This window comes from Grampus griseus, assembly GCF_964374135.1.
Source record: "Grampus griseus genome assembly, chromosome: 11".
Taxonomy (NCBI): Eukaryota; Metazoa; Chordata; class Mammalia; order Artiodactyla; family Delphinidae; genus Grampus; species Grampus griseus.
In genome coordinates this window covers 41225326-41359621 of record NC_139005.1, presented here as the reverse complement: position 1 = coordinate 41359621, position 134296 = coordinate 41225326, and the positions used below count along the sequence as shown (strand labels likewise).

Here is a 134296-nt window from a genome sequence, read left to right as displayed (position 1 = left end):
CAGGGGACACGGGTTCATGCCCCGGTCCGGGAAGATCCCATATGCTGCGGAGCGGCTGGGCCATGAGCCATGGCCGCTGAGCCTGTGCTCCGCAACGGGAGAGGCCACAACAGTGAGAGGCCCGCATACCACAAAAAAAAAAAAAAAAAAAAAAAAAAACATCATTTAGTGAAGCCAGCCCTCACCCTTGTAGCTTTAAAGGGGCCATGTTAACCCCACCGGCCTCATCTCATTTAACAAGGGTTTATGGAATACCTGCTACATACGAACCTTGTGCTAGATTTTGCAAGTGATTAAAAAGGTGAAAATAACCTGTCCTCTCTGGTCCAGGAGTTCACAAAGGTGTGAGAGAGGACAGACTGTGGCAAGGCCAAAGTAGAAGTATAAACCCAGGCCCCAGCAGTGAAAGTGCCGAGTCCTAACCACTGGACCGCCAGGGAATATCCTTAGAAAAGTTTTACACTTTAATCGCATAAGAGGTATGAATTCTACAAACTAACAAAAAAATCATTTGAAAATGTAATAATTTAAATTTCTTTTACCTATGTGAATTTTGAATAACAAATTTTTCATTTTAGTTTTGTATCAGGAAATGTTTATCATCTTCAATGGACAGAGACAAACATTAAAATAAAAATTTATTATTCAAAATTCATAAAAATAAGGTGAAAGAAATTTAAATAAAACTTTCAAATGATGTTCTTTGTAAGTCTGTAGCATTTATACTTCTGAAGTTATTGAAGCTTAAAACCATACTACCTGGTTTCTGGTACTGAAAGTTTGGGTGCTACCTGAACTTTCAGTACACTCTATATATGTATTTATAATAACTGAAATGAAATTTGAACGAAACAATACTTACCCATGTTACATGTGATGTAATGGCAGTTGGTATTTTCTTTTTTGTTCTAGTCTAGTCTAATCTTTTTCTTTTTTTAATACATTTATTTATTTTTTTAATTTTTTTACTTTTGGCTGCGTAGGGTCTTCATTGCAACGCCCAGGCTTTGCAGCAAGCGGGGGCTACTCTTCGTTGCAGTGCACAGGCTTCTCATTGTGGTGGCTTCTGTTGCGGAGCGTGGGCTCTAGGCGTGTGGGCTTCAGTAGTTCTGGCCCGCAGGCTCAGTAGTTGTGGCTCACGGGCTCTAGAGCACACGCTCAGTAGTTGTGACGCACAGGCCTAGCTGCTCCATGGCATGTGGGATCTTCCCAGACCAGGGCTTAAACCCATGACCCCTGCATTGGCAGGCGGATTCTTAACCACTGCGCCACTGGGGAAGCCCTAGTCTGATCTTTTAAAGAATTTTTTTTTTCATGCTGACTTGCAACACTTTAAATTTATTTAGCAATCCTATAATGAGTTGCAATCAACAGTTTGATAGACAATGCACTGGGTGAAGCCTTAGTTCCCTTATACCAGGGACAGAAGGTAAATTTGTGTTCTGACTGGTGAGGCCAGGAAAACAGGTCCAATTTGTTCAGCCTAGGAAGTCTTCCTAGAATAAGAGGATTTCTGGCGTCATCTCACTACTAAAACCGAGATGGTCTGATGTGTTGCAATCCCAAGGGTGGCTGGAGGAAAAAGAGTTAGGAATGAACACCCAGCAGCAGCAGGTGGGGCATGAGTGGGTGAGGGCCAATGGGCATACTTGCCAGTGGACCTGGTGGCCAGCCTGAAGGTGAGGGAGCTACACTGCGGGGAGGACCATGTGAAGCCCTGCTCTTGACAAAGGACTGTGTTCAATAGGGGCAGTTTCTTCCCCAAGGCTGGTGACCTCCCCGACCTTGCCGGCCACACTTCTGGGAATCGTTTCTTACTCAGAGAGCAGGAATCCTTAAACCCAAAGTCTTCTGAACTTCCATCGGAATCAGATTATGTGTCCATTCTAAGGGACTCTCCCATCTCTCGCATGCTGAGCAAACAAACCGGAGACCGAGTCCCTTACTGCCAAGGCTAATCACAGGTGTCTTGTTTCATTTTAGGATTTGGTTAGTACCTTGAGGAACTGCAGGCACCAGAGAGAAAGCCTTAGACAGCCAGGTTGGATCGAGAGAGCAGATGCCTGGGAAGCGCTCAACTTAACCCCAAGTCTCTCTCCAGGAGGGAAAAAAAAGGAACAAAGGGAAACCACACTGCAAGGGACTACAAGGCAATGCCAGGATGAGGGAGTTGGAGTGACCTGGGTGATTCTGTGTGAGTCAGTCAGGGAGGCCTTCCTGGAAGAGGTGAGTCTTAAGCACTTGGCAACAGCTGGTAACTAAGCTTTACAGGCATACCTCGTTTTATTGTGCTTTGCTTTATTTTGCTTCACAGATACTGCAGGGTTTTTTTGTAAATTGAAGGTTTGTGGCAACCCTGTGTTGAGCAAGTCTGTCACTGCCATTTTCCCAACAGCGTTATTTTTAAATTAAGGTTTTTTCCTTTTTCTTTGACGTAATGCTATTGCACACTTAATAGACTACAGTATAGTATAAACGTAACTATTATATGTACTGGGAAATCAAAAAATTGTGTGACTCACTTTCTTGCAGTGGTCTGAAACTGAACCCACAATATCTCCGAGATATGCCTGTACCACGCCTTTGTTTCTAACTGTGCTCCCTCTTTCTTGCTGGAGTGGAAGGTAGACAAAGTATCAGGGAAGATGCAGCCTGCAGGATGGTTCAACAGTGTCATGGCGAACACTTCCCCATTCTGCGGCCCTCAGTCTTTGCTTAGCTGGGGCAGTTGCAGAACTGATGAGGTGTCCGTGTCGGGCAGAACCCCTTGTGCCGGCCCAGCAACCCCTGGGACAGGACACCACCTCTACACTGAATCTCCATTTCCCCCTTGAAGCCTTCTTCAAGCCCACAGGGAACTCTACCGTTGTCAACTTGTCTGTGCTATTCTTCAGTTCTAATTTTATTGATTTTTGAATAGGTAATGTAGTCAGGGTTCAAAGTGCAAAAGGGTATTCAGTGAAAGATCTTTTTCCTACTCCTGTTCCCTCCCTGGACGGGTGCCACCTGAACCCGGTGCTACCGGTTCTTGTTCTCTAACTAGATTTTAAAATCCCATGGGGAGAGGGATGGTCTCACACCTCTCTCTGTCCGTCTGTGTCCCAGCTGGGATGAATTGTCCCACCCCATCACCCACGGGAGTTTTCCTAACACCATATCTTCCCTCCTCATCTGTATTGCTGCTCTCATGGGTCAGACCCCCAAGCGCCTCTTAACTGGCCCTCCAGCGGCCAGTTAGGTCCATCTCGTGGACACGCTCCACCAGCTGTCCTACTACACTTCCTGTAATGCTGGGTTCCCACTAATCCTTTACCGCTCCCCATACCTCAGGTCAAGGGCAAACTCCTTGCCACGATGGCTTGGTTTCAGCCACCGCTCCAGACCCATCATTTGCTACTCCCATCAGGCTTCACACTCCCACCAAACCAAACTACTTGGAATTCTCTGATGGGCCACACTGTCTCCTGCCTCTAGGGCTTTCTGTGTTCTGTTCCCTCTGCCTGAAATGTGCTCACCTCACTGGCCAACTCCTACTTGTGTGTTAGTGCTCAGCCCAAGCTTCTCCCCTGAGGGGCTTCACAAACATCCCCCTCCCCCACGGGCTGACATGACCTCATCCTCTCTCCTTCAGCCCCCGAGGGTGCCTCTGTCATGCTGTCTTCTCACTGGGTGATCTCTGTTTAAAATTTGACTCCCCCAGTTGACCGTACGCTCCTTGAAGGCTGGGCTTGCGCGTCTCTGTATCTCCTCCATCTGACAGAGCACCTGGCAGATGCTCAGTCCACCTCACCTGAGCAGGAGCTTAGTCAATACTGGCACAATGAACAAATCTCTTCTGTCTCCCAGACAACGCCTAATATAAAATAGAAACTCAAAGAGATTTGATTTGATTGGATCTTTGCTGCTGCTTCTGCTGCTGCATCTGACGTTTTAAAAGAAAATGACCTGTCTCCCCCCCACCCAAAGTGACCCCGTTCCCCCTTGATATCGTGACAGCCACGTGCGCCCCAAGTGGATCCAAGTGACTCCGTACACCAGGCTTCTCCACAGGCAGCAGCTTGTATGTTTAAATAACAGCGCAGCTCAGCTGGAGTTACTTTTAAGTACTACAGAGTAAGGAGTGTGGCTTTGGCCAAGGACCAGGTGTTTAAGGATAATTCCTGGGAAACTGAGCAGGGATTTATTAATGATAATAATAGAACTAATTGAAGGCTGAGTCTGTGCCAGACGCTCTGCCGAGTGCTTTACGTACATTATTCTTGATTTAATCCTTCCCACCACCCTGTGGGTTAGGTATTAGTTACCCCCACTTTACAGATGAGGAAGTTGAGGCTTAGATTAACTCATTTGCCCAAGGGTCACACAGCTGCTACTGATAGAAACTAACACTTTTAGAGCACTTACTGGGTGCAGAGACTGCTAAGCTTTTTCCATGAATTATTTCGTTGAACTTAGCGCTTACAACAAACAACCCTAGGAAGTAGGTTGTTATTATTAGAAGCGGCAGATCCAGAATTTGTGCCCAGGTTTGTTGCCACCGATGTCTAGTCCTTAACCCCTGAGCCTTATACTTGCAGAGCTGTGTACAGAAATTTTTACAATCACTCTTCCTCTGAGGTCTGGGACCACGTACGTAGGGGTACATGCTGGAAGCCATGTTCCTGCCAGAAGGTGCTATCATTAGAATCTTAGATTTTTAAAAAGATTTTTTTTATTAAATATGAGCAGATACAGAATATTTATAAAATATGTGTAGGGTACAAAGAAGAGCAGTGCCACCAGCAACCACCATACACTGTTTTTTTTTAACATTTATTTAAGCTGCTCAGGGTCTTAGTTGAGGCAGTCGGGATCTTTTTTAGTCGCAGCATGCAGGAACTTGTTTAGTTGCGGCATGAGGGATCTTTAGTTATGGATGCAGACTTCTTAGTTGCAGCATGTATGCGGGATCTAGTTCCCTGACCAGCGATCAAACCTGGGCCCCCTACATTGGGAGCGAGGAGTCTTACCCACTGGATCACCAGGGAAGTCCCGCCACCATCCGCTTTAAAAAAAAATCACTTCACTTTGAAGTCGCCTGTATGCCTTTATTCCCATATCTTTCCTCCCTCTTCAGAAACTTTGGTTTCACTGTTTCTTTAGTTTTCTTTATATGTAGCTCTACCACATATTCTTTTTTTTTTTTTTTTTGGCCAGTCCTCTCGGCTCGCGGGAATCGTTAGTTCCCCGACTAGGAATTGAACCTGGGCCCATGGCAGTGAAATCGCAGAGTCCTAACCACTGGACCGCCAGGGAAGTCCCACACATATTCATTTTTGTATTCATAAAACATACGTTGCTTAGTTTTATGTGTTTTTAAATTTTCTATAAATGGAATCATACTGGATGTATCTTTTTTTTTAACATCTTTATTGGAGTATAATTGCTTTACAGTGGTGTGTTAGTTTCCGCTGCGTAACAAAGTGAATCAGCTGTACATATACATATATCCCCATATCCCCTCCCTCTTGCATCTCCCTCCCATCCTCCCTATTCCACCCTTCTAGGTGGTCACAAAGCACTGAGCTGATCTCCCTGTGCTATGCAGCTGCTTCCCACTAGCTATTTTACATTTGGTAATAGATATATGTCAGTGCCACTCTCTCACTTCATCCCAGCTTACCCTTCCCCCTCCCTGTGTCCTCAAGTCCATTTTCTACATCTGCATCTTTATTTCTGGCCTGCCCCTAGGTTCTTCAGAACCTTTTTTATTTGTTTGTTTAGATTCCATATACATGTGTTAGCGTACAGTATTTGTTTTTCTCTTTCTGACTTGCTTCACTCTGTATGACAGACTCTAGGTCCATCCACCTCACTACAAATAACTCAGTTTCATTTCTTTTTATGACTGAGTAATATTCCATTGTATAAATGTGCCACATCTCCTTTATCCATTCATCTGTCGATGGACACTTAGGTTGCTTCCATGTCCTGGCTGTTGTAAATAGTGCTGCAAAAAATATGGAACGTTTCACAGATTTGCGTGTCATCCTTGCACAGGGGCCACACTAATCTTCTCTGTATTGTTACAATTTTGGTCTATGTGCTGCAGAACCGAGCACTGGATGTATCTTTCTGCAACGTGATTTTTTTCACTCAACGTTGCATCCAAGTTGTGGCATGTAGAAGTGGCTCATTCTTTGTCACTGCTGTGCAGTCCTCTGTGCCGTGGATGTTTCACGCTATTTATTCATTATAATGCTGACAGACATTTGGATTGTTTCTGATTTTTGCCTTTTTCGTCAGTGCTGCTAGAAACGTTCTTGTGCATGCCTCCTGGCATACGTGTGCCAGAGTTTATCTGGGATATAAAACCAGGAGAGGAATTGTGGGGTCATAGGGTATGTACGTTTTAAATTTTTCTAGAGAATGCCAAATTGTTTCTCAAAGTGGTTAAGTTGATTAAATCTCTTCATGTAGAGTTTCAGTGTTCCAATTACTCTAGATCCATGAATGTCAGAATCTTAGGGCAGAAAAGAAACAGAGTCCATTTTCCTTTTTCTGGATGGAGGAAATTTAGGTGCAGGAAAGTGACGTGGCTGGGCTAAGGTGATGTAACCATTCAGCAGCAGAGCCTGGACGCAAACCCCGAATCCCCCGACTCCCTCCCCACCACTGCCTTGGGTCATTTCTCTCTCTCATCCCCCCTTCTCAGGCCGAGGCCCCAGGGTGTGGCCACCACAACCCATCAGGCTATTTACAGGGCCGGGCCAGCGCTTGGAGCTGACCCAGCCGGGGTTTCCACTGGTTCCAGAGGATGAGGCTGCTCCGCAGACGCCACATGGCCGTGCGCCTGGCCATGGTGGGCAGCGCCTTCGTGCTCTTCCTCTTCATCCTGCAGAGGGATGTAAGCGGCAGGGAGCAGGCCACAGAGAAACCATGGCTGAAATCCTTGGTGAGCCAGAAGGATCACGTCCTGGACCTCATGCTGGGGGCCGTGCACAACCTTAGGGATTCGATGCCCAGGTTCCAGATCAGGGCTCCGGAGCCCCAGCAGACACTGGCCTCCACAAACCGGACCTGCCTCCCCGAGTTCTATGCCCCAGCTGAGCTGAAGCCCCTCTGGGAACGGCCACCACAGGACCCCAATGGCCCTGGGGCAGATGGGAAAGCATTTCAGAAGAAACAGTGGACGCCCCAGGAGACCCAGGAAAAGAAAGAGGGCTATAAGAAGCACTGCTTCAATGCCTTTGCCAGCGACCGCATCTCCCTGCAGAGGGCCCTGGGCCCGGACACCCGACCCCCTGAGTAAGTAGCGCCGTGTCCTGGGGTGAGGCCAGGGCTCTGCCAAAGGTGTGGCTGGTGTGGCCACGGCCACGGGCTGAGGACCAGGTAAAGGGCTGACGGATTTTTGAGTATGGGCAAGGATTTCATCTAAGCCTTCACTTTTCCTAATCAATTACCCTTATCCCAGGGCACAAAAGATTTTGTATCTTTTGATACAAAAAGATTTTGTATCCTCACGTCAGAGATTTTGTGTGGGGTTCGTATTATGGTCAGGCCAGAGGCTCAGGGAGACCTGTGAGAGTGAAACACAATTGTGAAGGTGACAGGGTACAGAAAAAGGACCTCTGTCCAGGCTGGGACCAGACGTGGCCTAGGGGTAACTGGGAAGGCCTGACTGCAGGCCACGTATTCGGTGGCCTTGCCCCATGCTGAGGCCTGCCCCAGAGACTGCAGGACTCCGCTGCTGAGCTCTTGGCCAAGGGCATTTCCCAACAGCAGCCCTGGTGGTCAGGATTATCCCCACACCTCCTGGTTTCTTTCAGTGAAGACTCACAGGGCCAAGAATTCATTCCAATCTTTATTTGAAGCTGTTTGTACTTTCAATCCCAGGCAGTGAACCAGTTCTTAGATCTTTGAGCCGTAGCCACTTCAGTCTGTGTTCATACTGTCCTCACATCAAAGATTTTGTGTCTTTCTCACGTACACTTTGTCATTCCCAACTCAAGAGTAATACCCTTTTTGGCCTTTTCTCACATGGCAGTTCCCGTCCTCGAGTTCATGATTCTTTAGGACTTCGAACCTGGGGTTCCTCAGACTAGGACCTAGTATTGGAGGCCTAGAACATGGAACCACCCCAAGTTATTAGGGCTCCTAGCAAGGAAGGGCAGTGGGTGTGAGGGCAGCCAGTGGAGGAAGTCTGGGGGTCTCCTCTGGAAGGCTGCTGAGAAATCTCTCTGATCAGCAGAGGGGGTTAAGAAAGGGCATCAAGGGACTTCCCTGGTGGCGCAGTGGTTAAGACTCCATGCTCCCAATGCAGGGGGCCTGGGTTTGATCCCTGGTCAGGGAACTAGATCCCACATGCACGCCACACTAAGAACTAGATCCCAAATGTATGCCACACAATGTACAGTTTCTCTCTAAGAACTAAGAGTTCGCATGCCACCACTAAGGAGCGCACCTACTGCAACCAAGGAGCCCATGTGCCACAACTAAGGAGCCCACAAGCCGCAACTAAGACCTGTCGCAACAAAATAAATGAATAAAATAAATATATATTTTTAAAAACTATAATGATTTAAAAAAAAAACGTCATTAGGCCACATGACTCCTTGAGATCCAGCATTCACACATTCCTGCCCCCAGCCGAGATGGCGTGTCAGAGATGGTGGCAGTGTGGCCAAGTGCCACAGAGTGGCTGGAGTGGATGAGGATAGAGAAAAGGTCACAGGAAATTGTTTGTGATAATAGTATCAGATTCCAGGGAATTCATGAGGAAATGGATTAGAGAGAAATTGTACATTATAAAGAGAAAAGCCTTTTCCTCTTATTGAGTATGGAAATTGTAGTCACTTTTCTCAGATGTCAGAGTTGCCTTTTATTACTTCCTCTCTGGGACCTCTGGATTGGATTACACTTTATGCATCACACATATCACTGAGGAAGAGAGAGTCAGCCCTGGGAACTCCTAGAGCAGATGAGAGAAGTGAGGGGGATGCCCTCGGCATCACCGCTGGGGCACCGAGCCAGCTCTGGGGAAGACAGGTTTTGGAGTGGCTTGGTTAGGACCTGTGCAGAGGCTCAGAGTAGGTGGCAAATGGTGGGAAAGCTGGAAACAGGGAGCAGCTATTACCAGCTCCAATGGGGAATGGAGGCTGGGGGATCCAAGGAGCAAAGGATGGTTATAGGAATCTGTGGACCGAGCCCTCCCTGCCCCCGGAACTCCCAGGGACCTGGAGAGCTGTATCTACACGTTCATCCTTGCAGATGTGTCAACCAGAAGTTCCGGCGCTGCCCCCCACTGCCTGCCACCAGCGTCATCATTGTGTTCCACAACGAGGCCTGGTCCACGCTGCTGCGGACGGTGTACAGTGTCCTGCACACCACCCCAGCCGTCCTGCTGAAGGAGATCATTCTGGTGGATGACGCCAGCACAGAAGGTGAGGCTAGGGGGCCCCCAAGGAGGGGCCTGGGGTCTCCCCTGGTATTCTGTGAAAGCGGGCAGGTGCTCCTGAGGGAGCAGGCACTGCCTCATGGCCTGTTGTCCGGCATCACAGCTCATCATAGAGGCTGGGAGCAGGAAGAAGGCAGATGGGGGCCAGGGGGCAGGCAGACCGCATTTCTAGAGCCCAAGCTTCGTTCGCATTTTACCCCAAGAGCTCCAAAAGCTTAGCAGTTCTGGCTTCAAGGACTCCCTTAGAGCTACCAAGCCCAACCCCAAGTTAGAAATGCCAGGAGAGGTCAGGGCAGGGCAGAGGGTGGGGACGGCCTTCCCTCTGTTTCCTACCTGACCGACCATTCCCTTGCTCTTGAAGATTCCACCTCAGAAGCCCTTTGCTATAGTTGGTAATAGACAAGTGAGGTTGCTTGCCAAACTTCCACCATTCAAAGCAATTCCAGAAACATCTACGGAGTACTTTGTGCCTGGCACTGACTTAGGCATAGGGGATAGTATGAAAAATGACAAGTGAGGGACTTCCCTGGCGGTCCAGTGGGTAAGACTCCACGCTTCCAATGCAGGGGGCCCAGGTTCGATCCCTGGTCGGGGAACTAAGATCCCACGTGCCATGTGGCCAAAAGAAAAGACAAATGACAAATGAGACCTCTTGCCCTGAGTAGGCTAACAGCTCCCGTAGTCAGATGACTGCTAACAGCACCAACCACAATGGTGTGGCCTGTAACACACCCCAACAGACGTGAAAGGGCATGGACTTGAGAGTCTGACACCCAGGAACTCAAGTCCCAGCTCTGACTCTTCCTAGCTCTGTGACCTTGGGCGAGACACTTAGCCTCTCTGAACCTCAGTCCCCTCCTCTAAAAATGAAGACAGTGGTGGCCGAGGGCCCAGAGATAGGTGGTAAATTAGATCATTCATGCGCTACAGAGTACTTAAGTCTTGCGTAAGAGCTCCGTGTGCATTAGTTTCATTTTATTCTTTGTATGGGAGCAAGGCGCTATGGGAGGTGTTATTTCTGTGTGGCATGGCTGGGGCCGTCCACCATGGAGGCCAGGTTAGAGCGGCGCCTGAAAGCCCGAGTGTTTAGGGAGAGAAGAGGTATTGAAAGGCAGTCCCGGAAGAGAGAACTTCCGGAAAAAAACATCAGTGTGTTTGTGCTGTGTGTTTGTGAATGAAATCCATGCCGTGCTAAAAGTATTTATCTGGGGGGGAAAATAAAACGAGGTATCATTGAAGGTGCTTAAGCTGGAGGGTGACCTTATCTCAGAAGGATGGCAGCTTTGGGGAGGGTAATTGTCAGGAAGAGAGGAAGAGGACCCCGAGTCCAGAGAGGAAGTTCATAAATCACTTGAGCATGGGATGCCGAGGCCAGAACTAGGAAAGGGACTGCGGGATCCATGCATCGGTAGACTGGGGTCCTCCAGGAGCTGAGCCCTCCTCCCAGGTGGCGCGTGGGGGCTGGGGCTCTCCCGGGTTGGCTTCCTGTGCCCATGCTCCCGTATCGAGGGCAGGAACTGTGCGGCCCCTCCAGTGGAGCTGCTGACGCCCCCTCCTGTCCCCCAGCCCCCTCCTGCCCTCTGGGTAAGAGGACTAGGGCCGCGGAGGGCAGTGCGAGGAGAAGCTGAGTATGGGCACTGTTGGTCCATTTGTTCAGGGAGCTCACATTTCCCTGGGAAGGACAGACACCTGGCAGCACTTAGAAAACAAAAGCAGGCAAGTACGAGGGATGCAGTGAAAGGGTCTGGTAGATAAGGAGCAGAGAGATTAGCTTCTGGAAAGGGAGGGCAGGGAGTTTGGCGCAGAGGGTTGGGGCTTGAGAATGGCCTTTGAGGAATCTCAGTAGCAGCAGGTTGTTTGTGAAGAGTGGAAACCAATGTATCAGCTGCCCTTCCTCTCAAACTGGGCTCTCTCATAACCCTTCTCCCCACAACCCTGAGCGGCCCATCCCTCAGAAGCTTCTTCCCTTGAGTCCCATGTGGTGGAAGCTCTAAACAGTTTCAGCTTGTCACTCAGAATTGCGTACATCCCTAAGGCACAGCTGGGCAGTTCCTCTGACGAGGCCAGCCAGTGACGTAGTGCCAGGCCGCCACGGACAGCTTTGAAAGGGCAGAGTGGCCTGTGCCTAGTAAGATGGGCTTGGCAAAGAGCCTGCCCCTTTCGGGCCACCCGACCTGTTCCGGTTCCTTCTGGTGGCCTCTCCCTTGTTGCCCTGGACTCTCTCATACAGTCAACTCCAGCATCTCGGAATCACCTGCCTGAAAAACCGAAACCAGCCATTCTTAGTTTCCTGGGTCCTGGCCTCCTTTGACAACCTGTTAAAATCTATGCCCCTCTCTCTAGAACCGTGCACAGCTGCCACAAGTGTGCACAGACCCACATTTGTGCCTGTAATTCCAGGGAATTTGTGGACCCCGGGATGAACCACCCTACCTTGAGGGCTTTGGGACTCTAGAGGTACTTTCAGCAATGTTCAGTTCAGCAAAGAAAGAAAAAACCCTCAGATCCATGGTCAGAAGTCTCTGCAGTCCACGGTGGGATAAAATTTCCCACACGTTTGACCATTTGATCAGATCACCTGGCTCTCATTATGCACACACACAAACAATGGCCGTGTCTCTGCTGAAATTCAATGTCTTTGCTCTCTGTCCTCCTATCCAGGTGCCCGGCAGCACGGTTTGACCACAAGTGTACGGGCATGTGATACTGGGGGGCGGGTATCAGAAAGAGGCCCTGTGCCAGGCTGGGGAACTTTTTCTTTCCCACTTCACAGTCCGTCCCCAGGCACAGACTTCCCTCCTGCATGGCCAGGTCAGCAACCGAGGGCCAGTCTTGGTCTGGCACGTTCCACAAGCTCCTAAAACCTGCCCCCCCCCAAGACTGTCCGTCTACCACGCCCCAGACACGGCAACCCCTTGTCCAAAGCCCTTCCCTGCCCTTGGCAGGGAGGCTGAGTAGGAGAACATATGCCTCCCTCCTGTGGGAATTCGCTAGATGGTTGGGAGGAAATCAGACACTTACCAAGGACCCAGAGAGCCGAGATATGAATAGGATCCTCTGTGAGCAAGTTCCCCAAGGAGAGAGGAGGAGTGGGGAGACGGGGTTGGCCTGGGAGAGGGGCTGTAGGAAGGGAAGAGGAATCAGCAGGGAGAGGAAAGGAGAGGAGGTGTGTGTTTCCTGAAGTCAGGAAACACACTGTGAGAAACGCAGGGGAGGAGACATTGGGAGCACTTTGGATTAGCCCACGATTTCCCCCACTGCCATCTCCCCTGGCCAGTCAGGACTGAAGTGAGTGGCAGTTCCTCTCGTGGCCCCCTGAACTCCTAAGAGACACCAGTAATGCAAGTTAGGAATTATTCAAAGCCTCCAATTCTAGTTGAATTACAACTTCCAGTGTCTATTCTAACAAGTAAAGTTGCTTTATTACTGCTATCTCTTACCTCTTTCTTTGTTTTATAATATAGGAAGATGTCTCTGTAGTAACTCTATGTCCTGGATTTTCTAGGAAAGTTTCCATTCAATATTTTCTTCGCCATAAAGAAATTCTATTCCCGCATGTCAGTTTCACCTGCCAGTTTAATCCTCACTCTTGGAGATGGAAAGAGGCCGATAATGAGTCCTGATTTGGGTTCGAAAATATAGCCCAGTGTCTCAATGTTCCATCTGGGCAGGAGGATTGTAGAATACGCCCAAAGGGTGTTACACTCGTTCCTTTCTCCTGTTCTCCTTGCAAAAGGATTAGTCAAGAAAAATTTCCGCATTGCAGTTCGATTTGAGGCTGGCTAGAGTATAGATGGGCATGAAATGAAAACAGCATAAAACGAGAGAGGAAAAGTTAAGAGAGGAAGTCCTCCCTACAAGAAGGGCTTTCTGTTTTGTTTCTCTTTTCTAGATTTTTCAGCAGCCAAAGTAGAGAGGGAGAGTCCACAAGAGAAGCATAAATAAAGGCGGTTCACTGATGTGCTTAATAAGTATTTATCAGTACCTACTAAGCACCAGACCCTGGGCAGGCTCCAGGGGTATAACAGTGAACAGTTGAACAAGGTGTCTGTCTTTTTAGAGCTTACTTTTTTAATGGGAAAGACAGAAAATAAATAATTGCAGATAATAATAAGTGCTATGAAGAAATTAAATTAGAAGAAAAATAAGAATGCAGGTGATGGGCTACTCAGGAATTAGGCAGCTTTTTTAGTCAGAGTAGCCAAGAAAGGCTACTCCGAACGCTCCCCACAAAGGGAACAGCCAGCGCAAAGGCCCTGAGGCTTAGTGTGTTAATGGGGCAGAAATAAGGTCAGCATGGCTGCAGGGAAGCGAGCAAGGAAGCAGAAACAGCACTGATACAAAGTGAGTTTACAAAGGTGAGCAGAACTGAATCACGAGACCTTTTTAAGCAGTAGTGTAGTGTTTAGATTTTTGAATGTGTGTGGTGAAATACACATAAAATTTACCATCTTAACCGGTTTTAAGTGTACTATTCAGTGGCATTAAATACATTCTCATTGTGGTGAAACCATCACCAGAACTCTTTCCTCTTCCCAAATCGAAACTCTATGCCCATTAAACAATAACTCCCCATTCCCTAGCCCCCCAACCCCTGGCAGCCCCCATTCCACTTTCTGTCTATGAATGTGACTACTGGAGGTACCTTGTATAGGTGGTATCGTACGGTATGTGACCTTTTGTGTCTGGCTTATTTCACTTCGCATAATGTCTTCAAGGTTCATCCATGTTGTCACATGTCAGAATTTGCTTCCTTTTTGAGGCTGAGTGCCCCATTGTTTGTGTAGACCACATTTGTTTATTCATTCATCCACCCATGGACATTTGGATCGTTTCCACATTTTTGACTATTGTGAATAATGCTGCTATCAACATGGCTGTACAAATATTTTTTTGAGTCCCTGCTTTCAATTATTTTGGCTGTATACCCAGAAGTGGAATTACTGGATCATATGGTAGTTCTTTGTTTAATTTTTTGAGGAACCATCATACTGTTTGGATTCGTTTTTTAAGTGCAATTTTAAACCACCGTGGTGCCATGATGTGATTTATACTTTTAAGAGAGAACTCACTGTGGCTGCAATGTCACGAATAGATTGGGAAGAGGAGTGTCGAGTAGAGGCCGGGAGACCACTCAAGACATGATTGCTGCAGTGACGGTGGGGATGGAGAGAGAGAACTGGCCATATTTGCTGAAGGACTGTTTGTGGAGGGGGTGAGGGGGAGAATCCAGCACGATTCCTAGTTTAGAGCAGCTGGAGGGATGCTGGTCCCATGTATTTACATGGGGGGAGGCTGGGAGGGCAGGTAGGGAAGAAATCTGCGACGCCATTTCAGGCGTGTTAGGTTTGTGGTTTTGTTAGACATCCAAGTGAAGATGGCAAGGCCAGGACAAGAGGCCCAGGAGCATCTGCATATAGATGGTATTTCAGACATGGCACTGAGTATGGCATGTGTGTGGGGGGTGGTCACAGGAGTCTCATAGACTCCAGCCGTGAGGAATGAAGCCGGGCTGGGGTGGGGTGGTGTTGAACCTAAACGAGGAGGGTCTCGTCTGGGGGACATAAGGGAAAACGGTTGGGACCGTCTGTCTTTCCACACTCGGCTCTGCTACACTCCGCTCTTGGGTTTATGTCCAGTGGGTGCAGGGAGGGGCCTGACTTAGGAGAGCTATCGCACCCCCATCAAAGGGCCTGAGGCTCACGCGCAGAATTCCCAGGTCCCACCCAGCCCCCCGAGATTGGAGGGAAGGCGTGGGGGAAGGGCTCTATAGAGCTCAGGCTGCCCTGACATTCACAGCTCAATGCTTGACGTGCTCTTACCACAAAACCCACTTCCTATGATGTTTTGTCCCTGGGTTATCTCCACCACCATGAACTTCCTGTAAGCACAGTTATGTTCTCAGGGGAAATGTCCGCCGGTAGCCGCGCCGAGAAGGTGAGACTCGCGCACGGGGATCCTCCCACCTCCCTGTTAGAGCCAGCACTCGGGGCTGTACTTGGAGAATGAGCCTAGGAGCTCCGTGAAGGCAGGACCCAGACCCCGGCCTCCCTGCCCAGGATGGTGGCTGGCACCTGGCAGCGTGCTCACAGGTGTTTGCTAAGGGAGTGCTGGGCTGAAGCGGCCAAATGAGGCCAATTTTGATTCATCAACACGGGGGACAGTACTGCCTATTTCATAGCGCGTTAATCTTCACAGAGAAGATTAAACAAGAAAGTTAAGGGCTTCCCTGGTGGCGCAGCGGTTGAGAGTCCGCCTGCCGATGCAGGGGACGCGGGTTCGTGCCCCGGTCCAGGAAGATCCCACGTGCCGCGGAGCGGCTGGGCCCGTGAGCCATGGCCGCTGAGCCTGCGCATCCAGAGCCTGTGCCCCGCAACGGGAGAGGCCATGACAGTGAGAGGCCCGCGTACAGCAAAAAAAAGTCAACATGGAAGCACCTAGTTCCATGAGTGGCACATAGTAGTGCTCAGGTATTTGGGCTGTGTGAGTGAGTGTGTGTGAGTGTGTCAAAGTAGAGAGAGAGTGACTTCCCTGGCGGTCCAGTGCTTAAGAGTCCGAGTTTCCACTGCAGGGGGCCCGGGTTCCATCCCTGGTGGGGGAACTAAGATCCCGCATTCTACGCGGTGTGGCCAAAAAGAAAAACAAAACAAGTAGAGCGAGAGATCAGTCACGCCTCCACAAAACTGACTTCGGACCCCAGTTTGTGTGACACTGCATTGAGAGCGAGGCCTAAGCTCTGGGCCGATTCCACAGCCCTCAAGAGAAAGGACACAGTCAGCTGCCACACCCGCCCCGCCCCGCCACTTCTGAAACCACAGGCAACTCCATTCTGCACAGCGGGGAACAGAACAGTGGCACAGATAAACCAAAACAGCAGGTACTGAAACATCACTAAGATCTGGACTACGTTCCAAGGTGCATTGCTTCAGAATAGGGCTATATTTAATGCTCTGAGGATTTCCGACTAATAACAAGAGTCATGAAGTGAGCCCTCTCTCAGAAGGGGCTGGAGATCTCAGCAGATACCCTTCCCTTCAAAGCGCTTTCCCCACCCCCTCCAATTCAGGATGGTTGCCCCTCCTGGAGACTCCCCCAGCCCTGCACCACCTCTAGCAGGTCACTCATCACCTACCCTGCCGTGGCCCGTTCCCTGGGTGGCCAGGCACACCACTGTGCCTAGCTCATGGAGGTGCTGGGTACATGGTTTTTAAATGTAATTAAAAAGCCGCTCAGCATCTTTTCATCTTCCTAAAGAATTCCATGTGCAGAGGAGGTAATAAAGAGGATTAGAGGAGGGACTTCCCTGGTGGCACAGTGGTTAAAAATCCGCCTGCCAATGCAGGGGACACAGGTTCGAGCCCTGGTCCGGGAAGATCCCACATGCCGCGGAGCAACTAAGCCCGTGCACCGCAACTACTGAAGCCTGAGCTCTAGAGCCTGCGAGCCACAACTGCTGAGCCCACGAACCACAACTACTGAAGCCCGCACACCTAGAGCCTGTGCTCCGCAACGAGAGAAGCCACCACAATGAGAAGCCCACGCGCCGCAATGAACAGCAGCCCCCACTCGCCACAACTAGAGAAACGCCACGCGCAGCAACGAAGATCCAATGCAGCCAAAAATAAATAAATAAATTTATGTTTTAAAAAAGAGGATTAGAGTAAGACTTCTTGCTGCTGCCCCAGAAGCCGGAAATCAATACTTGTGTCCGCTCTACCTGTCAGACTTACTCTGAAGAGCCTGGGAGACAGGGACTCAGACAGGGAGAAATGACTGCCACAACCTGCAGGTGTGGAAAGGAGGGGAGGCCCAAGGCCTAGCTCTGAAAAGATGGGGGCTGAGAGGGTGCAGAGACCAAGAGGGGCATCTGAGAGCCTTTGTCAGAAGTTGATACTTGATTTGAGACCAAAGAAACAACTCTGAGGTCCTGTCTCAGACATTAGAGAAGGTGCCCCAGTACGCAGACACAGGATGGGCCCAACAGAGCCGGTGGAATGTCCTGGCAAGGCGACCACGTGCAGTGGGACCACACAGGGGACCTCGTCCTTCCACCACCACCCCCGACCTTGGGCTTCTGTGGAGTTGCTCAATGCAGTGTGGGCGGGAGGGTTAAAATGCAGGCCTGCTGGAGGCCTGAGAACGCCCAGACTTGGTGCACATGGGGGATTAGGTTTGCAACAAACTGGTGAGCTGGCGACAATGACCCTGTCCCTTCCAGAGTACTTGAAGGAGCAGCTGGAACAGTACGTGAAGCAGCTGCAGGTGGTGAAGGTGGTGCGGCAGGAGGAACGGAAGGGGCTGATCACCGCCCGGCTGCTGGGAGCCAGCGTGGCCCAGGCGGAGGTGCTCACCTTCCTGGATGCCCACTGTGAGTAGAAGAGGGCCGGCCTGGCTCTGTCCCCCTTCCCTCCCTGGCAGAAGGAAGAGCTGGGACCATGGCCTCAGCAGAGCACCTTCAGCTCTGCTGCCCCAGGATCGAAGCAGGCCTGGGACTCCCCTAGCTTCTTCTACCCCTTTCTCACCCCAGGGCCAAGGATGGTTATCAGGAGGCACCCACAGCCCCAAAACAACTGGCAACCCCACAGTTGCTGGGAGTGTGTTCTGGAGCCCCAGACGTTCCCCTCTCCCGCCACCATCTGAACCTCACTCTGAGCTCAGCCCCCAGAGACGCCTCCTGTCGCCACTGGGCACTGGTTGGCGTGTCACTTTCCTGCAGGGCCACATGGGGCCAGGAAGGCCTGCTTCTTGCCCCAAAGCAAAACACTTCCCCACCATTGTCAGGGAAAGAAATGTTCCCTAAAAGCAGTGATACAAATTCTGAGAAGCTATAGCCTTGGAGTCAGAAGCCCTAGATTTGCGTCCTGGCCCTGCCACTAACCAGGCCTCAGTCTTCTCTTCTGTTAAGTGGGGTGAGGATGCCAACCTTACTCACCAACAAAATGAAGGCTAAATCAAGTCATACATGCAGTTCCTCGAAAATCCCCAAGGGATGATTATTCTCCAACTGGAGCTGAAGCGTGAGGTGCAGAGATCCCTGGGAGAGGGGACACCCCCCTGTGAAACCCACACTTGGGTGGGGAGGGCCGACTGAGTGGATAGGCTACAGACCCTGAAGACACCCCTCCAGGGCCTTCCCTGTGCCTTTGGGTCCACCATGTTACTCCCCTGAGACCTCCATTCTCCCCTCCAAAGCCACCTCTGCCTCTTTTGGGGGGAGAGGGCAGGTGTAGGAGGGTCCTGGGAGATCTCTGTCCACTCTCTGTGGCCGTGGAGCTTGCACGTGCTTCCCTGTCCACAGCTAGGAAGTGAGCGCTTGTCATCCTGGGGCTCCCCGCTGGTGGGGGGCACGGGCTCAGCTGTGGGCAGGACCCTGACTGACGTCTCCTGGTGCCGACCTGCAGGTGAGTGCTTCCATGGCTGGCTGGAGCCCCTCCTGGCTCGCATCGCCGAGGACGAGACGGTGGTGGTGAGCCCCAACATTGTCACTATCGACCTGAACACTTTTGAGTTCTCCAAGCCTGTCCAGAGGGGCCGAGTCCAGAGTCGTGGCAACTTTGACTGGAGCTTGACTTTCGGCTGGGAGACCATACCTTCACATGAGAAGCAGAGGCGCAAGGATGAGACCTACCCCATCAAGTAAGTACTGAAGCCTGGTGGGCCCACATCCTGGTCTCCATGGTCCCGGGGACCTGGGCCATCTCAGGTCAGCATTTATGAGGTGCTCTGTGAAGCACTTGACATATTGAATCATCATCCCCTATGCGGTAGGTACTGTGATTAGCCTTTAATCGTCATCCCCTATGCGGTAGGTACTGTGATTAGCCTTTAATCGTCATCCCCTATGCGGTAGGTACTGTGATTAGCCTTTAATCGTCATCCCCTATGCGGTAGGTACTGTGATTAGCCTTTAATCGTCATCCCCTATGCGGTAGGTACTGTGATTAGCCTTTAATCGTCATCCCCTATGCGGTAGGTACTGTGATTAGCCTTTAATCGTCATCCCCTATGCGGTAGGTACTGTGATCAGCCTGCTTTGCAGGTGAGAACTGAGGCTCCTGGTGATGGACAGCTGGCCTCAGACTATACACTAGAAAGCGGTGGACCCAGGATGCCCATCCCGCCAATCTGGCCCCAAGCCCGTGTCCCCATCATGGCTCTGTCCTACCTCTCACCATAGCAGCTGGCTCTCACTCACCACCTTCTGTGTGCCAGGCCCTGGGCTAAGGGCTTTCCACACCTTATCCCATTTATTCCTCCCTACATGTAGAAGGGTGTGACTGCTGCTTTCAGAGAGATGGAGGGTAGAGGCCACTGTAAAATAGCCATTATAATAAGAGGGGGTGGTGTGTGCACCCAGGTCACCGTCTTTGAAGAGACTGAGAACGTATTAAAGGAAAATAGACAAATGTCCTGCCGTTTACAGTGTGTTGCAGTTGCCCTGAACTTTTTCGGGCAGAGGGCTAGATAGCAGATATTTTAGGTTTTGCCAGCTACAAAAAATAACCCTTTCAAAATGTAAAAACCATTCTTTGCCAGAACCTTAGAAAGCCAGGCCAGCTTTGGCCCACAGGCCACAGTCTGCCAGCCCCTGAGCTAGAGGGCAGATGCTTGAAAGTGTATCCATTGTTTGCTGCCCAGCTGGGTTTGCCTTCCCCTCACGCACCCACCCTGCCCCTCCCTCTCCAGATTGCCTGTTGGTGTTGTTAGAGACCACAGACGTCTCAGCTAAACCGTCTCAGCTACCCTCTGCTTCCGGATCATCTGTGCCATTGCTTTCCTATACTGGTCAGGAAACTGAAGGGTCAACAAAATATATATACCAGGGATGGAGGGAAGCAGAGTTTGGGGATACGGTGAGCAGAGATAAAAGGGAAGGCTTTCTACCCATGCACATGCCCAAATCCTAAGAAATGCTGCCCAGAGCCTCAGTAGGGAGGGCTCGGATGGGCCACGGGAAGGAATCCCATGGTCCTGAACAGCCAGCCGCTCTGTGTCCTTTAGAAGGGGCAGAGGGGAAAGGAGAAGGCAGGAGAGAGAAAAGAAATTAGAACTCCCTATAGACCCTCTGCTTGATTCATAGATGTCTTTTGTTTGAGATGTACATCAACAAAACCCCCTTCCCCCAAGCTGGGGGCCAGGCACACAGTGGCACAGTCAGGGACAGGGCACCTGGCCCCCACCCATCACTGACGTCCCCCGCTCTGATGTCCGAGGACCATACAGCTGGAAGACAAAGCTCCAGTGTTTGAGGAATTAATTTGCTCCCTGGTCCAAATGCCCTGGTGGTGTGCAGGGCTTGCCTGAGGCACTTGCATAGGACCCACCAGGAGGCCTGCAGGCAGCACCCTCCCTTCCTCCATTCCCAAAGTCAACGGGAGGCCAGGAGGAGAGGTGAGGGCCCAGGGGACCCTGAGAAGCAGGCCAGGAAATGCAGAGTGTTTCCAGAGGTTGCCTGTTGGTTGTGGGTCTGCAGCAAAGTTCCCCGTGTAGAGTTTATCCTCAGAGATAATTTGTCAGTGGCTTCTTGGTCAGAGGGACCTCTCAAAGCCAAGAGACAGGCCCAGGTTGGGGGAACCCTGAAGAAGTAGCAGGTTAGGGACTTCCCCGGTGGCACAGTGGTTAAGAATCCACCTGCCAATGCAGGGGACACGGGTTCGATCCCTGGTCCAGGAAGATCCCACATGCCGCGGAGCAACTAAGCCTGTGTGCCACAACTACTGAGCCTGTGCTCTAGAGCCCACGAGCCACAACCACTGAGCCCATGTGCCACAACTGCTGAAGCCTGTGCACCTAGAGCCCGTGCTCTGAAACAAAAGAAGCCACCGCAATGAGAAGCCCCACGCACCGCCACAAAGAGTAGCCCCCGCTCGTCACAACTGGAGAAAGCCCGCACACAGCAACGAAGACCCAATGCAGCCAAAAACAAATAAATAAATAAAATTATTTTTTAAAAAAGGAAGCAGCAGGTTAGTTCCAGAATGCTCATCTAGAATCCCAGGACTCTCTGAGGCTTTCCTGGCCTTACTTGGGCTGGCTTAGAACCCCTGGGAGAGGCCACAACCAGTGACAGAAAGCTTGCCTGAGCTTGAGGGTTTCCCAACCGAAATTCCTTCCAGAAAGTGGCTGCAGGAGCCAACTTCAGGGTGACGACAACAGCCATAGGGTAACGCCAAGGTCCTGGGTAATAGCCTTGACCAGTCAGTCCAGTGAACACTGATTGAGCCCCTGCTGTGTGTGAAGCACCTTGACCGGTTCTGGGCTGACAGAGAAGGTTTCTGCATGGTTGTGCCACATGGAGCCACCCACTGAGGGCAGCAAAGCCCCATCCAAGCCAGCCTGGCGTGGCACAGAGGCCAACAGCTAATGATCTCTGTGCACTCCTGCCCTGTCTGCCACCCCCGCCTCCAGCCCTTAGCCCAGCCCCTCTCATGAGCAACGTGGTATCTAAGTTCTAGATGTTTTTGTCAATTAATCTAAACATGGGTCTGTGCCTCCCTCCCTTTGTCTGAAAGCCAGAATCTTGTTGTAGCCCCCAAATGCTCCCTGTAGTTCAAGTTGAGCTTAATTTCACCTCGCTTCCTACTCTGTTTCTGGGAGCACCGATGTCCAAAAACAATTTCACATAGCTTCTGATAACCGAGTATCTACTGTGCTTTAGGAACTTTGCTGCCAAAAAGCAAACGATTGTGGCTTTTCCCTCAGCTACTACACTGAGCTCTCAGAGGACAAGATCTGTCTCTCTTTACTCTGTACGACTAACACGTAGCACAGGCCCTGGAAGCCCGTGTGTAACACATCCTTGGTTGAATGAATGAGTGAATGAATGCCTTTTAGAAGAGAGTAATGATAATTACGTCTCTCCTCAACCTGATCTTAGAAGGTGAAGAGAACATAATAAAAGCTCAATAAACATTTGCTAAGTGCATAAGCTAGTGGAAGAGGGGCTGCATATCCCAGGTGAGAGGAAAGGAGGAGGGAGGGAGTTCAGGAGGCGTCATCGGTGAGTTCACAGCTTTCCACGCCAGGTTCTGGCCCCTCTTCCCCCCAGAAGATGCACATGCTTCTCCCTCTGTCTCTCCAGATCCCCGACGTTTGCTGGTGGCCTCTTCTCCATCTCCAAGTCCTACTTTGAGCACATCGGTACCTATGATAATCAGATGGAGATCTGGGGAGGGGAGAACGTGGAAATGTCCTTCCGGGTGAGAGTGAAGAGGGCTTCGCGGGGGAACCACAACGGCCCAGGGGACGGCCTGAGAACCTGTCTCTTAGGCAGTGCCAGGGATATCAGTTCTTCAGCTGAACTTGGAAGGGTGGCTGTTTCCCGTCATGGCCCCACCTTCCCTCTGCCCCCTCCCTGTCCATGGCAGTAGGGGCTTGGGAGTCGGATTGGACAACTTGAAAACAAATTACTGGGCAGAACTCCTCAGAGGGAAGGGGTAATAGAGGTACTAGGAACCAGACATCTGGGGACTGGTGACATCTTTCATGATGTCTGTTGGAAAAGGGTTAGGGTGAAGGTGGAACAGGTCAGTAAGCAGTCACTATCCTTTTTCTGGAAAAATCAGGCTCTGCTTTCCAGGTCAGAGACCTCACGCCTTGGTAGCCTTAGGAGTTTCCCTCCCCCTCTGTTCAGCAAGCCCTTCATAACCGTAGGAGAAGATGATGGCCAAATTCTGGTGGGCCCCAGAACCGAGGGATTTCAGGAATAAGGAAAATCAGAATTAGGTTGGAAGAAGGGCTTGCCTCTCCTTGAAATCTACACAGATCCCCATCCAGGGGAGAGTAATTAACAAGCGAATGAGCTTGTTTATGAAGTCATCTCTCACAGTGCTTGGCACATACAAGCACATCATTGATACCTGCTGTTACTATGGCTATGATTATGTATTTCTGTTGCTTTTATACTAAAATGAATGACAACATACCTCCCAATCTAAAACCTGAAAAAAGGAGAAGACGCAGGTGGAAGGGATGTTGTAAACCAGCCCTCTGACAGAGGAGGGTCACCAGCTCAGTCACCATAACTCCCATGGTTCTGATCCTAGGCTCGTCCATGAGCCTCTGACCTGTGTTCAGTCTCTCTGCAAGGAAGCTAGTGTGCCAAAGGTCCAGGTGACCACAAGCCACCTGATGGTAGCTATTAATTAATGAATTGATGCTTTGATTAGGTCACAAGTTGATCTCGATTTGGAGGAGGTTGAGTTTCCAGTAACACCTGCGTGAGCTGATAAAATCACATTTCCAGGTCAAAAAGCCAGGTGGGGCTTCCCTGGTGGCGCAGTGGTTGCGAGTCCGCCTGCCGATGCAGGGGACGTGGGTTCGTGCCCCGGTCCGGGAAGATCCCACATGCCGCGGAGCGGCTGGGCCCGTGAGCCATGGCCGCTGAGCCTGCGCATCCGGAGCCTGTGCTCCGCAACGGGAGAGGCCACGACAGTGAGAGGCCCGTGTACCGCAAAAAAAAAAAAAAAAAAAAAAAAAAGCCAGGTGTCCAGAGCTCACAGTAGGGAGATGCACATAAAATTCGCCAAGTGGCTTTTCTCCAAAGTGGGCCCTGGTAACCTCAGGACCCTGCAAATTTCTGTTTGCTTTAATCAGAGTGAACCAACATCAGAGAGCCAGAGATTGTGTAGTTATGGCCTGGGAAGAAGCCTGGTCAGTGTCTTTTTTTCCGGCGAGAGAGCGCAGCGCAGCATTTCCCTGAGTCCGTGGACCTGGGGTCTGGCACCCTGGGAATGGAACAGAGCTGCTTGCGGGGGAGGTTTTCCCACCCACCCCCTGAAATTCCCATCCCATATCCTCTTACGGCAGGTGTGGCAGTGCGGGGGCCAACTGGAGATCATCCCCTGCTCTGTGGTCGGCCACGTGTTCCGTACCAAGAGCCCTCACACCTTCCCCAAGGGCATCAGTGTCATTGCTCGCAACCAAGTGCGCCTGGCTGAGGTCTGGATGGATAGCTACAAGGAGATTTTCTACAGGAGGAATCTGCAGGCAGCAAAGATGGCCCAAGAGGTGAGCGGGGAGGGTGCTCAGGAGGTGTTTAGATGAATAGAAGGGCAGAATCCCAGCCCCTGGTCAGGAGCTTAATGATGACAGAGACCCACGCATCTCCACCACCTGGTGCCTTTACCCCTCAGACCTTGGAAGCTAGAGCCCAGGCTGTATTTTGGAGGCTAGAGCATGAAGAGAGGAGACTTTGTTGTCCCTGCCTGGAGAGCCCCAGTATCTTTTATGAGGGGAGGGAGAAAAGATTTGGAGGAAGAACCTCTTACGGGAAGAATGGCTTTACTCTGAGAAACTAGGAATTGAGGACTGGGAGAAAAGTGGGAGTTCACAGGAGATGCAGGTGGTGCTGTGGGTGCGGGTCCCAAAGCCGAGGCAGGGGGGTTGGGATTAGATGTGGGGCCCAACTGGTCCTGAGCGGGAATGAACAGGAGACCCGCTCTGGGAGGAAGTAGTCCCAGAAACTCTGGGCTGCTTCCACCCAGAAAAGAAGGTCAAGGCTTGTGGAACTGATCCTGAGGGGGCTGGCTCGGTTGACAGAAATCCTTCGGGGACATTTCGGAGCGACTGCAGCTGAGGGAACGACTGAACTGTCGCAACTTTTCCTGGTTCCTGCACAACATCTACCCAGAGATGTTTGTTCCTGACCTGAAGCCCATCTTCTACGGAGCTGTGAGTCCTGAGAACCAATGTGCCCGCCCATCATCACAGAACCCCCGGGAGAAAAGTTCAGGACCACTGACCCCGCAGCTGGATGACAAACAACTGATTTTTACTCTCCACGCTCCCTTATCCGGGAGGAGGACCGAGAGGCCACCCTGGGCTTCTAGAGCTAGCTAAAAACCTTGTAAGGAGGAAACAACCCCTAAGCAGCGGTTCTCAAATACTCACAGGCCTCAGAATCACCAGGAAGGTCTGTTAAGACGCAGGCTGTTGACTCAGGAGGACTGGGTCGGGGCCTGAAAATTTGCATTTCTAACAAGCCTTCAGGTGATGCTGACGGTCTGGGGATCACACTTTGAGAACCACTGCTCTTAAGGACATTCCCATATGCCGAGGGCTTCTCCCAGGGACCTGGCAGGTTGCCCACCCTGACCTTGCCCAACCCCTGGGCTCTGCACCTCACTTTACTATTCACTTCAGGCGTCTGCCTGAATGAGCAGAGGAGGAAAGTCACAGAGGAGAAATCCAGCCGTGCACATTTATTCCAGGTGGATCCCACACCACAAACCGAAAAATTCCTAACTGTGCTCCCCTGCTTCCCCTCTCTGCTCAACATTCTGCAGCTCAAGAACCTCGGCATGGATCACTGCCTGGATGTGGGAGAGAATAACAATGGAGGAAAACCCCTCATCATGTACACCTGCCATGGCCTTGGCGGCAACCAGGTACGGAGCCCAGCCCGAGGCGAGCCTGTCTCTGGGGCCTCTTCTCTCTTCACAGGCCCCCTTCCTCCGCTCATAATCGTCCTTTCCTGAGGACTAGGGTAGGGGAGATCCAGAGAGAGGGGGAGATACCAGCCCTGCCCCCAGTCTGAGGGGGAATGCATGATACCGACAGAGAAGGTCTTAAGTGTGGACCGGGGCATCCAGAGAGGAGTGGGCAGCAGTGCCGGCTGCTAGAGAGGGGCTGGGGGGGAGGATTGTTTTTTGGTTGGGGTTTTGTTTTCCCACACTCCCCACCCTGGCAGGGGAGGATTGTTCATCAGAGGAGGCTTCCTGGAGGATGCCAGCTGCTGAATGGTGTTTTAGGGTGACTGTGGAAAATTTTTGAGCCCCTCGGCTACACTCAACTTCTATCTTCAATGCCTTCCCTACCCAGAAGGTACCACTATGATCCTAGCACCCATCAGTGACCCCAAAACAACCACCTACCTACTGACATCTCACAGCTACCTGGCATCCTGGGAATTTCCCCCATGCCCTACAATGCCCAGCTCTTCCCTGAGGAATAACTAATAACCTCCCTGGACGCAGCCCCTCAATATACCCTGAATGCCCAGCATTTGGTAAGTAAGAAGCACTTGAAACAGAGTTGAGGGCTTCCCTGGTGGCGCAGTGGTTGAGAGTCCGCCTGCTGATTCAGGGGACACGGGTTCGTGCCCTGGTCTGGGAAGATCCCAGATGCCGCGGAGCGGCTGGACCCGTGAGCCATGGTCGCTGAGCCTGCGCGTCCGGAGCCTGTGCTCCGCAACGGGAGAGGCCACGGCAGTGAGAGGCCCGCGTACCACAAAAAAAAAAAAAAAAAAAACAGCTGAAACAAGGAAAGGAGTGGCATGGGCCACTGAACAGGATGCCAACAGGATGTTCAAATGAAGACTAAGTCACTGGAGCAATTTTCTGTACCGCTGGCCCGTGTGGTGATTTTAGGTGGTACACTGATGAACATTTTTTCAATAGTAATCTATTAGCAAAAAAGAACTAGCACATAATTTCACCAATAATGCTTTAAATGAGGCTAATTTTTTTTTTTTGGAGTCCTGACCACTGGACCGCCAGGAAAGTCCCTAAGTTAAGTTTTTAACTAAAGAAAAAACCTTTAGTAACTATTATCTGTCATTCCAGTATCACCCAGATGCGGTGGCACATGAATTACTAAAGCCTTGACACCTACTCACTTTCCTCCCCAGGAGGCCATCTGTGGTTGGCATCTCAAGGCAGTTGGCTTTGGAAGATGGTGGGCAAACTCTCTGCCTGCCCCTCAGGACCTCCTCTTATCTTGTGTTCTAGTACTTTGAATACACGACCCAGAGGGACCTTCGCCACAACATTGCGAAGCAGCTGTGTCTCTATGCCGGTGCTGACACTCTGGGCCTTAGGGGCTGCCACTTCACGGGCAAGAATAGCCAGGTGCCCGAGGATGAGGAATGGAAATTCACCCAGGTGAGTCAGCGGCCCAGAAAGCTCAGAATCAAGAGCCTGAGACCACAACTGCCCCCTCCCTTCCTTCTGCATCTTCTGCCTGAGATACTACGGGGTGGATCCGGACAATGTACAATAGGAAGTATGGAGCATGTGGGCTTGGTCACAGGCAGGGTTCTCAGGGCCTAAGTAAGGTTTGGTGATGGCTGGTTCTGCCTGATATAAAGATGGGGTCGGGGGCTTCCCTGGTGGCGCAGTGGTTGAGAGTCCGCCTGCCGATGCAGGGGACACGGGTTCGTGCCCCGGTCCGGGAAGATCCCACATGCCGCGGAGCGGCTGGGCCCGTGAGCCATGGCCACTGAGCCTGCGCGTCCGGAGCCTGTGCTCCGCAACGGGAGAGGCCACAGCAGTGAGAGGCCCACATACTAAAAAAAAAAAAAAAAAAAAAAAAGATGGGGTCGGGGTTATGGTCCAGGACCAGCTGTGTCATAGCTCACGTATTTATAGGCTGAACACAAGTAGATGAAGTTGAAGAGTCACTTGTGGTTCCTGCCTGGCCTCTGTGTGCCGGGCACAAGGCTGTGCACTCACATACATTGGTTTGGTTACTCTTCCAAGTAGGGGGTGTCCCCACCACTAGAGATGGGCCAGCCGAAGCTCAGCAAGTTTGTGACTGGCCCAAGACCCTTCACTAGTAAATGGTGGGCCTGGGGTTCTGATCCAGATAAATCTGACTCGAAAGCATGGGTTCTTTCCATTACACCACACTGCCTCGGGATAAACGATGTAACTTCTACAGGATTGGGCCCAAACCAGCAGCCCCCAGTGAGCCTCCACACCCCACTCCACCCCAATCCCCAGTCCTTGGCTTGGGGAAAGAGGAGCCTAACCTTGGAGCTACAGGGAAGGGAGGAGTCTGAACACGATCAAAGGCAGAAGGTGCGGGTGGGCAGCAGTGGCCCAGGTCTTTGAGACTGGCCATCTGGAGTGGGGGGTGGTCCTGAAAGCCTTTTTCAGTTAGCCCATGGTCCTGCCTTCCTCTGTTCCAGCCATTCATGCTAAAGCTGGGGGTGGAGAATTGGTACCATGCACAGGTGGAAACTCAGGAAGGCATCCCATCAGAGTATCTGGCATCCAAGGAAAGGAATTTGGAAGTGCCCTCTCTGTGCCTCATTGGGTTTCCTTTGCCTTTTGTCTACTGACCCCTATTTCATTGCCCCCTAGTAGCACTGTCAGAGGTCTGAGGCCCAGGCTGACCGTTTGCCGTGTCATCTTTTTAGGATCAACTCATCAGGAACTCAGGATCTGGTACCTGTCTGACATCCAAGGACGAAAAGCCAGCCATGGCCACCTGCAATCCCAGTGATCCCTACCAGCACTGGCTCTTCATCTAGGCCCTGGATCACCCCCCTGTGGGAAATCCCACAAACCTCTTAGGAAACAGGATTTGGGGGAACCTGATGTTCGAGAACCTGATCATCAGTTCCCTGTCGGCCTTAAAGATGGATTTCAAACTCAATGCAAATCAAGGCAGGACCTTCCTCCTCCTTGCAACAACAATGGGCCCATTTTCTTTCCTCCATGTTGGTGGAAGAGACCGTTAGAACACATAATACGTTACCTAGAGCTCTCCTTCTGCCCTAGAAACAGACTTGCAAAGCAGAGGAGGCAGCTGGGCTAGAGCCCAGGGCAGCAATGCTGATTTCAAGAAAAGTACCTCTGCAGCCACGTCCTGAATCCCTCATCATCTAGAACACCCACAGAATCCAGTGAAACGGTATATTCTACCAGAGGAATTAGAGGTCTAAGAGTCTCCCTTGCTAACATTACCTGAAGCTTCTTGACAGGAATCCTTTATCTTATTTCATCTGCACGATAATCCCGTGAAAAAGACAGGAACCACCGTGCCCATTTTATAGACAAGAACGCTGAGGCAGAGAGAAGTAAAGGAGCTGGTCTGTATCCTGAACCTGGGCTCCTCCCACCACACCACAAGAACACTAGGCAACTAGCCATCAGCTCCCCACTCTCTCTTCCGTCCAGTCTGATCATTTCTGGCTGGCTGGTCTCCATAAAGCCTAGAGCAGTGCAGCCAGGTAGCTGTGAGGGAGACCATATTTAGGAATCCTGAGATGTTCGTTTTGAAAGAAAACTTGTGGAGCCAGTGATTCTCAGGTTTAAGTCCCGGAACCTTTTTACAGCGCTCCATGTATAATGTAGTTCAGAAGCAAAATAGCCACGGATGAAAATGAGGGTGGGTGAGGGCATTGCCCACCAGCCCCTGAACTTTTCTAAAAGTCTGCAAGCACAATTTGAAAATCATCATTTTAGTCCAGCCCTATCATTTTCATATTATGAAACCAAGGCCAGATAAGTGAAGTTATTTGCCCCAGGCCACACAACCACGTATCGGCAGCCCTGAGGCTAGGACCCAGATAAGGCTAACGAGAGCCCTGGGAAGTCTGAAGAAGCCGGGACAGCAGGTAGTGTGGAGCACGACTGCGCGACGCCTCGTCTGCGGTTCTCGCGTGAACTCCCCGCACAGAGCAGACCTGCCGTACGTGTCAGCTCTTCCCCAAGCAAGTTGGACCCCACCACGCATGGCTGCTTTGCCTGAAGTAGAGAGCCCAGCTGCCCAGAGGACTCATTCCTTCTTGGAAAGCTTCCTACTTGAGTAGCAGGCTGTCTTCTTGGACAGCACCACATGAGGGTGCCATGGGACCACAGCTGCCTCTGCTTCCCACGCAACTCCCCGCCGCAGGAAGTCTCCTAGGTCCCATGGGGTAGCCCAGCCAAAGGGAGAGGAGAGAGTGGCCAGGACGTGTCCTGGAGTGGGGAAAGGGAAAAGTTCTTTCCCAGAAAGAGAAGAGAATTGCACATGAGATCCCACTGGAAATAAAGGTTTTACGGCATTGGTAAAGGAAGTTTGTACTGGGTTCCTCCTCCCCTGCTATGCCCCTTAGCTGATCCGTTTGGAGGATCAGTTGATTCAAGCTGTGAAGAATCACACACATCTGAAAAGTTCTGTCACAGCCACTGTCTCGTCTCCAAATATCCTCTGGCCCCCCAATTTAGCCTCCACGCTGTGTCAAGCACATGTAGACATGAGGAGGTAATAAGGCTCTTCCCCCGTGGAACTCATACTTCAGCTGGGAAAACAGAGGTAAGCAAGTCATGCCAAGCCTGGAGATGTTCAGAGATGTGCTACATGACTTAGAACAATTCCTTCCATTTAGGGAAGCCTCACAAAGTTGGTGACATTTGACCTTAGACCTCAAAGGATGGATCCTCAGGTAGGAAGAGCTCAGTAAGCAAAGGTCTCAAGTGTGAGAAAAGTCGCAGAGGGACAACAGTACATGTGGATGCAGGGAACCAGGAGGACTGAAGGGTGGGGGCGCAGTGAATGTAGAAGCTAGAAGGTCAGGACCACATTATGGCTTTCATGAGCCCTAGGCACTTGTGCCTTCATTAAAAAAGTGGTAAAGAGTATGTTTTACAACTGCATTGATATAACAACGAATATAATCCAGGATGATTGTATTCTGATTTTAAAAGAAACGGAAACATTTTTGTGGGCCTAAAAAGTATTGTGGGAGCTTCCCTGGTGGCGCAGTGGTTGAGAGTCCACCTGCCGATGCAAGGGACACGGGTTCGTGCCCCGGTCCGGGAAGATCCCACATGCCGCGGAGCGGCTGGTCCCGTGAGCCTTGGCCACTGAGCCTGTGCGTCCAGAGCCTGTGCTCCGCAACGGGAGAGGCCACGACAGTGATAGGTCCACGTACGGCAAAAAAAAAAGTATTGTGGGCCTCAGGCACTGTACCTGCTGTGCTTACTGGGTTAGTCGGCCCTGTAGAACAGTGGCTTGGGGCCCAACTGAAAAGGCTTTGAATGCCATGCTAGTAAGTCCAGTAAATCCTAGGGAGCCTTAGTCCTTAACTCCAATCTTAGCCCTACTCTTGGTTGCATTCAACATCCAAACATTTACCAGGCACTGTTTGTTTGCTATTTATCCTAATATCGCTCATACTCTCTGTAGCATCACTCAAGAGCTCTCCAGCCCGATCTCATGACGCATGCCTAACTGAGGAGCCCTGCTGTGGTGCTCAGTTTCCTCACCCCGACCACACAGCAGCAGAGCATCTCGCAAGGGCGGTCAGCTAAGGGTAACCCATGGGGACTGAGAGATGCAGCAGGTTTGGGGGTGAAGGGAGGACTAGGGAAGAGAGGTGCTCAAGAAGAGGGAGAGGGCACGAACAGGGAGGTGGGAGGACTCAAGAAACCAGCTTCTTGGCCTCCCCTTAGCCGAGGATGGCCTTGCCCGAACCCCACATCTGCACTATTAAAATCCACCCCTCTGACCATTCTCAGGCTAACCTAAAACCTTAAGTCCTGCTTAAAATCTTTTTTATTTATTTATTTATTTTTGGTCGCGTCGGGTCTTCGTTGCTGCGCGCGGACTTTCTCTAGTTGCGGCGAGCAGGGGCTACTCTTCGTTGCGGTGCGCAGGCTTCTCGTTGCAGTGGCTTCTCGTTGCAGAGCATGGGCTCTAGGCGTGCAGGCTTCAGGAGTTGTGGTTCACGGGCTCAGTAGTTGTGACTCACAGGCTTAGTTGCTCGGCAGCATGTGGGATCTTCCCAGACCAGGGCTCGAACCTGTGTCCCCTGCATTGGCAGGTGGATTTTTAACCACTGCGCCACCAGGGACGCCCAAGTCTTGTTTAAAAGCTTGATGCTCACTAGCCCTGTGTTACTATCTCCTGGCTCCAGGAACCTCTCTCCCCTTAGAACTGCATGGCTCATCTCCTCTGGGGATCTGTTTCCCACTTGAAGAGTATTGGCGCCATTGCCCAAGATGGATAAATGTCCCCGAATATATTCTTATTTTTAATTACAAAAATAAGGGACTTCCCTGGCAGTCCAGCGGTTAAGACTCCTCACCTCCAATGCAGGGGACACGGGTTCAATCCCTGGTCGGGGAGCTGAGATCCTGCAAGCCATGCGATATGGCCGAAAAATTACGAAAAAAGAAAAAGTGAAATTGATCCTCACGACACTGCCATACCTATTGATTCATTCTCTAGAAGTAGTAACTTCTAGAAAAGTAATAATTTCCAGGTATAAACCTTCTATACCCTTTTTCTATGAATATACATAATATATAAAGACACACACACAGAGTACCATATTGTTTGAAACTTGATGTCTTCATTTAATATACCAAGGACATCGTTTCATGTCAGGTCATTTAAGTCTAACTCATTCTTTTTAAAAGCTGGATAGTATTGGGATTCCTTGGTGGTGAAGCCCTGGTGGTTCGATCCCTGGTTCGGGAAGATCCCACATGCCGTGCAGCAACAAAGCCTGTGCGCCACAACTACTGAGCCTGCGCTCTAGAGCCCACGAGCCACAACTACTGAAGGCCGTGCTCCTAGAGCACATGCTCCACAACGAGAGAAGCCACTGCAATGAGAAGCCCGCGTACTGCAACGAAGAGTAGACCCCGCTCACCGCAACTAGAGAAAGCCCACACGCAGCAACGAAGACCCAATGCAGCCAAAATTAAAACCAAATAAATAAATAAATTTATTTTTTTTTAAAGCTGGGTAGTATTCCTTAATATGATTAAACCCAATTTCTCTAACCTTCCCCTATTGATGAATACTTGAGTTTTTCCCAATTTTGCGACAAACTTTATGACAAACTACACAAAGTTTGGTGACAGACTACACTAGAACCCACATCGTTGTACATTTATTTTTGTGCCCGTGTTTATTTCAAAAGGATACATTCCTCTTGGAAAATACGCAGTGCCTCAGAATGAAAGCCAAAGCCCTCCTCTACACCTCACCCTAAGAGGAGGAAAAGAGTCTGACCAGCGTGGGAGATGAGGCTGGGTGTGCAGATTACTCAATGGCTTGGGAGCATTGAGTGCAATCCTAAACAGTTTGGTTTTTAAGCAAATACAGATAAGGCTTCGCCAAGGGTGCAGCGATGGATGTGATATTGACCCTGCGCTCAAGGGCTCACTTTGGAGTCTGTGATGTGGAGGGGTAACCTTTAAGAGGCCCTTGAGCCCCCCCTTGGACTCCTGATCCTGGGGGCTAGAGCTGTCTCCCTATTCTCCAGAGGAGGCCACGGGGGGTGGCGGTGGGGGAGCGGGTGGAGAATGACAAAGGAGGCCCGGATTCCCCAGCCAGCTCAACTCTTCCCCCACCCCCCCTCCCCCGGGGTCTCCTTTGGGTTAGAATGTTGGGGGTGGGGCTGGAGAGGGAGTCCTTAGTGCAATTCCCACCCATCACCCCCCACACCCCCTCCCCAGCTCAAGGACCTGAAAAGGTGACCGTCTGTACAGAACTCCTTCCTCAGCCTTTTCCAGGCCTCTCCCACACCTGCAGGTTTGAAACTTGAATTCTGGAGTGTCTAGGCAACAAAAGCCCCAGGTGAACTGGCATACTTTCCTGCCTGCCTCCCCCTGGGCTTCTGGCTTCTCTCAGCCTAAGTCCACCCACAGTCCTTGCTCTGGGACCTCCCAACCCAAAGTTCTCTGCCCACCGCAAGGTCCGCGGCACCTCCCTCCGTCCCCCTCTCCCGACTCCGATGGCCAGAGCCTCTCATCTCCTGCAGGACACTCCTGCCCTGCTCTCCACCCTCATAGCACGCAGACTAGCTCCCTATCCTGAGGGCTTCCTCTTCTCACCGACACTCTCCTTCTCTGGGAGCTCTCTTTTATCTGCTCTCCAGATGAGTCTCCCCAAACCTGTTTCCTAGTGAAGCAAGAGGGAAGGGGGCAGAGCACAACCTTTGAAAGAATGACATAGCCCAGAGGACACGACATAAACTTATTAGAACCAAATGGGTCCAAGACGGCAGACAAGCCTCAGGATACGTTCATTGTAACACATCAAGCTAAATGACACACCCACAGGTGCCGTGACAGTTCCAAGACCAACCATAAGGATCAAAAAGTGGGCAGTGGCCCAATTCCTGGAAATCCCCGCCCCTTCCTAAAATCGTTGGAATACTCCTCCTACTCATTAGCCTATGAAATTACCCACTCCTATAAAAACTGACAACCCCATACTCTGGGGCCTTTCTCGCCTTCTGAGAAGGCCCACGCTCTGTCTGTGGAGTGTGTTTCTCTCTAAATAAATCCACTTCTTACCTATCACTTTATCTCTCACTGAATCCTTTCTGCAATAAGACATCGAGAACCTGAGCTTCATTAAGTCCTGAAACCAGGTGTGTGATCTCAGTTGGCAGACTGTGGGTTTTGGCCGGGTTTGAGGCCCAGCCGCGTGGGTTCAAGTCCCAACCCGTGGTGCACGGTTTCTTCCATCAGAATTCTCTCCACTGCAGCTACTCTGCTTTTGTCTCCTTGCATCTACACCACTGTCTGCGTCCTGGGGGCACGTGCCGTTTCCCTCTTTGCTGTCTCTTCTTTCTTCTTGCTCTCCTTGCACACTTCTCTCCTCCAGCCCCCCATGCCTCCAGCCCCTGGTGCACAGGGTAGGTCTCTGCACTGACAGTGCCCCCGAGGGCAGTGAGACGGTGGCAGGCTACCAGCAAGCGGAGCATCCCAAGGGAAATGCCAGTCCTGGCTCTCCATCTAATTTCTTTTTTTATATATATATTTTTACATCTTTATTGGAGTATAATTGCTTTACAATGGTGTGTTAGTTTCTGCTGTATAACAAAGTGAATCAGTTATACATATACATATGTTCCCGTATCTCCTCCCTCTTGCGTCTCCCTCCCTCCCTCCCTCCCACCCTCCCTATCCCACCCCTCCAGGCGGTCACAAAGCACCGAGCTGATCTCGCTGTGCTGTTCCATCTTATTGCTGAAAAAGACTTAGTTGGATGCTTTTCAGCTGAAAGAGATGATTAATTCAGCCCTGACCTTGTTCTGTCTTTGTTCATAGACAAATTCTTTGACTTAAAAAGAAACTTTTTCATTTGTGTTTCCATTATCACCTGTGATTTTCCCTGCCTTCCAACTGGCCCTGCCAGTTGACAGGAAGGTCAGCAAAGCTGCTGATAAGCGGAGATTAAAGAGGGCTTGGCTCGTGGCAAGGGGGCAGTGGTCTACTTGCTGGCAGCATGCTGCGCTTGCTGGTGTTCACCACTCTGGTCCTTCGTGGTAAGTGGGTCATCTGCCTGGAGTTCTGTAGGGAGGGAGATTGAGCAGGAGGGTTGGAAAGCTTTCCTTAAGCCCAGGTCTGCTCTCTATCCCAGGATGGGAAGGAGACCCTGCCTGTGAGTCTAGCGAAAACTTTATTCTCCTGGAGCCCATGATAGAAAAGGTCGGGGGCCTCTGCTTGAAAGGTCCCTGAGCCATGAAGCAGAGAGAAGCCTCTTCCAGAGCCCTGGGCTCCCCCACCAACCCTACTGACAGGAAGACATCCTCAGCGGGCATCTGGTGGCATGTGCACTGCTGTCCCTGCCCCCTGGAGAATCCCGCCAAAGCACTGTGTGTGGGAGGGGGAGGGGGGGTCAGGGGTGGGGGGTAGGGAGCGGGGAGTCACCTCAGGCCAATGGGTGACCCTAAGCAAGGCTGAGACCATGAGGAACCTCTGGGGCCTGGCATGGCAGTGTGAGATGGGTCCTTGTAACATGCCAAGGTTCTGGGGACACGTAGGGGAAGCAGAAAAGCAGAAGGCACTCAGACTTATCTGCTTTCAAAAGGGGCTCAGAGAACTCACAGCCGGGCCCCTCATTTGCTAGAGAGGAACTGTGAGTTTGCAGACAAAGCACAACTGCCACCCGCCCTCCCACCCTGAGCTGACCCCATGCTTAGTCATCACTCACTTTTCTTCTGCCCCACAAAGGACATAGTGCCCAGGACTTTCCAGAAACCAACGCCCGGGTAGTTGGAGGGACTGAGGCCCGGAGGCATTCTTGGCCCTCTCAGGTGGGTGTTCCTTCACAGCCCCAGACTGTCAATGAAATAAGAGTTGCCCGTGTCCTGATATGCAATATTATGTATGTTTGTGTATATCCTTATCAACAGGAAGCTCTCCAGCCGCCTGGATTCTAGCTTTAAAAGATGAATGGGACGAGGCTTAGGAATTTTTTTCTAAGTGCAAAAGGCTTGGAGGAAAGGATTTAAACACCAACCACACTCACTCTCCCAGGCACACACCCAAACACAAACCACATTTACACTCCCAGCAATACCTCTTGTGCCACACTAGCAAGACTGTGTGCCAGACCCACACCTCAGACTCTACACACCTTCACACACACACACACACACACACACACACACACACACACATCCCACTCCACGCAATTCGTGTCACACATGCAAACACACCTCTGCCCCCAAATGGAGCACGTTGCTCGTTTGGCTATTTAAAGAGTTTCCACTTTCAAAATAGGGCAGCTAGGCTGTGATTTAAGCAATTCTAAAAGTGTAAAACTGGCAAATTCACTGGTGAATAGCCATACTTTGAGAGAAATCACTGCGATTAGAATTAAATTCAATTTACAGAAGTTTGTGCCCCAATTTTCAGGGGTAGAGCTATTGTGTGATATGAGGCAATGAAGGAGGAGGAATGAACTGATAAAAATGAATACTCCGGTGGTGTTTCTAAGTATCTGCTGGGGTGAGGGGACAGGGTGTATCTTCAAAACTTCGGAGGGGAGTTCTGGGGACCTAAGTTTGTGGCTTAGGTGATGGAGCAATTCCATGGCTACATTTCCTTCCCAAGAGGGAGTGGAGGTAGAAGGACCTGGGTTCCTGGCCCTTTGCAATAATATAGGGTAACGATGCTGAATGCACTGTGTGTGTATGTCTTTACTCCCCCTTCCATGTACACAGCAAACATCACCAAATGACGGAACACTCTTTTCTGCTGGTCCCAGGGGCATCTACACGCCCCTTCTCACCACTACTCCAGGTAGCCTCAATAGCAAAAGGTCAAATGAAAACAATTCGCCATCTCTAGCCCAGAAAGTTGGAGAATGTTCTGAGGTATGGCAGGAGTTTAAGGAGGTAACACATGGCTGGGGTCAATGCCTTTCAAGAATCACCAACCTATCCCTCTTTTCTTCTCTCCCCATCTAGATTTCCCTCCAGTACCAGTCTGGAGGTTCCTGGTTTCACATCTGTGGAGGGACCCTCATCAGACGGAACTGGGTGATGACAGCTGCTCACTGTGTGGACAAGTGAGAAAAACAAAGACCAGCTTTTCTGAGCCCCTGGGAGGGGAAGAGTCTGGTCCTTTTGGAGGAATATGTATGTTTGACCGCTCAGGGCAAGACTTTAAGGAGGTGTTGGGGGGCCTGCGGGGAGGTAGTAGGATATAATGGAAAGTACAAACTATAATGTCAGGCAAACTCAGGTTCACCTCCTGTCCCAGCTTCTTCTAGCTATGTGAACTTGGATGGCTTACTTAGCTCTCCAAGCTCTCCCTCCCTTATCTCTACCTACTTTGTAGAATTATTGTGAGAATTAGGTAGGTAAATATTTAAGTGCCTAGTCAACGCCTGACTGGTAACCATTTTTTCATGTTTATCGTGAACAGTGGTTCTTAAATTTGAGCGTGGATCAGAATCACCTGCAGGGCACAGATTGCTGGGCCCAGCCCAGTAGAGTTTCTGATAGGAAGGTCCAGGTTGAGGCCGGATAATCTGCATTTCTAACAAGTTTCCAGGTTATATTGATGCTGCTGGTACAGGGACCGTGCTTTAAGAACTACTGGTCTAGGACTTCCAGTGGTTAAGGCTCCATGCTTCCAATGCAGGGGGCACGGGTTCAATCCCTGGTCGGGGGGTACTAAGATCCCGCATGCCATGTGGTGTGGACAAAAAAATTTTAAAAACAAAAGAACTACTGGTCTAGAAGTTTATATGTCCCTCGAAATCCCTCTATGGGCTGAGAGCCATTATTTCATTTATGCTAAGCACACCTCTCCCAAGTTATGAGATATTCAGCCTTTGATGTTTAGCTTAGTAAATTGGGAACATGAAGTTGATGGTAGTTTTTGTCACTTCCACAGGTTAGCAAATTGGGGATGGGAGGGTTGGTTACTTCCTCACCTTCCAGGGTCTTCCATCCTTCCACTGCCTGGGCCAGATAAGCTGGATTCCTGTCCTAAAGATGAGATGTAAGATGGCTTCCCAACTTTTCTCTAAGAGGGGAAAAAGAAGGATCACTCAGGGCTCCCCTCTCTCCCTCCAGACAAATGAGCTTCCGTGTGGTGGTTGGAGACCACAACCTGAGCCAGAACGATGGCACCGAGCAGTTCGTGAGAGTGCAGAGGATCGAGGTACATCCCCACTGGAACAGCAATAATGTGGCTGCAGGGTAGGGGCAAGGCGGGGCTAGCCTGGGGCTGGGAGGTGGAGGGCTGACTGGCCAGCCATGGGGTCTTGGCTTCCTTCACATTCATCCAGGAGGACTCTGAGAATTAAGATGTTGGAGGACTTGAGAATGTTTGAAGATCTTTGGGGATTTGTTTGATCTACGCTGGTTTGCATGATTGGATCCCCTGAATCTCCTCTGCAGAGTTTAATGTTCCTGTTTTTATTGTTAGTTATTATTCATTTTATGGAATAGACTCCATCAGCAAAAGTAGATTTCTTAAAATGAATCTCACGATGAGAAAAGTCCTGCAAGACTGAGCTGTAAACTTTTGGAAAGGAACTAGTTAAGATGGTAGCCAATTCTATAGCGTGGGTTCAAGTAATTCGGATATTTCTGCAGAGCATTTGACATCTTTCTCCTCTGAGAACTCTTCTCTGCTACGAAGATCAAAGCACTCTGCTCCTTTCCGAGTCCCCATTCACAACGAAAGAAGCGAGCTCCACTCCCCCCTGGGTTGCAGACCAGAGCTAGGCGACAATGCTGAGACGTCACCAGCAGGGGCCGCTGTTAAACGTAGAATATCCTACAATCCAAATGCGTAGTTCCTCGAATTTGAGTCTTGGCGAGTCAGTCCCCTCCTTCTTCGAAGTCATTGGTTTCCAATTCCGTGGGCACACAAGGCTTAGGGAGGGCTTGTCCCTGTGCTGACTTAAAGGAAGGCCTGGTCCTGCAAGCGAGCCGTCTCCTTTCCTCCCGCAGCTATGACATCGCCCTGCTGCGCCTGGCCCAGAACGTTACCCTCAACAGCTATGTCCAGCTGGGTGTTCTGCCAAAGGAGGGAACCATCCTGGCTAACAACAGCCCCTGCTACATCACAGGTTGGGGCAGGACCATGAGTAAGTCGCCTACATTGGCACCATCCACCACATGGATCTTGATTAGGTAGCTGAGCTTCTGGGGCACTTTTTCTGTGGTCCTAGGTGTTCAGAGCCAAAGACCAGGAACCAGAGATAAAATAACTGGTTCATGAAATCAAGCTAAGAACAGGCCATGGAATAGTCAAGTCAGAAATTCTCAGATTCTTATAACCAAAAAAAAAAAGATAGACACCTTACCTCAGAGAGTATTTTGTTACCAGCCTCTCATTTTACACATAAGGAAACTGAGGCCCAAAGAAATTAAAGACCTTAAAAAAAAAAAAAAAAAAAAAGAAAGAAATTAAAGACCTTGTTCAAGATCACATGACCAGGGAATTCCCTGGTGGTTCAGCAGTTAAGACTCTGCGCTCCCATTGCAGGGGGCCAGGTTCGATCCCTGGTCAGGGAACATAGATCGGGCACGGCACAACTAAGAGCCTGTATGCTGCAACTAAAAGATGCCTCATGCCGCAAAGATCTCTCACACGACAACAAAGATCCCATGTGCTGCAAGTGAGACCCAGCACAGCCAAATAAATAATTTTTTTTTTTTTCTGGTACGCGGGCCTCTCACTGTTGTGGCCTCTCCCGTTGCGGAGCACAGGCTCCGGACGCGCAGGCTCAGCGGCCATGGCTCACGGGCCCAGCCGCTCTGCGGCATGTGGGATCTTCCCGGACCGGGGCACGAACCCGTGTCCCCTGCATCGGCAGGCAGACTCTCAGCCACTGCGCCACCAGGGAAGCACAATAAATAAATATTAAAAAAAAAAAATCACATGACTAGTTAGTAACTAGTTAGCTGGGGCCAGAAGGCAGGTATCCTGGCTTCCGCCTTGGTGGTCACGACACCATCGCGCTGCCTTCATAGACAGTCTATAGGCTGTGGGCTGGAGTGAATGAGCCAGGGGTGGCTGCAGGTCCAGAGGAGTCGAGGCAGAGGAGGCCTCAGCTTCTTCCGGTCAATCATGGGAAGATTTCTGGAAGGAAAAGTCATTAGATGACATGGAAAGGTGGGAGAGGCTATGAGCAGAGATAGTTAACAAGGGTAGAGACAGCAGGCCTGGCACAGAAGGCTGTCAGCCATCAGACAGGATCTGAGCTCTGGAGGGGAGGCAAGGCCTTGCTGGGAGCAGCCAGTCTTACTGGAGAAACCTGGGGCTGAGAGAGACACATGCTTGTAATCCAGCTCTGCTCCCAATTCACTCAATGTCATTGTAGTTCAGTTTCCTGATCTATGTATAACATGAAAGGATTGTTGTAAGTATCCAAAGAATAATTCATGTGCAAAGCCTTTGAAAAGTCAAAAAATGCAGATAGGGCTTTCCTGGTGGCGCAGTGGGTGAGAGTCCGCCTGCCGATGCAGGGTACACGGGTTCGTGCCCTGGTCTGGGAAGATCCCACATGCCACAGAGCGGCTGGGCCCGTGAGCCATGGCCAATGAGCCTGCGCGTCCGGAGCCTGTGCTCCGTAATGGGAGAGGCCACAACAGTGAGAGGCCCGCGTACGCAAAAAAAAAAAAAAAAATTGCAGATGAAAGCTCTTAAGAAATGGAAACAAGGGTGCATAGTCCCAGTTCTGCTTCACAGGGTTTACAGTGTAAGGAGGAAGCAGGACAGATAAGTTATTAACAAATAAGACCATTCTAGTTACATAATTAAGGTATTCATGAGATTAAAAAAAAAAAGCAGGCATAGGATTAGTGGTCTGGAACCTGGGAACAGTAGTCAAGGATGACTCCTTAAAGGAAGATGCCTGTAGCTTTTATATAAAGAGAGACAAAAGGAGGATCTATGACATGCAATGGGCAGAGACAAGGAACTTGCCCTGACCTCAGCTTTCATCAGAACTTGGCAAGGTTTAGCCGGGTGTGGAAGGTTTTTTTTCCCTGGATAGCAGCTGGGGCTGACCTCCAATGCTGTGTGTCCTGTTCAGCCAATGGGCAGCTGGCCCAGACCCTGCAGCAGGCTTACCTGCCCACCGTGGACTACGCCACCTGCTCCAGCTCCTCTTACTGGGGCTCCACCGTGAAGAATACCATGGTGTGCGCTGGAGGAGACGGAGTTCACTCTGGATGCCAGGTGAACACAGGCGGGAAGTGTCAGAAGTCTCACCCCAGGTCCCTCCCCTCTCTGTTTCCCATCCCCCACCTTTTACTCACCTATTTCACACCTACTCCCACCCCTATGTACAGACTAACCTTTGTATTCTAGCATCTGAAGGAGAATGATTCTGTGCTACTAGGTCTATATTCACAGAATCTCCAAGTTTAAAGAAACCTTAAAATTCATCTTGCCTGTTGCCCTCCCCCACCTCAAAAGTTTGTATGTGGCCCAACATTTGTGTGTTGGTATATGTGAGTGTTCTTTAGAAGTTATTTGTGCCCTAGATTTTTTTTTTTTAATAAATTTTTTTTTTTTTTTTGGCTGCGTTGGGTCTTGTTGCTATGTGTGGCCTTTCTCTAGTTGCAGTGAGTGGAGGCTACTCTTCTTGTAGTGCAGTGGCTTCTCTTGTTGCGGAACACAGGCTCTAGGCGCGCGAGCTTCAGTAGTTGTGGCTCACGGGCTCTAGAGCGCAGGCTCAGTAGTTGTGGCTCACGGGCTTAGTTGCTCTGCGGCATGTGGGATCTTCCCGGACCAGGGCTCGAACCTGTGTCCCCTGCATTGGCAGGCAGATTGTTAACCACTGCGCCACCAGGGAAGCCCCTGTGCCCTAGATTTTTAATGGCTGCCATGGGGCTAGGCCTGGAGTGGTGGTTGTAACTGTGTATAAGTTAGCTCCCCTCCCATCAACCCCAATTTTTCTTATAGCTCCTCCACCACCACCCTTTTGACCCAATATTATTGTTAGCAGAATGTATACAGGTGAATATGGTAGGGGAAAGTGCACAAAATAGTTTTATAATAGTATATATATAAATCATCTTCTGTTTAGACAAGATCAATCACCAATGCACCATCTTACAGATTTCTTTTTTTTTTTTAATTTTTATTGGTGTATAGTTGATTTACAATGTGTTAGTTTCAGGTGTACAGCAAAGTGAATCAGTTATACATATACATTTATCCACTCTTTTTTTTTTTTTTTAGCTTCTTTTCCCATATAAGCCATTACAGGGTACTGAGTAGAGTTCCCTGTGCTATACAGCAAGTTCTTATTAGTTATCTATCTATCTATCTATCTATATATATATATATATATTTTTTTTTTTTTTTTTTTTTTTTTTTTTTTTTTTGCTGTACGCGGACCTCTCACTGCGGAGCACAGGCTCCGGACGCGCTGGCTCAGCGGCCATGGCTCACGGGCCCAGCCGCTCCGCAGCATGTGGGATCTTCCCAGACCGGGGCACGAACCCGCATCCCCTGCATCGGCAGGCGGACTCTCAACCACTGCGCCACCAGGGAAGCCCTAGTTATCTATTTTATATATAGTAGTGTGTATATGTCAATCCCAATCTCCCAATTTATCCCTCCCCCACCCTTATCCTCTGGTGACCATAAGTTTGCAGATTTCTTAATGCAGTTCAACAAATATTCTTGATCATCTGCTAAATACTAGGCACTGTGTTTGATTCATCTTTGTATGAAAGATACGAAAGATACAAAGATAAATATAAACACAGTGTCTAGTGGAAGAATGGGAAGAGCAGACATAGAACAGAACATTGTAATACAATGTGGTTAAGTGTTATAACAAAAATATGCATAGGGTGATATGGGAGTTCAAAAGATAGGTACTTATCTCTGCCTGTTGGTGTCGGAAAAGACTTGCCTTCCTGAGAAACTAGAGGCTGTACTGAGTCATAAAGCTTAAATAGGAGAAAGCCAGGCAAAAAAAGAGGAAAAGATATTCAGAGAGAGGGAACATGAAGAAAGGCATGGCCCAAGAACCTGGAACACATAGAGAATTATAGGGCATTCCTTACCGTTAGAGCAGAGGTCAGGGCCCACAGCCTTCAAGCCCAGCTTGCTGCCTGTGTTTACGTGGTCCATGAGCTAAGAATGTTTTTCACATTTTTTAATGGTTGGGAACAAATTAAGAAAGGAATAATATGTCATGGCACATGAAAACTATAAAATTTCAGTGTTCGTTAAAAAAAACTTTTATTGGAATACGGCCTTACTTCTTCATTACGTATTGTTTACGGCTGCTTTCACGGAGTTGAACAGTTGCAAGAGAGACTGGCCTGCAAAGCCTGAGATATTTACTCTTTGGCTCTTTACAGAAAAAGTTTGCTGACCTCTGGGCTAGAACATAAACTATTACCATACTAGGGAATGTCAAGAGATGACACTGGAGACAGGTAGGAGCCACACGACTTAGGCCTTCAAATGTCATACCTGGGGACATGAACCTTTATCTTAGGCACTGGGAAACCACTGAAGAGTTCTAAACCGGAGAACAGCATGATCAGATTTGCCTTTTAGAAGCACTCTCTGATGACAAGGTAAGCATGTTTTTTTTTTTTTTTTTGCGGTACGCGGGCCTCTCACTGTTGTGGCCTCTCCCATTGCGGAGCACAGGCTCCGGATGCGCAGGTTTGGCGGCCATGGCTCACGGGCCCAGCCGCTCCGCGGCATGTGGGATCTTCCCGGACCAGGGCACGAACCCGTGTCCCCTGCATCGGCAGGCGGACCCCCAACCACTGCGCCACCAGGGAAGCCCTAAGCATGTTTTTGAAGAGAGCAAGATTAGCAGGGAGACTGCTTAGGAGACTTTTGCAATTATCTAGGCAAGAAATCTGAGGGCCCGAATTAGGGCAGTGGAGAGGAGGAAGGAGGATCAAGAATGACTTCCAGGCATCTGATTTAAGTGATCTGGGGGAGGTGTTTGTTGCCTCTATGAGACAATATTTATAGGATTTTGGAGGGCAGGTTGAGTCTGACAAGGTGAGTCTGAGATCCCAGTGGGACATTCAGTTATAGTTAACTGGTAAGAAACTATATATAAAGAGAGTGGAGCCTGAAGGAGAAAGCTAGGCTAGAGATAAGCTTAACGGGAAATGAGATCCCTCAAAGTCCCCCACCCCCCATCCCCACCTCCCCCAGGGAAAAGTGGTGGAATGAGGAAAAAAAAAAAACAGTGAGCTGGGGGGAAGAACTGTGATAACATAAATATTTGAGTGCTTCAGAGATAGTTGGAGGGCAAAGGACCCGTAAGGATCTAAAAAAGAGATAAGAGAAAAGCATAGTAAATAAAGGTTTCACAAAATCTCAGGAAATACTGATAGATCATCCCATAGTATGCGTTGCAGCCAGGAGCTGCGGCGGATAACTGAAAGTGGCTACTTCCACAGTTGATGGGTCACTGGTAACTACAGCTAGAACAGTTTCGGTGGAGTGGTGAGGGCAGAAGCTTGATTGAAGGGTAAGGAATGAAGAGGCAACACTGGGTCATTTGTAGAGATGTGGATGGACCTAGAGTCTGTCATACAGGGTGAAGTAAGTCAGAAAGAGAAAAACAAATATCGTATATTAACACATATATGTGGAATCTAGAAAAATGGTACAGTTGAACCTATTTGCAGAGGAGGAATAGAGACACAGACGTGTGGACATGGGGCAGGGGGCAGGGAAGGAGCGGGGGAGATGAATTGGTAGATTAGGTTTGACATAAATGCACTATCATGTGTAAAATAGATAGCTAGTGGGAACGTGCTATATGGCACAGGGAGCTCAACCCAGTGCTCTGTGATGACCTAGATGGGTGGGATGGGGGGGGAGGTCCAAGAGGGAGGGATATATGTATACATATAGCTGATTCACTTCGTTGTACAGCAGAAACTAACTCATCATTGTAAAGCAATTATACTCCAATTTAAAAGAAAGAAAGAAAGAAACATAGCAAAGAACGTAGAATACTCTTTCAAGAATCTTGGATGAAAGTGAGGAATTTTACAAGTCTGGTAGCTTTAAGGAGAATGACAGTCATGGAGGGGGTGGATCTTTTAAGAGGGAAGAAAATTAAGTGTGTTTCTGGGCAGAGAGGAAAGGATCCTGTAGAGCTGGAGAGAGGGAAAAAATGGATGACACAAGATCCCGGAGGAGAAGGAAGAGATGAACCAAGAGCACAGGTGGAGCTGGCCTTGAACAGAAGAGGGATACAAAAATGTGCATGGACATGAAAGAGAGTGCAGGCTGGGTAGCTGGAAGTTGACAGGTGTTCTGCAATCTTGCTTCTATTTACTCATGAACTAGGAGTCAGATTAAATGCTGAAAATGAAGGGACAAGGGTTGTTTGTGTCTGGACTGATTAAGATGAATGGGTTTAGAAAGACTGGCCCATGATGTTACTGTATAGGCTGAGGTTGGAGACCATGCAATAATCATAATGGATATATGATTCACTCCATTCAAAGATCTAGTTGTAGGGAATGGATTAATCCAGGGCTGGGTTTTCATGCATTATTGGGACATAAAGACAAGATCGCAGATCAAATGCAAGCTCCAAGCTAGGTGGAGAAGGAGGCTGGTAGGCTGGCTGAAATAGTAGAATCAAAGATTAAAGGATTTTTTATGTGTTTGTTTTAAAGATTTTTTTTTTTTTTTTGATGTGGACCATTTTTAAAGTCGTCACTGAGTTTGCTACAATATTGCTTTTGTTTTATGTTTTGGCCCTTTGGCCGCAGGGCATGTGAGGTCCTGGCTCCCCAACCAGGGATCGAACCCACACCCCTGCCCCCGCACTGGAAGGCTAAGTCCCAACCACTGGAAGGCTAAGTCCCAACCACTGGACCGCCAGGGAAGTCCCTAAAGGGTTTTTTTTTTGTAAGCATTTAGAACTACGGAAGTAAGGTGAGCAACTCATCCCAATTTTCCCAGGACTTCCCCAGTGTCAAATGAAAACAAAACAAAACCACACAGCCTAAAAGTTGAGAGTTATGTTTTATTCAGTGATCTTACTAAGGACTATAGCCCGGGAGACAGCCTCTCAGACAGCTCTGAGCAACTGTTCCAAAGAGGTAAGGGAAGGAGCCAGGGTATATTAGAGTTTTTGCTGAAAAAAAAACATGGAGACAACCATCAAAGATTACTGCTAATAACAAGAAACAGACATTTCAAGTGAATGATTTTAGTGTTTTTCTGTGTATGGGAAGATGCAAGACTCTGGGCTTACAGAAATCATTCCTTTGATACGCATCGCAACTATCTAGGGCCAGTATCATTTTTCTCCATCCTGAAATCCCCTCAGGATATGGAAGGTGGCTGCAGTGGCTGGTGGCTTGATGACAGGCAACATTCCTTGTTTCCCAGAATGGAAGGCAAAATTCTTTGTTTACTGACATGGCAGGCAACATTTTTTGTCCACACCAGTGTCAAAACTTAGAAGTCCTATATCCTGGGAACCCTACCTGCAACTTGGGGCAAAAAAAAAAAAAAAAAAAGATGAACACATAAGTCAAGCTCTTACAGGTCCTCACCAGCCACCTTCACCTACAACCTCTTAAGGTTTAACCTTTCTGAGTTTAATTCACTTTGCTCTCTCTCAAGGCCTTGAACTCTGAAAAACAAGAGTACTTTTCTTCTTGCTGCCACTCCAGATAGGCAATTCTCTGAAGCGATTGTGTCACCAGGTCTCTTCCCACTGGAATTTCCCAAATATTGTGTCTTTGTTTTCTGGGCTTTCAGATTTCTGGGTCCCAGCCCTTTTCCTCAGAGTGGACTCACTAAGCCCCTCTCACCTCAATCCACCGTCTCCCACCGAGCTCTTTCCCAGCCCTTCCTTCTGCCCCGATATCCTCAGCCACACCCCCATCGCTACAGTCTTTGTTTCTTTTCAGGTCAATTAGCATAAGAAAATCGTATGATATACAATTCAATTACCTTCCATTCCTCTAGCTTAGAAATACTATCAAACCCCTATTAGAATTTGAGTGGAAGATATTTAAACTGTTTTGTTTTGTGTTGAGTACAATAGTCTAAAGGAAGCATCTTCTTTTCCTAAACATAGTTGGGATGGGGTACAGCTATTTCCTTTTTAAAAGAGTTATCCGCAATTTGAACTTTTGGTCTCTTTCCCTAGTTCTTCTTTTTTTAAGTTTTAATTTTTATTGAAGCTATGTGTATTAAACTGCTTAAGGTGGCCAGTAAAACTATGAGGCCTAATAGTGGGAAAGAACAGTCATAGTGTTCTTTCTACCACCTCAAGCTCTCCCTCCCTAGAGGGGACCACTGTCAACTCTTCAAGCTGATTTCTTTCAGTGTCTCCTTCCACCTCTCTAAAAGCATATACTTATATTGCCACTTAATTTTTCAGCTCAGGCATTATGCAAGGTGTGCAACCTCTCTTCCTTTTACACATATATACTTGCCCCCAGCATGAACTTTTCTATCTGCACCCACAACCTCCCCAAATAATTTTGGTTAAATTAACATTTAGTATTTATTATGATTATGTAAAATGCTATTCCCTGCATAATTTTGTTTTCCCTGGGGTTAATAATTGTCTTTTTAAATTTGCATAATGTATACTCAATTTATCACCAGTTCAGCCCCAAACTCTCCACTAATTTATAAGTGCCCTATTTTATCTTCTCTTGTTCTGTATCTTGGTATGGGTCTATCTGCATTCATTTTGAGGGACACTTAGTGGGTTTCTTCATTCTGGAAACTCCAGATCTTTGCTTCTGAAAATGTTTATTTATTGATCGTTTCCTCCCCTCCATTTTTATTTTCTCTTTCTAGAATTTCCATTATTCACACATCTACCTCCTAAATTGGTCCTCTTATTTTCATATTTTCTCTCTATATATTTTGTCCGCTTTATCTCCTAACCCAGTCTTTCATTTCTACTATCATAATTTCCAAAGGCTCTTTTTGTTTTCTGAATGCTCTAATAGCTTGCTGTTCTTGTATCATGGATGCAATATTAATCATAGTTTTGTTGTTTATATTCTTCTCCCTGCATAATCTTGGTTGCCTTCATTTTTTATTTCTTTGTTTTGATCTTTATTTATTTATTTTAATAAGGAGGTTTTAATTTTTTAAATTTATTTATTTTTAAATTTATTTTATTTTTGCCTGCATTGGGTCTTTGTTGCTGCACACGGGCTTTCTCTAGTTGCGGTGAGCGGGGGCTACTCTTTGTTGCGGTGCGCGGGCTTCTCATTGCAGTGGCTTTTCTTACTGTGGAGCACGGGCTCTAGGCGTGCGGGCTTCAGTAGTTGTGGCTCACGGGGCTCTAGAGCGCATGCTGAGTAGTTGTGGCACACGGGCTTAGTTGCTCTGCAGCATGTGGGATCTTTCTGGACCAGGGTTCGAACATGTGTCCCCTGCATTGGCAGGCGATCCTTAACCACTGCGCCACCAGGGAAGCCCCTTGATCTTTATAATTGAGGCTTTCTTCAGATGTTTGGTCATCCTTGACCATATGCTCTTATTTCAGAGTCGGACAGTGAAGAGCTGATAGGTAGCTCTGAGCCTTAGGTGGTGTTCATCTATAGTGAACTGCTTTGTCAGGGGATCTGGCTAGGCCATTTCATTGGGGGACTTACAATGTTAGTATCTTTAGATCTTCCCTCTTGTGCTGATCAGATTCTCCAAAGAAATATCTTCCAATTTTATGTCTGGAATCACAGAACTGACATTCTGGGAACTGAGTAAGGAAACGAGTGTCAAGGTCACAGTCTGTAAACTCCGGTTTGTCTGATTCTAAGCCCGAGCACGTAACCACTACCCAATACGTCACTTTCTCTTCTCTTTACGCCGGTTTAGTTTAACATGGTTTGACTACCTACCCTGTGTCTAAAGGCTAAGTCTAATTAGACCCGTTGGTCTGAATGCTGGGGATAAATAAATCATTAGAACAACTTATTCCCCTCACCCCAGGTTCAATTTAAGTCAGTAACAGCTATTGAGCCTAAGATGTTCAAAGTTCTATGCTAGCATCGTGGAGAGGAAAATATCAGTAAGATGCAGTTCCTGTCTCAAGAAGCTCACAGATAAGCGTGGGAGATAGAAACAAATTATGAAACCAAAACACAAGGCAGAACATGACATGAGTGCTACAAAAGAAAGGAAGAAGTGCTATGGTCGTTTAGAAAGGAAGAGGAGGTTCATCTTGATTGAGGGGATATGAAGGAAGTGGGGATCTTAATTGGAGCTTTTAAACAGTACAGGATTGTACAAAGAGATGGGGGTGGGTGGGTGTAAGCAGAAACAAAGGCCCAAAGATCAAAAGATGTGGCGTTTTAGGGCACTGCTTCTCCTCTCCACAGGGTGATTCTGGGGGTCCCCTTCATTGCTTGGTGAATGGCCAGTACACTGTCCACGGTGTGACCAGCTTCGTGTCCAGCCTGGGCTGTAATGTCTCCAGGAAGCCCACAGTCTTCACTCGGGTCTCTGCTTACATCTCTTGGATAAATAACGTGAGTCCTCTCAAATGATGGTTTGAAATAGGGTTACCTGGAGACCCAAGCACTGGCTGGGTTGGGGAGCAAAAGTTAAGCAGGGGAAGCCATCCTCTTCCTCACCGCATTCAAATGTTTACTCCTTTCCCTTCCTCCGTAGTGTACTTTCGCTCGATAACGTTGCCGTCCTGAGTTCCACTCACATACCCACTAAGAATGCTTCACTGTACTGTTTACTGCTTAGGGTAAGGTGGGTGGTGGCAACAGCAGATCTGAACCAGGTACATATCAGTGCTGTCCAAAGTCAAAGCCAAGGGGAAAATGGCTTCCCTCTCCTGGGCGAGGGAAGAGGCACTAACCTTCTCCTCCACCAGTTCTTTCTAAGGGCATCATGGGAATTTGCTCTACCCTTTGCCAAGAGGTTTTACCACCTTAAACAATGCTTGAGGGTTAGGTGAGACTATACCTACACTGACCTGGTGGTAGAGCCTCACACCTATACCCTCCAGTCTTCAAACACATTCTGGAGTCTTGTGGTATGAACCTTGACTCACAACCAATTCAAGGTCTGCCCTTGACACTAAGTCTTGAGTACGTGCCTATAACACTGAATTGCCCTGACACAGCTGAGAACTACTTCCTGACACCCCCCCCCCCATAAACCCAGTACAGGGCCATGCTCAACTGGGAGCCCTGAAGGGAAAAGAAAGGAGGTGGGCAGAAGTTACTGACTGGATATAACCGGTTTTTCGTTCAGGTCACTGCCAACAACTGAACATTTTCTTGGGTCCAACGGCCTTCCCAAGATGATTCTTAGATCCACAGCAGGACTTGAGGCCATCCAGGAAAAACCATTCTAACAGACTACTGAGCCAGATGCAGAAATGCAAATAAAATTGAATATATATATTACCCTGTGTCTTTTTTTTTTTTTGCAGTACGCGGGCCTCTCACTGTTGTGGCCTCTCCCGTTGCGGAGCACAGGCTCCGGATGCACAGGCTCAGCAGCCATGGCTCACGGGCCCAGCCGCCCCACAGCATGTGGGATCCTCCCGGACCGGGGCACGAACCCATGTCCCCTGCATCAGCAGGCGGACTCCCAACCACTGCGCCATCAGGGAAGCCCCCTGTGTCTTTTTATTTGTAATTAAGCCCTCTAGTGGAAATGCAGTTACAGGGCCTGAGTTGGATTTCACCACATTTCTGGGCTCGTTCTTCCATTTGCTGCCATCTCTATCAGTTCACAAACTAAGCCAAGTGAGAGTGGTCTTACATTGTCCTTTTTGGATTATGTTAGGACCTACTCATCCATTAATCTGCCCATCTGTCCCTCCTCCCAAACATATTTGCTATAGTCAAAGGCACAGAGGGCTTTAAAATGTTCCTGAGTGACGAAATGTGCCCTGACTCTCCCAAGTAGACTGTAGGCTTGTCCTTCTTTTGTTTCTCCCTTCAGTGCCTAGAACAGTGTTCACCCCAAGGTTCTGAGTCATGGCAACTACAAGGATACACTAAAGATAGGAATACAGGATTAGGTGGTAGGTCAGATGCCAGCAGACAACGTAAGTGACAAATTAGAAAGGAGACAGAGAGGAAAGAATAGAAAAAAGGAGAAAAGAAGATAAGGAACAAAGAAAGGAAAGGGTTGAGGGGAAAATAATATGTGGTCTCAAACTAAGTATGAGTCAGCACTTCAAGGCTGGACAAAAATAAGCAACAGATCCGGGGTTCTATAAACCACAGAGAACTGGGAAGCTGATAATTCTGTCCTATCCTGGCCAGGGCTCAGTCTGTTAGAGTGGCCTGTGATAGAGTGAAGAAGGAACTGAAAGGAGAAGGCTAAGAGGGTGACAAGTAGCTTTTCATAGTGATCGCTGAGGACCAGACAAGAGGTACCGGGAGAGTTAACATTACAGCAGGAGAAACTGGCTAAGACCAGTCTTGCAATTTATAGGCTGCTGTGTCAGCAGAGGCCTCTAGAACGGTGTATACACCAAAAGAAGCTGGGCTAGACAGGACACCTTTATTCCCAACTCACAATTCACTGCCACTGAGGAACTGGGTAACCTTGGGCAAGTCACCAGCCCTTTCTGTTACTCAGTTTCCCTACCTAGTTAACTTCTAAAGATGTTTCCTGCTCTAATAATACTATATGATTTGGTGACGGCCAATTTCAGTTCCCAAGGGATTGGCACTGAAGACGGTTTCTTAGGAAGCAGTGGCTGGGCTGCACTGCTGAGGATTCCTGACAGTGACCCAGGTATCAGCCTCCTTCTGCTAGTGACACACCTGTTGTCATCGCCATCTCTCCTCAGTGTTCCCACAGCACCACAGTCCTGCCACTTGCCCCCACTTCTCCCCACCCACCGTGAAGTCCTTCCATTTTCTTCACTTTGCCTCTTCTAGACCATCCCCACAGCTAGCGTTATAACAGAATAAACCCTAATGACCTATTACCTGAAATTTTTGTATCCATTTCTAGAAATGAATTAAGCACATAACATTATAAACATCTGATTAACAACCTACCTCAACTTCCAGACATTAAGCATCTTGAAGTCAGGGATCACATTTTATTTATTTATTTATTTATTTGCGGTACGTGGGCTTCTCACTGTTGTGGCCTCCCTCGTTGCAGAGCACAGGCTCCGGACGCGCAGGCTCAGCGGCCATGGCTCACGGGCCCAGCCGCTCCGCGGCATGTGGGCTCTTCCCAGACCAGGGCACGAACCCGTGACCCCTGCATTGGCAGGCAGACTCCCAACCACTGCGCCACCAGGAAAGCCCAGGGATCACATTTTTAAAATTTATTCTTGGCTTCCCCAACACTCAGCAATGCCTGTCACATGGTTGACCCTGAGTGCAATATGCCTTTTTGGGGGAATGACCTGAAAAACAATAGCAGAGAAGGCCCTCCAATTTTGTCTCAGACCTCCAGCTTCCCTCGCCAGTCCTTAGGAAGTGTATTTTGTCCCTCTTCCTTTCTTTCGGGGCATTTTACTTGTACTATAAAATCCTTGAGTGAGCAGCTCCTCCAAACCCAGAGTCCTAATTCCCAGCTATCCCCTCAAACATGTCAGGGAGTTACTTTCTTTTCTTTTCTTTCTTTCTTTTTTTTTAAATGTGGTCCTCTCTGCATTAGAAATTGAGTTTTATTTTAATTAATTAATTAATTTATTTTTGGCTGCTTTGGGTCTTCGTTGCTGCATGCAGGCTTTCTCTAGTTGCAGCGAGCAGGGGCTACTCTTCGTTGCGGCGCGCAGGCTTCTCATTGCGGTGGCTTCTCTTGTTGTGGTGTGTGGGCTTCAGTAGTTGTGGCATGGGCTCAGTGGTTGTGGCGTATGGGCTTAGTTGCTCCGCGACACGTGGGATCTTCCCGGATCAGGGCTCGAACCCGTCCCCTGCATTGGCAGTGGGATTCTTAACCACTGTGCCACCAGGGAAGTCCCAGGGAGTAACTCATTTGGAGACCTACTACCTAGAGAAGAAACTGTTATAATCTGAGCAGTCCCATCCCAAGTTACACAATTGATATCCTCTCTCCATCTAGTACACTGTACTAGTTCCTCCAGCTAGAAAAATCTGCTCCCCACTCCCAGCACAGGCTTCCATACCTTCATCCTCAGCCTTTTTTCAATAAAGGTCCTCTCCTTTCCTAAGCATCCTTGTTTCTACTTCTAGCTCAGTTGTTCCTCCCTTTCAGGTCCAGATGTGGAGTTCTGTCCCCTTTGCTCAGCCTACCCCTACCAGATCTAGGTTTAGAGCTGCGAGTGAAAGAATGTTGCCTGCCGTATCAGTAAACAAAGGATGTTGCAGCCATCAAGCCATCACACTACAGCACCCCCTCCCCCAGTGGTGAGCCCTGAGGGAACTCAGGATAGAAACAGGATGCTGACCATCAAGCCATCAGCCACTGAAGCCACCCCAGCCCCAACAGTTTACCCTGAGGAGACTCAGGATGAGAAAACACAGCGTACTGGCCCCAGATAGCTGAGGTGCATATCAAAGGAGTGATTTCAGTGAGCCCAGACTCTTGCATCTTCCCACAAATAGAAAAGTGCCAAATTCCTTAACTTGAGATATCTGGTTTTCTTTAATTAACCATAATCTTTTGATGTTCTGACAACCTGGTCTTTGTTGCAAGAACTCCTATATACCCTGGCTCCTCCCTTACCTCTTCCCGGCAGTCTCTCAGAGCTACTTGAGAGACCGTGTCCCACGCTTAAGTCCTCGGTTTTGTCTGCCAAATAAAACGTAATTCTCAACTTTTAGATTGTGTTTTTTTTTTTTTTTTTTTTTTCAGTTGACAGCGCCAACCTCCTCTCTGGTAGAGGGTTTCCATCTTTAAAAACTGCACCCCGGAGTAAGAAACTTTACTTGGTGACCCAGTACACACACCCATGTAAGTCAAACCCGTTTTCCCATACAACATTCTTTTTATTTATTTATTTATTTTTGGCTGTGTTGGGTCTTCATTGCTGCGCTCAGGCTTTCTCTAGAGCATTGAGCGGGGTCTACTCTTCCTTGCGGTGCATGGGCTTCTCATTGCGGTGCCTTCTCTTGCTGTGGCGCACGGGCTTCAGTAGTTGTGGCACATGGGGCTCAGTAGTTGTGGCTCACCAGCTCTAGAGAGCAGGCTCAGTAGTTGTGGCGCACGGGTTTAGTTGCTCCGCAGCATGTGGGATCTTCCCGGTCCAGGGCTCAAACACGGGCTCGAACCCGTGTCCCCTGCTTTGGCAGGCGGACTCTCAACCACTGCGCCACCAGAGAAGTCCCTTATACAACCCTCTTGCTGAGTGGAAATCGCAGTATTTTCTACCCCCTTGTTTCAGTTATCCCCCCCACACACACACTGCCGCTAATCGGTTACAGCTAATTTGGCTCTCGGGGAACACTGAGTCTTGGCGCACGTTTGCAAACTCTTCAACGGGGCTGGTGTTCCTCTACCTCAGGGCCGGAGGGTTTGGAGCGCCGCCTGAGGGCAGGCCCGCCTTTCCCGCCTCCTGGGAACAGGCGCAGGCCCAGCCCCCGCCTGAGCCCCACAGGTGCCCCATTGGCCCCTCCCCGGGCCTCACCCGGGAGCCGGACGGGCTTCGGGGTAGGGCCCCGGGGCGCCACCGGCTGGGCCTCGAGTGGGCCTTGCAAGGGCCTCCGTGAGGGCCGGGCGCCCTGGGCCTCAGGCAGCCTCGGGCAGCCCAGGGTGAGCCCGAGGCGGCGGCGGCGGGGCGGGGTGTGCGTCGCGAGGCCCGCCCGCCCGACCGGATGCGAGGCATGCCGGGAACCTCGCTTCCTCCTCAGGGGCCCAGAGAAAACCACAGGGCTCCGGGCCAGGGCCTGCTGCCCCTGGGGAGCTGGCAGGATGGCCGAGGGCAGGGCGAGCGGCGCCGCCGGCCTCTTCGCCAAGCAGGTGCAGAAGAAGTTCAGCAGAGCCCAGGAGAAGGTAGGCAGCCGGGAGCCGAGGCCGAGGCTCCACGGGGCGACCAGGGCGTGCAGGGCGCTCGGGGCCGGGAGGCTGGGCCGCCCTCAGGGGTATCCGATTGACCTCGGGAAACACGAGCGGGGACTGGGTTTCCATTGAAACAGGCAGATTTGAGAGAAAGCAGAGCCTTGCCTGGTCTTGGGCAGGGATGGGGGAAGCTGGGAGACGCTTCCCACGGCCTCTCTCAGGAACCTTAAACAACGCCCAAGCTGACCCAGAAAAGGGGAAAGAAAGGAACTAACGTTGGTGACTGCTGTGTAGCAAATTTTGGCCTCGCAACCCAGCGAAGGTGGTATTTTTTACAGATGATGAAATTGAAGGTTCAAAGAGGGTCATTTCCCAGAGTCATAAGACAGTACTGACCAGCTGGCCTGCCAGCGAGCATCACCCGTTAGCTGGGACCGGGAGGCCAGGAGGACTAGAGGAATTCTGCCCAATTCGCTCTGTACCTGACCCGGCCTGGCCGCGGGGTGTTGCTTAAGCTGATGCAAGCAGAAGCCCGTATCTGCTTCCTGGGCCTCGCTTTGGCGTTGGAGAGTACCCTGTTCAGGGTGGGGAAAGAGCACTTCTTTTTGCATTGTATCCTCGGGTAGCGGTGGGTGGCCCTGCTCCATCTAGGTAGGCTGTCTGTACGTCCGTCTATAACTTGCCCACCTACAGAGACGGTGTGGACGCTGCTCCACACACTTCAGTGGCATTACTGTTTCTACCCGTTCAGAGTATTTTCTTTGCTTCTAGCCTGAACCCCTGCTCTCCACCCACCAACACTCTGGTAGGTGAGATGGTAGGGGTAAATGAATAGGCTAGAAGAAAAACCAGAGGGAGAGAGCGATAAGGACCTGGGAGAGAATTTTGGTTTTCTAAGACTTTGTGGTCTTAGAAGCATTTGAATGAACACCATATGCTTAAGAATTTAAATATTTGTATCATCTTCCAAAAGAGGAGCACTAGCTTGAGTGCTGGGAAGGATTAAAGGCAGCCAGCTCTCCCAAGTGGGATTATCAACAGAATTGATGGAATATAGATGTAGTGCCTATGTTTAAGAGACTCACAGTGGAAGGGTAGGGGGAATGTGTGTGTTTTGTCCCCCGGTCTTTGTCTGAGGAAGCTGGGGTCATGTGAAAGAGCAGAGGAAAAGGAAAAGATTTTTGTGTGGCTAGACTTTGTTACTTTACCCTAACTTCACCTTGATCATGGTTTCAGTCTCTCCAAAGGCTGTCTAGTTACAAATCTGATAGTGATCAGAGCCTGTGGGAAGGTGTAGTTAGAAGTGGTTTGTGGAGGAAAAGGAGGTACTAGAGAAGAGAAGGCCAGCTACTCTATGGGTTGGAAAAACAAAAAGAAATCGCCGAAGACCAAAAACTCGTGGATAATAGTTATGTTTAAAAGACACAGCAATTGATTTTACCTCACGCTTTCACCTGTCCTCATCTAGCCTATCAACACTACGCCCTTGCTTTAAGATTTCTTTCCTTTTTTAGCATGGGCTCCGAAGCCTCAGGTAAATAACATCCCTGCTCTGAGCTTCAGATTCTGCCTCTGTAAAATGAGAATTGATGTTCAGTGATTTGGAAACTCAGTTTGGTGAGGACACCAAAGTGAGAAGGGGAGAGGGCGCCTCAAACCTCAGAGTCAAGTATTTCCCAAAAAGAGAACCAGCTGCCCAGGTACACCCTGTTCTTTCTTCCTAGTCTGAACCCTGAGAAGGCAGAGAGAGGAGCAAACTCAAATCTGCCCTGAGGAACTCCCAGGTTGTTGCAGAAAACAAAGAGATACTCTGAACCCAGACTTAGACACAAAGGCAGACATTGAACTTCGAGCTGTACCGCTGGCACCCTAGGGGTAGTGGATGTTGCCTGGATAGATTGGGAATGGCCTAGGTTTGGGAGAAAGAGCTCAGCTCAGCCTGCCAGAGTTTTTGAGTCTTGGGAAGTTATTGAAGGCAAGATAAAGAGGGAGAATGTTATCGTCAAAAGAAAGGACTCACTGGGACACTGCAGTTTTACTATAGGCAGTTGACTGTAATCATCTGAGTAATATGTAACAACTAATGTGTCAAATATCAAGTGCCTGCTATGGACAAAGCACAGGAATATAAGAAGGACGTGATATCTCCCTTTATGGAGCCCACATTCTTGTGATATGATCTCACTTCATCTTTTCAACTCTTTAAGCATGCTATTAGTATCCCCACTTTAGAAATGAGGAAATGAGTCTCAAAAGAGATTGGCAAGTGGCAGAATTATCACTGAAACTCAGGTGTCCTGCCTTAGGATCCCAATCGCAGGCTGCTCTCTTTACAAGTTTCCTGAAAAACCACTCTAACATCTGTGTCTCCCCACTTCCTCCTGTGCCTGCCCACTTCCTGCTGATCTCGAAGGAGCAAACCTAGGAGTGAAGGTCTGGGGACTGTTAAACACAATGGAGATGAAGCATTCTTGTTTTATTTTCCAGTTCCTACTCAGACTCAACAGGAGTCTGGCTTTATTGTGTTTTTACAGTATGATACATCTTCACGTTTCAAACTAATACTTTCACCATCTGTTTGTGATTTCTCTGTGGCAGACTTCTCAGATCTCCCCCAAGAAAGGGCATTCATTGTTTACCACTCCTTTGTTGGTCTTTTCATCTGTTGACTTTTACTCAGCTTGTATCCCAGAGGGTTCAATCAGCAATATTTAAAGAAAAACTCCTCTGTCCGAGATACTGGGCTGGACCCCGGGAGGGAATTTAGAGATAAGCAAGAGGCATTCTTGCCTGCTAGAAGCTTACAGTCTAGTTGGGGTTTTCTTTGTTGTTGTTTGTTTGTTTGTTTAAAGTAAAATAAGTGACCTGAGAGATCTGCTTGTCTGTGGGAAATTGAGAGGGCAGAAGAATTGAGAATAGAGGAAGGTTTTGTAGTGAAGGCTGAATTTGAGATAGGAATTATGGCTGATTAGTAGTTCCTCAGGCAAGTGGTGAGAGAGCAGTCCAGCTGGGGAATGCCAGCATGAGCAAGGTGTGGAATCTGGAAATCCTTTTAGGCGGAATAGGGAAAAATGCAGCTGAGCTGGAGCTCAGGGAGTGGTGGGAGAAAAGGCTGGAAAATATATTAGGGCCATATTAAGGAGAGCCTACTTTAGAATATATCTTGAAAATAAGGGTTTTTTACATAACTACAGTATTATCACATCTAAGAAAAAATTTTCTAACAAAATTCCATAATGTCTAATATCCAACCCCTCTTCAAATTACTCCAATTGACAGAATTAACTAAAATATAAAACATGTCTGCAGTGATTTCTTTTTTAAGCTCTATACTTCCACCCCAACCTACACAAAAATTAAAATAGGTCAATGAACACTGGAATATTCTTCACCTGTTTCACCAAGTGTTAACATTTTGCCACATTTACTTTCTCTCTTGTCCCTGCTCTTTCTCTTTAAATAATCTGTATTCTAACTTCTCATCTGCTAGGCCAGGCAAACTGGGGTGAAATTCTCAGTGCAGGACTTTAAGGATTGACATTATATGAGCTTTCATTAGTAAATAATCCAAAGGTAGAATTATTAAGTCTTTCAACAGACATCTGTAGAGCATCCCTACATCCTCCTTCCTCAAGGAACTCTAGTTGAGGAGGAACATCTACAACATAGTGTAGGTGCCCTGACACATGGCCCTCTTGCTTAAGGCAACAAATACTTTGGGCCCAGGGCATTGGGTTATGTTTTCAGGGTGATCATACTCATCTTTTCAGTTTCAGAGTTGAAGGTGGGAGTGTTCCCTCAACACACACACTCCCACACCCTCCAAGCCTTTTTGCCTTGACCCTTTTGGGGTTTGGGGATATTGGTCTGCTCCAGGGTGTGCCACATTGACTCTAGACTGAATTGACACCTCTCTCCTTTCAGCACCCCTCCCCGCACCCCCAGCAGAAGAACCAAGCCCCAGTCAAAGGAAGGGAGGGGTGGCAGGAAGGAAGTGAGAGCTGCCATTACCACTAAACAAGGTGGTGTTGCAACTTTCTGGTAGAGGACAGTGTTTGGTTGGGGGCAGAGGGTGGAGCCTGGGAAGATGAGCGACTCTGCACACCCAGGGCCGGCTGTCAAGTGAGGTGGAGTAGAGAGACACAGACAAACACATATGGCTAAACTGAAAAGGAAATAAAGACAGGTATTTATAGGGAAGGGAGTGGAACTAGACACAATGATAATATTTGTATTAAGTGCTCACCATAGGGCAGCACTGTGAAAGCAATTTATGTGTATAATATCATTTAATTCTCCCAACAACTCCAGGAGATATTATTATCTTAGTGGGGGAAAGGGAGTTCTGTAAACTGAGGCTCTAGAGTTGAAGTGATTTGCCCAAAGGCTTATAGCCAGTAAGTGGAAAAGCCATATATCTGTCTCACTCCAGTAACCTTGAGCTTAACCACCATAGAGAGAGCTCCAGAAGTGAGAGATGTTAGCTCCAGGATTAAGAATGGAGACACCTTAGTCAGAGTCTACATAGAGCCGGTCTCACGCCCAAGACCTGGGCGCTCTTCCATAAGATTCAGAGCCCTTCGCAATGAGACTCCAATCTCCCTTTCTAGTTTCCTTACCCATCACTCCCCATAACACACCCTAAACCAGTCATGCTGAACCATCTCATGAAACTGCCATGAATTTGCATACTCCTGTGACTTTGCTGATGTTATCTTTGCCTGAAATCCTCTTTCTTTTTTTTTTTTTTTTTTTTTGGTTTTTTTTTTTTTTTTTGCGGTACGCGGGCCTCTAGCTGTAGTGGCCTCTCTCCCGTTGCGGAGCACAAGCTCCGGACGCGCAGGCTCAGCGGCCATGGGTCGCGGGCCCAGCCGCTCCGCGGCACGCGGGATCCTCCCGGACCGGGGCACGAACCCGTGTCCCCTCCATCGGCAGGCGGACTCTCATCCACTGTGCCACCAGGGAAGCCCTGAAATCCTCTTTCTATCCTCACCCTTTTTACTTTATTTCAGTCTAGCAAAATCTTTTTTTTTTAATATTTATTTATTTATTTGGTTGCACCAGCTCTTAGTTGCAGCAGACGGGCTCCTTGGTTGCGGCTTGCCTGCTCCTTAGTTGCAGCATTGCAGGCCCCTTAGTTGTGGCACACAGGTTCCTTAGTTGTGGCATGCAAACTCTTAGTTGCGGCATGCATGTGGGATCTAGTTCCCTGAACAGGGATCGAACCCTGGCCCCCTGCATTGGGAGCGCAGTCTTATCCACTGCACCACCGGGTAAGTCCCTAGCAAAATCTTAATTCAAGGCCCAGTCCATTGGTTCCCTCCTGTATCAGTCTCACTCTCCTTCCTGTTGTAAGTATTAAGTATCTATTTGCTGGATACTGAGAAATACAGATAAGGCAAGTGCCCAATCCTCAAGGAGCTCACAGTTTAGAAGGAGACATAGATAAATGCAAATAATAAAATAGTAATAGGGGAATTCTCTGGTGGTCCAGTGGTTAGGACTCAGCGCTTTCACTTTTGGGGCCCGAGTTCAGTCCCTGGTTGGGGAACTAAAATACACAGCAAGCAGTGCAACATGGCCAAAAGAAACAAAAAAACAAAAACAAAAACCAGTAACAAAAGTGTATACAGGTACAGAAGTTGTAACTGCTTAGGAGGGAGCCATTTAGCTTGATTAATGGGATAAAGTAGATGTGATTAAGTGTCACAAAGGATATAGAGTATGAATTAGGTCTTTTTAGATAGTTGGCTGACGATACGGTGAGGAAGAGCATTCTGGAAAGAGGGCATTGGGTTATGGGTTTATTTAATATAATACTCTCCCCCATGCTGAAAACCACTGTAAATAACAGCATCTACAGCAAGCAACAGTATGGCTTATTAGAAAACTAAAGAAGTGTGAGAGAGAGAGACTGGTAGGAAGAAGGAATGCTGAGAGCTGAGGCTCAATGAAGGGTCAGATCATTGAGACCCATATGTATGCTAGAGTTAGAACTATAACTTGTAGATACTTTTTTTTGGCTGCGTTGAGTCTTCGTTGCTACGCATGGGCTTTCCCTAGTTGCGGCGAGCGGGGGCTACTCTTCATCGCAGCGTGCAGGATTCTCATTGCGGTGGCTTCTCTTGTTGCGGAGCATGGGCTCTAGGGCGCGCAGGCTTTAGTTGCTCTGCGACATGTGGGATCTTCCCGGACCAGGGATCAAACCCGTGTCCCCTGCGTTGGCAGGTGGATTCTTAACCCCTGTGCCACCAGGGAAGTCCCATATTGGGCATTTAATAAAAATCTGTTGAGCAGATGACTGGAGAATCATCAGAAGGCTTTAAGCAGCAGCATGATAGACCAGGCCAGGTGGAAAACAGTGAAGGCCTGGACTAAAGCTGTGGCAGTGAGACGGGAAATCATGGGATGGTTTCCAGATGGTGAGGGATTCCATGAAGGAAGTGAGAGAAGTAGTTGAGGGCAGCTCCTGATTCTGACTTGGGTCTGGGGGATGGTGGTGCCTCCTTCCAAAATGGGGTTACAGATACAAGAGTCAGGGTCTTCCTTGTTAGAAGTGAGTGTCCCCTATGAGAACAGGAGCTGTGCCTTTCTCATTTCCATGTCCTTTGCATGAGCACTCAGATCAGTATGATGGTTGGCTCTCCCGGTCCCAGGGGAGAGGAGATCAATATGGACAGCCCTCACTTCTAGCTGAGTTTCAAATGCATTATATCAGGGCTTCTCAAAGTTTTCCACAAGGGCCTTCAGAAGAAGAGAGTCTCCTGCTCGCCTCTCTGACCTCATCTATCTAAAGGAATCTGCTGCTATGGCTGGAAGAGGGTCTCTCAAGTAAAAAAATGTCTTCAAGCCTCATGTTTTATCTTTAAAAGCCATGCACATTTTACATTCTTCTAATTAATTCTTGTTTTAATATAATACTCTCCCCCATGCCGAAAACCACTGTAAATAACAATTTCATTCCAGGAACATATACCTTATTTATTCTGGTCTTTATATATACCCCCTAGTACACTGCTGCATATCCCCAGGAGTACCCCAATTTGAGAAGAACCATAAAACATGATTGATTTTTCAGCAACATGCTATATTTCTAATTCTGTTGGGCTGATATGAGTACCTCCCTTAAGTTGCACCTGAGACTCTGAGAGAAGCCAGGGTCAAATGAGGCCAACAGTTAAGAGAGACTTGAGTATAACAGTGTGGACCTCTCTGATTTATATCCCCAGGTACTGCAGAAGTTGGGGAAAACTGTGGAAACCAAAGATGAACGGTTTGAACAAAATGCCAATAACTTCTACCAACAACAGGTAATCTGGAGGGTGGGAAAGGGAAGCTTGGAGGAAGAAAGAAGATATGAGGGCCGATTGGCAGAAGAACAGCAGGTTCTGCAAATCAGCAAGCATCCCTAGTAACCCATCCTCCCCCCAGGAGTAAGGGCCACAGGGTGACCTGCTGCTTATCCTTCTCCTGGGAACCACAGAAAATTACCTTTCCTGTTCCTGCTCACTCTGGGTTTAGGGGGACAGACGAGTGTTCTTCTTTTCTCTTGGTGGTTCCCCCAGGGTACAGTGACATCACCAGGTCCTTAGACAAAATCAAAACAAGTCCCTGTCACCTTAGTTTCTGGCTTACTGTCTTCCCTAGGCTGCCTCTCTCCCACCCTAAGGGTCTTCTCATCTCAGTGGCCCCATGTTTTGTTGCCTCTTTGTCCACTGCATCTACCTCACCAAAGCCATTTATTCTAAAACAATATCTCCATCTTTTACCTGTCATTCTCACCCAAACCTCCTGTTCTCACTGTTCCTTCTGTCTTCACTGGACGTTATGGGTAATTTTATGTAGAAAACTTACTTTAAGAAGTGGATAACAGGTCACTGCAGCCAACTCTGAAAATTCTATAGTACACATGCAATTGGAACAAGAAAAAATATATAACTCATATATAGTAACATTAAAAAAAAAAGAAGTGGACAACAGTTGGTGGCCTGCAAAAGGGGAGAGGCAGCTGGCCAGTCAGCGGGCCTTGGAGAGCCGTGTTTCCAGAGCTGCTGGACGTGACACCCTCTCCAGACCCAGCATATGAATGCCAGGTGGCTGCCATGAACTACGGAGCCATGAGGATCTACAGCAAAGGACATTTCCAGGGTGGAGTTCATGTCAAAAATGAAAAAAATAGCCATCTTTAAACTCTGAAAACTGATAACAAACCAGAAAAATCCAAAAGTAAGCCACTTTGGGGAAAAGTATTTTACATTGACTTACCTTCTGTCACTGTATCTGAAAAACTGCCAAAGGACATTAAGGATCTGGGACGGCGAGTTCAAGAATTTCTCAGTAAAGATATCAGTTATCTTATTTCAAATAAAAAGGACAAATTTCTCGTGTACCAAGCCCTGAATTTGCGTATAGTGCAGAAACCACTTCACCTTATTCTAGCCATGATGGAAGTTCATTTGAGTCTCCAGATTCAGTGTGTTTGATCAGAGGAAAATTAGTGGTCGAAAAAGCTAGAAATGACCATGATTTTTTTCCTTCAAATAGTATATTATCAAATGCCTTGTCATGGGGAGTAAAAATTCTTCATATTGATGACATTAGATGCTACATTGAATGAAAGAAAGTATTTACTCAAGAAATCAAGCACTTCTGTAAACGATGTGGGGAAAAGAATAGGTATTGGTCCACAAAAAGCAAGAACAAGTAGACTCAAAAAGCCTTTTGTAAAGGTAGAAGATATGAGCCACATATTCTAAGTGAGCAGCACAGAAACTTTGCACAGAGTAATCACTATCAAGTTGTTGATGGTATTGTATCTAAGTTAGTTTTTGATTTTGTGGAATATGAAAGGGACATGCCTGAAAGAATAAAATACAGTATTAGATCCATTTCTCCTATTACTGCAACTGTCCTGAAAAAGCCTGAATATAAAGAAAAGCTAGAATCGCAACATATATCTCAGACTTCAGGGAAAATAACGTACAAGTGATTGAGCAGAGTTTCCTGTATAAAGAAACCCAGGAACCCGAACAAAATGTGTTTATTTCAGAACATATTCCCTACTTTTCCAGTGAATTGAGAGGGCTTGATGAGACAACATCTAATAAATGTTCCATTTTAAATCCAGCCGATAATGACATAAAAGAAAATTTTACACATCTACCTCCACATAAAAATGAGCAGGAATGCATTCCTGACATTTCTGAACAGAAATTAATTATACATGAAAATGACTTAGAAGTAAGGGTAGATCACTATCCATGTCGGCCACAGACATGTATATACATTTCTAATTTCAATATGGATAAGAGCATCTCAACCAAAACGAAAGTCAGATGCTGTGCATTTCCCAGCACAGGATCTGAAGGAAAAGGACCTTCATTCAGTATTTGGTCATGATTCTAGTCTGTTAGCAATAAACAGTTTACAGGAACATCTAACAATTCAGGCAAAGACTCCATTCCAGAGTCCTCTTAGGAACCTAGTGAATGTGACATCAAGAATACAGGTAGTTTACCTTCTGGTAAAATCCACTGGAGAGTGAAAATATTATAAGGAAGAAAAATAAAATCTGGAACCAAATGTGGAGTTTGATAAGAAGAGAACTGAACTTCTTACTACGCAAGAAGAAAACAATCTGTAGTTCACCACTACAATCTCTACTGAACTTATTTCAGACTAGTGAAGTCAGAATTTTTAGATTTCACAGGCTATGCTGAAAACAGTGGTATATGTGATATTTTAGATACCTGGGAAGAGGGAAATTCAAATAATCTGTTGTCAATGTTTTTCTCTTCCCTTTCAACCTGTATATTTACTGGCTTTTGACTTAAAATAAATAGCTTTCAGAAGTGATGAAGATCATATTCTTGAAATTTTTAAAATTTGTATAAAAATTCTTATTTTTTTTTTGCCAAGTTTGTTTACAGAACCAAATGTAAATATTAACAATAAAGGTGATGTTTGCATTTTTCTGCAGAATTCATTACCTGTTACAGAAAAATTATAGAATAAACTTGTGGCTCATTTTTTAAAAAGGGGGGCAAAGAAGTGGATTACAGAGGTTTAGGATATTGACTTTCCACCTCTGTGTGCCAGGCATCCCATTTATCTCATTTAATTCTGACATGAGTCCTGGAAATTGGATCCCCTCTTTATAATAGAAGGGAGTTAGTTATTAACTTAAATGAATATCCAGTTGCGACGCAACTCTGACACTAAATACCCAGAGTTAGTTCAAATTTCACAGGTTGAGGGCATAGTCCGCCACTAGACTACCTCACTTCAGACACCATCTGTAAACCTCCAAAGTTCCCAGGCCACCTGCGCTTTTGACAAACTGGCTACAAATGTGGGGGTTCCTACAGACCACTCATCTTCCGTAATTCACTAGAATGACTCTCAGAACTCAGCAAAGTGCTCTACTTAATCACAGTTTTATTATAAAGGGTACAAATCAGGACCAGCCAAATGAAGAGACACGCAAGGGGAGGTCTGGGAGGATCCCAACCATGAAGCTTCTGTGTTCTCAAGACACGTCACCTTCCCAGCACGTTGATGTAGGATTACCAATCAGGGAAGCTCACCTGAACTTCAGGTGTCTAGAGTTTTTATTGTGATTTCATTACATAGTGAATCATTCATAGGCCGTGTGATTGAACTTAATCTCTAACTTCCCTCCTTTCTGGAGGTCATACTGATATCACCTGTATGAAAGCCCCAACCCTCTAATCACTTGGTTCACCTTTCCCACCTGACCAGCCACCATTCCTGAGTCATTTGTTTAGCATAGACACAGGTATGATCTGAGAGGCCCACCATGAATAACAAAATGCCAAGGATTTATAAGTTACTTCTCAGAAGCCAGGGCCAAAGACCAGTCAGATTCTTTACGGTATGATGTAAGAATTATATGGAAAATAATTCTTTAAAATTATATTAGGGACTTCCCTGGTGGTGCAGTGGTTAAGAATCCACCTGCTGATGTGGGGGACATGGGTTCGAGCCCTGGTCCGGGAAGATCCCACATGCTGCGGAGCAGCTAAGCCCATGTGCCACAACCACCGAGGCTGCTTTCTAGAGCCCGCGAGCCACAACTACTGAGCCCGTGTGCCACAGCAACTGAGCCCGCATGCTGCAACTGCTGAAGCCTGTGCGCCTAGGGTCCATGTTTTGCAATAAGAGAAGACACTGCATTGAGAAGCCCGTGCATGCAACAAAGAGTAGCCCCTGCTCGCCACAACTAGAGAAAGCCCGTGTGCAGCAACGAAGACCCAATGCAGCCAAAAAATAAATAAATTTATTTTTAAAAAATTATATTAAAAGGATATTAGCTATAATCTAATTCAGTAGTTGACTGTATCAGGATCATTTGAGAAATAATGCAACATCTCTGGTAGTAGGGCTTGGGAATCTATATCTTAAACTTGTTTTAATGGAAGATTTCAAATGTGTATACTAAGATAGAAAAACCTGTATAATGAATCCACAGGTACCCATTACCCAACTTCAATAATTTATCAACTCTTGGGAATCTTGTTTCATCTATGTCTCTACCCACTTTCCCCATCCTTGATCATTACGAAGCAGATTCTAGGTATCATTTTATCTATAAAAATTTCATTATCAGTCTCTAAAGATAAGGACTTAAACTATAACCACAAAATCATTATCACACCTAAAAATATTTTTCTATGAAACATTTAATCATTACAACAAATCAGAAGGTATATCAAGAGGGAATTCCCTGGTGATCTAGTGGTTAGGATGCTGTGCTCTCACAGCCCAGGGCCTGGGTTCAGTCCCTGGTTGGGGAACTAAAATCCCACAAGCCGCATGGCCAAAAACAAAAAAAAGTATATCAAGAAAAAAGTGAATTAAAAATAATGATTTCACACCTCCCATGCTACAACTACTGTTGTTTTTTTATGCTTACAATTACTTTGCTATGTATGTGTATGATCTCTAAATATATCCACAACAAATAAATAGGTTTACAAGTGAGACTGTTCCATTCTTATGGTTTTGTAACTTGACTTTTTTTTTTTTTTTTTTTTTGGTGGTACGTGGGCCTCTCACTGTTGTGGCCTCTCCCGTTGTGGAGCACAGGCTCCGCGGCCATGGCTCACGGGCCCAGCCGCTCCGTGGCGTGTGGGATCTTCCCAGACCGGGGCACGAACCTGTGTCCCCTGCATCGGCAGGCAGACTCTCAACTTCTGCGCCACCAGGGAAGGCCTGTAACTTGACGTTTTTACTTAATTTAATACAAATATCTTTTCAGATATTTCAGATTAAATATCCAGCTAAAACATAAATTTTAGTAATATCTTAAAAATCAGCAATAATTTTTTAATATCATAAAATATTCAGTGTTCACACTCCTCTAATTGTGTCATTTTTTTAACAATTTGTTTAAATCAGCAATTTGTTGCCATGTTTAATAAATCTCTTCATCTGTAGGTTTCTAATCCCTCCTTTTTGCAGTTTATTTATTGATGTTACTGGGCTGTTTTCCTGCAGTTTCCTGCAGTCTCTAAATTTTGCTGGTTGCATCTCCATGGTATTGTTTAACATGTTACTCTGTCTCGTATTTTCTGTAAATTAACAGATTTAGAGGCTTGATGAGATTCAGATTTTTGTTTTTGCTTGTTTTGGAGGCAAGAATACTTGTTATTATAGGTATTATAGTCTTCCATCTGGAGGCACATAATATCTGGTCATCTCCTTTTTTGTGTGGTATTAACCATAGGTGATCATTAACCAGAGAATCTGTGTTTTACATTAAGCTTTCTATGTTTATTATGTAGCAGCTAGTCTGAGAACAGCATTTGGCAACAACCGCTGATCTAGTCTAACTCCATCAAAGGGAAATAGGATCTGATTGAGAGGGAAGTAATATAATCAAGGTAATATACCATAAGAGTTGCAGAGCTAGGATTCTAACTTAAACCCTGTGCTTTTTCCCCTCTACCTCACAAGGAGGCCACCCTGGGCCTCTTCACAACTCCAGTTACTGTTCTACTTCCAACTCCAGGATAGGAATCAGTAAGTTGACACCTGCTTTGAAAGGTTTCTGACGCTTGGCCCATTCTGTCCCTCAGTCCTTTCTCTACCTTATAGGATAGACCTACAACGGCAGATGTGTGGGTAGAAAGGGTAGGAGATGAAGGAAGGGCCATCAAGAAGAGGGGGCTTCCCTGGTGACGCAGTGGTTGAGAGTCCGCCTGCCGATGCAGGGGACGCGGGTTTGTGCCCCGGTCCAGGAAGATCCCACATGCCGCGGAGCGGCTGGGCCCGTGAGCCGTGGCCGCTGGGCCTGCGCGTCCGGAGCCTGTGCTCCGCGGTGGGAGAGGCCACAGCAGTGGGAGGCCCGTGTACCGCAAAAAAAAAAAAAAAAAAAAAGAATCCGCCTGCCAATGCAGGGGACATGGGTTCGAGCCCTGGTCCGGGAAGATCCCTCATGCCGTGGAGCCACTAAGCCTGTGCTCCACAACTACTGAGCCTGCGCTCTAGAGCCCACAGGCCACAACTACTGAGCCCGTGTGCCGCAACTACTGGAGCCCACGTCCCTCAACAAGAGAAGCCACCTCAATGAGAAGCCCGCACTCACCGCAACTGGAGAAAAGCCCGCGCACAGCAGCAAAGACCCAACGCAGCCAAAAATAAAAATTTAAAAAAAAACAAGAAGGAGAATAAGAGGATTAGATGGGACAACCCCCTCAGAATTCCCTATGTGAGCCTACCAACTAAACACCACTTGGGCAGGGAAATAATTTGAGAAATGAAATGGAGTTAGGCTAGGAATAAGGAAAAACTTTTCTCCTGAGAAAATGATACACATAGTAACTGGTGTTTGAACATGCTTGGGAAGTTTATTTAACAGACATTTTATAAGTACCTGCTGTACGCCAGGCACTGTGCTAGATGCCGGGACTTCAACTTGAATAAGACAACATGCCTGTTCTCAAGGCTCTCACAGTTTAAGGAGAAAGACAGCGAAAAAAGTCAGGTCTGAAGCTGGACCTAGGTGTCTGAGATGAACAGGAGGAAAAAGGACAAGGTCAAGGAAATTGAAAGTGAAGAATTCCAGAAGTTGGACCAGTTGGTCATGTGCCCTACCTTTCACCTGCAACCAGTTTGTAGGTAAACTTTTTTTTTTCAATTTATTTATTTTTGGCTGCATTGGGTCTTCCTTTCTGCACACGGGTTTTCTCTAGTTGTGGCGAGTGGGGGCTATTCTTTGTTGCGGTGTGCGGGCTTCTCACTGCGGTGGCTTCTCTTGTGGAGCTCTAGGTGCGTGGGCTCTAGGTGCGTGGGCTTCAGTAGTTGTGGCACACGGGTTCAGTAGTTGTGGCTTGCGGGCTCTCGAGCACAGGCTCAGTAGTTGTGGCGCACGGGCTTAGTTGCTCCGCGGCATGTGGGGTCTTCCTGGATCAGGGATCGAACGCATGTCCCCTGCATTGGCAGGCGGATTCTTAACCACTGTGCCACCAGGTAGCACCTGTAGGTAAACTTTTTATTAATAAATAAATAACACTTCCAAACATCCCAGTCAGATTTCAAGGCCTTGACACTTGCCTAGGTTCTTAATCAAATTTCCATAAGTAATTTTTCTTTGAGGGCTCTGCTTGCTTCCCCCTTTCCCTTTCCTCAAAACACATATTGGGTTGATTTTTCCATAACATCTTACGGAAAAACCCGAGCAACCTTTTTGGCCAATGGGAAAGAATTATTTTCGTAAAGCAACACTTTAATCTCTTATTTCTGGTAGTGACAGCTGCTTCCAGTTCATTGCCTTTAAAATCACATCTAACAATCGAGCTTCATCTTTCCCTTCTGGACCTCGATTAGATCAAGAACTGTCAGCACTTGCTCAGGGTTGGTCATGCCCTTATTTTGCTGAGTGTTTGGGATTCTGAGTCCATTTTTCTCTAGCAAGTTGGGAACCCCAGGACAGGCACTTCTTCTCCATCCTCAGAACCCCAGTCTCTTAGGAGGTAGCTCTGCTACCTGAGTGCTTAGGACACACTTCCAGAGTGAGTGATTCATTAACTGAGGGCTGGGACTTTGTATCAATATAAGGGATGGGGAGGACTAACACAGACTCCTTATGGTACTGCCAAGAATTTTGCAAGGACTTAGAGAGCAGAAGTGATAAAATCGTAACATTTAGAGCTAGAATTAACATTTAGAGCTAGTCTTACTTGGTATTTACAGATGAGGGAATTAAAGCCAGAAAAGTGGAATCACTTGCTAGTTGGTAGTAGAAACAAGTTTTTGACTCCCAGACCAGTGGAAAGCTAAGACTGTGAGAGTCACATCTGTCAGGAGAGAAGAAAGATGCTGGGATTATTCAGCCTGGAGACATTTCAGGTCAAAGGAATAAAATGACACAGGTGCTATCCCACCACCCCACCCTCTACTACCACTACCACCACCACCATCTCTCTCTCTCTCTCTCCCTCTCTCCTCTCTCTTCTCTCTCTCTCCCTCCTCTCAAAGGAAACAGTAGGAGCAGAAAAGAAGAACTTTGACCAAAAGACTTGATTCTAAAACACGGACTGTGGTATAAATAGTACCCTTAGTTTTGAACAGTGTACATACAACCTGTACCACCATACGTGGTAGCCTTGATCACTGATCTGATTTTTCAGGCCATATAATATCTAGTGGGATAAAAAAATTAAGAATTTCATTTGTAGAAATTATGCAAGATCGGGCTTCCCTGGTGGCGCAGTGGTTGAGAGTCCGCCTGCTGATGTAGGGGACTCGGGTTCGTGCCCCGGCCCGGGAAGATCCCACATGCTGCGGAGCAGCTGGGCCCGTGCGCTGAGCCTGCGTGTCCGGAGCCTGTGCTCCGCAACGGGAGAGGAGAGGCCACGACAGTGAGAGGCCTGCGTACTGCAAAAAAAAAAAAAAAAGAAATTATGCAAGATCGTTTAACAGCTTTTGTTATTCAAACATGTATTTTGGAGACCAAATCTTCATGGTGAAGTAAAAAGTTGGATCCATGTTGTTTTCTTTCAAGAAAGAAGTTAAAATCCTTGTTAACTTTTATAATCCCCAAAACTCTTTCAAACCATGGTTATCACATTTTCAAAACTCTCAGTTATACCTACCTACCATATCCATGTTTAAAAGCTGTTATGTCCATTTAACATGTTAGACTGTTTAAACTTTTTTTTCTGTGAATGAAAAGCAAAGAGGAAGTGAGACATCTTTCCTGGTGAATGCTAAGTGTTTCTGAATTTTGTTAACTGACTGAATCTGTCTCTATCATGCTGTTGAAAGCACTTTCTCAAGGTCACCAGTGACCTCCAATTACCAAGTTCAGTGATTTACTGATTCTTCATGCATTCTAACCTCTCTGAAGTATCTGGTCCTTCTTCAGTCATCAGAGGATGCTGTCTTGATCCTCATTTGCTATAACACACCTTATGATCCCAGTTCTTCTCCTACCCCTTTGACAGCGCCTTAGATTCCCGTGAGACTGTGTCTTCGTGTCCCTTAAGCCCTGGCATTCAGCCTCTTGAAAAGGACTTTTAACCTGACATATGGTCAAGAGTTTGGACTGGCTCAGAGGTGAGCTGTGGAGGCAAGAAGATGGATAAAATAATTAATCCAGTTTCCTTTGTTTACTTGACCAAGTAGACCTGGGTTTTCTGCTGCTAAAATTAAATAATAATGATTTTTCCCTCAAAGAATTGCACAGATTAAAAAATTAAGTTATTAGAATTTTCAGCTTTTCTCTCATAAATTTTTTATACTTTTGGTATGCTCAATAGCCTACCTATAATGAGCATAAGCAAATAAAACAAGTTCACAAGTATTTTTATCATGTACTGCAAAATGGATCTTAGCTCAAATCATCTGAACTGAGGATCACTGGCCCTGTACGATACCCTTGATGTGGGCTGCACCTTTCAGTCCAGTCTCACGCTCCTGTAGTCAAGCTCCAATGTCAACAGCCTGGCCTCAAAATTCCTTCTCACCCAACTGGAAACTAGAGTTCACATAGAGGAGAGAGACCAGAATGGGAATGTGCTTTAGACAACACCGTGAGGAACAATTGAGGAAGCCTCTGAAAAAGAGGACTCGGTGCAAGCCATGTGAAAGACATCTTCAAACCTGTGTGCAAGAGAAATTAGCCTGCTCCAAATACAGAAGGCCAACCTAAGACCAGTGGGCAGAAGTTCTAATAGAGCTATTAAAAAATGAAGTGCAAACTAATAGAACATTGTAGATCAAGTATACTCTGATAAAAGTTAAAAAAAAAAAAAAAACCTATACATTGGTCAAAATCTTCCTAGAGATGACACAATTTAGTTTCATGATGGTGAACCTAAATTTTCCTAAGACCTGCCTATAATTAGGCCTGGTAAAGAGTGTTATTGATTAAAACATGTAATACAGGAAAAATAAAAAAATGAAGTGCATGGGAGAAGAGGAATGGCCTGTGTGAGGCTGCAGAGAAGAAGAGGGCCTGGTGTCTATAGAAAATGGTAGCAGTTTTTCTACCCAGAGAGGAAGGTGTAAGTCAAAGGATCACGTATATAGTGTCACATAGGACTCAAGTTCCAACAGAGGAACTATAGGTTCTAGTTCACTGGAAGGGAGAACAAACAGAGGAAAGAAGACATACCAGTGCAATGGGAGCAATTTCCCAACTTAAAATTTGCCCCAAAAGAGATAACCAACGACTTCTTGGTAAAGAGAGTAGAGGCTAATATATAACAATTGCAAATGTTTGAAGAAATTCCAGGATTGATTTCGCTTTTAACTTACTTTTCAGCTTTGACTTCTGGAGCATCTTTCCAAATATATCTCTTTAGTCATCAAAGGCATTTCTCCCTTTCAGGCGGAAGGCCACAAGCTATACAAGGACCTGAAGAACTTCCTCAGTGCAGTCAAAGGTGGGTATCAGGGAGCACAGGGGGATCCAGAGGGCGTTTATGCAGCTACTAAGAGGTCTGGGGGATGGCGAAAAAAAACAACCGTACTCAGGCTTTTCATCACTTGCCTGTGCCTGACTGCTGGATATTTGTGGGCCGAGGAAGAGTAACTTTTCCTATGCCAGCCCCATCCAGCTTCTCTGACTGATAACCCAAACCTTTTGAGTTTGTCCTTTTGGATTGGAACCACTGACTTGTCTGTCACCCATATGATTATACCAAACTACTTGATGGTAGGACTGAGTTCTCTCCTTTCAGTGATGCATGAAAGTTCAAAGAGAGTGTCAGAAACCCTGCAGGAGATCTACAGCAGCAAGTGGGATGGTCATGAGGAGCTGAAGGCCATCGTAGCGGTAAGAGTATTCTGGGCTTTACAGCTCTTCAACACTCACTCTACCCTCATCTCAACCTCACCCCAGCTTGTCTGTCCAAGCAAATAGGAAAACAAAGAGCCAGTTCACACTGTTCATTTGTATAGCTGTGATCACAGGTGGTAGGAAAAAGCTGTAACAGGAAAATATTATATGAAGTTAAAAACAAGTTTTCCGTAATCTGTGGATTCCTCTGTTTTTTACCCTCTTCCTCTCTTTAAAAACTTAGGAAGTTTTACCCACACAAAACCAATGGGTTGTTTTTGAAAACCAATTTCATGCAGTTATTTGCTCCCAAACTTCCCTATCCTTCAAGCTCTAGAGTCCAAGACTCTCGACCATCGGTTCCTGTTCTTAATCCCTTGAATGCATGTCCAGTCTCTTATACAGCAGTTCCTTGGGGAAGGGCTGTTTCTTCATCTGACTCTTCCCCAGAATCCGAAATGATATTCTAAAAATATCAGTGCTCCAAAAAGGAAGTTTGTTGCAGGAAGAATTTGGGTATTTCCCTGGAATGCAGTTGCTGTTGAGAAGTGGAGCCCTCACCTCTCCCCTCTGCCTCTATCCCACAGAATAATGATCTCCTTTGGGAAGACTATGAAGAGAAACTAGCTGACCAGGCTTTGAGGACCATGGAAAACTATGTAGCCCAATTCAGCGAGATTAAGGTAATGGATTTACAGAATCAAGGATGGGTTATGGGTGGCCCATATAAGTTAGAAAACATGTTGGGTTAAAAGTATAAGCAGAGTTAGACCCCATGGCTAGGAATGAAGTTGGATAGGTTAGGGAAAAGATTGAAAGTTGAGGGTTAGACAAGAGGTTAGGGAGGAGGGTCAGAGGTAGTGTGAAGGTTACATTTAGACTTAGATTTCAGTGAACTAGATTTGGGCTGGCTTTGAATTAGATCCAGGTCAGGGCATCCCATTTCGTTGTGAGAAACAGTTGGTGGGACTATAGATGTTTATTGTAGAGAAGAGGGAACTTTGAGGAGTTATAATAATTATCTTCAAATACTTTAAAGTCTATTAGATAAAAGAGGAATCCAACCTGTTCTAAACTGTTCCAGAAAAGTAGAATTAGAATTCATTAATTCATTCAACTCATATTTATTAAACGTCTACTCTGTTGGGCACTGTGCTGGTTTTGGATTAATATAGGAAGAAATTAAAGGAAGCCTCACTTAAATTTCTCATAGCTAAAGCTTTCCAAAAAAGAAATGAAATATACTGTGAGATAGTGAGTTCTCTATTCTCTGTTCAAGAAGAAGTCGAACTGCTTCTTATCTTGGATATTGTAGAGAAGCTTTGTGTATTGAATAGGAAGTTGGATTAGATAATCACCAAGATCCTTTCAAATTCTGTGGTTGAGAGAACAAGACAAAGCCATTAACATTGTTTGCCTCTCCCTGGTATAATTTGTAGTTGATTGAGTAAATGTTCTCTCAGTGCTCATAATAATTTACTATTTGTATTATGCTTTAGGCTTTTCAAAGCCCTTTATATTCAGCATTTGATCTTTAAAATAACACTATAGGGCAGATGAGGCTACTGAGGCTCCAGAAGAGGTGTGCCTTGCCCTAGGTGACAAGGCTAATAAATGGCAGCATTGGGAGTAAAACCCAAAACTCCTGACTTTCAGTTTAGTAGGATTCTCAAGGCCGTTTCTTCCAGATGCTGAACCAGTTTCTAGTGGGTTCCCAGGATGTATTAAAATTCAGTGCAGGCTTCCAGGTGCTCTGGAGAATTGCCCTCTACTCTCTCTCCCCCTGAGAATTCCCATTCTTTCCAGATAATGAGGGAGATCCCTTTGGCACAAAACCCTGTCAGAGAGTAAAATTTGATACTAGGACAGGAATCTGGCTTCTCTGTTTGATACTCTGTTACCCACATCCTGGCCACCGAAAAGTGAGTATCAAGGCCCTCTCTCTTGACTCTGGGTTAGGAAAGAATTGCCAAACGGGGCCGGAAACTCGTGGACTATGACAGTGCCCGACATCACCTGGAGGCAGTACAGAATGCCAAGAAGAAAGATGAGGCCAAGACTGCCAAGGTAAAGAAGAGCCTGGTAAAAACTCCCTGCCCTCCCTCTCCCCATAATGGTGGCAAGTGGCTGGGCCAAGCTGGGTTTAGGAAACGACAAATTCAGCCTCCGGTGTCCTGAAGGAAATCCTGTCTGCTCTGACACTGATGCTCTAAGGATGGGCAGAGACTTGAGGCTGGGGAGGACATAGGTCTGGGGAAGGGGAGGCATGGTTCCAAGTAAGCCCCGTCCCTGAAAACATGCAGAGAATAAAGGAAGCAGCCTCTAGCTTTGGGTTCAGGAATGAGGGGAATTGTCCTGTCTCTTTTACCACCTAGGCAGAGGAAGAGTTCAACAAAGCCCAGGTTGTATTTGAAGATCTGAACCAGGAACTACTAGAGGAGCTGCCTGTTCTTTATAATAGGTAATGATTGAGATTCAGGAAAGGGCTGGACCCTCGGGCCAGTGGAGTCCCAGGCCACCTGGCAGCCCAAACATGTCCTCATGAAAAGAGCCCTGGTCCAAGAGTGGGATGTAGCCTCAGCCCTGCTCGTAACTTGCTGTGTGATATTAGGCAAGCCACCTTTCTCTCTCGACCCTGGTTTCTTTGTCTGCAATACAGAGATAACCATCCCTGCCCTACCAGCTTTTCCAGGTTTAAAGATAAGATGCTTCTTGGATAGGAGAGATCTTGGCAAGTAAAGTGCTGTCATCATGCATACTAGGAGTATCTGGTTTTCTGCTCGAGCGTGTATTGTTTTAAACAAGTTTGGTTAGTGAACATCCGGATTCATGTAGAAGATACACCATGGCATGAGTATTTCCATTAATGAAGATGTCTCTGCTTCACAGTAGGTAAAAATGTTTTAGATGTAAATTTTCCACATTGGAAGAGGAATCTGAACAGAAGCTCTATTTGTATCCTATTTCCTTTTCATTGTACAAGATATGCTTTAAGGGACTTCCTGGTGGCGCAGTGGTTAAGAATCCGCCTGCCGATGCAGGGTACGCGGGTTCAAGCCCTGGTCCGGGAAGATCCCACATGCCGTGGAGCAACTAAGCCCGTGTGCCACAACTACTGAGCCTGCGAGCCACAGCTACTGAGCCCGTGTGCCACAACTACTGAAGCCCACGTGCCCTACAGCCTGTGCTCCACGACAAGAGAAACCACCAGAATGAGAAGCCCGCGCACCGCAAAGAAGAGTAGCTCCTGCTCACTGCAACTAGAGAAAGCCCGCGCACAGCAACGAGGGCCCAATGCAGCCAAAAAAAAAAAGAAAAAAGATATGCTTTAAAGCAGTTGTAGTCAGAGTATTTTGTATTGTCACTTTATATTAGTCTATGAATGAGGGAGCCTTTTTAATGACTACATGTATTCTAAAACATTAATTATGTGATTCCTAATTTAAACAGGATTGAAATTTAAGAGTTTCTTTAAATGTAAACTTCCCTCATTCATTTACGGTAGAATTCCATTAATGTACATACAGCTTCATAGAAGTCCAAGTATTGTATACTGAGAAAGAATACTTACTATAATAATTATAATTGTATGGCCTTATATTTATACGGCACTTTAAAAATTCTTCAAAGCACTCTCATATCTACTTCAGAACCTAAAGAGCCTGAATCAGATAACTTCTTTCATAGAAATCTGTTGTACTTTGGTGTCAGCCTAGGCTGGTCGTGTCTCCTCTGGCCTTCCCGCTCCTGAGAGTCAGTTGTACCCCTGGCCTGGCTCTGACGGATGCAGATCCCAGAACGTCCTGAGCCTAGGCCGTGGGGTGCTTTTCTGTGCGGAGCCGGCAGTGGCTTTGGCTTACGCTCCTACCTTGTACTTCAAAGACTTCCTTTACCAACACTTACCTTCACGTGTTTGTTGTTTTGCCTCTTGATAGTCGTATTGGCTGTTATGTGACCATCTTCCAAAACATTTCCAACTTGAGAGACGTCTTCTACAGGGAAATGAGCAAGGTGAGAAACATCCGGCCAATTTAGACATCTAGGAGGGTTTTTCTAATAAATATGAAGGTCGCTCTAATTTACATAACCTCATTAGATATCCATATGGGCATCACAAATTTTTACTTCTTTCTCATGATGAAATAATAGCACTTGATGGACTGTGTTGAACGTATTAAAGCACAACTTTAACTTAAAAAGGATGAATTGTATATTTTAAATGTGAATTATATCTCAATAAAGATGTTAAAAAATACATAGTATAGAAAGCTGAAAGGTCCTATAAGGAGAAATTGATAAATCTTCATAGGAGATTTTAGCAAAGGGAAACCAAATTACTGACAAACTAGCAGAGTGAGGTAAGAGCTAGAAACCTAAATGATCAATAATTATATGGGAAAACCCCCACAAATATAAATAACAAAAAACGCAGAATGAAGTGGTGATAGTGGACGTTCTTGTCTTGTTTCCAGTTTCAGGGGAAAATTTTCAGTGTTTCATTTCTAGGTATGCTGTTTGCTTTAGAATGTTTGTAAATACCCTTCATAAGTTAACAGAAATTCTTCCCTATTTCTAGTGTACTGAGTTTTTGTTTGTTTTGAATACACTGAAGAAAATGAAAAAAAACCCCACATGTTTATGTAATGTCAGAGGGCCCTCTCCATCTCCATTAACAACTGAATAATGGCATCCAAATGGGCTTTAGATGCATAAAAGAGATTAGACTTATGGAAGGAACAGCTGAAGTGGGGAACCAAGTTAAATCTCCATCTTCTGTTGCTGGGGAGCAGAGCGGGCAGTGTTTAGGCACAGGTCAGTTTCTCAGGTAGTTCGTCTTGAATAGGGCCAATCCTATTCAATGACGGGCAGCCACAGAACATGACCTCACAGGGTCACTTCTAGTCCTGCGATTCCAAGACTCTTTGCTGTTAAAATATTAATTATATTCACATCCACATTCACACACGTTCCTCTCCACAGTTTCTTTGGCTAAATAATGATTTGCCTAGTTAATATTACAATGAGTTTTCATTCCCTGGATCACCTGAGAGACGCTAGAACCTCAAATCAACATCAAATACCAGGGACCCAGCCTCGAGAGAGCTGCCAGTCTGATGGAAGAGGCAGAACTTTAGACATAGTAAAGGAAGAAGGGGTAGTGGGACAGGACCCTGGACACTAGTGCAAAGGGATAAGGAATTTTATCAAGGGTAGGAAGGTTTTATTTTGGGGAGAGAAGGGATATGCCAGTCTCAGGTTCCCACGTGGCTAGCATCTCCTTCTCTCTTGCTTACTCCAGCTGAACCACAATCTATACGAGGTGATGAGCAAACTGGAGAAGCAACATTCCGACAAAGTCTTTGTGGTGAAGGGACTCTCAAGGTGAGCCACTTCTGACACTCATTTCTGCTTGGTTTGTCCTGTGTGTGAACACATTCAACACTCTCACCTCCAATCCCAAATCCTGACCTTTCCTTTCTGTTCATGTACATAATATTGTTTTTTGTTGGTGCTACACCCCTATATAAAGTATTTTTACAAAATATTTTAGTGGTAACTAAATGTATAAAGAATAATGCAACAAAGAGTCATATACCCACCACCAAATTTAAGAAATCAACTATTGGGACTTCCCTGGCGGTCCAGTGGTTAAGACTCTGCACTCCCAATGCAGGGGGCACGGGTTCGATCCCTGGTCGGGGAACTAAGATCCTGTATGCCATGTGGTACAGCCAAAAAAAAGAAAAGAAATCAACTATTATATATATATAATTAAATCTCCCAGTGTCCCTTCCCCACTCACTTTCTCTTCCTGTCCCCCACCAAGTGTAACCACTATTTTAAATTTAGTATTTATCATTACCATGCATGTCTTTTTACTTTTATTATATACATATATATGCACACATAGAAAATATTATTTTGCATGGTTTAAAAATTTATTTAAATAGAATTATACTGTATGTGTTCTTTTGCAACTACTTTTGTTTTCTTAGTATTGTTTGTGAGATAACTTATCCTTGTTGCTACATGTTGCCAGCTCTGATCTTTCCTTTTCTTAATTGTTATGGATGCTGTTGTATGGCTAGTTCACAGTTTATTTCTCTGAACTGCTAGTGGACATTTGGGTTGTCTTATAGTTTTATGCTGTTACAAATAATGCAGTGAATGCGTTTCACATTTCTCCTTGTGAATATTATCAAGAGTTTCTTCAGGATGCATACTGGGAGTCGAATTGCTGAGTCATAGGGTCTGTGCATTCGGGTTTCTTCAGCCTTACTAGATATTACCATTGCCAGATTGCTCTCCACAGTGATTGTTCCAATTTACAACTCACCGGAAGTGAATAAAAGCCCTCATTGCTCCATATTCTTGCTACATGCGACATTGTCAGACTTCTTAATTTTTCTAAGGTGATGGGTATGAAATGGAATTTTTGCAGTTTTAATTACGTCTCCACAATGGCTGGTTAGCTTGAACATCTTTTCGTGTTAGTGGCCTTTTAAGGTTCCTTTTGTGTGACTTTCATGTTTATCCTTCACATTTTTCATTTGGATTGTTTACCCTTTTTAAAAAACTGATTTACGTGAGATGGGGTTTTTTGTATATTCTGAATATTAATCCTTTAATGGTATATCCTGCAAATATCTTTTCTTTCTTCTTTTTTTTTTTTTTAAATATTTATTTATTTCAGCTGCTCCGGGTCTTAGTTGCGGCATGTGGGATCTTCATTGCAGCATGAGGGCTTTTAGTTGCGGCATGCGAGCTCTTAGTTGCTGCATGTGGACTTCTTAGTTGTGGCATGCATGTGGGATCTAATTCCCCAACCAGGGATCGAACCCGGGTCCCCTGCACTGGGAGCGTGGAGTCCTACCCACTGGACCACCAGGGAAATCCCGCAAATATCTTTTCTTAACCTGTTATGGCTTGCTTTTCTGTGTGTGTGTATGTGGTGTGTCTGTTGCCTTCATGCATTCTTTATACTGGTAAATGTAAGCAATTCACTGGTCCCTCAGAATGTGATCATTTTCTTATTCTGATGCCTTTGTTTAAGAAGTTTTATTAAGTTCCTTCTATACACAAGGTTTTATGCTGAGAGTTAGGCATCTAAGGACATAGGTGACTTGTCTTTCTCCTGAAGTGATTTACAAAAGTTGGAAGGGGGACTTCCCTGGTGGTGCAGTGGTTAAGAATCCGCCTGCCAATGCAGGGGACACGGGTTCGATCCCAGGTCCAGGAACTTCCCACGTGCCATGGAGCAACTAAGCCTGCGAGCCACAACTACTGAAGCCCACGTGCTGCAACTACTGAAGCCCGTGCGCCTAGAGCCCGTGCTCTGCAGCAAGAGAAGCCACCGCATTGAGAAGCCCGTGCACTGCAATGAAGAGTGGCCCCCACTTGCCGCAGCTTAAGAAAGCCTGTGCTCAGCAACAAAGACCCAACGCAGCCAAAAATAAATAAATAAAATTAAAAAAAAAAGTTGGAAGGACATAAAATGTGCCTAAGGAAACAAAGAACAATATAAGATTGCACATACTAAGGGCCTGAGGAAACCAGTAGGAATTCAAAGAGTTAAGTAATTGCAGTGTGCAGATAGATGGTCAGGGAAGGCTTTGAGGAGGTGGTGAAACTGAGCTTGAGATTTGCAGGAAGAATGGGAGTCTCAGTTTGTTGTTTCTATTCCTCATTTAGCAGTTAGTTACAGACTGTTAAAAAGAATCACTAACAGGCCAATATAGACTTCCCTTTTACTCCCAAAACTCTTTTTCTCCTCTTCCCTGCATTGAAAACCAGAGTTCTCTCTAAGTGTCCATTCATCTGAAACTTACCATCATTTACACCAAGATGTCCCAGAACCTTTTAGGGAAATCTGGTCTTTTCTTGCTACATCCTGGGCCTTCTAAACCTGCTGACCCATAGAATGCTAGTGCTAGAAAGAACCTTATAGCACTTAGCTTAGCTTATGTCAGAAACTCCCACAGGGCTGGAACTAAGTTTTTCTCTTTCTCTTCCTGTCACCGTCTCCCATTCTTGAACCCAGGACACAGCACATAGTTGGTATATGTCAAGTAAATATTTGTGAGTTGCTTAATCAGTTAGTGGATGGTACATGGGAGGCCCTTAAGGAGATGAGTAGGAGTCAAGCTCATGTTGCTGTAGGAGCACTCAGCACAGTATCCAGCATACTCGATAAATGTTATAGTCAGTTTTCATTGTTCGTGGTAGTTTTTTTTTTTTTTTTTTTTTTGCGGTACGCGGGCCTCTCACTGTTGTGGCCTCTCCCGTTGCGGAGCACAGGCTCGGGACGCGCAGGCTCAGCGGCCATGGCTCACGGGCCCAGCCGCTCCGCGGCATGTGGGATCTTCCCAGACCGGGGCACGAACCCGTGTCCCCTGCATCAGCAGGCAGACTCTCAACCACTGCACCACCAGGGAAGCCACGTTCATGGTAGTTTTGTTCTAAGTCACCATGAGCACTGAATTAGTGAATACTGAACCATTGCTCCTAGGGGAAACACAGGGTTAGTTTCCTGTGAGCCCCTGGTCCTAACATTGTCATCAGTCGATCAATACATAACCTTTCTTGTGTGTGTTTTTGTTTAAATACACCTCATTTAGTACATATTGTTGATTCATTCCTATTGAACTCACAGCCACCAGCACTATGCCTGAATGACGCTTATCTAACATGTATTTTCTCTGTAAGGCACATCACAGACTTTCTCCTCTCAAACAGCACTTTAGCACTATACTTGGAGGCCATTTTAAGCAGCAAAATCACCAACAAAAAGCACAACAAAAAACCTGGCAAACAGGACATATTTACAGTAAGAGAGCTAAAACAGGAAGGCAGAGGCTCGCCTTGTTAGACCTCAGCTGGGAAAGTACTGGTCAGGCACTCATTCTTCACAGCTGGCACATGTCTGTGAATGACCGCAAAAGAACCATGAGTGTTGATTTTGAGGTTATAAATAAATTTCAGGGGGTAAGTGCATTTGCAAATACAGAATCCATGAGGATCAACGGTATATCACTTGTGAATCTTTTCCCCAAAATACTTTGTTAATATATTGCTGAGTTTTTTTCCAGTTTCTTTTTCTTTATATATTTTTAGATAATCAAGATCATGATATGGATAAAATTTTATAGCCTTTTTCCAATTCACTTTGTAATATAAGCGTTACTACAAATTATACAGACTTTCCAATACCATTTTAAATTGCTTTATTCTGTTTTATTATTATGTGAATGTATCATTATTTATTTGGGGATTTAGGTTACTTCCAGTTTTTAGCTCTTCTGAATCTAAATGCCCTTCCTTTTTTAGCAGCAGCAGACGCTCTCTAGTCATCTCTCCCCCAGTTCGAACATCTACAGTCTCCAGCCCTCTTACCTCACCTACCAGTCCCTCTGCGCTTTCCTTGAAGAGTGAGAAGGACTCCACCTCAGCAAGTGAGGAAGAGCTGGCATCTGATCCAGCCCAGGGAGAAGACAACTCCGAGATTAAAAAAGAGCCCTTAACAGACAAGGAAATAGAGGAGGAGGCTGAAGCAAGCTCCTCTGAGGAGGAAGAGCCTCTGCTAGCTTTCAACGGCCCCTCCCAGCCCCAGCCCTCACCCACCGCTGAGGGTGGAGAGTCCCAGGAGGAAATTCTCCCTTGCTCCCCAGCTCCATCACCAGGCAGAGCTCTGATCCCTTCAGAGCAGGCCGCACCTTTCCCAGAAGTAGTCCTCCGAACCCGCACCTCAAGCGAAGGATCTGAACAGCCAAAGAGAGCCTCTGTGCAGAGGGCCTCAGCACCGCCCGGTAGGCCTCCTCCACCCAGAGCCACTCCCAGCCCCAGGTCCTCCTTAGGGAACATGCCCTCCAGCCCTCCAGCCTCTGAACCGAGTTCACCCACCAGCCCTAGGGCCTCCTTGGGGGCTGAGACTCCAAGTCCTAGGGCCTCCTTAGAGGCCTCTCCTGATCCACAGCCACCAGAGAAGCCGGCAAGAACTCCTGAGGTCGGAGAGAAGGAAAACACCGATAATCTGAACCCAGAAGAGCTTCGTACTGCCCCAGCCTTGATGATCTGTCAGGTGAGAATGGATCTGGCTGAGTCTTTATTCCCTTTTATAACCTCCATGTGGATGATTTTTACTATGGTCAGGTTGCCCCACAGTAGATAAGACTTTATGTCATTATATTACAGTTTCAAGGATACTCTTGGACACCTTTTTTGGTTCTGGGGATTGCACATCTTCATAGCAACTAATTTAGCGACCTGTACTCCCAGGGTAATTGACTGCTGCAAAGGGCTTATCTCTAATATAAGAAGATTTTTACTAATTTTATTTCTTTTGCTCCAATTTCTGGGAGTTCCCAACTGGATCCTGATCTTTCCTTTTTTAATGTGGGAGAGGGAGGAAGGTCTCACTTCACTTTGTCATACTTGTGATTATGGTGAATAGACCCCAAGCAAAATGGCATCAGCAAATTTCCAAGGTATATCTTGTTTGATGAGAGAAGCCTAGAAGAAGGAACTCACAAAGGGAAGGTAAAGCAAAAGGGATGGTCTTTTGAAAGGTGAAAATATGGATGAGAAAAGGATTCTGTTAAAATAGAGACACAGACCCTCTGGAGAGCAACCAATTCCGTGAAGGATCTGGAAATCAAGTCATATTCTATTCAGATTACATGGAAGTCTGTCATATAGAGGAGAGATCTGACTTGTTCTGTAAGACTCCTGAGGACAGAAAAAGGCCCTGCGTGTAAAGTGTTTTTGTTTTTTTAAGTACATTTTGGATCAATATAAGAGGAACTTTCAGCAGTTAGCTCTAAGAAGTGGTATGGGAAAACATTTTTTTTAATACAGAGGAAAGGGGGCACAAGGGGCATCCAAAAACCAAAATGGGCTGGGCCACCTTGAAAACTAGTTCCCCTTCCTTGATGTTAAAAGCTAAGGCTATATGGTTCCCTGTCAGGTGCATTATAGAGAGGATTATGGGGCAGCATCTGACTAGGTGGCACCCAGATTCATTCATTCATTCCACAATCACTCATTAAACCCCTACTATGTGCCAGGCACTTTTCTAGGAAGTGGGGTATTACAGTGAACAAACCACAAAATTCTCTGCCTTCCAGCTGCTTACATTCTAGTGGAGGGGGAGATAGACAAGAAACAGAATAAGTAAGTAAAATTACAGTTTAGTGGTGATATGAGTTAGGGAGAAAAATTAAGCAGGGCGAGGCATAGGGAGTGGGGGCTGAATTGCAGCTTTAAACAGAGCGGTCAGAGAAGGTGACATCTGGGCAATGAAGGAGGCCAGGGCATGAACCATGTGGATATCTGGGAGTGTGAGATGTCTGGTTACCCCTCAGATCATACCACCCTACTACTGAATATGCCTACCTGAAGGTTGACCAGGCTGTCTCGGGAGCCTCCTGCTGTCTGAGAGGAATTAACATGGACAGAGGGAACAAGGGTGTGATGTCTTGCAAGGCAAGGAAGGTAGAAGACAAGAGGACAATAGACTTATCTCAGTTGACTCCCCTGAGATACTAAAATCTGAGTCATCAACAGTATTATGCCCCCAGTCTTGATTCACGTGAGGTACTGAAGGTCCTAACAGAGCATAATATAAAACCTTCCCTTGTCTGGTTTCCGGTCTGAGGTAGCTACACCGAGTGAGAGATATGCAGGGCATGTGGGTAGTGAATAAGCCCAAGATAAATGTGGGACTTTGCGTAGATGAAGAGTATAGCCACTTCTCCACTGAAAAGAGCAGCTCAACTCCATGGAAAATCCAAAATTAATTTAAATTTGACTAATATGTTATATGATTTTAGTATAGAGACAACAATCGAATGACACGTTAGGCTCAGGTGAATAATAAAACAAGTTTGCATTCTTGGAGTAATTTTACTGAAGGGATTATGGGAACCAAGATGCTGTCTATTTGGAGGAACAGGCTAGTAACACTGTCCTCCTTGGAAATGAGGTACAGGACACAACTTCCTTCCCCTGAGGTTACCTCCTTATTTTTTTTGCGTTACGTGGTCGTCTCACTGTTGTGGCCTCTCCCGTTGCGGAGCCCAGGCTCCGGACGCGCAGGCTCAGCGGCCATGGCTCACGGGCCCAGCCGCTCCGCGGCATGTGGGATCTTCCCGGACAGGGGCACGAACCCGGGTCCCCTGCATCGGCAGGCGGACTCTCAACCACTGCGCCACCAGGGAAGCCCTACCTCCTTATATTTGAGATTTACTCGCAGCCTCTCCTGTGGGATTGCGTTGGTCACTGGCTAAGGAGACATCTTTTTCCTATGGAATTAAGCAATAGAGCATCTTAGATCCTAGTGTATCAGTATTATCAATCCTCTGAAGCCTGTTTCCTATAAGATTTGTTCATCTCCCTCACAGATGCATCATAAATCATATTTTCTGTCAAGCAGAATTATGGACATACCACATATAAAAACGGGTAAATAAAAAGATAACTGTGACAAAAAATAAAAAAAAATGTTGGGGCTTCCCTGGTGGCGCAGTGGTTGAGAGTCTGCCTGCCGATGCAGGGGACACGGGTTCGTGCCCCGGTCTGGGAAGATCCCACATGCCGCGGAGCGGCTGGGCCCGTGAGCCATGGACGCTGAGCCTGCGCGTCCGGAGCCTGTGCTCCGCAATGGGAGAGGCCACAACAGTGAGAGGCCCGCGTACCGCAAAAAAAAAAGATAACTGTGAGAAAATCTGTTCTTGCTCAGCATTTGACTCACCTGAGAGAAAATGAAGATTTTGATAACCTTCTTGGAGGTATTAGTAGTATTACCTTTGAGGTAGTTCATGGCCTAGAATCAGCAGAGGGAGTACGAAGAAGGAAATTTTCCTGAAAGGAGAAATCACAGAATTTCAAGTGGCTGTCATACTGTTAGAAATCGGTTCTACTTTAAAAGGGTGAATTTTATAGTGTGTTAAATAAATGTCTTTTTGAAAAAGTTCATTCTAAACCTTAGAGTGCCAAGGTCTTCCCCTGGCTTAGTAGTTACTAAACACGGCTTTTTCCACACCTTGGGCTCCCATCTCAGAACCTAGACCTTTTCCCAAGGAAACCATCCTCCCACTTGCCTCTCCTAACTGCTCTGGGTTAGGATCATCTGAGTGTGAGAACTGCCATGTATTCTTGAGGAGGATTAGCCTAAAAGTGATAGGTCGTGGTTTTAAGACCTATATTTATACACTTACAGAGTCTCACCTAGCTATATGTATAGATGCCATGTCACACAAATCATGGAAACAACTCTGGAATCTGAAGACCTGGCTTCCTGTCCCAGCAAGTCATTTCACCCTTCAAATCTTGGTTTACTGATATGAGGGAGGATGGCAGTAAAGCCTTCCCTGTTGCTTTCAGGCTGTAGTGAAACAACATTGTATGATTGCCTTTAGTATTATCTATGACCCTTATGAAGTGTAAGGCACAAAAGACCCTTCTAAGCTGAGAGGCTGGGAGGTTGAGACACGTCTCACTGGCAGAACTCTTCTTTTTGTAGAACCAAGGTCTTCAGCTTCATGTCTCTGCGGTTCCAGAAGAGAGCAGCGTCATAGCACCCGAGCCTCAAGAAGAGGTAAGGAGCCCAGATATGCAGACAACAGGAGGGGTGGTGAGACTGGGATTGCGGATGGACAGATGCTTGGCTACAGGCTGGCATCCTCGCTGTGGGCTGTGAGGGGAACCCAGCAGTGAACAGTATCCTTAGGGAAAAGTCAAGCAGGTGGGAGCCAGAAGAACCAAGAGTGACCGCACTTTGTGGTTCCTTTGTGCCCATTTCCCAACTGGCTTTGAACCTCCTGACCTCTTCCCATAGCCCTATCTCCTAAGAATTTATTTAGTTATACCTGAATTTACTTCAAAAAGGAGTTAAGAGCTACAAAAGGCATACAAAAAGTAAATACATACAGGCACCCACATGAAATGTAGTGAAGTAACTCAGAAGTGTATTAGTGAGAGTGACTAATAAATGACTAAATAAAATGGAGCCATGACCTGGGCAAGTACAAATGTGCATTCTATAAAATAGACTTCCTAAGGATGGACCACAAAATTGGCTCCAGACTAACATCCAAGAAGAAGAGGAAAAACCTGATCAGTTCACACAATTTATGACGCCCATTCCTTAGGAGAACAACTCCTGCTACTAAGATGAAAAGGAAATCTGTTCTGCGAATCCTCATAAAGAGATGGTGAATGACAGAATGAACAGTATCTGCAACAAGTCTTTACAATAATCCTAACAGCCAGTTTCACATTGCCCCCACCTCCATACAGGCCAGTGCATGACATGAAATATAATTCAGGACAAGAAAATGGAGTTTTCACACACACACCCCCCCTTATTAATTGGTTAGTGGGAGGGTAGGTCAGCATCTAATGCAATCATGTTTCCTTTCTAGGTGTCTACCATTCAAAATGCACAACTCTGAAGAGGAACTGCCAAGACGTCCCCACACACACCTCCCCAGAAAGGCCCCTCAGCTAGAGGATATAAGTCAGAGGGACTTAAGATCCGGCATTCATTTCTGGTTTCTCAAACTATGAATGCTGGCGGTCTCTAAAGACCTAGCATTAATGGAAGCTGAGGAGCAGACTTAGGGGAGGCAGGGAGGCAGTCTTGGGAGAAGAGACTGTTAGACTTGGAATATTTAACTCAGGTTTTAGCATTGTTAGAATAATAAGACTTTATATACTAATGAAGTGGGGCTAAAATGACTATAAAAAGCAAAAGCATCTGTAGACATAGACATTTGTCCACCCACAGGCATATAACCACACATACTCAGAGAATAGTGAACAGATCTTTTTTTTTTTTTTTTGCGGTACGCGGGCCTCTCACTGTTGTAGCCTCTCCCGTTGCGGAGCACAGGCTCCGCACGCGCAGGCTCAGCGGCCATGGCTCACTGGCCCAGCCGCTCCGCGGCATGTGGGATCTTCCCAGACTGGGGCACGAACCCGTGTCCCCTGCATCGGCAGGCGGACTCTCAACCACTGCGCCATCAGGGAAGCCCGTGAACAGATCTTTGATTTACCACTCATTTTGCAAGACTTAAAACCAAAAGAACCTATTTTCAGATTGTTAAATAAAGTATTATTCTGATGATGTATGGATTTTTTGTTTGACACAGGAAGTTGTTCCAGCCCAGCAAACTATTCTTCACTTAGGCAAGGTTATTGACTCTACCCCAGGTTCAGAAAGCTTTATTCACATCCCTGACCCCCAGCTCACCCTGCCTCCTGGCTAGAACTCTTTGATGATGCCAGGGGCCACAGGCTCCTCTCCTCAATCTAGATGCTTTATTGCCTGACCCCGCCCCCGCCCTTTGGTTAATAAGCAAATATTCTTGGAAAGGGTTTATATTTTAGAGCTGTATCTAGTGCCTACAGTTTGGTACTCAGTGTAAATAAGGATCTGAGCAGGATGGAAGAAGAAAGAGAACTCCAAGTGAAGGGAAAGGATATATGGTATAGATACAAAGTATAATGGAAATGGTATGGAAGTTCGAGTCAGAAGTCTTGGATTCAAGTCCTATCGTGTGCTTCTGTGAAAAGATTAAAAACTAACTTTGAAGTCCTGCCACCCTGATAAACATGCACACATATGCAAGCACTCACTCATCCATCTTTGCTTTTGTTTCTGGGGGTGATGGATGATGTCACTGTTGATTCAGTCATTCAGCAAGAATGTATTGAGTGCTCTGCCAAGCACTGTACTAGGTACTAGAGAAATAATGATGAGGAGAAAAAGAACGTTATAGAGACAGAATACTGAGCAGGGAGCAGACAGGCTGGATTTAGCAATGAGTGAGAGGAGACGTGATGAAGACTGAAGTTTTAAGGAATTATTCTAGGTTAGGCGAGAGAGACTAGAATTTGGTGCCATTTCCTGAAGTGGTGACTGTAGGAGGAAGTGCATTATATGTGAGTTTTCTCGTTGCAACCACCAAACTGACACAGTTAAGCAGTAAAGGATACGTTCGAAGGATACTACGCAGCTCATAGAACTGAAAACAACCAGGCTGCAAGAAAGAACCCTCGGATGTCTGTAGCAGGAACATGTGGACTGCCCCTCCAGGCAGCTGTCATTGGAAGACTCAGCTTCAGCTGCCTCCTGCCACTGTGTCCTTTCCAGATGCAGATTCCCTGGAGAAAGAATCTGACTGGCCCAGTTTGGGGGGAGGCATGTTAGGGTCTACAGTGACAGGAAGACCAGTGGTGGTGGTGGTGATATGGGGTGGGAGTAGGGAGGGGGGATTACGAAGAAGCACAAGGAAGCTTTTGGGGTGATAGAAATGTTCCTAATTTTGATTATGGTGATAGTTTAATGTGTATACCTGTGTCAAAACTGATCAAATTGTACCCTTTATGGGCAGTTTATTGGGTGTCCCATACAAACATTGACACGAAGAGCTTGAGAACTTGCATGACTTTTCAGTAGACATGTCCCTTAGGGAGCTGGTAATGCATATTTGTATTTAGGAGTCATTTTTCTAAGATCTAATCCTATTACTCTTCCATTTAAAAACTTTCAAAGGATCTCTACTGCTGTAATGGAGAGGAGGTTGCATATCCCCCTATAAAAGCCCTACTGCCTGTATTTTAATTCCTCTCCTAGAAGGCATCCCACTCCCGTGGCACTCAGTTACTGCTGGCAGTGATACTCAGAGCTAATGGAAGGGTCGGGGATATGCTAGGGATGCAGGCTCCTGGCTGTCCAAGGTCCTCCAGGACCTGCTTAGAGTACCCCTCCCAAGGCAAAACCCAGTTCAGGCCTTTTCTTTACCAGGCTTTCCCTGGCCCTCATCTCCTAGGAAACTGATCCTCTTTGGAGAGTGTGCCAGAGAGTACTTCTGGGGACTTATGGTCTGGTGGTGCGGAGATAAGCACTCAAGGTAACTGCTACAAAAGAGGCACAAATGAAGTGGAAAATTTGACTAAACTGTGAGACTGACACTTCATTTGCATATGGCCCTACTGGAGGCTCCAGGAAGATAGGGAAAAGGGCCAGTAAGCTGGGCATGAGTAATAATTTTGCTTATCTAGGGTAGATAGTCCCAGCTAGGGACCAGATTGTTTAATTTACAAAATAGTAAAGTTGTGGTTGGTCCAATGGTAGTGCATTAACAGAACTTATTAGACTAGGACTTAGAAGACTGCCATCCTGGCAGCAGTGCAAGACTGGGCTGAAAGATGATAAAATTGGGCAGAGATGAATATCTCTTATCCCCTGCCCTGAGGCCCCTGGAGGTCTGTTAACACAAGGATGGCTGTTCCAGTTTCTGAAGTTTAGCATTTAATCTTTGGAGAACACTGGTAGCTCACCACCACTTGAGGCTTCATCCATCATCTCCCTGTATGCATCTCAATCTAGAATTAATTGCAGGAACATCACCCAGTCCCTGCCTTCCAGCAATGTGAAGGACAGTACTGACCGACTAGGTAAGATATCCAGAGAGTACTAGGGACAGCGCACATCCAGGATATATGGGACGCTCCAAAGAGCGAGTACATGCTGCTTACAGTATTGCTTATTTTATGCTAAGTTGGGTGCTGAGCATGTACGTATTGGATCCTGTTTTTCTGCATGTTCACACTTTCAAAATCAGTAGCATGTGCCTACAGGGTTAAAATCATGTACCAGCAAAACTTTTAAGGTTACATTTTAAACAAAAAAGATGCTTGTGAGAGACTATTAGCCGTCAAATTAAATTGTAAAAGTAACACAGCAAATCAGTATTCAGTTGGGCTGGATGGCCTACGAGAGTCTGTGGTTCTTAACAATCTTCAGACATAAAGGAATATGCCACGCGGGAGACTGACCCAGATAACAAGAAAAATCTCAACTTTTCTTGGAATTCATGGGCAGCTTGTCAATAAATGCAAGCAGTGGTCCACCTTTGCAACTTAACCGTTAGGATTTGAATTCCCTTTTCTCTTGGGTATTCTTTTATCTGAGGACTGGCCAGCCTTACCTTTTTATTAACTTACATCCACCTTGCCTACGTGTTACTTTCTTTGCCTTTCTTGGTTGGATTGGTAGTTTTCCCACACGTGGGCTTTCTTCTTCCTCACTGATAACTGCTATGCCTTTCAAAATATATTCAAGTAAATGAATTTAGTTAATTTACTCTGTTTTTTCTGTTATTTTTTTTCCAACCACATAACATCTTTAGGAATGAAAGCAACTATGCTTTCTTTCTTTTCTTTCTTTCCTTCCTTCCTTCCTCCCTTCCTCCCTCCCTCCCTTCTTTTCTATCTTTCTTTCTTTGCTTTTTTTCTCACCCTGTGCCCCCATTCTCTGAGACTCTTTGTCTTTGTCTCCCAAATGAACATGCACAATTCCTGTCTCTATCGATCTATATAAATATTGATTCCCAAACCTAGAGACTGCCTCCCAGGAATAAGAAGCAGGGAAGTCTGTATCACTGGGAGGGAAGACAGAATAACCACAAGAGTTCTAACCCTAAACAGGAAGCCAAGATAACATTTACTGAGCACTTACTGTGTGCCAGGTAAGTTTCTAATGCTTTAAATGTATCAATATTAACTCATTCCATCCCCACAGTAGATACTGCCCCAGATAAATGAAACAAAACTAAGATCACACAGCAGAGCAGGTTCCAGAACCTGTGTTTATACTTTACATCCTTACTCATTGAGTTCCTCATTAATTTGGGAACGTTTCCTGCCAGAAAGAAGCGAGTCAGGAGGTGACTAAAGTATGGCATTAATTAGTAGTTAAACTGATGTGCTTCCCAGGTGCTAGAACCACGCTATGAAATGGCATGATTTTTCAGTCCCCCATTTCAGGGATGAGGGAACGGCTTTTAGAGATGTTAAGTAATTTGCCCAAAGTCACACAGCTAAGAAGCGGCGGGGCTGGGACTGTTTGAGTCCGAAGTCCACAACGCTCTTAACCTCTACACTACACTGCCTCAGATGAATTCGGGCAAGGAAGATCCGAATGGGGCAACGTTCCTCTCCCCACCTCACACCCCGCTCCCTGGCCCGGGGTGTGCCCACTAAGTTAGCTTATGTTCCAAGCTTCTGGATACAGACCTATTTACGTAAGTGATATGCAAACGCAAGTAAATGTAATTTTCCACATTTGCTGAAAATTCAAATAACGTCGATGGCGGGGAAAGCGGACAGATCCCATTAGCTCCGGGCTCACTCTGATCCCGTGCCCTCCGGTGCCTCGAGGCAGGCGGGGGAGGAAGCGGCTCCGGATGGAGAGTAAAGTGACAATCGGAGAAGGAAAAGCAGCCTTTCCTCCCGGGGGAGCTGAGGCGGCCCGGCGGGCAGAGGGAACCTGCAGAGGGCGGTTTCTCTCCTCTTTTCCTGTCCCACCCAGTCGGCCGCCCCCCCCCACCCCGCCCCCGGCCGGCCTCGGCAGCTAACTCTGAGCGTCTTTGCGCTGCTTCCTCAGGTCTGGGTCCCCGGCGGGTCCTCGCGGTGTCTGCGGTTCCCGCCCCCGTCGAGTTGAGCCGGACGCGCGGCGCCTGCCCTTCCCCTGAAGCCCGTCCGACTGGTAAGGTGAGCACGCGGAGGTGGGGACCCGGGCAGGGCCGAAGGGCCAGGCGAGCCCGGTCACCCACACTCACGCTGCAGCCGCCGCGGCCGCGTCAACAACTGAAACCGAGAGCGGCCGAGCTCGGGCCTCGGCTGGAGCCTCCCGTCGCGGCGCCTCGGAACCGGTGACTGGGACGGGCCGCCCTCGGAGCGCAGCTAGCCCTGCCTGGCGCGGGTAACGCAGGAGGGCTCTGGACCGGGGTCGGGGCGCGGGGGGCGGTGCCGCGGGATCGAGCCCCGACGTCCGCGGACGCGGCGAGGGCCCCAGGGTGCCAGAGTCTCGGCCGGGCCGGTGGTGGGCGGCCGCGGGGGCCCGGCCAGTGGGGCTCGGTGGACCGCGCGGACGTTGCAGCGGACGCCCGAGGGGGCACTGCGGGCGGAGGGCTGAGCCCTGACAACCGGCCGTCTCGGACGGGCCTGAGGGCGCCTGACGACCCTCCCTCCGGTGCCCGGCGCCTGGTTCCCCGGCCCGGCCCCGCCGCTGCCCCCGCGCCGGCCCCGAGCCTGGGCCGGGGGCCTGACCTCCCTGCGCTCTCCTGACACCTAGTGGACGGCTCCCCACAGACTGCGGGCTGGGAGAGAACTGGGGACCTGTTACCGCGCCTGGGTGAAACTGGGTCCGCTGCTAATTTGCGTACATTTACCTAACTTTCTCAGGCCTTGAGAAACCTCCTAGGTAAATGTGGTGGCCCAGTGAAAGGATCCCCAGATAGACGTTCAATAGGGCGGGGGTGGGGGTGGGGGGAGAGTTGGGGAAGGGACTCAGGAAAACCTGGCACCAAAGGCTTTCCTGGGATTTCCAGTCGTCTTCTGCCCCAGGCATGGGCCCATCCACCTCATCCCGCTCTTTGTCCCTCTTCCTACAGATCTGCACCTCCCTGCAGGTGCCCGTCCACCTGCCGAGATGACTAGCCTCCCAACCACGCCTTCTCCAGGAGGTAGGTGAAGGCCTTTCCCACTTAAACTGCCCCTCCCCCAGCCCAGTCCTGGAATTCCCTGAGCCCTCTGCCCAGGTGGGAAGACTCCCACTACTCTCCACCTGCCTCATACCAGGAAAGGTCCTGGGAGGAAGCAGAAGGGAACCAGCATGCACACTTTAGTGCAGTTTGAATCTGAAGTTTCATGGACCTGGACCAATTCCTGGTACTACTACTTAGAGCTTTGTGACCTTGTGACCTACCCTCTAAGCTCCAGTCTCATTTGTAAAACGGGGGAAATAGTACCTTATCTGTGAGGATTAAATAAGATAATCCCTGTAAAACACCTAGCACAGTATCTCATATCTAGCAAGCACTCAGTAACATTGGTTATTATTACTGGGTGCTTGTTAGAAAAGCCCACCTATTCCTAGAAAGGAATTCTGCGGCACGTGGGATCTTAGTTCCCCCACCAGGGATCGAACCCACGGTGCCCCCTGCTTTGGAAGTGCAGAGTCTTCACCCCTGGACTGCCAGGGAAGTCCCTCTGCCTGCTTTCTAATTCCACTCCTCTGATGATTCACTCCAGCATCAAAAATCCCTTGTTCCCCGGAACTATTGTTACCCTTGTTCCCCAGTCAGGGATCCCCCTCTTTCCCCTTCACGTTAAGAATGGATTCCCCCCAAAAAAAAAGAGAATGAGTATGGATTCCTCCCTTTCATTTCATAACCAAGCTGAGCTGGACAAACCATCAGATATTCATTGGTTGTTTTCATTACATGTTAATTAGGGTAAGGGAGGAACAAAACCTTGGTTGGTCTATACACCTTTGTTTCCATGTGCGGTCTCATTTGTCATTAGGACAGACATTCTCTGCTTTACTGATGTGGAAACAGGTGAGTGAGAACCCCAGGGGAAGTCAAAGGCAGTGTCCTCTGTGACTGGTGATGTAGCAATTCAGATCCTTAGTTGTCTGCTGGAGATAAGAAAAGGGAGAAATGGGCAGCCGTCTAGATTAGTTAGTACAGGCTTCATGAGTGGGGAAGGGATGGAGCCCTTACTCTTGAAGGATGGGTAAGGTTTATACAGGCAAAGAGGGGTGCAGCAGGGATTCCACATAAAGGTAGCGCCGCCACTTCTGAAACTACAGAGACTGTGCTTACCTTGGAGGGTATTCTGGGGGACAGGGCAGAGGACCTACAGAATAAACCTGCCTGTAGGGAAGAGAAGTGATGCTTGCTTGGGCAGCTGAGAAATTAGGACTTGGACAAAAGCAGAACTATATACGTTCTTTTTTAAATTTTGTGGTAAGATAAACATAATATAAATGTTACCATTTTGATTATTTTTTGGTGTACAGTTCAGTGGTATTAAATTTTGAGTGATATTCACATTGCTGTGCAACTGTTACCATCATCCATCTCCAGAACTTTTTCATCTTCCCAAACTGAAACTCTGTATCCATTAAATAATAACTCCTCATTCCCCCTTCCCCACAGCCCCTGGCTACCACCATTATACTTTCTATCTGTATAAATTTGACTAGGTACCTAGTATAAGTGTAATCATACAAAATTTGTCCTTTTGTGTCTGGCTTATTTCACTATAGCATTTCCGAGGCTCATCCATTTTGTAGCATGTGTCAGAATTTCCTTCCTTTTTAAGGCTGAATAATATTATATATATATAATGTATATCATTTTGTTTATCCACTCATACATCAATAGATACTTGGGTTGCTTCCACCTTTTGGCTGTTGTGAATACTGCTGCTTGAACGTTGGTGTACAAATATCTCTTCGAGTCCCTGCTTTCAATTCTTTTGGGTATATACCCAGAAGTGTGGTAATTCTGTTTAAGTTTTTGAGGCACTGCCATACTGTTTCCCAGGGTAACTATACCATTTTACATTCTTACCAGCAATGCATAGGGTTCCAATTTCTCCACATCCTTGACAACACTTGTTATTTTCTGATTTTTTTTTTTTTTTTGCGGTACGCGGGCGTCTCACTGCTGTGGCCTCTCCCGTTGCATAGCACAGGCTCCAGACGCGCAGGCAGAGCGGCCATGGCGCACGGGCCCAGCCGCTCCGCGGCATGTGGGATCTTCCCGGACCGGGGCACGAACCCGTGTCCCCTGCATCGGCAGGCGGACTCCCAACCACTGCGCCACCAGGGAAGCCCTATTTTCTGATTTTTAATAGTGGCCATCCTAATGGGTGTGAATGGTGTCTCATTGTGGTTTAGATTTACATTTCCCTAATGATGAGTGACGTTGAACATCTTTTCGTGTGTTTATTGGCAACTGTATATCTTTTGGAGAAATGTCTATTCAAGTCCTTGCCCATTTTTCAATTGTCTGGTTTTGTTGTTGTTGAGTCATGTATTTACATTTTCAACCCAACAAACGACATGAGTGGAGTGGTATTTTAGGACATATCGTATAGTCCCCTACCCACTGGGTCCAAGCAAATGTAAGTTCAGGGACAGAAATGGAGAAATTACAGACAGGGTGAGGACTTGTACTTTGAAGAATGGGATCATTGAAGGTCTTGCATGTCTCTTCCCCACCTCCCTCTCACATCCCTTTGCCCCAATCTATAAAGATCTCCTAAAGGAGATATCCTTCAAGAGGGCTGAAAGTGAGGGCCACATTAGAACTTTCAGGGGCCCTTGGCACTTTTGCCTTTGTGGGCCCATTCCTCCATTTAAAAAGGTAATGTGTTAAAAATTGTATTTTACAACTATGTTGGTATAAGGAAGAATACAATATTAATATACAATAAAATCATTAATGGTTATATTTATAATTGATTGATATAACAATATTATAATTTCCTTGACATAAACATTCAATTTTTTTCTTCTGATTTTAAAAGAAATTAAGATCACTAAAAAACATTTTCATGGGCCCCTGGAAGTATGGTGGACCCTAGGCGCGTTGCCTGCTGTGCCTAGTGCATAAGTTGCCCTCTTGGAAGGAGAGTGGGGTGGAATAGGCATTGTCTGCTCTGCCCACCCCACTGGGTAAAGCCCATCCCTTGCCATGTAGTCACACTAGCTACATCCTAGGTTGTCCTCACTCTAGGATAGACGCTCAGTGTTGTTCATCTCGCTTATTCCTCATCACAACCCTGTGAGCACGTTTCATTCTCATTTTACAGAAGCAAAAACTGAAGTTCAGGGAAGTTAAGAAATTTTCAGAGGTTAGGAAATTCTCCCAAGGTCACGCAGCTACTAATGGCAGAGGCAGGGTATTGTGCCAAGTCCTGTATTCTTTCCGTCATGGTATACTGCTCTCAGCCACTCTACCCCATGGCAGGGGCACATGAAAGAGAAGGAAGGAGAAAAGGAGGAGAATTCCAGGGCGGGTTCCCATGGAAAGGAGAATTGGGGGAGCCGCCCTTTTCTGGGCAGGGCTAGAGCAAATAAATAGGTTGTCAGACTCAGGTGGCAAAGGATCTGATGCCTCAGTGATAAGAGATTTAGCCCAGGAACAAGGGCCACAAACAAACCAACAGGTATCTAGGTTAACAAAAAAAAAAAGGTGAGTGAGCCAGATAGATCTTGAAGTTCATTTGCTGTAGGTTAGGATTCGGGTGGAGCCTCAAATCTCAAATCTTGTGGTCCTCAGCCCCAGGCCTCCCTCCTTAAAGAAAATGCGTGCTACAGTCTTTCTAAGCCTGAGAAGGGAAGGAGCAAAGTAACATTCTTTTTTTTTTTTAATATTTCTTCTTTCCTTAGTATATTGCCTTTCTTATTTATCTATTTATTTATTTAGGCTGCGCTGGGTCTTGGTTGTGGCACATGGGATCTTCATTGAGGCATGCAGGATCTTTTAGTTGCGGTGGGCAGACTTATTAGTTGCGGCATGCAGACTCATAGTTGAGGCATGCATGCGGGATCTAGTTCCCTGACCAGGGATCGAACCCAGGCCCCCTGCATTGGGAGCACAGAGTCTTACTCTCTGGACTTCCAGGGAAGTCCCCAAAGTAACATTCTTACTCCTTTGTTTGGAAGAGGAGACAGGAGAGAAATGGGGTAGGAACAGGAGATAATGGGGGGAAAGCTGTAAACCATTTTCCCTCTTGTATGCCACGTTTCCTGCACTTAGTTTTCTTCGCTGTTGTTGTTCTTTCATTACAAAGCCATTACATGCCCCTCAGGGAATAACCTTCTAGACTTTTTCGATGTGTGTGTGTGTATATATATATATGTTTATAGTTCTATTTTATTTTACTTTTTAAAAATATTTATTTATTTATTTTTGGCTGCGTTGGGTCTTCATTGCCGCGCGTGGGCTTTCTCTAGGCACGCAGGCTTCAGTAGTTGTGGTTCGCGGGCTCTAGAGCGCAGGCTCAATAGTTGTGACACACGGGCTTAGTTGCTCCACGGCATGTGGGATCTTCCTGGACCAGGGCTCGAACCCGTGTCCCTGGCATTGGCAGGTGGATTCTTAACCACTGCGCCACCAGGGAAGCCCTACTTCACTTTTTTTTACAAACATGTAATCATATAACACATACTGCCCTAGCAATTTGCTTTTTTCGTCTAACCATATATTCTGTCCCAGTAATTGCAGATCTACCACATTCTTTTTAACAACTGTGTACTATTTCCAGAATGAATGACCTGTCATTTATTTAATCATTCCTCTGCTGATAGACATTCAGATATGTGTCACTCTTGCAAACAGTGCTTTAGTGAACACCCATCCTGCAATAAAACTCTGAGAACCAAACCCAGTGGACACATCAACAAAATGTTTAGCTGGAGGCAGAGCAGGGATGGTTCCAGAAGTTGCAAAGAACCTTGAAGTGAGGAGATAGATTTAAAGCCTGGCTGGGCCAACCACTGAGTGACGGTGGGCTGGTTGACGAAGCTTGCTGAGCTACCTCAATTTTCTGGCTTGTACATAATGATAATACCAACCCTACTTACATCACATTCTTGGGGTAGAGATAAAATAATGTATGTTTTGCAAACTGTAAGTCACAAATATAGATTATCGTTCTGATACTTAAAGCCCGAAGGCTCCAGCTCATTAGCTCGGACACCCTGTGACTTTTAGTCTGAGAAAAGCTCTTCTGGGTGGAGTAGAATTCAAATTCTTGATTTTTTTTTTTTTTTTTTTTTTTTTTGGCCTTGCTGCGTGGCATGCAGGATCTTAGTTCCCCGACCCGGTATCGAACCCATGCCCCCTGCAATGGAAGCACGGAATCTTACACACTGGACCACCAGGGAAGTCCCTGATTTTTTTTTTTTTTTTTGGCGGTACGAGGGCCTCTCACTGTTGTGGTCTCTCCCGTTGCGGAGCACAGGCTCCGGACGCACAGGCTCAGCAGCCATGGCTCACAGGCCTAGCCGCTCCGCAGCACGTGGGATCTTCCCGAACCGGGGCACGAACCCGTGTCCCCTGCATCGGCAGGCAGACACTCAACCACTGCGCCACCAGGGAAGCCCCCCTGATCTATTAAAAGTTTTTATTGGACTATAGTTGATTTACAATGTTGTATTAGTCTATGCTGTACAGTAAAGCGAATCAGTTATACATATACACATATCCACTCTTTTTTAGATTCTTTTAAATTTTTGATTTTTTAATAGACATTTTATTTTGGAATAATTTTAGATTTATAGAAAAGTTGCAAAAATAGTACAGAGATTTTGTATACCCTTCAGCCATGTTTCCTCAAATGTCATTTGGTACATTTGACGTCGATAGAGATGGCCACAATACATTTGTGAAGACCAGGAAATTAACATTGGTATGATACTGTTTTTTTTTAATGCATTATTCTTTTTTTTTTTTTTTTTTTTTTTATTTATTTATTTGCGTTACGTGGGCCTCTCACTGTTGTGGCCTCTCCCGTTGCGGAGCACAGGCTCCGGACGCGCAGGCCCAGCAGCCATGGCTCGCGGGCCCAGCCGCTCCGCGGCATGTGGGATCTTCCCGGACCGGGGCACGAACCCGTGTCCCCTGCATCGGCAGGCGGACTCTCAACCACTGCGCCACCAGGGAAGCCCTATTTTTATTTATTTTTTAAAAAATATTTATTTATTTATTTTGGCTGCACTGGGTCTTAGTTGCGGCATGCGAGATCTTCATTGTGGCATGTTTAGTTTCAGCATGAGGACTCTTAGTTGCGGCATGCATGTGGGATCTAGTTCCCCGACCAGGGATCAAACCCGGGACCTCTGCATTGGGAGTGCAGAGTCGTCTTACCCACTGGACCACCAGGGAAGTCCCAACATTGGTGCGATGCTGTTAACTAAACTACAGACTTCATTGAGAGTTCACCAGTTTGAAAATTTGATTTTGTAGTGAATTCTGATAGAACATTTTCAATTTATAAAAATCCTAACATTAAGGCTGAGAAAGGTCCTGAGGGTCAGATAGTTCAACTACCCGTTCTGTGCTGGAACTCTCTCTCCAGTTCCCCATGAAGCATCTGCCCAGTTTTGCTCTCCGTTCTCTGGGGAAGACATCCATCTCCCATTAGTTTCTGCCATTAGTCCTCTTGTACGGGTCATCGTTGGTATATTCAAAGACAGCATTCAAGTCCTAACCCTCCATCCCCAACTAAGTTTTCACTCAGCTTTCTCTTACAGGCTTTCCTGATCTGATATGGTTTCCAAGCCATTCACTGTGTTGGCTGCTCAGCTCAAAACTGGCACCCAGATGCAACTCAGCGGTCTAGGAATAGTGCAGAGTAGGGCTGCACTGTTGATGCCATTGTAGAGACCACATTTATGTTCATGATGCCTAAAATAGCAGCAACTTATAAATATTTTATGATTATAAAAGTCATTACCATCATAAGAAATTTGGAAGGTAAAGGAAAAGAAAGAAAATAAAAAGCATCCAAAATTCTACGACCTTCCTCTCACTCTTGCTGCTCTTTTGGGTTCTATCCTTCCAGTGTCGGTGAATTTCTAGTGATCCCACTGTAAGTCTTTTATAGGTGCTGCTAAGCTGTGGCTTCCCCATTATTTGTGAGTAGTTGATTTCCCGGACCTCAGAGCAAGGTGTATGTTGAATTCTCATCTTGTTCAGTTTGGCCAATTTCTCCAGTCATTTTAAATCTCTTTATCAGCTTACTAGTTGCCCCTCTAACTTGGAGTCCTTCACAGATTTGTTGAAGCTTCCCTGGGTCTACCCAAAGGTCACTAAACCCTTCCACACTAAGCCTGTGTGGAAGGCACCAATAACGCAGAACACCAAACAAAAGCTCTCACAAAGGATTTAATATTCACTTTTTTTTTTTTTTTTTCGGCTGTGCTGCCTGGCTTGTGGGATCTTGATTCCCCGGCCAGGGCTTGAACCCGGGCCCTCGGCAGTGAGAGCACAGAGTCCTAACGACTGGACAGCCAGGGAATTCCATCACTATATTATAAAAACAAGCAAAAAAGCCGAGTTGTTACCATAAAGGGAAAATGTATTATTGGACTTTCTTATATCTGTCTTGTGATTTAGTATTTTTATTTTTATTTATCTATTTAAAATATTTTATTTTATTTATTTATTTTTATTTATTTTTTTGCGGTACGCGGGCGTCTCACTGTTGTGGCCTCTCCTGTTGCGGAGCACAGGCTCCGGACGCGCAGGCCCAGTGGCCATGGCTCAGGGGCCCAGCCGCTCTGCGGCATGTGGGATCTTCCCAGACCGGGGCACGAACCCGTGTCCCCTGCATTGGCAGGCGGACTCTCAACCACTGCGCCACCAGGGAAGCCCTATTTATTTATTTTTAAAAAAATAAATTTATTTATTTTTAAAAAAATAAATTTATTTATTTTTATTATTTATTTATGGCTGTGTTGAGTTTTCGTTGCTGCGCGCGGGCTTTCTCTAGTTGAGACGGGCGGGGGCTACTCTTCACTGCGGTGCACAGGCTTCTCATTGCGGTGGCTTCTCCCGCTGCGGAGCATGGGCTCTAGGTGCACAAGCTTCAGTAGTTGTGGCACGTGGGCCCAGTAGTTGTGGCTCACGGGCTCTAGAGCACAGGCTCAGTAGTTGTGGCCCACGGGCTTAGTTGCTCCGCGGCATGTGGGAATCTTCCCAGACCAGGGCTCGAACCCGTGTCCCCTGCATTGGCAGACGGAGTCTTAACCACTATGCCACCAGGGAAGTCCATATTTTTATTTTGAATTACACAAAGGCCTTAATTTGGCCCTGGCATGGTCTGACATCATAATATCAATTCAATAAGAATTAAAGTCAGGGGCTTCCCTGGTGGCACAGTGGTTGAGAGTCCGCCTGCCAATGCAGGGGACGCGGGTTCGTGCCCCAGTCCGGGAAGATCCCACATGCCGCGGAGCGGCTGGACCCGTGAGCCGTGGCTGCTGAGCCTGCGCGTCCGGAGCCTGTGCTCCGCAATGGGAGAGGCCACAGCAGTGAGAGGCCCGCGTACCGCAAAAAAAAAAAAAAGAAGGTCAAATCCCAGTGGAAGAAGAAGCTCTGTTTAGACTGGCATCACTCCATTTCCTGATGGCCAGTTACTCCCCGCCACTTAGTCCTTTTTTTTTTTTTTTTAAATTTTTGGCTGCGCTGCACAGCATGCAGGATCTTAGTTCCCCGACCAGGGATAGAACCCGCACCCCCTGTATTGGAAGGTGGAATCTTAACCACTGGACCACTGGGGAAATCCCTATCCAACTTAGTCCTTAATAAAGCCAGGCTGTGTTACTCCACAGGGATATTGGAAACACTCTATCACGGTTCTTGGATGAGACGTTGGCTATTCAGGCAGCACCTTCCATTCATCTAACCCCCTCCCCATGCTTACTCTCAGTTGATGACACGGCCTTCTATTTTCTGGAGCAAGTTAAAGTTCTCAGAAGAGAACTGCCAAAGGCTCCCACTGCCCCCATGTACCTACTGCCCATGTGCACATTAGTCATGAACGATCTCTGCTGTCTGCAGCCAATCCCTTCATCCGTGCACTGGGTCCCATCCCTTCAACGACATGGCTCCAGCTGTCAATTGTTCCCTCTCATCTGAGTCATTCCTGTCCGTACATAAACAGGCTGTCATTTCTCCCATCTAAAAAAAGCAAAAATAAACAAAAAGCTTGAACTCTCTTCCACCTCCAGCTATAGCCCTATTTCCCTGTTCAACTTTACAGAAAAAAAAAAAGTTTATATTCTGCCTTCAGTGCCTTTCCTTCCCTTTTTTTCTTTCTTTCTTTTTTTATTGAAGTATAATTGATTTACCTGTTGTGTTAGTTTCAGGTGTACAGCAAAATGATTCAGTTATACATATACATATATATCTATTCTTTTTCAGGTTCTTTTCCCTTATAGGTTATTACAAAATACTGAGTTTAGTGTCCTGTGCTATATGGTAGGTCCTTGTTGGTTATCTATTTTATAGATAGTAGTGTGTATTTGTTAATCCCAAGCTCCTAATTTACCCCTCCCCCCCTTTCCCCTTTGGTAACCATAAATTTGTTTTCTATGTCTGTCTATTTCTGTTTTATAAATAAGTTCATTTGTTTTTTTAGATTCCACATATAAGCGATATCATATCATATTTGTCTTTGTCTGGCTTACTTCACTTAGTATGATAATCTCTAGGTCCATCTATGTTGCTGCAAATGGCATTATTTCATTCTTTTTTTATGGCTGAGTAATATTCCATTGTGTGTGTTTGTGTGTGTGTGTGTGTGCATGCATGTGTGTGTGTGTGTGTGTGTGTATGTATATATACCACATCTTCTTTATACATTCATCTGTCAATTGACAGGTTGCTTTCTTTTTTTCTTGAACCCACTCTAAACCAGGGGTTTATACTTAGCACTTCACCAAGCTTTTCTTGTCAAGGTCACTCATGACCTCTGTGGGAAAACCTGGTGGTCCTTGTACTTGGTCTCTTTGGCTGCTACTGCTCAGCTTCCTTTGCTGTTTCCTCCCTGGGCTCAGTCCTTGGTCCTCTTTATCTGTACTTACTCCCTTGGTGATCTCATTCAGTCTCATGGTTGTAAAGATGCTGACTTTTAAAAAATCTCCAATCCAGACCTCTTCCCCAAATTCCAGTCTTTTTTTTTTTTTTTTCCACACCACACAGCTCATGGGATCCTAGTTCCCTGACCAGGGATTGAACCCACGTCCTCAGCAGTGAAAGCACAGTCCTAACCACTGGACCACCAGTGAATTCCCCCAAATTCCAGTCTTGATGTCTGCAATCATGTCCAAAATTGAACTCTGGATCTTCCCCTCTAAACCTGTTCCACCTGCAGTCTTTGCATCTCAGGTAACAGCAGGCCTTCTCTCCCTCCAGTTACTCAGGCCCCAAACCTTGGTGTTATCCGTGACTTCACCCCACATCCTCAGCCTTAACTTCAGAATATATCCAGAATCTCACCACTTTATTCTAAAAAAAAAAAAAAAAAAATTATTCATTTATTTGGCTGCATCGGGTCTCAGTTGCGGCACATGGGATCTTCGTCGCGGCATGTGGGATCTTCGTCAACACGTGTGGGATCTTTTATTGCAGCACGCAGGCTCAGTAATTGCCCCGCAGCATGTGGGGTCTTAGTTCCCCGACCAGGGATCGAACCCACATCCCCTGCATTGGAAGGTGGATTCTCAACCACTGGACCACCCGAGAAGTCTCCAGAATCCCACCGCTTTCTCACGGGACTGCTGCTAGACCCAGCCAGTGCCTTTGTGCAAACTAGAAAAAGACTCCCCCCTATGGGTGGATTCAGCTGTGCCCACGTGCTGGGTATAATGTGCTTCTCCTGTCTCTACCTTCCCACAGCCCGTTGTCCACACGCAAAGAGATCCTTTAAAACTCTGTTTCTGTTTCAATTACCTATTGCTGTGTAACAAACCACGTCAGCACTTAGTGAATTAAAACAACAGCAATTTATTATTTCTCACCATTCTGGGAGTTGGCTGGGCACTCCTCTGCTGTTTTCACCCCTGCTCACTCATGCAGCTGCAATCTGCTGGAAGGTCCACTGGGCTAGAAGGTCCAAAATGACCTCCATCACATGTCTACCAGTTGGTACTGGCTGTTGGCTGAGCTGGGGATGCCTCAGTTTTCCTCCATGTGGCCTGTTATCCTCCAGTGAGCCAGACTGGTCTTCCTTACAACATAGTGGTCTCCGTGTTTCAAAAGGACAGTCTTTGGAATTTCAGGCCCCACCCTAGACTTAATGAACCATAGTATGTATTTTTTTTTCACTATTTTATTTTATTTTTATTTTATTTTTTTATTTTTGGCTGCGTTGGGTCTTTGTTGCTGCGTGTGGGCTTTCTCTAGTTGCAGTGAGTGGGGGCTACTCTTTGTTGTGGTGCGCAGGCTTCTCATTGCGGTGGCTTCCCTTGTTACAGAGCATGGGCTCTAGGCGTGCGGGCTTCAGTAGTTGTGGCACATAGGCTCAGTAGTTGTAGCTCATGGGCTCTAGAGCGCAGGCTCAGTAGTCATGGCGCACGGGCTTAGTTGCTCTGCGGCATGTGGGATCTTCCCGGGCCAGGGCTCAAACCCGTGTCCCCTTCATTGGCAGGCAGATTATTAACCACTGCGCCACCAGGGAAGCCCCTATAGTCTGCATTTTAACAAGCTCCCTAGGAGATTCTTACGCACTGCAGAGTTTGAGAAGCACCCCTTTGAAATGTAAATCAGTCTCTGCTCAAAAACCTCTAAAATGGTTGCATCTCACTCACTGAAAAAGCCAAAGGCCTTCCATGACCTTCAACACCCCTCTTATACAGCCCCCTCGACTTCACCTGCTCCTCCGCTCCCCCTTGCTCCTTCCAAGTGACCTCCATGATGTACCTTTAACATGCTGAGCCTGTGACGGCCCCAGGTGCTTTCCAATATTATTTGATGGCCCTACCTTGAACTTACTGTTCCCTCTGCCTGGAATGTTCCTCTCCCATGTCTCCTCATGGCTGCCTCCCTCTCCTTCTATAGGTGTTTATTTTACTCAAGTCACCTCGTCAGGGACACTCCCTGACCACCCCTACCCACATCCCAACTCCTTATCCCCCTTCCTGATTTTATTTTCTGTATGGTACTAACCAACGTCTAATATAGTATATCTTTTACTTCTTTAACCTGTCCATTGTCCATCTTCCCCCCTCACGATGTAAATTGTATGACAAAATGTTTTTTCTTTAAGTTGTGGTAAAATTATACATAACATAAAATTTACCTTTTTTGGGGCTTCCCTGGTGGCTCAGTGGTTGAGAATCTGCCTGCTAATGCAGGGGATACGGGTTCAAGCCCTGGTCTGGGAGGATCCCACATCCCGCGGAGCAACTAGGCCCGTGAGCCACAACTACTGAGCCTGCGCGTCTGGAGCCTGTGCTCCGCAAAAAGAGAGGCCGCAATAGTGAGAGGCCCACGCACCGCGATGAAGAGTGGCCCCCGCTTGCCACAACTAGAGAAAGCCCTCGCACAGAAACGAAGACCCAACACAGCAAAAATAAATTAATTAATTAATAAAATCCTACCCCCAACACCTTAAAAAATAAAATTTTATCTTTTTTTATTGCATTTTATTTTTTTCGAATTTTATTTTTTATTTTTTTATACAGCAGGTTCTTATTAGTTATCTATTTTATACATATCAGTGTATACATGTCAATCCCAATCTCCCAATTCATCACACCACCACATCCCCGCCCCCCTGCTTTCCCACCTTGGTGTCCATCCGTTTGTTCTCTACATCTGTGTCTCAATTTCTGCCCTGCAAACCTGTTCATCTGTACCATTTTTCTAGATTCCACATATATGCATTAATGTATGATATTTGATTTTCTCTTTCTGACTTACTTCACTCTGTATGACAGTCTCTAAGTCCATCCACGTCTCTATATGACCCAATTTCGTTCCTTTTTATGGCTAATATTCCATTGTATATATGTACCACATCTTCTTTATCCATTTGTCTGTCGATGGGCATTTAGGTTGCTTCCATGACCTGGCTGTTGTAAATACCGCTGCAATGAACGTTGTGGTGCATGTGTCTTTTTTTTTTTTTTTTTGCAGTACATGGGCCTCTCACTGCTGTGGCCTCTCCCGTTGTGGAGCACAGGCTCTGGACGCGCAGGCTCAGCGGCCATGGCTCACGGGCCTAGCCGCTCCCGGCATGTGGGATCTTCCCAGACCAGGGCACGAACCTGTGTCCCCTGCATCGGCAGGCGGACTGTCAACCACAGCGCCACCAGGGAAGACCCCCTGCATGTTTCTTTTTGATTTACGGTTTTCTCTGGGTATATGCCCAGTAGTGGGATTGCTGGGTCATATGGTAATTCTATTTTTAGTTTTTTAAGGAACCTCCATACTGTTCTCCATAGTGGCCGTATCAATTTACGTTCCCACCAACAGTGCAAGAGGGTTCCCTTTTCTCCACACCCTCTTCAGCATTTGTTGTTTGTAGATTTTCTGATGATGCCCATTCTAACTGGTGTGAGGTGATACCTCATTGTAGTTTTGATTTGCATTTCTCTAATAATTAGTGATGTTGAGCAGCTTTTCATGTGCTTCTTGGTCATCTGTATGTCTTCTTTGGAGAAATGTCTATTTAGGTCTTCTGCTCATTTTTTGATTGGGTTGTTTGTTTTTTTAATACTGAGCTGCATGAGCTTTTATATATTTTGGAGATTAATCCTTTGTCCACTGATTAGTTTGCAAATATTTTCTCCCATTCTGAGGATTGTCTTTTCATCTTGTTTATAGTTTCCTTTGCTGTGCAAAAGCTTTTAAATTTCATCAGGTCCCATTTGTTTATTTTTGCTTTTATTTCCATTACTCCGGGAGGTGGGTCAAAAAAGATCTTGCTGTGATTTATGTCAAAGAGTGTTCTTCCTATATTTTCCTCTAAGAGTTTTATGGTGTCCAATCTTACATTTAAGTCTTTAATCCATTTTGAGTCGATTTTTGTGTATGGTGTTAGGGAGAGTTCTAATTTCATTCTTTTACAAGTAGCTGTCCAGTTTTCCCAGTACCACTTATTGAAGAGACTCTCTTTTCTCCATTGTATATCCTTGCCTCCTTTGTCATAGATTAGTTGACCATAGGTGTGTGGGTCTATCTCTGGGCTTTCTATCCTGTTCCAAACATCTATATTTCTGTTTTTGTGCCAGTGCCATATTGTCTTGATGACTGTAGCTTTGTAGTAGAGTGTGAAGTCAGGGAGTCTGATTCCTCCAGCTCTGTTTTTTTTCCCTCAAGATTGCTTTGGCTATTTGGGGTCTTTTGTGTCGCCACACAAATTTTAAGATTTTTTGTTCTAGTTCTGTAAAACATGCCATTGGTAATTTGATAGGGATTGCACTGAATCTGTATATTGCTTTGCGTAGTGTAGTCATTTTCACAATATTGATTCTTCCAATCCAAGAACATGGTGTATTTCTCCATCTGTTTGTGTCATCTTTGATTTCTTTCATCAGTGTCTTATAGTTTTCGGAGTACAAGTTTTTCAACTGCTTAGGCAGGTTTAGTCCTAGGTATTTTATTCTTTTTGTTGTGATGGTAAATGTGAGTGTTTCATTAATTTCTCTTTCTGATTTTTTGTTGTTGATGTATAGGAATGCCAGAGATTTCTGTGCAGTAATTTTGTATCCTGCAACTGTACCAAATTCATTGATTAGCTCTAGTAGTTTTCTGGTAGCATCTTTAGGATTGTCTATGTATAGCATCATGTCATCTGCAAACAGTGACAGCTTTACTTCTTTTCCAATTTGTATTCCTTTTATTTCTTTTTCTTCTCTGATTGCCATGGCTAGAACTTCCAAACCTATGTTGAATAATAGTGGTGAGAGTGGACATCCTTGTCTTGTTCCTGAACTTAGAGGAAATGCTTTCAGCTTTTCACCATTGAGAATGATGTTTGCTGTGGGTTTGTCATATATGGCCTTTATTATGTTGAGGTAGGTTCCCTCTGTGCCCACTTTCTGGAGAGTTTTTATCATAAATGGGTGGTGAATTTTGTCAGAAGCTTTTTCTGCATCTATTGAGATGATCATATGGTTTTTATTCCTCAATTTGTTAATATGGTGTATCACATTGATTGGATTGCTTATATTGAAGAATCCTTGGATCCCTGGGATAAATCCCACTTGGTCATAGTATATGATCCTTTTAATGTGTTGCTGGATTCTCTTTGCTAGTATTTTGTTGAGGATTTTTGCATCTATATTCATCAGTGATATTGGTCTGTAATTTTCTTTTTTTGTAGTATCTTTTTCTGGTTTTGGTATCAGGGTGACGGTGGCCTCATAGAATGAGTTTGGGAGTGTTCCTTCCACTGCAATTTTTTGGAAGAGTTTAAGAAGGAAGGGTGTTAGCTCTTCTCTAAATGTTTGATAGAATTCACCTGTGAAGCCATCTGGTCCTGGACTTTTGTTTGTTGGAAGATTTTTAATCACAGTTTCAATTTCATTACTTGTGATTGGTCTGTTCATATTTTCTATTTCTTCCTGGTTCAGTCTTGGAAGGTTATACCTTTCTAAGGATTTGTCTGTTTCTTCCAGATTGTCCATTTTATGGGCATAGAGTTGCTTGTAGTAGTCTCTTAGGATACTTTGTATTTCTGCAGTGTCCATTGTAACTTCTCCTTTTTCATTTCTAATTTTATTGATATGAGTCTCTCCCTCTTTTTCTTGATGAGTCTTGCTAAAGGTTATCAATTTTGTTAATCTTCTCAAAGAACCACCTTTTAGTTTTATTGATCTATGCTATTGTTTTCTTTGTTTCTATTTCATGTATTTCTGCTCTGATCTTTATGATTTTCCTTCTACTAACTTTGGGTTTTGTTTGTTCTTCTTTCTCCAGTTCCTTTAGGTGTATAGTTAGACTGTTTATTTGAGTTTTTTCGTGTTTTTTTTTTTTTTTTTTTTTAGCGGTACACGGGCCTCTCACTGTTGTGGCCTCTCCTGTTGTGGAGCACAGGCTCCGGACTCGCAGGCTCAGTGGCCATGGCTCATGGGCCCAGCCGCTCCGCGGCATGTGGGATCTTCCTGGACCGGGGCACAAACCCGTGTCCCCTGCATCAGCAGGCAGACTCTCAACCACTGCACCACCAGGGAAGCCCTTTTGTGTTTCTTGAGGTAGCATTGTATCGCTATAAACTTCCCTCTTAGAACTGCTTTTGCTGCATCCCATAGGTTTTGGATCGTCGTGTTTTCATTGTCATTTGTCTCTAGGTATTTTTTTATTTCCTCTGATTTCTTCAGTGATCTCTTGGTTATTTAGTAACATATTGTTTAGCCTCCATTTGTTTGAGTTTTTTACGTTTTTTTCCCTGTAATTTATTTCTATCTCATAGCGTTGTGGTCGGAAAAGCTGATTGATAATGATTTCAATTTTCTTAAATTTACTGAGGCTTGATTTGCAACCCAAGATGTGATCTATTCTGGAGAATGTTCCATGTGCACTTGAGAAGAAAGTGTAATCTGCTGTTTTCGGATGGAATGTCCTGTAAATGTCAATTAAATCTTTCTGGTCTATTGTGTCATTTAAAGCTTATGTTTCCTTGTTAATTTTCTGTCTGGATTATCTGTCCATTGGTGTAAGTGGGGTGTTAAAGTCCCCCACTATTATTGTGTTACTGTCGATTTCCTCTTTTATAGCTGTTAGCAGTTGCCTTATGTATTGAGGTGCTCCTATGTTGAGTGCATATATATTTATAATTGTTGTATCTTCTTCTTGGATTGATCCCTTGATCATTATGTAGTGTCCTTCCTTGTCTCTTGTAACAGTCTTTATTTTAAAGTCATTTTATCTGATATGAGTATTGCTACTCCAGCTTTCTTTTGATTTCCATTTGCATGGAATATCTTTTTCCATTCCCTCACTTTCAGTCTGTATGTGTCCCTATGTCTGAGGTGGGTCTCTTGTAGACAGCATATATATGGGTCTTGTTTTTGTATCCATTCAGCGAGCCTGTGTCTTTTGGTTGGAGCATTTAATCCATTCACGTTTAAGGTAATTATCGATATGTATGTTCCTATTACCATTTTCTTTTTTCTTTTTTTTTTTTTTTTTGCGGTATGCCGCCTGTCACTGCTGTGGCCTCTCCCGCTGCAGAGCACAGGCTCCGGATGCACAGGCTCAGCAGCCATGGCTCACGGGCCCAGCAGCTCCGCGGCATGTGGGATCCTCCCGGACCGGGGCACAAACCCGTGTCCCCTGCATCGGCAGGCAGACTCTCAACCACTGCGCCACCAGGGAAGCCCCTATTACCATTTTCTTAATTGTTATGCTTTTGTTTCGGTAAGTCCTTTTCTTCTCTTGTGTTTCCCACTTAGAGAAGTTCCTTTAGCATTGTTACAGAGCTGGTTTAGTGGTGCTGAATTCTCTTAGCTTTTGCTTGTCTGTAAAGCTTTTGATTTCTCTTTTGAATCAGAATGAGATCCTTGCCGGGTAGAATAATCTTGGTTGTAGCTTCTTCCCTTTCATCACTTTAAACATATTGTGCCACTCCCTTCTGGCTTGTAGAGTTTCTGCTGAGAAATCAGCTGTTAACCTTAAGGGAGTTCCCTTGTATGTTATTTGTCGTTTTTCCCTTGTTGCTTTTAATAATTTTTCTTTGTCTTTAATTCTTGTCAATTTGATTAATATGTGTCTTGGCGGGCTTCCCTGGTGGCACAGTGGTTGGGAGTCCGCCTGCTGATGCAGGGGACGCGGGTTCATGCCCTGGTCCGGGAAGGTCCCACATGCCACGGAGCAGCTGTGCCCATGAGCCATGGCCACTGAGCCTGCGCGTCCAGAGCCTGTGCTCCACAACGGGAGAGGCCACAACACTGAGAGGCCCGCGTACCGCAAAAAAAAAAAAAAAAAAATGTGTCTTGGCATGTTTCTCCTTGGGTTTATCCTGCCTGGGACTCTCTGTGCCTCCTGGACTTAGGTGGCTATTTCCTTTCCCATGTTAGGGAAGTTTTCGACTATAATCTCTTCAGATATTTTCTCGGGTCCTTTCTCTCCATCTTCTCCTTCTGGGACCCCTATAATAAGAATGTTGGTGCGTTTAATACTGTCCCAGAGGTCTCTTAGGCTGTCTTCATTTCTTTTCATTCTTTTTTCTTTAATCTGTTCCATGGCAGTGAATTCCACCATTCTGTCTTCCACATCACTTATCCGTTCTTCTCCCTCAGTTATTCTGCTATTGATTCCTCTAGTGTATTTTTCATTTCAGTTATTGTATTTTTCATCTTTGTTTGTTTGTTCTTTAATTCTTCTAGGTCTGTGTTAAACATTTCTTGCATCTTCTAGATCTTTGCCTCCATTCTTTTTCCAAGGTCCTGGATCATGGATCATCTTCACTATCATGATTCTGAATTCTTTATCTGGAAGGTTGCCTATCTCCACTTCATTCAGTTGTTTTTCTGGGGTTTTATCTTGTTCCTTCATCTGGTTCATAGTCCTTTGCCTTTTCATTTTGTCTATCTTTCTGTGAATGTGGTTTTTGTTCCACAGGCTGCAGGACTGTAGTTCTTCTTGCTTCTGCTGTCTGCCCTCTGGTGGATGAGGGTATCTAAGAGGCTTTTGCAAGCTTCCTGATGGGAGGTACTGGTGGTGGGTAGAGCTGGGTATTGCTCTGATGGGCAGAGCTCAGTAAAACTTTAATCTGCTTGTCTGCTGATGGGTGGGGCTGGGTTCCCTCCCTGTTGGTAGTTTGGCCTGAGGTGACCCACCACTGGAGGCTGCAGGCTCTTTGGTGGGGTTAATGGCAGACTCCGGGATGGCTCATGCCAGGGAGTACTTCCCAGAACTTCTGCTGCCAGTGTCCTTGTCCCCTCAGTGAGCCACAGCCACCCCCCACCTCTGCAGGAGACCCTCCAACACTAGCAGGTAAGTCTGGTTCAGTCTTCTATGGGGTCACTGCTCCTTCCCCCTGGGTCCTGGTGCGCACACTACTTTGTGTGTGCCCCGCAGGAATGGAGTCTCTGTTTTCCCCAGTCCTGTCAAAGTCCTGCAATCAAATCCTGCTGGCCTTCAAAGTCTTATTCTCTGGGAATTCCTCCTCCCGTTGCCGGACCCCCAGGTTAGGAAGCCTGATGTGGGGCTCAGAACCTTCACTCCAGTGGGTGGACTTCTGTGGTATGTGTTCTCCAGTTTGTGAGTCATCCACCCAGCGGTTATGGGATTTGATTTTATTGTGATTGAGCCCCTCCTACCATCTCACTGCGACTTCTCCTTTGTCTTTGGATGTGGGGTATCTTTTTTGGTGTGTTCCAGTGTCTTCCTGTCGATGATTGTTCAGCAGTTAATTGTGATTCCAGTGCTCTCACAAGAGGGAGTGAGCACACATCCTTCTATTCCACCATCTTGAACCAATCCTAAAATTTACCATTTTAAAGGATACAGTTCAGTGGCATTGTGTACATTCACATTGTTGTGCAACCATCACCATCATCCCTCTCTAGAACTTTCTCATCATCCCAAACTGAAACTTGGTAGCCATTAAACAATGACTCCTCATTCTCCCCTCTTCCCAGCTCTTGATAACCACTGTCTGTCTCTATGAATTTGACTATTCTAGGTACCCCAGACAAGTGGAATCCTACGATATTTGTCCTTTTGTGACTGACTTATTTCAGTTAGCATGATGTCTTCAAAGTTCATCCACATAGTAGCACGTGTCAGAACGTCCTTCCTTTTTAAGACTGAATAATATTCCATTGTGTGTGTATATATATATACCATATTTTGTCTATCTGTTCATCTGTTGATGGACATTTGAGTTGTTTCACTTTTTAGTTATTGTGAATAATGCTGCTGTGAATATTGGTGTACAAATATCTGTTTTGAGTTCCTGCTTTCATTTCTTTTGGATAGATGCTCAGAAGTAAAATTCCTGGATCCTGTGATAATTCTGTGTAGTTTAAGGAACTGTGAAGGCATGAGTTTTTGCTTGTTGTGTTCACTAATCTATGCCCAGGACCTTGAACGGACCCTGGCACAAAGTACGCACTCTGTAAATACTTGTTGAATTAGCCTTTTAATTTCTCTGTCTGTGAAACTGGAACCTCAGTCTAAAAAGGCTGTGTGAAAAAAAAAAAAAAAAAGGCCATGTGACTTGTCTGACCCAGCTTGCTCCTAGCGGTCTCACATTAACTCTTAATGCTTGTGGTTTCAAGTTCAGGACCCCCAAAGCAGTTCCTTATAACTCGTTCTAGAATTTTGCTGAGGAACTGTATCAATTTCACCAGTTGTTTACAGAATCCACCTCTTTCTGTGGCCCTTCAGGCTCCTGACCCCTCTGTCTTTCTCAGAAGCTCCTGTATCACCAAGAGCGATCCCATTGACATGTTCTTTCGGTGCCCTTGGCTGTCACTTGCCTGGATCCCTTTTAGATTAGCTTGGTGCTTTCTGGGTTGTGTCCCTTCTCTTGAGCTCACTTCCCCACATCACCAAGGCTCCTGCTCTCCTTCAGTGCAGAAATCATTCTCTTTGATAGGAGACAGAGGCAAAACGGGCTGGGAGAGTTCTAGTTTCTCTGTTACCTCCTACCTCTTAGCTTCGGGCCCAGGCAGCAAGCCTGGCCCATTTCCTTGTTTTTGCTCCAAATATAACACTTTTTAAATTGTCCTTCCAATGTGTTTGCCACCTTGAGCTGTACAGAGCTTCCTGACACTATTCTTCTAAGTTTCTGCCTTTAACCTTTATGTGCATTTTCGAAAAGATTCACATTCTGAAATCACATTACTGGAAATGGTCTTACAGGAAAGACAGAATTGGGACAGAACACTCAAAACTTATGAAACTTTGTAATGAGAACCCTAAAAATACAACAGTCTGAATTAAAATACTGGCAGTTAAATCTCCACCAACATTGAACCTTGAATCCCTGTCTGTCCTAGACCCCCTGTGCCCTGGGAGTGTGCTTCCTCCTTTTAGAAGTTGGTTCCAGAGAGACTTAACTTTCAACAGAGATTATTTTCATCAAAAATAAAAATCTGATGTAGGATCTGCCTTCTTCTAGTGTTTTCTCATAGAGGTAGATTTCATATAGAGGTAAATTTCTTCCATGGCTCTGCCTTCTTCTAATGTTTTTGTATAGAAGTAATTTTTTTTGGTACCTCCTTCATTTGTACTTACTGCATCACCAGATGGCTTAGTATAAGTGGAAACCAACTGATAACTGCGTCCAAGGAAGGTACTTCTAGTGCATTTTATGTTTCTTAAGGTCCTTATTGATGAAATGTACTCTTGAGTTGTAGAAAGCTTGAGGTTGCATATGAACCAACGTGACTGATATCATTCCCTGCTGCCCAGTCGCCTGTGAGCAAGTTCACATTAAAGGAGAGCTCTTTGTAATGCAACGGTCTGTATTTGATTGTGCTCCTCTGGTGTTTCTTCCGCAACTGTCCGTATCTTTTAAAACCTCGCACTTTTGGAAAGCTCGTTGTGCTGCCTCATAGTTATCTTTTGTTACCTTTTCCTCGTTTTCCCTATTGGAAAAAAAAAGAAAAGGACAGTGGTAGGAAGGCTTAGTATAAATACCTTGGGCTTTGGAGGGGCTAGTCCTGGATTCAGATCTTGGCTGCATCCACTGTTCCTTCATGTGTAATACGAGGGATATCACTTAACTCTTCCCGGGCCTCAGGGTCCACATGGGCAAATAAGAACACCTGCTGTGAAGTGATTGGAATTCTAAGGATTAATAATTATGTATACGAAATGCCCAGCACAAAGCAGGGACTTAGCCAATGGCAGCTGTTATAATTGGGATTATTTGCAGAATTTCCCAACTAGGAATCATCTACCCTCCTGGATTCCCTTTCCGAGGACTCATACATATCTGTTCTCTGAAGCCTCACTAAAATTCAGCTCCATGGTTGGGTCCTTGGTGAGCCTCATCACTGCTGCTTGCCCAGCATCTATGACAGTGCCCCTGGCACGTGGTAGGTGCAAACTAAATTCTTATTGATCGATTGAACTGAATCTTACTCATCTTTCTATTGAAGCTTCTGTACATACATTATTCTTCTCGGTGCTTTGTGTATCATAAGTTCTCAAATGTTTAAGAAAGACAAAACTGAGAGCAGCTGTGTAGAACTCTAGATCAATGGTGGGAAGACGGTGTGCAGCCCCAGGACATTTGGGGGAGGAAAGCATGCGTGGTGAGGGGCAGCAGTCTGAAGCAGTGATCAGGTGGATAAACTTCAGGCCTTGTCTTTGATGGAAGTCACAGTATAATCTCAGAAGTGACAGCCCATCCCTTTGGCTGTATTCTGTTTGTTAGAACCTAGTCACTGGGTCCAGCCGACACACGGGGAGAGGGGCTTACACAAGGATGTAAACACCAGGAGGTGGGAACCATTGGGATTCATCTTAGAAGCTGCCTACCACACTCCTGTTTTACGCATGGGAGAGAAACTGAGGCTCGGAGAGGTTTGGTAACTTCCTCAAGGTTACCTAGGACTATGCTGGGGCAGGATTCAAACCTAGAGTGGCTTTCCCTTTTAATGATGCTTGCCTGTGCGTTTTCTCATTTAGCCTTTGCAATAGCCCTGCAGAGTTGGTTAATATAGTTCCTACTGGTTACAGATGAGAATGGATGGATGAATCGGGAGATGTAACCATTTGCCCGAAGCCACAAAGTAGCTGACTGTATCACTGCTCCTAAAGAAAGAGTGGAGAAGGGTTTGGCCTGGCCCTGGGAGCGGGGTGGTGATCCAGGCAGCCCACATCTGCTTTTCCTGTGGCAAGACCAGGACGGTTCAACAGGCCTCCCCTGGCCTGTGTGAGAAGGTCTTTCAACACCGCTGACCCCTCTTGGCACTGCTCCCAGGCTCACCAGACCACTGCTAGTGACTGAATTTCCCTTGTCCTGGATGGCATCCTGAAGGTGTCAGGCGAGAGACAGGAATCAGGCTCACGCCCTGTGCTCCAGCCACACTGGCCTTTGGGTCCTCTCATCTCGGAGCTTTGATCCAGGCTCTTCCCTCTGCCTAGAATGTGCCCCACCTTCCGCCCCTTTCACTCTGTAAACTCCTACCCCTGCTTCGGCCCCCAGCTCAAATCCTGCTTCCTGGGGAGGCTGTTCGTGCTGGAAGACTAGCTCAGGCCCCTCTGCCACATGCCCTCCTAAGCTCCCAGATGTTGCCTTTGCCATACGTATCACAGTTCTTAACTGTGAACTTGCTGTGGTGGAGGCTGAGCTCGGGGAAGGTAGACCATGTCTGTTCTGCTTGCCCCCACTGTGCCTGGAACACACCTGGCAGAGAGTAGAGAGTTAATGAGTGCTGCTATTGTTATTTATTGAATGAATACTGAGATGCCTCCTGTGGGTGATTTTAGGGTCAGTCAGACTGCTTTCCCCAGGATACCTCTGTCCTGCAGTAACTAACCTTTTCAAACCCCTACACTAAAATGCTAACTAGGAGAGAATGGAAGGCTTCCTGACTTCTTTTGGAAACACTTAGGAGTCTGGGTAGTGACTTTAGGAGTGGGACTTTCAGGCTCTGAAGGACAGATAGACCAGTAGCAGAACGAGATATGGGATATATTTTAGGGTAGGAGAGGCCTTATTTCAGAACCTTTCAAATTGCAGGGCTTACTCTGGAAGCGTAGAAAAGGGTTTCATAAGGGAAGGAGTGTTATTTCATTATTAAAAAATAATGTTTACAAAGAGTTTGTAAAAACAGTGAAGAAATGCATGTGGCATATAATATAAATATATTGATATATACATGTATATACATTTATCATTTGATCTCATTTATGCAAAAATGTATTCCTAATAATAGCTTACCCTTATTGAATTACTTAATACATGTCGCAACAACCCTATAAAGTAGGTACTATTATCTCTGTTTTCCAGATGAGGATGCTGATGCACAGAGGGGTTAGGTAATTTTCTGAAGATCACACAGCTAGTAAAAGAGCTCAGATTGGAACCTCGTCAGTCAGCTCTAGAGCCCATACTTTAACCACTATGTTAGAGAGAAATCCATCAAAATGTTTATCGTCTTTGGTGGTGGTTTGTTTTCTCCTCTATTCTCCCGGTTTTTCTATACAGATGTCCTATAGGAGTTAAATGACAAAAGTCTGAATAGGGAAGAAGGTGGGGTAGTGAAATTGAAGGACAAACATGTGTTTTAGAACAAAAGAATTCACCCCATTTCCTTTTCCACTTTGCTAAATTTTCCAGAAGAACTGATGGCCACCCCAATCCTACAGGCCACTGAGGCCCTGTCCCCAGAAGCTGAAGCCAGCACAGCACTCATTGCAGGTAACAGGCTCTGAGCCAAATCAAGGGACCTTCTGAGCTCAGGGGCTCTGTTGCTCCAGAGACAATGTGATAGACCAGGATTTTCCCTACATGGGAAAGCACCACAGATTAGAGACCAAATCCATTAATGGGCTCGTTTTGGCATGCAAGTTATATTACACACACACACACACAAGGTTATAAAAGACTCTCAGAGGCTTCGTGTAGAGGTACTGCCAGTAAATGACCGGTTGGGAGGTGGCCACAAACAGCTGCAGTGCATATGGGCACTACAGTTGAGTATGGGGGTAGGGATAAGGATGTGTGCAGCTTGTTGAGTGGGTGAGAAAGAGGATGGGAGGGATCAGAAACCCCTACAGGAGGCTATGAATTTTTTTTTTTTTGCGGTACACGGGCCGCTCACTGTTGTGGCCTCTCCCGTTGCGGAGCACAGGCTCCGGACGTGCAGGCTCAGCGGCCGTGGCTCACGGGCCCAGCCGCTCTGCGGCATGTGGGATCCTCCCGAACCAGGGCACGAACCCGCGTCCCCTGCATCGGCAGGCGGACTCTCAACCACTGCGCCACCAGGGAAGCCCGAGGCTATGAATTTTAAAACCCTTCCTGTTGGGATAAGCGATTTCCTGTTTCCCTCCTTCCTGTTTCTATCATAATCATCAGGAACTAGTTGAGAGGGAATTCAGTTTTGTCAGAAACCAAAAGCCTTGTGTCCCTAAGCACAAAGAGACTCCAGATGTCATGTACCAAGGAAGTCGGGCTTGGTGGGAGAATATGGATTTGGAAGTGGACGCTAGTTAACTTCAGCAGGAGGACCCTCACCAGGAGTGAGGGAATCGTCTAATGCAGGGGACCTTGTGAGTTACTGAGACGTCCTCAATCCTGAAACATCTCTGCATTTTCCCTCTCCTTTCCAAGTTGTCATCACAGTGGTCTTCCTCACCCTGCTCTCAGTCGTGATCTTGATCTTCTTTTACCTGTACAAGAACAAAGGCAGCTACGTCACCTACGAACCTGCAGAAGGTGAGCCCGGCGCCGTCCTCCAGATGGAGAGCAACTCAGCCAAGGGCAGGGAGAAGGAGGAATATTTCATCTAATGGTTCCCAGACCCCAAGGAGCTTATCCAGGCTTCAGTGCTAACATACAATTTATTAGGTGGAAGTTTTATCTGAAACCGGTGAGAAGCATCGATTGATATGGGCAGAACTGAGCTCCTTCTGGGACACAGGCACAAGTGCTAACATCACCGACGCCAGGGACCAGGGACACGAAGAACAAGCTGCTCGTGACGTCTCCAGCCAGGCCTCTGTCATACAGCCGGTGCTTCTGGCTGACCACCGAGGTTGAGCTGTACCAGGCAACACTGGAGTATGTGCCCAGTCATCTTCACTTTTTCCACAGGTCGAAGGGAAGGAGGAGAGTTGGGGGTCACTGGATGCTCCTCTGTCCCATACCTGGTCACCTAGTGACAGCCCAAGTGGAAATAGTGTCCCATAGAAGTTCTTCCCAGAGGCCGGACACCACAGTGCAAGGCCAGGCCAGGAGGGCAGGAGACTGTGGAGACCTCTCTCGTGATGAACGTGCCACATCCCTTAATCTGAGCCCTTCCTTTCCATATTCCCAGCAAGCCAGACTTATGCTATTTTTCTCGGAATTAAAATCTTTCATTGATACAGAAATCAGATTCTCATGTGCAAGAAATAACTACCTTTACACTTTACCTTTGCTTAAACTTTGACAGTTTCTTTTGCTCACTTAACTCCTTTGCCTGTGTTCTCTCCCAAGCAAAGGGGGCCCCAGGGAAGTTTCAGAAGTTCCCAGAACAATCTCAGGGTCTTGAAACAAAGATGGTCCTGGGAAGTTTGTCCTAGAAGTGTCATTAGAAACATACCCTGGGGGATTAGTTGTTTAGCCTCCATCCTGGCAAGGGCCAGAATTTCCCAGACCCATTCTGCGTACACACAGAGGGAACCAGGAACAACCTACCTACCACTTTTCCCACCAGTGCCCTTTATATCAAGCCCAGAGAGGCTTCTTGGAGCTAACTTCGTCTCAAAATGAGGTATGTTTAAAAGGTACAATGTTTTGGTAGAAATCACTAGCTCTTCAAGTATTGTTTACTTTGGAATTAAGCTGTATCTCTTTCGGGGTCTTAAATATATTGCCTCCATTGTTCAAGCTCAAGTCCACCCAAGGTGAGACCCAAGAGTTGAGGGATCAATCTTGGCAACCTAGGTTCCAGGAGTTTTCAGTATTTCTCCAACAGGATTTTGGAAAAACTGAAGGTCATCCTGAACTTACACAAACTGTTAAATACTAAAAAACATCTTCCTCAAGTCAAACTTAAGGACCAGTTAGAATCAACTGTTCCCTTATTTCTAAGTTTATGTTCGGAATTCCTCTGGCATAATAGGCTCATAAGAATCTGAAAGAGCTTAGGAAGTAAAATGAAGAAAAGTTAAACATCTAAACATCTAGAATGGAACTCATGAAAATGGTCAAATCTTAGCCTTGTACTCCTGCATTTAGTTGAAAGGCTTCATTTAAAAAACCAGAATGACAGCAGCACTGATCTGAATTCTAGGTGGGATATAAAAGAAGATATATACAGAAGAGATCTAAAAACAAGCTGAGTAAAGAATCCTTGAAGTGAGGTGTAATGCAACTTCATCACTTTATTCAAATCTTCAAAATAGTCTTTATTCTACATTTTTAGTATAAAAAATCCACAAGTTAAGTGCACCACAGTGTAGAGAGAGACATACAACGCTGAACTTCCATAACAGTCAATGGTACAGTCAAACATCACATGTACAGAACACAAAATTTAGATGAACTGAAATTATAAGATAAAATAAAATAAAATCCAATTTTAGAGAACAAAAATCAAAATATTAAGGATCCCTGAAATATTCTTAACCCTAATGAGATTTCACTGGACTCAAGTCATTTAGTAGTGAGGCATTCACGATATGACCCCATTAACCCAGCTCAGGAATTCTTGGGAGCCATGAGTGGCTGCATCAGACACTGACGAGAAATGGTAACCAATTTTTGATCTGAAAACTCCCCTTAATTTGGCTGTAGAGTCATCAGGCTTTTAAATGCATCCTCCTCCTTGCCCCTCAAATTATAAACAAACTGCTGTTTACAAAACAGTTTGCATCCTTTGTTAAAAGAAAGCTCAGTTTTTCTGGCACCAAAGCAAATTTGGGTTTGCAAATTTGGTTCATGTATGAGAGACAACCTACGAGGAGGGTCCAAAAGGCACCCTCCACTTTTGCTTGAGGAGACGCAAAAGCAGAAGTAATGGGGTCTGTGCTTGGGGCACAGGGGGTTTCAGAGGATCCTTTGTGAAAGACTAGTTAAAAGATGACAGGTGGGGAGAAGTGCAAGGAGAGAAGGAAATTAGTCTGACTGGCTTTCTGTCCTGCACCATTGATTCAATGGAGATCGGTGGGAAGGAATGGAAGACGAGGGTTGAGGGTAGGACGTGGAGCAAAGGACAGAAAGGAAAAGGCAGATAACTAATGCAGTTCATTTATAACAAGTAATATAAATCAAAGACTTAAAGGAGATTAAAGACCAATCAGAATAATTTGGCAACTTTAATTCTTAGGAAGATCAAAGTTCCCTCCAAACCTAATTTGATGTTTTATTACTAAAAGCAAAGACCAGTATGGTACAGTATTACTCCGGAGGAATTAAAGGAAGATCCTTAGGGCTGCTTTACCCACATTCATTTTATGAATGGATACCTCCCCTACCTCAAAATGCTTTAGGGCGGTACTGCTACCATTACGTGGTTCCTTATTACGTTTGAAAAGTGCCTGAAAGTTTGGGCACCAGAAAGACACCCCAACAACATGTGTCTAAACTGCAACTTCAGGTTAATATGACTAAAGCAGTTACATTGTGAGAAGTGCTGAAGGTATGTGATGTCTTTCCCGGCACAGAGGTGGCCTTGGTTCTTCACCAGATGGTGTAGCCACCATCTGAGCCACCCATGAAGAAGTTTCCCTTCCGCTGAGTTACAAGGACATTGGCTCCCTGCATGACTGCAAGCTGAGCAGCATTGGGAGGGCATCCAGGGGGAGGAGGCTGAAAGGAAAAGACAAGGTTGATTAGACACAGGGCAGCTGTGGAAGGGAAGTGGACAAAGGTGAAAGAGGACCAGTCAGAAAGACGGCAGTGTGCTAACCCATGGCATCTCAAAGAGCTAGTATGCCACCAATTCAGGTACAGCAGGTCTCTAGTCTCTGTGAGCCCAAAGATATAAACAGGAAACCCACTCACTTAAAGGGTTTCAGGTCTAAGATAAAGCCTATGGATACCTTCTGAGTGTGGGTAGTCCAGACCTATAGGCATTTTCAGGGCAAAAAATCACTCCTACTCACATTCTAAAATACAGGGAGCGGGTACTAGGTCCAGGGCCTTATGTCACAGGGTCCAACAGTTTTCAAATGGCCCTGGATAATCTGAAAGCTCTACCTGATGACAGCATTCTCACCTCATCCCTAGCCTGTGGTTATTGAGTAGATGGTCCTAGCAAGGACCATTTGGGCTCTAATTCCCATACATAAGAGAACTAAGCAGGAGACATAACTAAAAGCCCTAGTATCTTTCTAAATGTAATCTAATGGGGATTGTGCATTCTACTTCTTTAATCATCATGGTTCCTAATACAATGCCATACAGATGGCAAATATTAAGTAAATGCTTATGGAATAAATGAGCAGTTGTTACTAGACCAGTACCAAAAGTGAACTGGAAAAGCAGCAGGCAGGACTCCTAGGACAGGAAAACAAAGGAATCTGATTAACTCAGACACCAGTGAATGTGCCAGATGCTACTGACTTGCCACAGTTCTGCCCCCTCCAGTGCTTTCTGCCTGACTACTGGACGTCAGTGCTTGCACCAGTACCAGCAACTATTACCCAGGGATGATGAAAGGATAACTATGTAGTCATTTCAGAAAGTTAAAATACGCAAGGGTTGAGGTTTTTTTTTGTTTGTTTTTTTGTGGTACGCGGACCTCTCACTGCTGTGGCCTCTCCCATTGCGGAGCACAGGCTCCGGACATGCAGGCTCAGCGGTCATGGCTCACGGGCCCAGCCGCTCCGCAGCATGTGGGATCTTCCCGGACCAGGGCACGAACCCGCGTCCCCTGCATCAGCAGGCAGACCCTCAACCACTGCGCCACCAGGGAAGCCCAAGGGTTGAGTTTTTTGTGACAAAGTCATACTCACAGGAATGTTTCCAGCAGTAGCACCAGCTCCAAATCTGGCACCTGCATCATACCCTCCTTCCACCAGCACTGCTGAACCAGGTGGATAGATGGGACCAACTGGATAATAAGCCATGGGGATTGTGGAACCTAAGGGTCCAACAGCCACAGACTGGGCCATGGGAAGATACAGTGAGGCGCCAGGAAATGCAGCTGACATGGTGGGGACTGTGGCAGCCCCCGGGTGCACAAAGCTCGGACGATAGAGCTAAAAGAGGCAGAAGAGAAGGCAACTAGTTACTTTATGACATTTGTATTTCAGATCTCTTTAATGAGTCAATTCTTAATTCTCCTTGTGCAGACTACACTCTGAGTTACACAAGTTGCCTTTCCACTGCCACTAAATATTCTCCTGGATCACTTCCTGCTATAGCTAATGTTAGGCTCAAGGAACGCAAACTCATCTTCTTAACCTCAGCCTGTGCCAAACAACATAAAATAATCAGATAATGCATTCTCAACCCCAACAGAAATTGCTGAACTATACAATGTTTTAGATTATTCATGTGAGCATTCTTTCCTGTTTGTGGAGAGTAAATAAATGTGTGGAGTCAGACTTAGCTAAAGACTGAAAACGTGATCCAAGAGTATTCCATTAATAAAGTCTAATAAACTGGAAGCACCTCTGAGTAGGCAGGTGGAGCATCAGTATAGGGTGGAGCCTGAGGAAGATGCAAGGTCTGAGGGTACACAGGATTCCCAGGAGGCTGCACCGGGTAGGTTGGCTGCGTTGGATATTGACCTGGAAGACAAGAAAACAATGCATGTTGCCTAGAATACAGAGTCACCAAAATACGGCAGGGCATGCTGGGTAGCCTAGCCGGAACGAGCAGAAAGAGATTTGCAAACAGACCGACTGCCCTGAAGGGCCTGATCCCTGGAGCCAAGAAAATAAGTATCCTCTTTGCACCCTTATAACTGAAGATGCTGGATTCTAACTAGACAGGAAAAGCTCTTTCCAGGAGAAGACTGGTGTCAGGGGAAAGTCCAGCTGGGCCCAAGATCCTTCCAGAATGCAGGGCAGCTCTGGGAACCCCTTCTTGCTGATGTTTCAAGAGTGTGTCCTGTCTCTCTACTCTGGGTGGTCTCCAAAGGTCTGGCTGTAACTGACCAAGACCTCATGAGTAACAGTGGTTGTGCCCATCGACCTCACAGGTTCCTACTCAAGGTCGACTTCCAAATAAAGTGAGTGGTGGAAGTGAACCTTGAGATCGGAGAGGGGGTTGAGGGGAATGTCCTGACACAGGAACCAGGAGACGTTCTGGCCGCCAGCGAGGGTAAGGGGAAAGAGACCCGTCGGGCCCGCCTGGCCCGCTCACCAGCGCCGGCACTTCACTAGTTAAGCCCGAGGGCCTGCCTGTGGTTCCGGAGCGCGGCGCCCCGCCTCTGCCAGCTCTCCATTGGCCCACCCAAATCTCACCTCTAGCTCCCCATTTGCTCCTGCAGATGCCCATCTCGACAAGCCTTCTCCCCCCCCCACCGCCCCCCCAACCCGAGCCCGCGGCTCCAAACTGCGCCACAGAGTTTAAGGGGGAACGGGCCAGGAGGGAGCGAGCAACCGTAGTTCGAGAATGACAAAGGCGTCCGGCGCAGCCCTGGGCACTGAAGCTGGCCCAGGAGCGCGGCGCAGCTCTCCCCAGGCCTGGCGTCCAGTGACCCTGGGCTCCGGGCCCGCTCGCTCCGGGCCAGCATTACTTCCCCCGGCGGCCTCAGCCGCCCCCTGTCCTTGCCTTTGCTGTTCATGGTGGCTGCGGGTCCGGTTCGGCTCGGCGTCGCGGACGGTTATTTTTTTCGTCCTCTTCCTGTTCGTAGTCACTTCCGTGTCACGTGACGATTTGTCCGCCTAGCGTCACCCGACGCCCGAATGCCGCTGCCACCGGAAACCCCGCCCCTTCGCCCGGCCTCCAATAGCTGGAGGGAGGGCCCACGTGATCCCGCCCGCTCGTGTTGGCCCCGCCCACTGGGTCTTGTCCTCCAACCCCTACCCTTGTCTCTCGACTGGAAGAAAACCAAATAACAGGTATTGTCTCGAAACAGGAACTTCTCTCTCTTGGGCGTTCGGAGGCAGTACCATTAAACTGTTCTCCGGAACCTTTTCCCACCTACGCACAGCACCTCAAGGTCATCTCACCTTGACAGTCTTTCCACGAAGGGGCATAGATTTCTACAAACGTCTCTAACTGCCTGAGATACGCTCCCCTCCCCAACCCTTGATTTATCGATCACGCGTTCCCCTCACTCGAATCTTCGCTGCCTGTCCTGCGGACAGTCGGTATTTATTTCTGTGTCGCTTTCTCACCATAAAGAAAGGTATGCTGTGTTGTGTCCCTCCCGCAGCAGCTAGCATTTAAACTGGCATACTCGTGGTAGCCAAGCAGTGCCTGTGGCCCGGCCCTTCCTTTGGTACCTGTTACAGGCACCAGTACGGCATCTTACGTGTATTTTCTCCGTGTTATCACTTCTCTTCTAACTTAATTGTTCTTAAGGGCAAAGGTGCCATCCTTTAAGGCAGCAATTAAGTTTTTCCTTCTGTTCTCCATTTTAAGATATCTGCTGAGTGCTTGCTATGTGCAAGTGCAGAGATGGAGCTGAACAAGACAGCCCAACACTATTTCCTCATGGAGTTTACATTCTGTACTGTAGGAAGAATATTAGAAAAGCATCTGAAAAGGGAAAGCTTTGGAAAGAAAAGTCCTCAGTAAACATTAGAAGCCTGATAAATACTTGCTGATGAATGACTTAAACCACTGAAAAGAGCTGTACTCACTTCAATTCAGCAATCCCTTGTTTTTCTCTCCAGTATCCTATTACAGTTTGCAGAGCACCCTTAAAATGCACGATTTTATGGGGTCATCACAGGTCTTCACAGCAGCCCTGTGTGTCAGACGGGGCTTGTTTGATCATTCCTGTTTTTCAAATGAGAGAATTGATTAAAGAGATTTGCCCTAAGTCACACAGTGAGCAGGTTACAAAGTCAGGTCTTGTATCCTGGTTCCCAGGTTCCCAAGTCAGTTTTGTTTTGTTCTTATCACTTCACTCTGACTATCATGGCTAAAATACTCTAAAAGCCCAATTTCCAAGACTATTTGTATTTGGAGTTCTTTTAGGTTCCTTCCCTTTCAGTAGATTCATATTGTTTATTTAGTTCAGATTAATATTAGTATGTTAAAGCCTATGATATTTACCTTTTCCTGTATTTCTGACTCTAATCTTGAAGGCAGGCACAGTGTTGGATATTCACTCATTCAACAGTTCTTCAGAGAACACTTACAAATGCCAGGCACTGTTCTAAAACAAAACAAAGCTCTTGCTCTCCTGAATCTCACCTTCTGGTAAAGGGGCTTGCAAACTTTTGGGACCCAAATTGACAGTAATACACTTTAAATCATGACCCAGTACACACGCATTTATAAATATACGTAACTGAAAATTTTATGATCTGATACCTCCTTCTGTGTACAATGCACTGTCATATTTTCTATTTTCTCCTATTTCCTTTTTTCAATTCTGGTTGTGGTTTCACATCCTAGTAACAAGTCAGGACTCACAGTTTGAAAAACATTGGGTTTTTTTTTTAGTGGACTTTTACCCTCAGGGCCTTGCATTTTTCTTAGCGTGAAATTTGCAAGCAGTAGTTGGTTAATTTGAATGAACATCCTTGGAGGTCAGACCAGTCAAATCTTCTTCCTTGTAACCTAACTTTTACAAGTCAGATCCTAAACTGATTCCACCCTAAAGCCTGAAACTGGAGAGGTCATTAACCTATACCCATCCTAACCTGTGCTCTGGGCCTCAGAAAATAAAGGAGTGAACCTGAGAAAGGAAACTTACCTTTTTTCTCTTACTGGGCCCTCAGTTAGGGACCCTGAAATTGTGATGACTATAGCAGCCCACATCAGTGAGAGTGTAGGAGAGGGATGCGAGTTCCAGACCTCACTGTGTCACCAACTAACTTACTTTGGTCCTCGTCTCCTCAGCTCCCACTTATTCCTTGTCATGTAGAAATCAGATACTGCACCACTATCCTTGCAGATATTATCCACCTCGTGTCCATAGCAGACCAAGGAAAAGTGCAGGCAAGCGGACTGTATTTCAGAGAGGTTAAGTAGCTGAACTAAGTTATACAGCTGCAGAGCCAGGTGTTCAAACACAGCTTTGCTTGATTTTACAAGCCTTGTTTCTAATGTTTACATTGTTTAATCTATTTACATTGTTTTTAATCTGCTGCCTCCCAAAGGTCTCAGTTTCATCATCTGCCAGAAAATTCACATGACCCTCGTTTCACCTCAGGCTCTAAATCTAGACTCTGTTTTAGGGAAGGAAAAAAGCAAAGAGGAGCCTGAGAAGGCAGACGGGAAGTAGGCCAAGCTGATAATCAGGTTGTAAATTCTGATCAGGCCCTAGATAAAAGTACAAATACTTCTACTGGATGGTAAACAGCCATTGGCCCAAGCCCTCTCTCCAAATACCCTCCTCTGCTCCAGCCCTCCACTGAAACCCCTCCTCCCCAGACCTTTCCATGGTCCAGTAATTAAAGGGTTAACTCTTTTTTTAAATTGTTTTTTAATTAGTTAATTTAGCTGTGTCGGGATCTTCGTTGCAGCATACGGGATCTTTTGTTGCTACACCTAGGCTTCTCTCTAGTTGTGGCACGAGGGCTCAAGAGTGCACGGGCTCAGTAGCTGCAGCGCACAGGCTCTCTAGTTGTGGCACGAGGGCTCTAGAGTGCACGGGCTTAGTTGCCCCACGGCATGTGGAATCTTAGTTCCCCAACAAGAGATCGAACGCGCGTCGCCTGCATTGGAAGGCGGATTCTTAACCACTGGGCCACCAGGGAAGTCCCTAAAGGGTTAACTCTTGACACCCAGGAAGCCTGCAGGACCTAGCTCCAGCTAAGACAAGCTGCCCTCAGATTGGTCAGTGCCTCCTCTACAGGATGTTAGGTATTTTGCTTAACACGCTGGGACCAGGGTCTCCTGAAAGCCAGGGTGGAGCCAAATGAGATTAACAACAGAAAAGAAGGGGCTACAAGCCACTGTTTTCTCTGGCAGGTGGGATTAAGGGGCATCTGGCTACTTTCTTGAACAGGCGTCAAAAGCCTTTCTGTTTTCTTCATTCTCCTTGGTCCCCCAATGAGATGAAGATGTCATTAAGTCATCAAACATCCTTTCTTGAGTTAATTTAACAACTGTTTATCAAGCACCTGTTATGTGCCAGACCCTGTAATAGACACTAGGGAAACAATAGTGAAGAAGCACACTTAGTCCCTATCCTCATGGAACTTAGTCTACCTAATGGATGAGACAGAAAAGTAAACAGATAATCAAAATATAGCGTGATTAATGCTGCCATAAGGACAGTATGGGGTGTTATGAGAACACCTGGGTGAGGTATCTAATCTAAAGGTGTCATGCTGGCAGTGATGTCTGAGATGAAATCTGAAGGGTGGGTGGAATTTAAGCAAGTGAAGAGGGGTCCCCAAATAGGGAACACTGTATGCAAAGGCCTACAAGTGGGAGGGCTTATGGAGCGGGAGGATGTGACAACAGTTCAGTATGGCCGGTACATGGAATGGGAGGTGAGGACTGGTCAGAGACGAAGCTGAAGAGGTAAACAGGTGCCTTTCCATGCAGGGGGCCTTGGCGCCCATGGAGGATTCTATCTTAAGATAATGGAGTCTGTCCTACAGGCACCAGTTAGCCACCAGGAGTTTTCAGCAGAAAAGTGACATGATTATGGGTTTTTTTTATGATTATGTTTTTATTTTAGAAATATCTTTCTGGCTACCAAATGTAAAATAGATTAGAAAGGGGAAGAGTTGAGGTGTGCCTGGGAGACACAGTTAGGATACAACGCAGTAATTTAGGTGACTGATGATGGCAGACTGGCCTAGGAAAGTGGTATTTGGGTAGAAAGAAGTGGGGGGATTCCAGAAATACTTAGGAGGCAAAACAGCTGGACTAATATTGGGATTAATGTCCAGGGTTAATTAACAGGATTAATGTCAGGGATGAAAACTCCATAAAGTCAAAAGAAAAATGACAAATTGGAAAAAAATTTTGCAGTTTACATCACAAAGGGCTAAGTCCCCTAAATATTAATAGCTCCTAGAGATCAATAAGTATATGGCCAACCATTAGAAAAAGTAGGTGGGAGGAGGGGGACTTAGATGAAGGTAGTCAAAAGGTACAGACTTCCAGTTATAAATAAGTACTAGGGGGCTTCCCTGGTGGTGCAGTGGTTGGGAGTCCGCCTGCCGATGCAGGGGACACGGGTTCGTGCCCTGGTCCGGGAAGATCCCACATGCCGCGGAGCAGCTGGGCCCGTGAGCCATGGCCGCTGGGCCTGCGCGTCCGGAGTCTGTGCTCCACAACAGGAGAGACCATAGCAGTGAGAGGCCCACGTACCGCAAAAAAATAAATAAATAAATAAATAAATAAATAAGTACTAGGGAATGTAACATGATACAGAGCATTAACACTGCTGTACATTATAAATGAAAGTTCTTAAGACAGTAAATCCTGAGTTCTCATCACAAGGAAAAACATGTTTTCTATTTTTTAAAATTTTGTTTCAGCATGAGATGACGGATATCCGCTAACTAAACCTACTGTGGTCATCATTTCATGATGTACGTAAGTCAAATCATTTTGTTGTACACTTAAACTTATATAGTGATATATGTCAATTATATCTCCATAAAACTGGGGAAAAAATTTAACCAAATTTATAAAAAAAAAAAAGTAGCAAATGACATTTACAGACAGTTCACAGAAAAGGAAATGCAAATGGCTTCTAAACATATGAAAAGATGTTCAGCCTCACTCTTAATAAGAAGGCAAATTAAACCCACACAGATACCATTATCAGATTGGCAAAAATCCAAACATTTACTAACCTCAATTGTGAGGCTGTGGATAAGCGGACGCTCTAATTTATTGATGGTGGGAGTACAACTCCTATAGGGCCGATTTGGCAAATGTCTATCAAAATTACAAATTACCATCCCCACTTCTAAGAATGATTCCTACAGTTATATTTGCATTCATGAGAAATACTGTGTATATAAGGCTGTTTACTGCAGCATTGTTTGTAATAGCAAAAGATTAGAAATAACCTATATATCCATCAATAGGGAACTGATAAAATAAATCTTAGTATATCCATATAATTAAACACTGCCTGGCTGTAACAAAGAACGAGGAAGCTCTCCAAAATATTTCATAAATGAAAACAAGACAAGGTTCAGAACCATGTGCTTAGCATGATGCCTTTTGTGTAAAAGAGCAGGAAAACTATATTCATTAGTATTTGAGTAAAGAAATTCTGGAAGATTACACAAGATAGCTACAAAAGTGGTTACTGGGTAGGGTGGGGAGACAGAGGTGGGAGTGACTTTTCACTATACACCTTAAAAATTTTTTTTTTAATTTTTGAACCATGTGAATGCTTACCAATTCAAAACATTAAAACAATGTGGGCACACCTATTAAAATGGTTAGCATTAAAAAGACTGACTGTTTCAAGTGTTGGAGACTATGTGGAGCTACTAGAATTCTCAGGCACTGCTGATAAGAATGTAAAATGGTACAACCACTTTGAAAACAGTATAACAGGACTTTAAAAGTTATATATACCGGGCTTCCCTGGTGGCGCAGTGGTTGGGAGTCCGCCTGCCGATGCAGGGGACACGGGTTCGTGCCCCGGTCCGGGAAGATCCCACATGCCGCGGAGCGGCTGGGCCCATGAGCCATGGCCGCTGAGCCTGCACGTCCGGAGCCTGTGCTCTGCAACAGGAGAGGCCACGACAGTGAGAGGCCCGCGTACTGCAAAAAAAAAAAAAAAAAAAAAAAAAAAAAAAAAAAAAAGATATATACCATGTGATCTAGTCCTTCCACTCCTATTAACCCAAGAGAAATGAAAGAATATGGGCATACAAAGGCTTACCCATGGATATTTATTACAGCTTTATTTGTAACAGCCAAAAACTGGAAACAACACAAATGTCCATCCACAGGTCAATGGATAAACACATTGTGGTGTTGCTATACAATAAAAAGCAATGAACTGCAGGTCCACACAACAACATGGATAATCTCAGTTATGCTGAGGGGAAGAAGCCAGACAAAAGAAGAGTGCACACTAAGGGATTCCATTTATATAAAATTTTGGAAAATACAAACCATAGTGATAAAAAGCAGAGCCGTGGTTGCCTGTGTAAAGAGATGGGGAGGAACAGGAGGGAAGAGATGGACTTTGGGAAGCTTTTGGGGGTCATGGATGTGTTCACTATCTTGACTGTAGTTATGGTTTTACGGGTGTGTACAAGTGTCAACATTTATCAAATAGTACACTTTAAACGTGTAGTTTATTGTATGTCAGTTATGCCTTAATAAAGGTGTTTTTTAAAATAATGTTGGGATGAAGGAGAGAGAATAGCCAAGGATGATGGCTAATGAACTCTTTTAGTGAGTTTGGGCAAGAGGGATGCTGAAAAGAAAATTACAGCGGAACTCGGTAAGTGCTACAGTAGAGATGGATAAACTGTCCTCTGAGGACTCAGAGAATGACATGCCTCCTCCTGCAGGGTCTCCTAGTCCCAGTTAATTAGGCTGATTAGAACTTTTTAATGTACCTTTATTGAACACCTACTATGTATTGGGCTCTTCAATTGTGTAACTAGAGAACAAAACGACCTCCTATTCCCCAGCCCAAAGAGGGAGTGTGGAGGTTTGTGGAAGAATCCAGTCAGGCTCTGAAGCAGCCTTTTCAAAACTTTGGCTGGTCTTTATGTAACTAAGGGAACAAGGATTACAAGATATATGACTCAGAAATGGATCCTTCTTTCTTTTCTTTTCTTTTTTTTTTTTTTCGTGGTACGCGGGCCTCTCACTGTTGTGGCCTCTCCCGTTGCGGAGCACAGGCTCCGGACGCGCAGGCTCAGTGGCCGTGGCTCACAGGCCCAGCCGCTCTGCGGCATGTGGGATCCTCCCGGACCAGGGCACGAGCCCGTGTCCCCTGCATCGGCCAGTGGACTCTCAACCACTGCGCCACCAGGGAAGCCCGGATCCTCCTTTCTTATTGCTGGAGAGCCTTTGTAGGAGAGGCACTAACACTGCTCTGCCTGATAATGTAAAGGCCTCACTCCACTGTGGCTACAGCAGCCTAGTAAATCCTGGGGCAGCGTCTCTTCTTTTCGGGTTTTGAGCAATTTTTCTCCGTGTGAAATCCCAAACCACCTGCATCAGAATCATTTAGTGCTTCTGCACCAGGGAAGTTGGGACTTCCCTGGTGGTGCAGTGGTTAAGACTCCATGCTCCTTGGGCTTCCCTGGTGGTGCAGTGGTTAAGAATCCGCCTGCCAATGTAGTGGACACAGGTTCTAGCCCTGGTCCGGGAAGATCCTACGTGCCATGGAGCAACTAAGCCCATGTGCCGCAACTACTGAGCCTGCACTCTAGAGCCCGTGAGCCACAGCTACTGAGCCTGCATGCCACAACTAATGAAGCTGAACTTCTCAGCTGGTTTTCACTTGGATTATAGGGAGAGTTAAAATAAAAAATGTAATGCTCTCCTCTATTCTTTGGAATTCTCTTTAGTTTTTCCCTAACTCTTCAGTAAAGAACCACCTTGTGTAGTCATGTTGGGGAGAATTCACAGCTGTGCCCCACTGTGACTACAGCTGCATTTCATGCAGAGGGACCATACCAGGTGACTGGCAGCCAAATGAGTGGCCGAAAACAGAATGAAACAGAGGGTCAAGCGAAAGACTTGGGGGACAGGCATGCGGCAAGCCTTACCTTCCATTCCACTTCCCCAAACGTACAGTCTTTCTTCCATGTCCACGGGGGATTGGTTCCAGGACCCCCTCCCCTTCACAGATACAAAAATCCGAGGATGCTCAGGTCCCTTACATAAGATGGTATTTGCATAAATGGTAAAATAGTATTTGCCTAAAACCTATGCACTTTCTCATGTGTAACTTGAAATGATCTCTAGATTACTTATAACACCTAACACAATGTAAATGCTATGTAAATTGTTGTAAATACAATGTAAATACTATGCAGATAGTTGCTGGTTTGAGGCAAATTCAACTTTTGCTTTTGGGGACTTTCTGGAATTTATTTTCCAAATATTTTCAATCCTTGATTGGATGAATCCTCTGATGCAGAACCCATGGATACTGGAGGGCCAACTGTGCTAGAAGGAGGGGACCTTTAAAATGGAGGAAAATGCTGACACTTGGGTTTCATATACATTATCTCATTTAACACAAAAAACTCTAGAAGTAAGCATTATCCCCATTTTACAAATGAGAAACTACAACCTAAAGAGGCTATCTTGCCGCAAATTACACAGCTAGTCAGTGACCATGATCAAATCTGAACCCAGATCTGTGGATTTGACTGAATTATAATATCTCCTGGCTCCTGTGGCGAAGGAGGTTGGCAATCGTGGCAAACTGTCCATTTGTTATTCTCTGTTCTATAGAACTTTGTTTTATTTGATGCCTTCAAGCCTATATTGCTTCTGTAGTTCACAGAAATAATAAAGGTATTAAAAAGAGAAAACAGGGGCTTCCCTGGGGGTGCAGTGCAAGAGAAGCCACCTGCCAATGCAAGGGACATGGGTTCAAGCCCTGGTCCAGGAAGATCCCACATGCTGCCGAGCAACTAAGCCCATGTG

The 134296-nt window shown here is 46.5% G+C and overlaps 5 protein-coding genes and 2 pseudogenes across 8 annotated transcripts; 6 read left to right on the top strand and 1 right to left on the bottom strand.

The window, feature by feature from the left end:
• Window positions 1-6796: 6796 nt before the first annotated feature.
• GALNT6 (polypeptide N-acetylgalactosaminyltransferase 6) lies at window positions 6797-28691 on the top strand (the record flags this gene model as incomplete). The annotated part of the gene is made up of 10 exons (XM_082665782.1): window positions 6797-7287; window positions 9250-9422; window positions 17655-17804; window positions 18838-19072; window positions 22518-22635; window positions 24245-24445; window positions 24977-25108; window positions 25723-25824; window positions 27166-27318; window positions 28578-28691. 10 exons carry the CDS (start codon window positions 6797-6799, stop codon window positions 28689-28691), a joined length of 1869 nt encoding a protein of 622 aa, XP_082521908.1.
• Window positions 28692-35395: 6704 nt separating this feature from the next.
• CELA1 (chymotrypsin like elastase 1) lies at window positions 35396-50565 on the top strand (the record flags this gene model as incomplete). Its single annotated transcript, XM_082666157.1, has 9 exons — window positions 35396-35435; window positions 36124-36206; window positions 37119-37271; window positions 37365-37465; window positions 38481-38606; window positions 39366-39502; window positions 41456-41601; window positions 49737-49886; window positions 50536-50565. 9 exons carry the CDS (start codon window positions 35396-35398, stop codon window positions 50563-50565), a joined length of 966 nt encoding a protein of 321 aa, XP_082522283.1.
• Window positions 50566-55194: 4629 nt separating this feature from the next.
• BIN2 (bridging integrator 2) lies at window positions 55195-88654 on the top strand. The gene is made up of 12 exons (XM_082664980.1): window positions 55195-55308; window positions 62544-62624; window positions 73172-73226; window positions 73524-73618; window positions 74209-74304; window positions 75581-75688; window positions 75997-76082; window positions 77557-77632; window positions 78921-79003; window positions 82949-83699; window positions 87141-87215; window positions 88042-88654. The coding sequence occupies exons 1-12, from the start codon at window positions 55228-55230 to the stop codon at window positions 88069-88071; spliced, it is 1617 nt and encodes a 538-aa protein (XP_082521106.1). The 5' UTR covers window positions 55195-55227; the 3' UTR covers window positions 88072-88654.
• LOC309829349 (protein DBF4 homolog A-like) lies at window positions 63417-64070 on the top strand (annotated as a pseudogene). The gene has a single exon. The product of its transcript is annotated as a protein DBF4 homolog A-like (transcript).
• On the top strand, window positions 64070-65142 carry LOC309829348 (protein DBF4 homolog A-like; annotated as a pseudogene). The gene has a single exon. The product of its transcript is annotated as a protein DBF4 homolog A-like (transcript).
• A 4384-nt stretch (window positions 88655-93038) lies between the features above and the next one.
• On the top strand, window positions 93039-119968 carry SMAGP (small cell adhesion glycoprotein). 2 transcript variants are annotated; one of them, XM_082666233.1, is made up of 4 exons: window positions 93039-93173; window positions 94081-94152; window positions 118247-118327; window positions 119240-119968. In XM_082666233.1, exons 2-4 carry the CDS (start codon window positions 94119-94121, stop codon window positions 119416-119418), a joined length of 294 nt encoding a protein of 97 aa, XP_082522359.1. In that variant the 5' UTR covers window positions 93039-93173; window positions 94081-94118; the 3' UTR covers window positions 119419-119968. The 2 variants fall into 2 exon arrangements, with proteins under 2 accessions (XP_082522359.1, XP_082522358.1); XM_082666232.1 differs by having other exon boundaries at window positions 93039-93178.
• Window positions 119969-122149: 2181 nt separating this feature from the next.
• DAZAP2 (DAZ associated protein 2) lies at window positions 122150-125433 on the bottom strand. The gene is made up of 4 exons (XM_082666231.1): window positions 125339-125433; window positions 124232-124350; window positions 123571-123816; window positions 122150-122422 (listed from the first exon to the last, which is right to left on the bottom strand). The coding sequence occupies exons 1-4, from the start codon at window positions 125349-125351 to the stop codon at window positions 122294-122296; spliced, it is 507 nt and encodes a 168-aa protein (XP_082522357.1). The 5' UTR covers window positions 125352-125433; the 3' UTR covers window positions 122150-122293.
• Window positions 125434-134296: the final 8863 nt, after the last annotated feature.

Bases quoted from the DNA above. Each gene is read 5' to 3' on its own strand.
- BIN2 (XM_082664980.1), top strand. From the start codon at position 55,228: ATGGCCGAGGGCAGGGCGAGCGGCGCCGCCGGCCTCTTCGCCAAGCAG. The intron at 79,004-82,948 runs GTGAGCCACTTC...TTCCTTTTTTAG, and splicing joins GTGGTGAAGGGACTCTCAAG to CAGCAGCAGACGCTCTCTAG. The intron at 87,216-88,041 runs GTAAGGAGCCCA...TTTCCTTTCTAG, and splicing joins CACCCGAGCCTCAAGAAGAG to GTGTCTACCATTCAAAATGC.
- SMAGP (XM_082666233.1), top strand. From the start codon at position 94,119: ATGACTAGCCTCCCAACCACGCCTTCTCCAGGAG. The intron at 94,153-118,246 runs GTAGGTGAAGGC...TAAATTTTCCAG, and splicing joins AACCACGCCTTCTCCAGGAG to AAGAACTGATGGCCACCCCA. The intron at 118,328-119,239 runs GTAACAGGCTCT...CTCCTTTCCAAG, and splicing joins CAGCACAGCACTCATTGCAG to TTGTCATCACAGTGGTCTTC.
- DAZAP2 (XM_082666231.1), bottom strand. The intron at 123,817-124,231 runs GTGCTTCCAGTT...TGCCTCTTTTAG, and splicing joins CTCCACCTGCCTACTCAGAG to CTCTATCGTCCGAGCTTTGT. The intron at 122,423-123,570 runs GTGAGTATGACT...TTTTCCTTTCAG, and splicing joins CTACTGCTGGAAACATTCCT to CCTCCTCCCCCTGGATGCCC.